The sequence below is a fragment of the Falco cherrug genome, chromosome 4 (assembly GCF_023634085.1).
Source record: "Falco cherrug isolate bFalChe1 chromosome 4, bFalChe1.pri, whole genome shotgun sequence".
In the NCBI taxonomy this organism is placed as follows: Eukaryota; Metazoa; Chordata; class Aves; order Falconiformes; family Falconidae; genus Falco; species Falco cherrug.
Window position 1 is genome coordinate 62377272 of NC_073700.1, and position 112693 is coordinate 62489964.

Consider the following 112693-nt stretch of genomic DNA (forward strand, 5'->3'; position numbering starts at 1 on the left):
CGAGCCACTGCAGCGCACAGAGCCGCTGCGCTGCACGAGCTGCACGCTGGCAGCCTCAGCCCAAGCTACGTAAGTTGAAGTCAGAGACAAAAAGTAAAGAGTGACGAAAGTTTCTCATGTGTGCTACAGCCTCTGAACTGTAGTTCCTGGGAAACACTCCCAGCCTTGGCGTAAGAGCTGGATAGGCTAGACCTGCTGTCTGGGCTCACATCAAGCTGCACAGAGAGCACACATATGACTTTGGCTCCAGTTTTGGAAGGTATTAGACACATTTCATTAGGTATCAATTCCATCCATGTAGATTTCATAGATCTGTCCAGCTTCAGTATGTTTTACAACTCTTAAATTCATCCCTTTATCCCTCCTGCCTCAGAGCATCCTTAGCCACGGTAGATTTGCTACTCTGCAAACACTGCCTACAGTAAATGGGATGTAAAGCCATCAGACTGCAGGATGGTTTCCATACCGTACGTGCGTAACAAGCACACAAAGCAATTTGCCTTTCAAACTGATGAGAATTTAAGAGAGATTAGGGGGCAATTTTATCTTAAGGCTCCCTTCCCCCAGTACATACAGTGAACTGCTCCCAAACCAGTTGTGACAAGATGATGCATAAAGTCTTCTAATAGCCTGCCAATGCGAGACAGATTTAAGATTTAGCACATTTACAGCTCGTACATAAGAATAACCAAAAAGGCTAGAGCAAATCTGCGACCTTTTCTCCTCCCCGTTGTGAAAATAAGGCTCAAAACCGGCCACGCTTGATGAGCTGAGCCATGCTCACCGAGCAAGCAAAGCTACGTTTAAGCCAGGACCTTTTATTTTCCATTCACCTTAAGTTAATCATACAAACACCCCGTTTAATTCAGCTGATATAAGGCACTGTCCCTGCCAGGACCGTTACCACATCAGTCTCCTCTGGGCACCGACTGCGTAGTCCTGACTCGTCCTACGTTCTGCTTATGGTGCAACAACAGCTTCTGACCTGTTTAAAAAAAAACAAAAAACAAACCAAAACACAACACACAAAACCCAAACTTGTTTCTTGGTTGCTTTTCAGACAGGCCAGCGTGCTGCTGTGGGGGAGCCGACAGGAGGGACATAGCACAGCCCAGGCAGGGCAGCCTCTTCACAGCGTTTTCGTGCTTATTTGGCACACGAGTTCAGAACAGTATTCCACACACCACTTCAAAAGGAGCAAACTACTTGGTCAGCTTAGGTTGAACATTGAATTACGAGGTGTATACCCATTCTGAGAGTCGATGCTGCAGTAACTGAGCTACTGTAACCAGATGGCACCAAGGCTCTATACTGCTACGCAGTTTATTCTCCCAGAAGCAGAGATGAAGTGGGTAACGTTACATCCATCTATAAACCAGCAAAATCTGAAATTCAGTCGCTCCCCTGCCTTAAGTGGTTGCACTCATAAAAGCCCAGACGTGATAATCAACAGAAAAGGAGCTTTTAACTTCCAGAGGTTTCTGAAGTAAAAACCTATTAACAGACTTAATATTTCATGAACTTTTTTCTAAAGAAGCCTTAGGATCCAAATTCAATGAGTCACAGTTTCTGCGACAGTAAGTAATCTCTGGATACTCAATTGCATGTGATCTTCCATATTCACTTTTTCTCCTCATGCCCAAGAGGAAACAAAATTTTTTTCAACATGAACATTGGTGCAGCCGTCACTGAACATCTCTTTGTACTAGGGAAAACTAGCACAAGGGGACAGTGCCCTATCTGGTTGTGTGAACAAACAGCTACCCGACTGCTGCCACAGCTGGGCTGGTCCTGAAAAGCCACACTGGGACTACAGCAACACTGCCGACCAATTCCATGTTTTCACACGTTAAGTAATAGAAAACTGATTTCCAAGGGCAAAACAGGATATTCCACGCTGAAGTGAAAACTGGTTGTCTGCAACTACTTGTAGTCCATGACACCACCAAAGCCTAATGTTTAACTGACTATTGTAACATGCAGTGCCCGGTGTACATGGGTATTTCTGCATTGCCCTAATTCTGTTGAGCACACGCTAGTGAGGAAATAAAGCAGCAAGCAGCCTAACCTGTCCAGAAGCTTACAGAGTATCCAGCCTGAAGAATAATACTGCAATACTTCCCAAGATACTTATAGAACACAGTAATTGTTAATACTTCCATGCTCATGTCCTCTGTTAAACTTGTCATATACAGCTAAGAAACCTAAAAAAAAAAATAATTTAAAAGGGTTTCAAGTATTTCCAATATAGAACTTTTACTTACAGGGAGGATATCCCAGCAGCAGTTCTTTCCTAGCAGCATGACCAGGATAAGCAGCGAAACCAGCCAAAGCCAAAAGTAATCCCAGGACTTCTCTGGATTCAAGAGCCAAACAAGCAAAGCACTAACCTAAATGTTAAAATCCATGTTTAAGACCAAGCCAACACCTTATCTAATAATTTGTGGAAAGCACTAATGAAGATTATATCCCCTAGTAAACAAAACATCACATCAGCTTTTTTTTTTTTGTTTTAAGAAGTTAACCACAGTTACCTAGAGATAGATAGGGCTGCCTTCAGAGGTACATTATAGGTAGTCCTGCTGCTGCTACATAGCCTTAGGTGATGGTTGCAACAGCTGCGTTGAAGAAGTAAAGCAAGCAAAGATTTTTTCCCAAAATTAGAAATATACAATTTCCAAAAATGGGAGCAAAAGACAAAAGGTAATAAAAAATACTGCTGAAGAAAGGTTTAATTAAAAAAATCAGGAATTCAACAGTGCCTAAATCTTTATTTTTCATAACCTACATATTTTTTTCAAATTAGACAGTTTTACATTTTTATGACACAAAAGGAAACTTAAATTACTGATAGTTTACATGTAAGCTTGATTCCAGTCTTAATGGAAGAAGAACAAAAACAAAAACCCTCAAGAAGGCTCCCATATTACACTTCTATTTCGTGAATTGGCAGCTGTTAGGTCTCCTTAGAAATCTTCGATTGTCTGCTGCTATTAGTGTAATAGGTTACAAAGCACATAAAAATCCCTAACTGTAGCTAGCTGAAGGAGATACAGAGGAAGGTATGCACCATTACAGTCAGCTGTTGCTCCTGATACACTGCACCACACTCAAACAAGGGCCTTTCTGCCAGCTGCTGAAGTCTTTGAAGGATAATGCAGCAACATAAAAAAATTGCCACTGTTCGTAAGATTTCTAACTGGCAAACGACAGCGTCACAGTGGGGGACTGATCTGAAACAACAGTAAGTTTTAAAAGCAACCTATTTTTTTTTTAACTGAAAGTCTCAGATCCCATTTTGACTTGTTTTCACAATTAAAAGCATGGCCAGAGTCCTACAAGGTAAAATGCCAATTTCAATTACTGTATCCCTGCACCTTTAACTCAGCTACTGCTTTTCGGAGATTTTGAATTTTAAAAGCCACAGTTTAATCCTTCTATGTATCGTAGCAACAGCCTGCATGCAACTTCACAACTCTACTCTGAAAACTCCATTTTGTCACTGAGTGGAAAAAAAAAGAAAAATCTCAAAGTAAAATGCAGTAAGGATAAGTTGTATATTACACAGCTATTTGGCGTGTCACTTTTTTTCTTTTTAAGAAAAAAGCTATAAAAACCACATCAGAGGAAGGTTTAAACTTTCAATGCAACAGACTGTTGCTGGGTAAGCAGTAATTACAGTGTATTGACCTAGCACAAATGGCAGCAGAATACATTAGAACGGCACAACACACCCCGCTGGTGTCAACATATCACCTTAGGTACCAGTTGAGCATTATGACTAGCTGTACACAGTCGCTGTAAGGAACCACTTGTGATTGTTTGCAGCTGGTAAGCCTTTCACTTGCAGCAGACAAACAAAATGAATCATACAGCTGGCCTAAACCATACACAAACCTAGCTGCCATTTTCACTGCCGCTGGGGAAAGGAGAAGCGTATTCAAAATCCAATGACAGAACTAGTTGAGTGGTTTCGGTGACGTTGTCTCAAGAGTCCTATCTCCTCTCACAGCAGTCACAAAGTGCGCTTTTTAAACAAGAAAAATCAGATCCCAGCATGCCCTACTTTGACCAGTTCTGCAGCATACAACAGGCTGGATTTAAACGGTCAACTAGTCACCAATTGATGCTCATAATAGGAAATTTATCAGGAGTCAACTTCTATAGTTACTTTACAGTTCTATGATTCATACGCTAAGGAAAGCACTGATATTCTTGAAAGCAGACAAGTAAGCTTCAGTGTGTATTTTTGTAGCAGTCTAAAATTCTTTCCAATTGAATTTGATTTTATGACAAAATTACAGTTTGACTGCTGAAATTCACTATTTACACTTTTGAATTGGTTACATCACTTGTTTTCAGAAGGACACAGGAAAGTATTTGAGGGCTTTCAAATAAGACTTCTATTCCATTTCCCTTTTGCAGTGAAGAGGCAGAGTCAGTTCAGCACACCAGAATAAAATAAGAAAAAGAAAAAACAACAAATTAAAGTAATATTCAAACCACAACATTTAGTTTATCTACATCCAGCTCAACAGCAACATTTATAATATCAATAATTTTTATCAGATTTTTTCTTTAGGGTACCTTTTTATATGTTCTGATTATTTACAACTGTACAAGCAAAGCACACACTTCCAAGTGCACATATTTAATACAGTATTGACTATTTGCATTTACAGGTTTTTCAACAATCTGAAAAAGATCAACTGTGTAAGATCTTTAAGGTATATTACAAAAACTGCTGCTAGTTCCTGTACTACAGTATGTTTACCCAGTAAGACCAGTGACAATAGATACATACTGTAACTGAGTAATTCTGTATTCCACTCATGCTAACCCTCCACGGGGTCAGACCTCATTAACTCTAAGCTGTCTTGTACAAAAGTTAAGGCAAAGTCATTTTCAAGTTTAAATAAAATTCAAGTCTTTAAATATTGGATGGAAATAATTCTTTAAAAAAATCAGTTGTTTAAATAAACATTTTTGTGGAATAAACTGTACTGTCATAATCAGCAGGAATGATTTTTGTCTGAACTTCCTGCAGTTTAAACACTTAAAGAAAAACTTTAGGCATTTTAAAACAAAAATAATTTATATTCAACTTTATTAGAAACTCGCTAATTTAGTGCATCCTTGTCCTTCAGAAAGCGCATCACTTCTAAAGTAAATAAGTGTGAGAAACCTCATCCCAGAGGTAAATATCAGGGATCTCTTCCTCTACCACACAAAACAAACACCATTATCTCACGTCTTGAAAAATTCAAATCCATATGCCAATGCTCGTAGTTACAGGAAGACGTCAACACAAAGCTGACTAAGATATGGACTCTTTCAAAGAGCACTTGGGGCAGAGTTTAAAAAAAAAGTCTACACAGAGCACAGGGGTAACCAGAACATACAGCGCTGACTCAGTTAACTCCCTTACAAGCACAGGGAAGCTAAGGTTATCACAAGAAGGCTACAGTGCTTTCTCCTGATAACACCCACTAACAGGCTTCACCACCATAGAAGCTCACAGACTTAATTCTTTCTATTCACAATGTGCTTTGTATTTGCAAATTATAACATCAGTTTTATTCTGGAGTGAGAAGATGGTTACTTGCTTGCAGTAAGTCGAAAAAGGAAGTATTTTAGAAAGACTGCTATGGTGCTCCGTAGGATTCATTTTGTGTGTGCAAAACATCAATAGAAGATTAAATTTTTAAAAATGCTAGAAACAACTACTCATTTAACCTAAAAGTGCAAGTTTGTTTGCTGACACTTAGTACAGCAGCCCAATAAAAAAAAAATCTTCAAGGTCACATACTAATTAATAAAATATGTCTACTTCCTTGCACTCTACACACTAGCTGCCGTTACCAGTCTTTTGGACACTTTAGATATGTACTTGCAGACCAGTTTATTAAAAATATTGCAGCAGCACGTTTCTGCTTAACAGTTTAGAAAAAACTCACTATACAGAGCTTGCACTCACACAGCCACAGAGAGGCTTAATAAAAAGTTGATTTTTTTTTAAAGACGAATATTTTACATCTTGAAAAAAAATAATCACACTAAGCTTCACCTCCAATTAAGCACCAACCTAAATGTAAGGTTTAGAACAACTATCCAGAAATATCCAGAAAAATAGAATGTTTGTTCAAGAGGGGAAAAAGTATTTCACAGAAAAATAACTTGCAGGCATTGTTATATGCCTAGTATCACTGCAAGCTCCTAACCAGCAACTCATTCTCAGGTATCTTAGTGGGAACATGGGTTTAATTTGTGGGAAGCAGACCTCTTTTCAACTCCCTCCCAGGTGTTAGTTTCACTGAGGAGATTTTGGAGGGGTACTCTGTTCTTTGTTTAAGCGTTTGCCAACGGCTGGAGGTGATGATCTGCGTCCTGACTGTCTCCTCTGGTCTTTGGGTTGTCCAGGATGTGACTTTGCAGGAGGAGGTTCTCTGTTTTTCTCTATTGTTTCTGTGGGCTTTCTTTCATCTTTTCCACATGCTACAGTGTTTGGCTTCTGCTCCTTCTGGGGTTGCAACGTAGGAGGATCTTTAGTTGTTCTCTGGCAAATTTCTGCATAACTAGGTTTTCGCAGTTCCTGTGAAATCAAAAGCAAACAGGACAGTGAAGTTAAGGCATCCTGAGGAAAAATAAAAATCATTTACTTTTATGAACAAAAAAGGTAAAAATCTTTGCCCCAAAAGACCGCTGCAGTAAAATATGCAGATGAGGGCATGAGCACGAATTTTACAGAAGTTGTACAGACAATAAGGTTCAAGACAAGGTAAAATGCAAAACAGTATGCCAGAAAAATTGGGTACTGTGACATGGCAAAATATTTCTGATTCAAGCAAACTAAGACAGCTGAAAGACAATGAATACTCTTGTTTAAATACCAAGTTATGTATTAACGCTTCTACCTCAAGGATACTACCAAGAAGAGAATTCAGACAGAGCTATCATTCACCAAGTTATTTTAAACATTTTTGCAGTGTTAACTGCATAATTGTATCGTGCAAGTAATCACGAGGCCACCAACACAAGTTTAAGGATACTAGGCTCACATGATTAAGCAACACTGGGTAGCAATGAAAGCAATATTCTGTTAAAAGCATCAAACTGGATCATTAAGAGAAAGTGAAGTAATAAGGTCACTTACTATGGCAGCCCCATTGACTTGTACCGATTTACATGCAGTGCTGAGTGTGGAAGAAGAAAGCCTTTCTGTACTCTGTGTCTCTCTCTGCTGTTTATCCACAACCTTGGAGTCCCTGTAAGCATCCAGCAAGAAGCAAGGCTCATGAAAAGCAAAACTTCAGGATAGATGAATAATCTAATAATGGGTGTAAAGCTGTTGAGTATGATTATAAGAAGTTACAGCTATAGTTTGCCTAGCACATAATGACTAGCATTGCATTTAAAAATGCTATCAAATATTAAAGAAAAGATATTCCTGTGGAATTTGACACTATTTGTAATTTGCGACATTGATAGCATTTGATTGTTATCTTAACACCTCTATTTGATTTGCAGGTTCTAAATAAGGTCTTACTGAAAGCTTTATTTATTGTATGGGCAATGATACTGCCCACAGGACCATAGGTTTACCCTCTATGCTTCAAAGACAGTAAGGTATTCATTAAACTTCTAAATACTTGCAGAGACTGAAACAGCACAAAATTTGTCTGCTGAATGACTGACTGAATCTCTATTATGATACTGTTCAGAAATTAAGCTTTATTGTCTTTATTACAAGTATAATATGCAACAAAATATTATTCTTTTCACTGATCAAGATTTGAATAGCCATTTACAGTGTTCCACTGATCCTTCTGATGAGAGAAAATGGAAATGTGATTCTGAGCAGAATAATTACAGCTATGTAATTAAGTGCTTACTCAGAAGACGGGGATGGCGAAGGAGACCTTTCAAACGTCCTGGGCAATGTAGAAGAAACTGGCAACAACGGCTCTCGAGGAATTCCCGATGAAATAGTGTTTGTACTTGCATCCACATTAATGTTCTAAAGGAGGGGAAAAAAAAGAAGGGCAATCTTAATATCTGATATATGGTTTACCTGAAGATTAACACAATCAGTAAACAGTTTACAAGTTGATTTATAAAGGTGAATTGACCGTAGGAAGACACAGAAGGATCCAATGTATCTATTGTAACAAAAGAGATTTTTCCTTTATAATTATTTGGAAACACAGACAAACAAAATCGCACACTGTGGCTCCTCCCCCCAAAATTGGGGGAGGAGCCACAAAAATTAATTCCCTTTGGGACATATCTGGATGACAAAAGTCACTTCATTCAACCTGGCAAATTCGGACCTGCTGGTGACAAAGCAGGCTTTGTTCCTCTTCACATGACCATAGGTAGCCTATTAAGGTGTAAGTCTCCTGGAGTTACGCACCAAGAATCATCATCTTCAAAGCTCTAGCTCTGCATCATCCCAAATAGCTGGTGCTAAAACATACTAACCTTTTTTAAAAAAAAAAAATGAAGCTTTTGCAAACTAGGATACGACCATAATTTGAAAGTCCTTTTCTTATGCTGTAAGGGTGATCTGCTACGAAGCAGAAGAGGGTTTTTTTTCATAGCCCTTAAAAGATTCTGGTAGGGCCAAGTGATACCGTGCTTCCAGGTAAAAGCCAAATAGGTTCAAGATACATACATAAATATATATTGTCACAAAATAAGAAAAGAGAAAGACTTTATCTTGAAAAATGGATTTCTGACATTTATAACCATTTTGGTGGTGGTGGTGGGTTGGGTGTTTTTTGTTTTGTTTTTTAATGAAGTGCTGTGTCCTTTGTATTGCTTCTGACCTGTCTGACTCTAGAACCAGAACAGATTCTGGTAGCAGATGAGAGTGTAGAAAACATGAGACTCCTGTGGTCACTGTTACAAAGGAAAATGGTATTTGACGACACTGTTTCAAACCAGGCAGCATAGATTACTGCAGTAGATCTAAGCCTAGTTTTACTCAAAGTAAAACCATAAAAGGTAGGATGTTCAGAAATAAAAGAATAGCTTCTAAAGTTTTAGTTTTACTCATTATAGTAGTGTGTGCAAAGCCTTGAGACTGCAAGTTGCTGAGCATTCCAGCCAAGTTCAAAACTGTAGGTGCCTGGTCAAGCGTGAATAGCTTCAAGTCAAGCAGACATGCAAGTGCTGTTCCTAGGCCAAAACACTCAGCCCCTGGTCTGTCAGCACTGCAGTTTCCTAGTTAGAAAATGTGGGATCATTAACACCTGCCATTCCCCAGACCTACATCTAGAAGAGCACCATAAAGCAAAGCGCATGAAGATGATGATGCATGGATAACAACCGTTGGAAACACGCAACTTAAGTTCACTCAGCTTTTGTACGTTGGACTTGCCCATCTATAAAGAGTAGCACTGTGTAACCCTACATCAGGTGACATGAAAAAATTCTGAGATCAAAGTGAAAAACAGCCGGTATACATTGGCAAGATTCTAATGTAAACTCAAACACCTTTGTAGTAGAACTCAATCAGTCTTTGGTATCAGTTGCTATTACCTCATTCCTTATTAACACCAACAAGGAAAGACAGCACAACGCGTTTCTTCCATACAATGGTATAGACTAACTCATGCAAGCTGGAGAAAAAAATTAGGACATCAAAGGAAACTTTTTAATGTAACAGTGCATCGCATATCGTAAAACCTTGGTGCCTGACCTCTACAGAGGTCTACAGAGGTATAGACTGCCTCTACAGAGAAGAAGTGTAAGTTCTTTACATTAAGTGCAAAGCAAGTGCTAGATTTTTAATGGGAGAAGCAATGGGTTTTCAGCCGTGGCATCAACAGCAAGTGCTGGAATTATATTTAAAACCTGAAATAAGGTAATAAAAAACACTTCAGAAATAGAGGTAAAATACTTTAAAAATAGGTCTTGGCCAGGAACAGACTACAGTCTGGAGTACTCACTGACACTAAGTTAAACTCTGCTCTTATCATGGCACTGTCCTGCATATTCCCCCTAAATGCAACCCTGGAACAGTTGTCCCTGTTACCAACTGCAGGAGACAACAGATGGCTTGTCTGCGCAATCGCTGCGCCTGGTGCAGGCTGCCCTGCCGCTTCCTTTCTTTACCAACACACACCCTCCCTACCCACCCTTGATATGTGGGCACCAAAGAAAACACTTCTGCAATAAACTGGTTTTAGAGACCAGGCAGGAGAGATACTGGTGTTTCACCATGTTGCTTTACATTGCTGTATCCAGGGGTTAATTTCTTCAGTTGTGGTACAGCTAGAAAAACACAAATTAAATTAGAGCTACCAAAAAAAGCCAATATAGACTTCCATAGCCTAGACTGTTCCATAGTACACAGGGTTATTAGATGAGTCTTGAGAGAGGAGAACTGTCACTCACAAGTGGCATGGTAGAGAGAGTTCTAAACCAAATCTTTGAACAGCTACTGAACATTAATTTTCAACTGCATCTCTACTACATCTAGAAAGCAGTGGTTGCCAAGTCATTCTGGTATATTTTTATCTTTCCAAGTAATATGACAAGACAATGCTGGGATCCAGCTGGTTTTGGTAACAGTTCTTGTTCCAGCTATGCTGCTTAGTGTACTGAGATTATGTAGGCAGCTTCTTTATATTTCAGTGCTTAAAAGTTTGTCTCTGTCACTTTAAAGTGTTTTATATAAATCTCAGAAGTCTAACTTTCGAACATGAGGAAAACTTTTATCACATATTTTTCACCTGAGTCTATCAAAAAGCCTGAGGCAATTACGAACAGCAAAGAGCATATTTTCTAATCTCTGCTATTAACATCTACTTATACTGGTGCTCATACTCCCAAACTATTTCAAAAGGAATACTCAACAAATTTTAAGATATAAGTGAAGAAGGCAGCAGCACATCATTTGACCGCTATCTTTTAAAAGCATTTCTTAGGACCCATGCAAATCCACAAGTCTTTTCCATGTACAAGCCACCAAATCTGAAAACAAGAGATATGCAATGCTTTGTTTTCCCAACAAAAATGAACACTGGTTACTCACTCTTTCTTTTGACGTTCCTATTACCACGCTGGATAGCCTGTTTTCAAAAAGGTCTTCAGTCTTTAAATTGCCAGCAGCCCCAGGTAATGGAGGAAAGCTAGATAAACCCAATTCAAAGCTAGGAGACGGAGGTTTTGGGGGTGGTGGAGACTGTGTTTGGCCTCTCTGGAACAGAAACAACATGTTGAGGTTACTGCACTGGATGACAAAGAGACAGACGTGGAACTTCACAGGTATAAATCAAATGCAAAATACAGTTTGAAGCCCTAGAGAGGCCTCCCCCATCCCACCTCCCAAGAAAACGATACAGCACTCAGGAATAGATACTTTCATTTTTCACTGCTGCCCTTAAAATATTTAACTGTTATTTAAATGTGATGGCATAAGCATCCTTAGATATTTCATATGCGTAAGTTTTAGTGATACTGGTAGAATAAGAGAAGTCTTCTTGCCAACCCTTCCTTCAGGATGGACACTTACACTGACAGATAGCAAAACAGAATGGTTTAGATATCATGATATAGTGAAAATATAAAGCACATTTATGTGGTTGGTAACATTCTAAATGAAAGGCAGGAGTCAACAAGAATCTTTTATCATGTTCAGATAAATTAAGAAGTGGCAAGAGAGCATGCCTTGCATGTAGTGTAGACAACATGCAATTAATATGAATTTACATGGTCACTTCACAAAAATGCAAAGATAAATGTCAAAACTATTGCTGAAACAATGTGAATTTTTTTAACTAAATCTAAGAAAAACAATATCCCAGCAAAAAAAAAGTCTGCTAAACACAACTATTTTGCAATACAGACAGCAGGCAGTTCAGGAGTTGAGTACCACAATTAAAGACTACTTGCAAGGACCACTTGTAAGGATTTATAAAGCTAAATGCTCTTTACACTGAAAAAATAAAATCCCTTCTGTAATATGCTGTAACTGAAGTTAATTGTTAACTTCTTCTACATCATGTAAACAAAGTAGTAACTGTTTCATGACTGCTCAGGCCTGTGTTAAGGTCATCTCATCTGCAGAATACCAAATGCAAAGCATTTTGAGACCATTCCTATTTTGAAAAGGAAAATATAAGTATATAGTCAAAATGGTCTGAATGCAAGAACAATGCTTCTGGACAGAAATGTGCTGCACCACTTACTGTTCCCCCACACACCTTCCTCCTCGTGAAGAGCAACAGATACAAAACTACCCTCAAGGTCTTTTCAGAAACTACAGTTCATGTCAAAAGAAGCATGTGTCAAGAGGGAAGCAGGGAAAGAACAGAGGCAAGAACAACTGCAGCTCCTAGGACTGCTACTGACCCAGCATTACCTGCCAGAACACAGTTTAAGAGCACTACAGGAATGGAGGCTGCAAACCTCCAAAAATATAAGTCAGATGACCTGTCAAAGGGTCACAGTGGGAGACTACACTTAATCCAGCTCAAACTGCAAGAGGAACAACCTTTTTTTTTTTTTTTTTTTTTGCTTTTTTAAGGAACTATTCTTCAAATCACAGCACTTAGTTTTCTTAAAAGGGGACTGAAGTCCTCAATAGATAATGCTTCTGTATTTTCTACAAACATTTTAAGTTATAAAGAATGGTCCTAAAAAGCCCAACATATTAAGAGACAAGTAGTATGAACATATTAAATTAGGGGAATTACATGGATTTTAAGCTGCATACTGCATAACATTTCTCAAATCAACTTATGACAAGTTGAGAAACCTGCTTATGTCTTTATGTCTACAGTCAATTATAATCCAATAAAAAGGTTCATGCTTTCTCATGCAAGTACGCATACTCTAATTTTTCCTTGAAAAAATAAAAATCAAAAGTTGCCACTATTCAAGCACAACTGGTTGCAGTTGTGTCCTGTGTACACTATATCTAGTCACTACAGCATCATACAAGAAACAGGACCCTGGATTCAATTACTTCTATAGTCTAAAGGGGTCAAGTGTTAATCCTTCACTTCAGAGTATGCTCCTGCCCAGTGTACACAGTTGTGGGTGTGCAGCAGGTCTCATCTCTGTTCAAGTCACATTACTGGGCAGTACAGACGAAAGATTCATGGGTCTGAAGAGACTAGAAGGAACCTGGCTGCAATTAAATCCTGGGGCTGAGAGAAAGGAACTGTGGATCTCCAAAGAAGTTATGTCTACCAGTTTTACATTCAAAGTTAACATAGCTTTTACCGTCAGCTAAGTCAGAAGAACATCTCTGCTCAGTAAGAGCGTCCAAGGTAACCCTTTCACTCCAGCCACTCACTTATATGCCTAACCTGTACCACTTTCTTGTTCTTCCAAAGACAGAAAATAATGTTTATAGGAAAACACCAAACTAAAAATTCAAGCAGCTTTGAATGGGCAAGAGAAAGCAGTATTGAGAGTCCTACATGCAATCTGATCTCACTGAGCTTTGACAAGTTTGACAAGAACTAAAAGCAACCAAAGGGAAGGAACCACTTGCCACTTCATGCTTTCCAAACCTTGATGCTCCTGCATCCAAGTCCCCCAAGGCTACTCAAGTGCAGGAGCCACAAATCCACAAATGCAATGATTCCAGATCTTTGAGAAAGTGTTATGGCTCATGCCGTGGGGTTACTTTGCAACTGTAACATGAGTAAGGGAATACTCCGGTTCAAACTCAGGAACACGCTGTGTGTGGCAAAAAAACCCAGACACTTCCTGCAATTCATCAAATCAAACCTTAAGTCTTACCAAAAAATTACAATTTTTTTCTTCTACACAGTATCTAGTCAAGCCTTTTTAAGTATCAAGGTTATTTAGGTATTCACCTTGGATTTCAGTTTACCAAAACTAGTATTTCAGTAGCGTTAGTACACCCCTACCAAGTGGTACTTGGAAAGGATTTAAGAAACAGAACTGACCATTTAGTAACTATCATTCTTGCTATACATTATGTCACATGAATCTATAAGATGTTCTTCAACATCTACACAAATGATAATCAAGTATTAGTGGTTTGAACTTAGTTATTTAGCTCTCCCTAAATATGTCAGCTGGTATGCTGACAAAGTAACACTAAGATGGAAATTTTTTGCTAGTATAGAGCAAAAGGTAATTTTAACTTTTTCCTGACTTCTGCATTAACAATCTTCTCTGACACCCAAATGCAATAAGCTCACATGACTGCTGTCTTCAGTCAACTGTGACATACAATTGCTTGCGCAAAAACTCATCTCACCTGCTACTCCACATAATATCCATACTATTGCCTTGTTACCCTACTTTTATTATAGATTAATACAATCATGAACACTCACTGTAAACTTGTCCTCCCTTTTCTTTCGGTAGCCATATGAGTTTTTCCTAAGGGAAAGAAAGCAGTTATTAGAACCTTGCCTATAGATAAATGGAAGGCAGTTGGCAAAACCAGGAGAAATTAATTCAAAAATTTATTTCATCTATCTTCATTCTAGACAGGTTATTAAAAAAGTGTTTTAGGGAAAAATTAAAGGTAAGGATCTTATACAAGTCAGCATAAGAATACAGTGGTCACAAATAATTCCGGCATTTAAAGCATCTCTGTGCCGATTACATATAAGGCTTAGACAAAACCTTTCAATACCCAAAGTAAAGGGTTTGTCTTTTTGATGGCTGTGCACCTTTGAAATACAGCTATTTTCAAGTCCTGTAAAGCCCCTCCAAAGCATTTTCAGCACTTCTCCCCCAGCCCTGCTTCAGCTAAAGCCCCTCCACACAGCAGTTTGAAATCTGCAGTGCGTTCTAATGTTTCAATCTATTTTGTTTTCTACTTGACTTAAGTACTGACAATTCCTGTACATTTTCATACTCCACTTAAGCAATCTTGTTTTCTATATCCTTAATCATACTCTCACATCCACTAGTTACAACACAATTTGGCAAAACAGATTTAGACAAGTATTACAATCCTTGCACAAAATCCCCACTTAATTTTGCAGTGATACAACACAAGTCTAATATAGAATCATCTGCAAAAGACTTAAGATATTTTCCAATTCAGTAAGTCACTCGATGTGATTTACTTGGAGACAAAAACACAGCCATTATTAAACAAAGCTGCACAGTACTTTTATAAAGCACTTAGAACTGTACAGTACTGAATAAATTCCAGGATAAGCCTGCTAAATTCTCAAATTAATATTGGTGCCACCAATTTTCAGCTCCCCAGGTGAGGTTTTTTTGGGGTTTTGTTTGGTTGTTTTTAACCTGCATAACAATAGTTTTCTTTGAATGTAATCTTTTTTCCTTCATCCATACCAATCCATCACCTTTGTTGTTGTAAATTTCTAATTTGGGCAAAATTCTGACCTTTCAACTGAAAAAATTAACAATGAGCACTGCTAGTACAGGTTCAGGTGCACAGCCTACACTGCTTAACAACGGAATGGGCAGACCTGCTTCATTAAATTCAAACAATCTGTAAAAACTTTTTTACAACAGATGAAGAAAGGACAGAGGATTAGATGTTATCTTACAGCTGTAAATTGTTCGTCAGTTGCCATTGACGATTTTCATTTGGTAGGAAAGCATGCAAGTCCACTTTGCTTATGTTCTATCTTCAGCACTTTAGAAGCAGCAATACCAGGTTCAGAGGACAACCATCGAGGACACTCACCTTCCTCTACCTAATCCAGGAGACGAGTCAACACTGGTCTGTTCCATCCGTCCAGTTCCCACTTCCCTCTTGGTGTAACTCGTAGTAGCATTCTGCATCCGTGTCCTGTTTTGTCCCGGCTGCCGCGTCTGTGGACTCCTGACGCCATTGATTAAACGATCAGCAGAAAAGTTGAATATTGTAGGACTGTCTAGAAGCCCAGGTCCCCTTTCTGCACTGGGTATTGTATGTCGTATATGAGACTTGCTAGGATTCCTACAAATTCAAAAGTCATTTCAACATACGTACTATGAGAGATCTTCTGAGGCCTAAGGCTATACACAGAATTGAGAAGAAGCAAGGTCTTTAGTCCTTTATTGCAAATTTATAAGAATGAAAAATATCCAATTTAATAGGTCATGTGAATTCCCAAAATTAACCTTTTCGCTGTCTTTTTTCAACTATGGCTTTACTAAAAACTACTTGAAATTGAAAATACTATACAAATAATCCTTCCTGCTGATCACATGCCATCATTCAGTGTATTTCATCTGAATGCCCTAGATCACGGAACAGACAAGTTCTCAGTTTTCAGACAGTCCATTTACATTTAGAAACAGTACATCCACTAACAGCAGCACCATCTGCCCTTTGGCCTCACTTAACCTTGCACCACGGTCAATTTCACAAGTATTTTCAAGTTAGCTGGTGTCACAAAAATAAGCAGATTAAAAGCCCACGAGCCAAATACTAGAATAGTACGTATATTGTTAAAAGATTTTTGAACTTGCCTGTTCCTGGGAGGATATTGTCTGAGCGTAGTCAATGGAGAAGCAGCAGGCTTAAAGGTTGGAGATGTGAACCCATTGATAAAACCAGTATTTGGAAACGGCGTTACCTGAAGAATACATTGCATGCTCATAATTACAAACTGAGTACTATTTTTTCTTAACCCCATACTTCACATCATTCTATACAGGGCAGTACTTAAAACGTTGGCTCAAACAGCAATACAGCATTTGTCCAGTGCCTTGTAACCAGCTTAGAAAATGCTGGGTTTTGAGAAGACATATTCAAGCTCTGATGATTGGAAAACGTTGAGCCAAAATTCTTGGCTGTAAGCAACACTCCTATATCACACCATACTATGCACGACTTCAGACTACAGAGATCCTTCATCAAAGAGTAACCTACACAGCCTGTAAGTTTTTCTTCTAATTTATGTGTGAATCCCTCCCAAAAAAGAACAAAAATTGGTTTTTAGTCCCTCATTCTACGTATCTTCCATGTGACACCTAAATAAAGTCTAGAGAGTAAGTGGATGTTGAATAGGCCTCTGATTCTTTTCACATCTTACCACATTATTCTACATGTGAATTACTGTCTTGTTGCCTGAAGAAGCAACATTAGCAAAAGATTTTTTGGGGTGGGTGCATATCCATGTCTTGTATTAACAAGATACCTACAAACTTGAAACATGTTCATAGTAATTTCTGCAACCTCAACTAGCACACTTTCTTTTTTTCAAAATGAATGAATGAGTTTCGTTTAGGAAGTGTTATCATTAGCAACAGCAAATGCTTGTCTTTGTGCCCTGAAAACAGGCAAAATGCAGAACAGTAAGACTTGTACGTAGCATTCCTTCTACAGTTAATTAAATGATGAGAAACAGCTGGGATTAAGACCATTTTCTATAAAGGTATCTTTAAGCTTGTCTAACCTTTCTTGCAAAAGTTAAAGCAAATCGCTAATCAATGAAAAAAGTTTAACACCAAAGCTGTCATGTTGAACTACTGTTAGTCTAACCTAGCATTTGCTGTCATGTGTGCTATCTCAGACTCCAAAAATAGGCCATTAGAAGTTTAATAAAGCTATTTTAGGAACAAAGTTTCATCAAAATACTGCTTTGAAGTGCTTTCTGCTTTAATAGTTACAACTTGAGCACTGTAAAATTCAATCAAAACTAGTAACTAGTGAACCTGTATGAGAAGACATTAAGCATACTAAAGGAAAACAAATTCAACTCATTGCTTAAAGGGACTCTAACAATATTCACCCCTTTTCTTTAAGAAAGGGTGACTTTTTTTTGAGACAAAAATGTCATTTTCATTTTCCAGTAACAGCAAAAGTATAAATTTGCTTTCTCCACAGAATTCATCTGGCTCATATAAAGTACACTTTTTTAATACAAGCAGGAGAAACCAGATCTTCTTAGTACTATTAAGTACTTGAAGAAGTAGGTAGGTTTAGAATTTTGAGGACAAGTGTTACCATATTCTAGTTTCAGAACTAAAACTGGATGTCCATGCAAATGGGTGTATTAAATCTCTAATAAATCAGACAAAGCATTGTTAGTGTTTATGCTAAGGCACAAAAGAAATTTCTGCTATATTTGCACACAAGTCTACACACAAACTGCAACCCTGTCTCATGGAAATTATTCCTGTGTGATAGTCTCTCATGGTCTCTGTTCTCAAGCAATTTCTATTCAAATATAGCTCTTCCTATAAAAGGTTCAAGAAACATATTAATGTACACAAAATGCAGCTAACCAATGACAATATGCTGCAGAACAGCAGGAGGTAGAGCTCTGCTAGCTGGTTTCTTAAGAAAGGTATGAGATCTTTAATGCTGGCAAACTTGAATCGTCTTCCCCCAAAGGCCAAGACTAGTAAGCTTTCTGGAACACAAAAAGTTCCAGGATGACATAAGGCAGATACACACTGTGCTGTGCTTGAACCTGTGGCCAATTAATCTATGTCTTCTACACCAATGCCATCCAACTACTTCACTATCCCACAGCAAGTCTGTGCAGTGGTCAATCTTAGTTATCTAGAGGTAGAACAGTTTTCACTGCTGCTTAATAAGGTGGCTTTTCTCCTGAAACAGCATCATTCACTGTGCTACCCTGTCTCCTCCGCATTCTTCATCTCCCTGAAAAAGCCTCCCCCTGCAAGGGTTCTGGCTACCTTCCCTGCGCGTAAAGTATTTAGCACACCAACTTTTTAATTAGCTTGCTGTTTGTTACACGAGAAGTTTGCTCAAGTTTGTTCAAGGACACTTTAATCCTCTGCCAAAAAAGCTCCAACAAAGCTTCTAGTTTTGAGCATTGCTACCCTAGTTTTTTAGCTGCAAGTCAAGAGGCATTTACAGAGGGGAGAAAGAGGTTCCACATAGAGCAAACAGTCTCCCAGTCATTACAGAAAGCTATATTCACATTAGCTTCTGTAGGGTAACAGCGACAGCAGACTACAAAGGCCAAGGTAATTCTGATGGGACTGTCACAGTGGAGGAAAAGATGAAAGCAGCATTCCAGCATGTATTGGACATCTCATTAGCATATATATGGTCTTATTGCTATCACTCTAGCTCTAAGACTTACCGATAGCCCCTTTAAGAAAGTTGTTTTTTTTTTTAATTAAGCAATTGAAAAGTGAGTTATTTTTTAAAGTAATTTTATTTTTTATTGCCAAACAAGATGTTACTTTTGCACAGAAAATATTTTGCTTTTAAGAACATGCTGAATAAGGTAATTCAGCATGTTAACCTGGAACTTCATTTTCTTGCTGAAAGATCAATATACTAAGGTATCCTTATTTATCTGATTCCATTAAGTTTATTCAGTACATATCAGAATTGTTTTTTCTCCTAGTCACATACATTTTCTGAAGATCTAATTTCTAAGGAGGCTTTTAACCATTACTAAAAGAAGTCTTTAGGAAAGATACGTTTTGGTAATGGCTAGTTAATAATCTTTACTAAAGAACTGCCTCAAAAAGTTCAAGAGAATCACACTGCAGCCTGAGACCAGATACAATCTTCAAATAATTCATCTTGAACACCATGGGAAGAATTTTAAAGAACTTTTTCAAGAATCAGTATCTTAAACTCCCCCTTTCGGGATACATATGCTTCCTATACCCCAAGACTTAAAAAGAATGCACCCGTTTGATAACCAAGAGACTTACCAATGAAGGGTCAAGGTAGCTGTGTGTGGCTGACCAGGTCTGTGGGCCAATTAAGCTGTACAATGGAAACTGCTGATGGGGGCTGTATACCGGAGGTAAGTAAAAGGATGTTGTGTAACGCTGCTGTGTGTAGAGGTTCATATCCAGAGGTCTATATCCATTCTTTGGCAAAAATGTGTTTATAGCTATTGCCTTTGCTTTTATCCTTGCCTGCAAAGGAGATTAGATTATTTATTACAGCAGCCTTTCAAATTAAATCAAAATGGTTCAAACTAGCAGCTCTCAAACTTCTACTGGACACTTGTCAAGTCACTGCATTCTCCTTCAAGGAAGGCAGAAACAACTGAATGCTTCCCTGTTGGCCTGATGGTGGGATGCATGTACCACCGCCAGAAGGGAAGAAAAGGAGAAGTAAATGGCATGTGCTACATTTCAAAGCCCATCTCCAGCTCAAATGACTACTCAGATTGGACCACTTAAATTTGTATTAGAAAACAGCATGAGCCCCAGAATATATACACAACATGCCCATAAGACACCCCTCCCATAAAGCTCTATTTACCTTAATTGGTTTTCCTTGGAAAGTTTTCACTTCTTCTCTAAGGTATCTGTAAGCCTTTAAAAAAGTAATTATAAAATTTGTCAAATAATTTCAACAAAGGAAACTTAAGTCTTGAGTCTAAGCCTAACCTAAGGCTAATTCTTGAAGCATCTGCTAGTTAGACTATAGAAAACCCTCATATGTAATCTGCATTTGGCAAGATTTAAGTTATTGTTGAAGTGCTTCAGTAGCATTAAAACAAGATTAATTTTTACGATCAAAGCATTTCAATGTGTCATACAATATATCAATATTCTTACTACAAAAAAAAATAAAATACAACTGTTTGTATACAGCCAGGATAGGTGAACAAGATAACACTCTTACAGGGTTATGTTTAATAGTACTGATAACTGGATATTAGCTAAGGAGAAGCACTACTGGTTTTAGAAGTTTCAGTATTTTTCTTTTAAAATTTTTACATATTTGTAATATACTTTAAAACCCATCAATCCACTCTCATCCCACCCTTGTTTACTGTTATATTCTAAAATGATTCAAAATAGTCTTACCTGCTGTGCATCAGCTTCCGATTCAAACGTGATGAACCAATTGTCATTATAGGCAAACTCACAGTTGATAAACTTAGGCAAATTATCTCCTTTGAAAAGTGCTTCAACCTCCTAAGGAAAGTGGTTTTGATAGGAAGGGAGAGAAAAGAGTGGGGGAAAAAGAAAATGGATGGACAGAAGAAAACATCAATTTGAAGTGCAGAAATCTGGAACTCCAGGTAAGAAAGACAAAAATCCCTTTTGGCCTTACAAAACAGAACTTAGAACTTCAGACACCTGCAGTAGTGTTAGCTGTCTCCAGTCTCCCCACTAACCAGAAATAATTCAAATAAGCATTGTCTAAAGGCCATGTGGCAAGTAGTAGTTGCTTGTTCCTTCATATCCAGGAAGATAAGCTATTTAGGCCATAGAGACACACTTAAATTTGGTGTCAAGTACAGAAAAATGTCTATTTCTCCCCAGTCCCCAAAACTACAGAGCCACGTGAAAACCTGTGCATACCGCATGGGGTAGAAACCTGCCCTTCCAGCAGAAACCTAAAGATACACTAACTCAAGGGACTACTGATTAACATATTTGAAACAGGGTTTGTTGTCTTGAAAACAATTGCCTAGTTAGTACAGAAGACTTGGACTTTATATTCATTTTAATCCATTTGCATATTATTTGTCACAGAGCTGAGGCATGCATCATCAAAAAGCAATACAACTTGGGAGGCCTTACAAGCACTTTGAAATTCTGCTGCTTAAATAAAGCCTGATCATGCTATGGCAGAAAACTTATCCTATTAGATCTGGCTTGTTAAGTCTAGATTTTCCAGACTGGCAAATTTAAACACAATGTATAAAACACTTCAGATCACCTCTTTTGAGAATAAAGACACCTCAGAACTTTGCTGTCATTAAGCATTTAAGAGCAATCCCCCAGTACTAATATATCCAACCTGACAAACTAATGACAGCAGAGGAAAAAAAAGTATCTGTAGTATTAAAAGCTAGGCAGTCTTTGAAATGTTACATTTACAAAGCTAAAACCAGCTGATATTTTGAAGCTACATGTTATGGCATATCTAATTTCTTCCCTCCAATTCCTTTTAGCATTTTGTTTCATGCTCCTGTTTATTAATTAAGGCCACTTTTTGTAGTTAAACCGCAGGACTTTTTATTTTCGTATGAAGACTATCAAAAGCAACTCTTTCAGAATCTTTATTCTTCCTCGTAAAATTAAAGGGGGAAATAAAATACCTATTCATCATCAAGAACCTTTTTTTAAAATTCCAGTTGGTTTAATCCATGGCCCAGTCATTTTTTTTCTAGTCTTTCTGTTAGTCATAGTCCCAGATACAGAGTTGCATTGAATATCTTTCCAAGAATCAAGTTCTCCACTCTTGCTCTCATTCCACAAGCCAGCAGAGATCCTTAGCAACCTGTTGTCACCTCCACCCTCAGCATTATGGAAATATTTGCAAAGTTACATACTTTATCCTAACAAGCTTCAAGGCACAGCAGTGGCATTTTCCATTCTAAGACTTATCTTACCTCATTTTTGTTTGCTATTTATCCAAGGAGCTGAGCGCTAAGTGCATATGGATAAGCCAGAGTCCAAGAATATTATGGTATCTCTACCAAACACAGCATTCCCAGTTTTTCAGCCCTCTGCACAGCTACAGGTTTTACCCACAGTCTTATTGAAGGTAACATGCTTCTAACAAATATATTTATTATCCAAACACATTCAATAGATGAGGGTTTAGACACATTGCTAGAAACTAACAATGTAGTAAGAAATGTGATAGGCTTATTCAAATCTGGAATAAATCTAACTTCCAAATCCTAAGGAAAAAGCATTCTTTACTGAACAATTAAACACTTACTTCAATGGGGGTAGATTCAGGTACTTCACGTAAAATAACAATACAACGATTCTGATTTGGCCTAACTTTTTCTCCCTTCTCATCCACTTGGACTAAAGGCAACGCTAAGAGAGAAAAAAAATATGATTTTTAGCTGTCAGCAATCATTAGTTTTTAATTCTGAAGGCACACAGAGTCATGTTCTTTTTTCACTCTTACTTTAGTGGTAACATGCAATAGCCTTTTCTGAGAATTTAATCATAGAATCCCTGATTGGAAGGGACCTAGAAGATCATCTGGTACAACTTTTCCTGGCAAAAGCACAGTCTAGACAAGATGGCCCAGCACCCTGTCCAGCTGAACCTTAAGTGTCTAATGTTGGGGAATCCACCACTTCCCTGGGGAGATTATTGATTATTTCAGTGGCTGATTGTTCTCACTGTTAAAAGTTTTCCTCGTGTCCCATCAGGATGTCCCCAGGAGTAACTTGCACCTATTACCCCTCATCGTAAGGTGCTAGACCTTACACTGTGTTAGTTCATTTTTCCAGCCTATCCAGATCTTCCTGCAGGGTTGCTCTCCCTTCCAAAATATCCACTTCCTCACTCTGTTTGGTATCATCAGCAAACTTTATCAGGGTATCCTTGATCTCATCATTCAGATCACTTATGAAGAAATTAAACAGAGTTTGCCCAATATCGATCCCTGAGGGACCCCACTCATTATAGGCTGCCAGCTTAAAAAGCAGCTATTTACCACCATCCTCCAGGTACAGCCTGCCAGCCACCTTCCCACCCACTGCACAGACCACAACACATCCATTTCTCTAGGAGGATGATGTGGGAAACCATGTCAAAAGCCTTGAAGAAATCCAGATAGACAATGTCCACTGCTCACCCCAAATCAACCAAGCAGCTAGCTTAGTCATAGAAGGCCATCAGGTTTGTCAAGCACGATTTGTCCTTGGTGACTCCTTGCTGGCTTTTCCCAGTAATGTGCTTCATTTAACTTGTGATAGCCCCCAGGAGAATTTGTTCCATAACTTTCCCAGGGACCGAAGTAAGACTGATGGGCCTATAATTTCCTGGATACTCCTTTAAGCCCTCCTTGTGGAGGAGTAACATTAGTCTTCTTCCAGTCTTCTGGGACATCCCCAGTCTCCACAACTTCTCAAAGATTATGGAGAGCAGCCTCACAATGACATCAGCCAGCCCTCATCACCCTCAGGTGATACTGTCACAGCCCACTGATTTGTAGGGGTCAAGCTCCCGTAAAGTTCACATATCAACTCTTCCTTCACTGACTGTCTGGGTCTGTTTTTGCATCAACTTGGATTTTTGTTCCTAAGGCTTGAGGCTCAACAGTACTGGTAAAGACAGAGGTCTCTGCCTTTTCAGCATTGTTGGTGACTAATTCACCTCTTCTGTTTAATGGCAGGCCAGGATTTTCCTTCTGTTTCTGCTTCTTGTTGACTGACCTGAAGAAGCTTTTCTTGTAGTTTTTGTCATCTCTGGCCAATTTCAATTCAAGCTGAGCTTTTGCTTTTCTAACTGCATAACTGCATCACTGCACACACCCTGGCAATGCCCTCATAGTTCTCAACTGTCATTCATCTGCTTTTCCATCTCTGGTACGTTTCTCTTTTGGTTTTGAGCAGACTCAGAAGCAAACAGTTAAGCCAAGGGGATCTTTTGCTCTGCCCACTTCCCTTACCGTTAAAGGGGATGAACTCTTTTTGTGCTTCCAGAAGAGCATTTCTGAAAAAACTCCCAGCACCTGCTAGCTCCTTTATCCCCCCCATGGAAGCTTCCCACAGAATCCCTCCCAGCTGAGCTTTGAGCAAGCTGAAGCTGCACTTCTAAAGTCTAAAACCTCTCTTAGTACTAGCCTTCAGTGTGCTCAGCAGGATCCCAAACTCCACAACATTGTGATCACTGCTGCCAGGGCTGTCATTAGCTGAGATATTACAAAGCAGGTTTTCTTGGTTTGTGAGCAGCGAGTCCAGCAGTGCCTCATTCCTGGTCGGCACATCTAACACTTGTATGAGGAAGCAGGCCTCTACGCGTTCCAGGAACTTGATGATTATGTGAGCTGCTGTATCTTCTTCCACTGAATGTCTGGGCAGTTGGAGTCACCCATAAGAACCAGGCTCTGTTGACCTGAAGCCTGCTTAAGTGACCCAAACATTTTGTTGGCTTTATAGTCCTGGTTTGGAGGTCAGTAGCAGGTGCCTACTGTAAGATTCCCCCTTGGAGATGACCCCTCTGATCTTGACCCAAAAGCATTTAATGGGGCTTCTACAATCTCCATAGTGATTTCCATACATTCAAGGTTCTCCTTAACGTAAAGCATGACTTCTCCTTTTCTTTGCCTGTCTTTACAAAACAGCCTAGTGTCCCACCACATCACACAATTTAAGCTCACATTCTCATTTACAGAGATCACTACTCAGTACCTCAAATGTGAAGTAGCTTTGACAAAACCGCAGTCCTATAATCGTGATGGTCTACACTGTGAGCTGCTTGCTTAGTGCTTACAGAAAAAGGATAGCATTTTATTGTGATACAGAACAAAAAAAAAAGGAAGAGATTGAAACCCCAGATTAGCAGTAACCCAGATACAGCAATAACCAAAACACTTTCTAGCACTGAGGGATTTTTACTTACATCTCAGCACTTCAACAATCAGATCCATATCAGTACTGAGTTTCTTGACATGATCAAGGTTTGCTACTGTCATTATTGGCACATACTGATCACTGTCCATCTGTGATATAAGGTACATGTCACTGGCAAGATTTTCTCTGTTGGGAGAGAAAAAAATAAGAACAAGGAAATGTCACAGATGTAACTTTTGCCAACAAATCTGAGGCAAACAACTCATCACATAGAACGCAGATTGCTACACTAAATTTTGTATTCAGCATGTTTACAAACTCCCTAGTCCGTTCACTTACTGAAATTTCACTTCCTAGGAAACATGAACATTTTTCTTTTCATTCATGCAACATCTTTCTGGTTCAGGCAGCACATTACCCCCACAAACACATAATACTGTTGGGAGTTTATTACTTCAAATGACCACTGGTTGTAACTGGTTATGCAACAGTATACAAATTAAGAATTGTTCTAGGTTATTAAGACATGTGTTTAAGCTGTTTTTACCCAGACAAGCACTGAGAATAATTAACTAAACTGCTTTGATGCTCTTGCATCAGTCTATACTGCAACATGTGTGATTCAGAGCCCTTTTTTTTTTAAATTGATCATTTATATTGTAAAGTGATCTACAGATGCACAAAAATCCTACTTTATCAATGCAAATTTTTAAATTATTAGCTTAAAGCTTTACAAAATGGCTTAAGTTACTCAGTTTTAATTTGCAGAAAAACATCAGTAACTCATTAAAATTCACCTGATCCATAACTGCTTGTAACTACTCTCACTAGAAAACAATGTATTTGCTAGTTTATGTTTTAGGCCCAGAAGTTTCACACAAGCTTTAACAGTTACATCAATACAATACTCAAATTTGTGTGTTGCTTTCCCCAATTACTCATCCTTCCCACTCAGTTTTAAGTGACAGCTGAGAAGTATATTGATATACATTCCAAGTTAGGTACTGGATTTTGTTAGTTATCCTCCAGTTTGCTACATTTTGGTATATACATACCTAGATAAACAGAATTCCAGTGTTTTTTTCAGTAATTCTCGTAAGTCTTCCTGACCTTCGGGCTGCAACTGTTCATTTCCACCTAATAATTAAAATACTTAAGTTTAAATTTTGTTATGCTATATTACACAATATTTTAATCAAGCTATCGTGTCTACTGCTGTCTATATAACTAGTAACAATTTTTCCAATTCATTAAATGTTCATTAGTTCAGCACCCACCAAAATGGCAGAGGGACACTTTTTTTTTAAAACAGAAAAAAGACCCATATCTCACTTTACTTGTTAATCTCTGTTCTCCAACTACATATAAATTTGAAGCAGTTTTATAAGAGCAGCTACAAACACATCTGAAAGTAAACACTGAGACAATTTAGCTCCCATATGTGTCTTCCAGTCTTAGGAAACCAATTTTCAGCTGACTAAACCCTGACTAATGCAACCAATACAGCAAGCGACCAGCATAATGGAGGCACTTCATACTTCTGGCCTTGCTCTAAATCCCCACCACATTAATCCAGAAAAGTGTTTACAAACCATAGTTATGAAATATCAGCAGATATCCAATCAATTAACAACAGATGTGTGATCACTTAATATCTTGACTAAGAAGGAGACAATGGTTTAAGACGTTAAACTGTTAAAGATCGGAAGTTCACTGTGGCTTTTAGAGATTTGTAAAACACATGACATGTTTCATAAATTAGGGTTTTTTACAGGGTATTTCACACCAACAACTCCATTCCCTTCAGTAATTTCATCCTTTTCTTCAGCTCTCCTTAACCCTTCTTCCTAAAGCAACTCTTAAGTCCTCCCACTGTTTTGTCCTTCACATGTTCTATTCTGATGTAGATAATGCCAACACCTGAGAAATACACCTAGCCGGTACCACTATTTCTCTTCCCCATCTCCTCTTTCTTCCTTGCCCAAAACCTAGCAAAGACCAAATTTACATGCATTTTTAAAAAATAATAAAATAAAAATAGTCAGATTTCAGAGTTCGGACCACCTATGTCACTATTCATTTAGTGGCATAGATCTGACCTGCTATCCAGCTGCTTTACAATACTATTTGACTCATTGAAAGTTAACTGTTTCAGGCACGTAAAGGACACACTGACAAGTTCTAACACTAAACTGTGGAACACTGTTCCCTTCTAGAGAGCTAGGCACCATAAATATAATTTTCTGTTTGCCAGTTAGTAATTTTTTAATATTCCCCAATAGTACCGTTGAATAGCAAAGTCAAAGAGAACTTTCGGTTTTCAACACAAGCAAGGATGATGCCACAGTTGTGTCTGGTTTCAGTCATCTTGATTACCAACTATTATGGATGCTATACTGGTCATTTCAAATACACGTTATAAAATCAGCTAAGCACAATGCACATGGAACAGATGTCTCAAATCTCAAACAGCCAGTACATTTTCCTCTTTCCCATTCCTCATCTCCGTTCAAGTAGTAATCCTACATGCATCTTGCAGGCCTTCTGTCCCCTTCAGTGAAATATAAGCATGGCTGAACCTCTATGCTAGTTTCCAGAAGTTTCTTAAAACATGCCATCTGGTATAGGCTACAGCTACTAACAGTTGCACTGAAAAAAGTTCATGGAAGTTCATTAAAAAAGAATGCAAAGAAATCAAGACTAAACTGTTGCTTATTTTAGCATTTTAAAAAAGTACAAGACTAATCTTCCAACACATTAACATTACTACTTGAGACACAAATGGTATGTGAATTTCACCTCAGTACCTGACCCCGCTAGGAACATGCGGCTTAGGTAGATATCTAAATGTAAATGTCTACACTGGGGACTTGCATTCACAATAACATTTCAGAAAACAATACTCTGCTATATCCAGAACTTATGATCAATTCTGTGGAGTATCGCATAAGGCCTACACAAAACAGGAGGAGACTGATTTCTAAATATGTCTAAACCTGAGGGCAAAAAAGACAGGATTTTCCAGGGTCTGTTTACAGAACACATACATTGAACAACAGAAGTGGTGGGTTTTTTGGTTGGGTTTTTTAATGGATGCTCACTTTTCAACTCAAAGTATGTTTTCTTTTTTTTTTTTTAATCCAAGTCCAATCAAATATTAGCTTTCCCTTACCTGTCTGGGTAGTTTCATGCATAGACTCATACTCAGAATGATCAAGAGCCAAAGGGTTCATATCTGCCTGGTCTGACACAGAAACAGCTGGTAACGGCTCCTGCAGCTCTGTCAGCACCGCATTCTGATGCTTTTTGTCGCCATCACCATTGGCATCCAGTCCTGCAGCAGAGATGACACACTCAAATAAGCATTCCTTCTAATCACAGCAACATTGCAGATAAAACTAAAAACTGCATGCATTTTTTAAATAGGAAATTAAAATCAAGAAAGTTCTGCACTCAGCTTTACCTTTTGCATGAGCAACAGCTAGAAACTTATTCCTACCTTCTTTACAAGAATCTGGAGGTTGGTCAGGTATTTCTTCCCACGTTTTGCTCACGCTACCATCAGTGGCACCGCTTGCTTCCAAATGTAACATATGATTTCCCCAAACCTTTGCATTAGGGTTTAACTCAGAAACCTTGGTTGACTCCTACAAAGAGAAGGATTTTTGATTATGCACTTGGCGGATGCACAGCACATCTGTGCACATATATGTACATTCTCAAATAACAGTATCAGAGGCGAAACTCAAGACTGTATTGTCAAGTTTTTTCACATCCGAATATATTAACTGACTTGCCATCCCATAATTGTTTTAGGTACAGACATGACCGAAATGTGCAGCACAAGATTCATTTCCCTGATTAAGAATCACTAGAAAAGGATGGCCAAGCAAACTACAACAAACTTTCATTCTTTGCCTCTGACAAACTAACTCAACCTGTACTTGGCCCTAGATTTCAGGCAGTTCTCTAACATAACATGTTAACTTGATGTGGAATGTTACTGCATATGTTTCTGAAAAATAACAAAAAATTTAAGAAAATAAAAACGCACAGGGTTTTTCTCTGGATTTATATAAACATTCAACAGTTTTAAGGAAGCATTACAGAAAAATGAAAGCAATGAGATGTGAATGACAACTTCCATCATTACTTCAAGAAAAGAAAAATAGAACACTAATGAAAATGTAGATCCATTTTCCCCTAGGTAGAACAAAAAGAATGAATTACCAGATGCAGTTAAATCATATCTTAGGCCAACCTCCTTTAACCTGGATTAGAAATGGGCACATTTAACAGTCATATACTGTTATACATAACCATTATATACATGGTTATATTTGTACTTCAGAGATTGCTCTCTGCAGTGCCAGCACCTACAATACTTTCTTGATAGCAGCATGAGACTGTTTTCTCTTGTTTTGCTAATGTTTGAGCAAAATGCATTAAGATATTCCATACCCAGAGTATCTTTGGTAAATTTTATTATGAAGATTATAATGGGAAAGAGTATTGCTCAAAATAACACATACTAAAAAAGTTCATTAAAGTTTGTTTTATGAATTTAAGGAACATTATAGAGCTTAAGACATGCACTTCAAAACTCCATGAAGCTTTAATTATTCTGAAACACATGCACTCAAATAGTCATTATCATAGTGTATAGAAAACACTATGTTTTCTATATGTCTATATCCAGAAGGTAAAAAGATCTAAAGAATCTCAACTTAAGCACATCTACAGAATGACTGAGAAAAGACATGAAAAGTAGTAGTGTTCAACTGCTTGAATAGTAAGGATTCAAAGATTACAAGTTTGATCAGTTTCCATTTTTAATACAAAAGTTCCCCCCCCAGGAGATAAACTTAAGACTCTAGTATGATCCACTGCCAGGACTGCAACTGCTGGGCAAGGTAAGAGCAGCTGTGTAACAGAGTACTGTGGAGAGCAATGGTTCTGCTCAGCAGGGAAGAGTAGCAGCAGCTACCATGGGTCACCTTTTGTTTCTTTCTTACCCCAGCCAGCCAAGATCCAGTCTAACTCAATTCCTCATGCTCCTCCTGCAGCCACTGCTTTCTACAGCACTTCAGAAGATCACCTCCTGAAGCAAGCAAAAGGTTTCCTAATTGCTACAAAACAAGAACTTTAAGCTTTCAGGAAATGCACAGACATTTCTTCCTATTTGAAGGTAAAGAGTACTACTACCAGTCTGTAGAAAGTTTCCCTTCCACATACTTAAGCGTTCATCTCAAGCTCATCCAGAATTGAGAACGTGCAATCAAGATACTTTGCCCAAAATTTGAACATGCACACAAGGTAAATAGAACAAAAAAAAAAAAGAAAAAATAATAATCAATATCCAGCAACATCCTGAACCACTACATGTTGTATAGCATTCAGTTTTGCAAAGGAAAGAGTGGTCAGCTTCAAGACAAGTTAACACATTAAATATAGCTACCTAATAAAACCAGTTTGACTTGCCTTAATTCCTAGCTTCAGCTTTAAGCTTTAACATCAAATCACTTTTGCAGAATACTTACAAGTTTGTCTTTATCTCGCCATCCCGAAGTACCAATATTTTCTGGTGTTAGCAGCTGATATGGGTATCTTCTCACTGAGTACGAAGTACCTGTCAAGTCTTCAGGTCCATTCTGGAAGTTTTCACTAACTATACACAGCCTGTCATTCTTTACAGTATCGTTAGAAATCGCATTATTCCATAGAAAGCCCATCAGATATTCACCATTGCCAGCAGTAACGGTGCCAGAAAACAGCTGTTTTGTCCAATCAGTATTGTCAGTATGAAGACTGATAAAATGTGACCACATTTCAACTTGGGGATTTTGTCTGTCCAGTTCATAGGAGTGCTCTTGGTCACTCAACGCATCTTCCATCAGGTCTAATATACACTGCTCACTGCCTTGCTGAAATCCTGCGGCACCAGGAGAGGCACTGTGTATTTCATAGGAAGGAGTAGCAGCATATTTGTCTACCTGCTTTGGGTCAACAAAGACTCCAAGCTCTTTGTTTGAGAAAGTCTTGTGATCTGACTGCATCTGTTCCCAACTTGTGGTCAAGTCATTCATTTCAGTATTTAATAAGTAACTGGTGTTTTTCAGTTCAGCAGTCTTGGTCTCTAACTGCTTTAAATCCCCTGTAGTAAAAGCTTCTAGCTTCCCAGTTGACATATCAAAACCAGTAAGGTTCTCCTCCTCTGAGTGGATGCTGACACACTCTTTTACTTCATCATCCTGCAGATTACGCTCATTAACACCACACACTCTTTCTTCACAAATTCCTGATCCTACTTCAGTAAAAGGCCCAACAGAAACTTGGATGTTCCCGACCTCTGGCTCTGGACTGGCACAGTGACATAACTCAGGCTCTTCTACTGGTTTATCATGCACATGAGAATATAGATTTTGACACAATGAAGGTAAACAATTGTGGGCTTTATGTAAGAGATTACTGGCGTCTTCCAGATTTTTAGTGTCATCTACCAATTTTACACAGTTGTCCAAAGCTGCAGGTACAGCGGAGTTAGAGTAAGCATTCTGATCATGAGTCAAGACTTCACTGCAATTTAAGAGGCTTTTACCATGATCAACAATGTTAGCATCCAAATTCTGGTTTACATTTTCTGCCTTGTTATCAATTGTCTCATTTAGGTGAACTTCAAATTTTGTCTGTTTTACAGATTCTATTACATCCCCAGCTGTTTTGGCTGGGTCAGTTCCTGCATTCCACTGATGTGCCACTGTGTGGAGGGAACATGCACCCTGCTGCTCATCCTGTCTACAGTTCATGTCCACTTTACTCATATCCTCATGTTCCACAGACACAGAAGAGATGCTGGATTTGTTATCTGAATTTGAATAACTGCATATTTTTTCTTTATTCCCTGGTGACTCTTGTGAAATCCCAGATTCTAGGCTGTTTTTCTTTAAGAACATTTCATCTGCACTTGTGTGATGTAATTCATGAGATGTCAAAGTGTCATCGCTTACCCATGATCGAGTTCTGCTCAAGCTACCAGCTTCTTCAAGCATGTTTTTTAGCTCAACAATACTCACACAGACATCTTCCTCCATGCCACGGTGGTTTGCACCTTCAGTTGATGTCTTGTTTTCAGAGCAACTCTTAATTTGAGTTTGAAAATCAGAAGCTTCTCCCAAGGTTTTGTGCATTTCAGTCCTACTCAAAGCTTCACAGCTACCCAAAACTGTACCTGTGCATTTCTCTTTATCTTTCAAGATTTCTTCCAAAACCCTGTGGTGTTCACTACAGTCAGGTACAAACATTTGGCTATTGCCGTATGTTCTTTGAAATGTTCTCTTTTCCACATTTGAGTTTACTTCACTTTCTGGCTTTAGGAAGTCACTGCCTTCAGCAAGATTTTCTGCATGTTGACTCACCAAAAAAGAATCATTGTCCATTTCTCGTAACTCTAACAATAACTTAAAGTTACCCCTTGTGTTCTCTGCCACCTGTTTGGTATTTATTTCCCTTACAACACTCAATGGATGCCTACTTAAATCGAATGGTACAGTCTCAGAATCATGACTTCCCTCATTTTTTTCTGAATTACATTCTCCAGTGTTTATCAAGACACTGAAAATACAATCAGTGTGTTTCATGTTTTCTGAATCGGGGCTGTATCTGTTCTCTTCAGCAGCATCTGCAGATTTTAAAGTATCACTAGCTGTATGGGGCGATTCATTCCAACTGACAGCATCATCTACAGCACATACCACCTCTTGTTGATTCTCAGGGACAACTTCATCATATACTTTCGCCCTTAAGCCATCTGTTACTGTATTGTCAGTACTTAACCTATGCACCTGACATCTGTTAGCCAGTAAGTTATCGTAAGAAGACTGGGTATCTATGCTACAATATTCCTTTGTTTCCTTTTTCTGCATGTTTGACCTATCCTTTTTTTTAAACTCAAACAGTTCTTTCTGCAAATTAAGCTTAGCTTCCACTTGTGCCGACTGCTGCATTGGAAATTCCTCCCCAGTGTCTAGAGGTCGTGCCATGCTGCACATTCCTTCATCAGTAACAGCTGAGTTATCTATGTCTGCTGCAGCCTCTCCATGCACAGTAGCTGGCACCTCTTCATCCCCTTTCAGATCTTCAGCATCTACAACACAAATACTGTAAAACTCCCTATCTTTTCTATTCTGTCTGTTGTCTACATCAAGATAGGAAAATGTTGGAGACCTCTCTCCGTATGAATTTGAACCTTTTTGCAGGCTGTCACTCGTGCTATCTTCAGCATTTGCTGTTACTTCATTCTGCCTTGAATGGTCACATGTAACTGCATGACCCTCCAGAAAATTTCTATTTAAGGAAATTTCACTCTGTAAGCCTTTGTCTAGGATATCTGGTACATGTGAAGTAGAAATATGATCAAACAAGCAATGCTCTTCTGCAGCTACATTTTCATTAATATTACTGTTAATATTTTCTATATTGTTCATGTACTGACCATTATTACTAGATTTTTTAGGTGCTCTTTTTTTAAAAAACTTGTCTTTATTTTCTTCACTTTTCTGCAGATTTCTGTATGTACCAGAGACCTTCAGGAGGCGACTAAAGGAATTAAAGAAGCTAAAAGGTCTGTCATACGTTCTCCTAGAGCTCTCACGAGGAGTATTCTCCATGGTTTTGTATGACTGATATTTTGCTTTTCTATCCCAGAACCCAGATTTAGAATTTGATGCTGCGCAATCATCACTACGAACGCACCGAATGCTGACCATCGCAGCTGCCCCATTAACTGTCCTTCCCACTGTACGCAGATCCTGGCTTTCCACAGTTCCTAAAATTGAAGATAAAGTTTTACTTATCCTTGACTCTGGCGCTTCCTCTTCCACAGATTTTTGCAACAAGCTGGTTTTCTCCTCATTCGTGCTGTTACTCAATTCTTTACTGAAGCAGCAGCCCATGGTTAATAAGTAGCGTCAGAGGAGTCTTCTCATTGCAAATCACCTTCCTCTGTACACTAAACTAACTTTCTACTGCTACTGAGGAAACAAGCCAACACCCAGCTGCCAAAAATAGCACACTTTAAAACCATACAGGGGTTCATATGTCATTGCCACTCAAAGTCCAAATCCCAGTTGCTGAGCCATGTTTTAGTATTTCATCATATGCACTGTAATATTCAAGCCAAATAATTCTCCTAATGAGATTACAGTCTGTTTACAAGTATTACCAAGTCTTATGAACTTCCACTGTTTCATTTCCTGAAGAGTTTCCTTCATCCAAATCATTAAAATGCTTAAATGACATCTTTCACAATGTCTGTATCTGCCAAAAACCTGCTTGCCTTCATGTTTAATACAACGCCTCCTTTCTGTACAAGGATAAATGCATTCTGGCTTCACACGTTTAAATCTGATTTTAAGACTGAACCAGTGGAAGCTATTAGATCAAAGACATTTTGGACAATTTTCTCCTTTTCCTCCCTTCCCCCAGAGCTGAACCTCTAGCAAGATTACTTCTTTAGGAAAAGCAGGCTAAAGATAGATAAGACCTCATGTATTCCATTGAGGAGACATTGTACGTTATCAGTAGCTAATTCTGTTCCAAGCCCTTTTTTTTTGTTTGTTATCTGCACACAAGAAAATACATAATCCTTCATTGATTACAGCACTGGAAGGGGCCTGAAGATCATCTAGCCATCTTATGGTACTGTGGCAGGATTAATTATACTTAAGCACCAAAAAAGTATGTATTCTTTTATAAAAAAACTTAAGACAAATTTAAAAGGTGATTTGACTAAACGCTACTTCTTCCAAAAGTCTGTCTCCAGTGTAAGTCTTCTTTGTTGTACATAGGCAGACTTCTTTCTGACCTTAGGACAGCTAGAACATCTTTATACACATGTATTTACATACTGAAAGACTTCTACTACTAAGTCCCTTTACTTGCTAAAAAAGTGTTTGTTTTTTCAAAAATGAAAACCCAATAAAAGAAGCTGAAAACACCTAGCAATCTTTTCTGCTCTAAACAGATGTTCTTCTTTGCCTTTACATAACCTTACATCACTCAGACCTCCTCAAATCCATTCCTCTCATTTCAAATTTGGACCCCATCCTTCAGAGAGCTTGCAGACTGTACCACTACAGCACCACTCTACTCTGTTACTTAAAAGGTATTGAAAACACAGAAGAAAGTAAAACAAGACAGACCCTTAAACTCTATTTCAAATGTTCTTTCAGCTATACATTGAACTCAAGTATTATTTTTCAATTGGTTGTGCACTTTACGGCTAGTTTAATAAAGATGTACTTGAACTACAGCTTTAAGTTAACTAGTAAGAAATCTATTTTATTTTCTACTGTACCCACTTGCAGGGTAAAGGCTGCTTAATACACAGAGATCCATGCTCTAATACTCTGCTACCCTTACTTTTTTTTGGCATGATTGTCATTATGACTTATTTTACAGCTGCTTTCATGGCAAGTCACAAAGCCTATATAAGGCTTGAGAAATGACTCAGTCTCATTTATGTTGTCTATATGGTCTCAGTCACCACCACACTGCAAGATTTCTGCTTTGTTTCCAAAATTCCAAGACAAAAAATTTCCATCTTTACCAGAGAAGCCCACAGTCACTTTCTCATTTCCATCTCCTTCTCTTCCTTTAATTCTGACCGAAAATACAGAAAATTTACTACTATAAACATAGAAATAAATCAAGCATCAGTTCCTCTTTTACTCATTCTATCTTGTTAGTAAACTAAGTTGACATCTGTTTAGAGTAACAAAAGAGAAGCAAGCATTTTGTTTCCTGTTGTCATCTGAAGACTGAGAAAAAAAACAAATGCTGCTGCACTGAACCACAGTAAGCAGAATCAAGCTGCATTAAAATCAGGTAGAAAATAAAAAAAACTCTTGCTATCCCTAACTGTTTGCAATCTTATAATAGCTTGCAACTACAAGGTAGTACTGAGCAAGTGCAGAATCACTCTAGAAATTCAAATGTTTCACTTTAGTCTGCACTGCAGCCACTATGAACTGCTCCTGCAGTAACAGTGGAGTTCCCATGTAACAGCAGAGACTGGCAGTGAATCTCTTCCATATACAGCATGAAATGCTTCTGTTCTCTTCTCTGAAGCTTTTACAATGGATTAGAATATTTGAGTCATTCCTTACCCTACTTCTCTTTATAAACACTTGTAACACACAAAAGAGCAAAGCTCTAATGTAGTTGCCAATGCAGCTTTTTCTCCCCAGACAAGTATTCTGCTCATAGGACAAATGAAACAAAAAAATAACGTGCTTTAGATTCTTAAACACAGGTTGCCATATATTTAAATGCCATAGGCAGACTCAGATTTCTATATGTGAAAAAAACATATTGGCTAACTTTCAGGGGAAACCTATTCACTGCTAATCCTCTGACCATAAAGAAAGGTTGCTGAATTAGCTAGGGACACATCCCCTCCACAGCAAATCTGCTTTGAAACTGCATAGTATAAGAGGAAGACTACCCTGCCCCCCCCCCCCCCCTCATCTTATCCAATAAGTGAAGCCTCAAAGCACCTCCAGATACATTGCTCTTAAGAATCGGAAGTCTGATGCATCATTGCTGCCATCTGCTGCATTTTTTTTTTAATTCTCCAGGGGGACAAAGTTACTCAACATGCTTAGATCCAGACTTAAAGCTATGCCAAATCACTCCTCTCTTCAGCATTCCCTGGAACCAAGATCAGGGAATGGGGAGGGAGTTACTTATAATAGTTTTTTTTAAACAAATGCCATGAGCAAACAATTCAACTGTTTTTAATGTCAGCATAAAGTCACAGTAATACTTGCAAAGTTTACAACTATTCAGAAAACTCCATCATTGGATAAACAAATAGCATGATTTTTTCCCCTCTGTTATTTAACCATTACTAACTATGTGCTTTCTAGAGGGGAACAAAGTGCTTTTAAGAGACAGACCAGGGCAAAGTCCACTTTTTCAGTGCTTTAACAAGCACTTTGCTATCAACTAATAGGGAGAAAAATGGGTGAAGTGGTTCAGGCAAGCAGACTTCCAGTTTTCCCATAACCTTATGTGCAAAGGCACATTTTGTACTTGCTCCCCTGGTTTTATCTAAGAGTTCCAGGGATAACTTCTATTTTTAAGCACCTATAGTGCACATTCACAAAGTTACATTTCTCAATACTGGTTATTGTGGGATCACCATTAAAAACAGCAACATAAATTTATGCTACATTACCCAAGGCTGGCTGGTTAACTTGCAAGGTTCAGTAAGACTTAAAAGCCTTCTGGCTAAGCTAAACACCACCACCGGAATTGAAAAGCACTTTACCAGAATTTCTGCTTTGCCACTTCAGTGCCCAGCTCAGCTGGGGGCGAGTTTGTTTATTTTGTTAGTTTTTTTCCTTTATAGGTATATTTCTCATCTACTCGAAGCCTAAATAGGTTTTCCCTCTCCATGAAAAAGAACTGCTCTGAAGCAGAAGCTGCACTTTCGTAATGTGAACAATTTTAATAAGCGTTTTAGTCCTATGTTCTGCACACACCTACACAGAAGGCAAGAAGTCAACAAGCTTATTAATAGGAATATACCTACCTAGCTACTTTCATTTCTACACGTCCCTAATTCTTGTCAAGGAATATGGGTTTATCCCATATACAGTCTTACATACTTAAGTTTTAAAATACAGTCTAGCTTTAAAGTCCTTACAACCTTCAGACATCTAACTTCATCTATACTTTTTCTATGATGATGCAACTGTAACCAGTTCTGAGGAAAGCAATTATCCTGTATTCCTAGGCCATACTTGATGTCATGCCCACCTCCAGCTGAGGGAGAAGAGCAGCATCACAACAGACATCACAGCTTCATTACTGCAAGGTTTTTGGAAACTAATCAGATTGCTTAACTTTCCCTCCAAAACATCAAGGTTAAATTGACTGTTAAAGAGTTTAAATAGACATTTGACACATTAAACCAATTAAACATTAGCATTACAAGCCACCAGGTGCAGAACTATTCAGCACTTATGGTCTAAATCTATGATAATGTGACAGAAAGAGCAAACACTGACAAGTATCGATCCTTTACATGATGCTGACACCATAGATGTTCAATTTAAGATCTAATCCTCCCATCTCTTCTTTAAAGCTGTTCATGATCTCAGAATTATTAAATATCACCTACTTGTTATACAAACTGCTACTTAGCTCTTAATTGGCACATACTGTGTATTGTCAAATGATCTGAGGATTATATGCTATACCAGACTTTCACTGAACTGTTACATAGGGTCCTATATTAAACTAGTAAATGTAACTTCCTCAGTCCCTTTTTATTCTGAAGCTTATTCTTGAATGGGTTATAAAAGGGTTTTTGAACAACACAACCCAGAAGCTCTAAGCCCTAGCCATCCTTCCATATTACCTCCTATGAAAAACATTTTAGGAAGTACAATTAAGTCCCATCTTAAGTTTTCTGACTTGCTAGCTATTTTTCTTGCGCTTAGAATCAACAATATGATTGAATGTATATTACAGCACCCATAAGCATTGACAAAAGCCAGCACATGACATCAGTTTGAATTCCCATTAACAGAAGCCCATGGCAGCACCCAATAATTATTCAACTAGGAAGAGATTTAACTAGGGCAATGCTTATATTGCAATCAGACAGCAAGTTCAAATGACACCACAGCAATATCTTCCACTAGAACAAACCAACGTTTGCAGAACCTGTTGCCACTTGATGACAAGACTCCCTTCTAAAGTTCACCTCAAATTTCCAGATCAGGTCTTCGATTCAGCTAATCAAGGAAAGAAAATTCTTTTGCCCTTGGAAAGTGCTCCAAGACACCAAACGTGGGCAGGGCAGGAGAAGAGTTTAGGATCAATAAGTAAGGAAAAAGATCATGCCTTTAGCACTAAAGGTTAGTTAAGTCCTGTCTGGCAGAGACAGGTCATATAAACTACCTCCACCATGGCATTTGGGTCTTGCCCTCTTCCCTCCAACAATAACCTCAAGTTTCTAGCAGCACAGCATTACTTATAGAAAAGGAAAGAGTGTCAAAAGGGAGTGACACATTTCTTTAATACTGACTTTCCTGGGTCCAGTCTGAAAAGGGCTTTCTTGGAAAGAACAGCTGTCATCAGGATACAAAAAAAAAAAAAAGGTAAATATCCAATTACAGACAATACCTGAAGTGACAAAGCCCACCCCTCTAGGTTAAAAAGAAAGCCAGAAAACCCAACAAATATTTAACTCCCAAATTTATCAAAGCTAAGAATTTCCTTATATACTCTAAATCATATACTTCCAATTTGCATGTGTAAGCACTTTATGAGGATCCTCAAGTTGACAATTTCCCTCAATGGACTTGCATACTAAACTACTAACATTCTGCTGTTAAGTACTACTAATATCAGCCATTCAAGAGGAACTGTTGTTGAAAGTGAACCATACTAAGCTTGCAATCAATCTACATTAGGCATTAAACAGCATATAGTTCCATAGCTACTTCAAAGCAGAAGAAATTGCTTTGCCTCCTTCACCACAAGGTTAAGCCTTTTAAACTATTAGTAAATAAATTACCTCTATATCATTAACATAAGCAGTCCTGGAAAGTGATTTCTGAAGGGTTCCACCACAACATCAAAACTTTCATTTTAATTCAGTGACTACTGACTATCTGTTCAACATTACTGACAGGAGAACATGTGTTAAGTTTTATTTCTGCCACAGAAAATAGACTATTTGCATGATTTATTTATTGTTAGTATTAAAAAAAAGATGTAACAAAAATAATTCTGTAGCTATTACATGTGGTAAGACTAGCATACAGGGAGTTATTTTTCCAGGGTCTATAGAGGTGTATCAAAATTTCCAGCAGACATTCTACAACCTTCCTCTTGAACTGCCACAACAGCAATCAGACTAGGTATCACCAGATTCTAGAACAGCACAGCCAAAATAGCTAGGGAATGTAATTCAGCAAATTTCTTTTACGTTCACAAGATGACATCCCTATAAATCGCACTAGATACCATGGTAGTATGGCCCCATACCAAATATACATAAAACCAGGGATTACCACAGACATGAATCTATACCTTTATGCAGTCTAGCCCTCTGCTCTCAAAGTAATTAAGACACAGAAGGAACAGCAGGTGATTTTCAGATAACCTGAAGCACGTACTTGCTAAATGCAATTGAGTCAGGACTTCAGAAGTTTTTCTTATGCCTATCACATTTTTGCAAAGATGAAATTGTCTCAGTGATTTTAGTTTTCTAACTTCTTCCTGTACTTTGTGAAGCTTTTCCTCAAACTATAGCCTTGTCCCCAAAATTTGCAAGTGAAGTCCTGAAGCACTGGCAAAATATACTCATGTAAGCGTGTAATTATGGAAGAGACCATCTTGAAAACACCACTTTTAACAGCATGTATTGCTGATGATTCTTATACAAGAAAATTACCTTCTGGTGCTGTGAATACAAGACTATGTTACTGGTATAACTTTAAAAAGCTTAATAAACTACAGGTCTCATCTTTCTGGAATATTTAGCAAAAGAAAAGTTTTAGTCTCAAAAGAATTAGTTATTTTAAATGTGCCACTATAGCACTATGGACACATTCCAAGATATCTAAATTGACGTTAAGTCTCCTCTACTGAGGAAAAGAGCAGGCAGGTTTTCTGAAATAGAATGAAATGGTTACTCCCTTTCTCCAAATAAGTATTAAAGAACAGAAACTAAGATTTAGATCTAACTTTATATGTAGTTTCATAAAAATTCTAGTATGCCAGATTAAAAGAACTAGCCACGTGAAGACTAATCAAACCACCTTTAATACTAATGCACCTATTGAAAGTACACTGACAGTTCAAAGATTTTGAAGCAAATCTACAAAAGCCTCTCACTCAGGCTTACATGCTGGTTTCTTGGCATTACTGCTCTGAGTACAGTAAAAAAACAAGAGTCACAAAAGCTCAACTTCCAAAAGCATGGCCCAATAGTGGGTTCAACTTTCTCCTCTACTGATAAACAGACAAAATTCACACCTGAAAGGTGAAACAGAGCAGAAAAGAAGACAGGATTTAAAAAAACAGGGTGGGGGGTGGGGGTGGGGGGACGGGACAACAAAGAAACCCCACTAGCTTGTTTAACAGAAAAACACATGTCTAGAGTGTTTTCCAAAATGCTCCTTCGCGCTTGCTCTGAGGTAAGTTGAAGCAGCAAGCATCTGCTGCTTAGTATAGCACAGGCTAAATGCCTAGCAGAACATACACTAAAACCAAACCCTTCAAGATGTCCCAAGAGGCAATATTCCTCCCAATAAACAGTTTCAAAGATGAAAATATGATGTTACAGCTTACACACAAAGTATTCAGTCTTCTTGAAGACTTATGTAACATCTACTGCAACACAGATACATATACACACAGTAACAGCTATTGTATGATCTGCCAAAAGCATCCCATAAAGCAACTTACTGGATCCTGCACAGGAGCACAAAAGCAGCAGCACGTGTGCCATTTGGCAGAACTGACTGAGCAAAACTCCTGCTACAGAATCCAATTTCCTATTTGTATGGGTTTGTACTTTTTTCAGTTGTAGATACATGCCAAGTGCACTTCCTGCATTTTCCTCACATGTGAATCTGGGAGCTAGAACGTAATGCAAGATTGGTAGTACAATTTCTGCAGTCTAAAAAGCCCTTTACCTTAAATGAGTGCAAACTCTTGTAACTTGCTTTTTGTTTAAATCTCCTGTAGGGCTGAAGAAATGTTAAGTCGAGGCTTCTACTCGGTATGGAGAATTGGCCACCTTCAACTGCTCTGGCTCTAGCATTTAAGTTGCAATGCTATCAGCCAACTTCTAAAACGTTCTGAGATAAAATTTTGATTAAGACATAGTAAATAAGCTGTTTCATGCAACACTTACACCAGGGGAATATGTAATACTCACCAGATGAGAACCGTCTTTAACTTCTTGTACTTGCTGCACCTGCGGTTCAGCCACAACTTTAGTGTCCTGATCAGAAGTCATGAGCTGTCTGCTTTTTGGCTGCTCAGAGAGAACTTTACCAGTCACCTTTGTAAGCTGTGGAAATAGGAAGAGAAAAGATTCTGTAAGTGGTTGTTGAAATTCCTGAGAACTCACAGCCATTCCAGATGTGCCATGTGATTCAGACCAATGGTCCAAAGAGCTACCACACAACATGGTCAAGATCACACATTCAGAGAAAACGTTATGGTGGAAGGCAAGGATAAAGCGATCTTGCAGATACACTCAGTTCCTAGTCACTGTCTGCCTTCGTGCAGAAGAACACTTGCCACAGCACTGGGCAGGGAAATTCCACTGGGAATGTTTCACTTTATTCTCATCTTAATTATTCAGATTGGTTTTCAAACCATGACTTCTTCATACCACCTGATGGACTTGCTTAACTTACTAAAAAGCATTTAGGCACAAACCAACATTTGTCTTCTACTCTGACAGTCACTGAATCTTTGCAAGTTTTAAGAAGCATGTTACAACAGTTCTGCTAGATTAGTAACACTGAAGTAGTCGTACCGCTCCATCATCCTAAAGTGTTGCCTTATTTGATTAGACAAGTAGAAAACTAAGTAGAGTTGAAAAACTGACAGCAGCTTCACTTTGAAATTTGATGCTATTATTTAATATTCTTATTTAAAAAAAACCAAAACTACTGGTCTTTTAGAAGATAGAAAGTCATTTGAAGCATGAAGATTCAGAAAGTAAATACTAGGGTGTAACATCAGAGTAATTTATTTTATCTTTTCCAAAAGGACTATGAGAAAGTTGTAATATGCTTTGAGTTACTTATTCACGCAGAAATTCCAGTACTGCATCTGTAAGAACATGACAGAAATGTATTGCTTCCAAATTGGTGACACCAAACTTCAGGGTAAGATCCTCTATGGTCTCATTTAAAAAAAACAATCAAGATTTGCAGTACACAGAAGGCGACTGCACAATTCTATTCTTTAGCAGCATAAGCACCTTTCAGGGTATCTTGATCAGAAAAGACTGGAGTTGGAAAGTATTTCTTTCAGTCTATGGTGTTATGGTCTTCCATGGAATCTCTTCTATACTATTTTTTGAAATGGACAAAAGCAAAAGCCTTTTATACAATTGCTTGAATACAGTCCAAAAATTTTAAATAAAATTATGACATTCACCTTTGAACTGATTCAAGCATTCTATTACAGGGTTACGCAGAAGATAAGATATTCTGCGTGCACCATTGAAGAAACAAATATACTGACATTCCGACAGGATGAAATAGTCAGCTTAGATGAACAGTTGCTTATCACTTCACTATTGATGCAAAGTCAGCATGAAAAACATGTTTTTTGAAACAAACACACGCACTGTGTCACTATTACATTCCCAGAAATTTCTTTCCTAACGTCTTGCCTCTCATCTTGGAATAGAAACTACTTAAAGAAAGGAGAAGTGATACAGACAAAAACCCACCAGAACAAAATTATACTGCCCCTCGCAGTGTTACACACACACGAACATACACAGACTCTACCTGGCAGGAAGTCTGGAATTCATTCCAGATGTCTGTATTTTATAAAATAACCAACAACCATTCACAGGATTAAGGCAATTTTTCAAAAGCAAGTATTAAATAGCTAGACTCTGTTACTTAAACCCACACATTAGAAGCTGTATGCACATTAACACTGTGGAAGGTGTCTCAAGCTTCTTTGAGAATGCTTCTGCTAATATTCTTTAAAGAAACTGGTTTTAGCCTTCTAAAATTTTAGGTTAATATTTTTCTAAAAAACCACAAGGCTTCTTACACATTTTGTGCTGACTGTATATGATCTCCACTGCTGTTCATACTATACCCTGAACACGTACATTAGTCCAGATTCACCAGCTAAAGTCTCCTTTACAGAAAGACAAATGTGTTCCAGTCAGCAATGATGTTATCTACTCAGTATTTTGACCCCCAAATCAATGACAAGGTACTTCTTTGCACCCCTCTATGTCACCTGCTTATCTCACACATCCCCATTCCCTTGTAGGATCAACTTGTCCCCAGTCATGCTGCAATATCTTCCATCCTCCGGTATGTAGTTTTAGCACCAGTACTTCATAAACCTATGGATTATGGAAGGAAAACAGCTAAGATCATGTGAGTCAAACAAGAGTAAAGTTCTATTACACCTATATCCTTTAAAGCATTTGCTGACTGGCCATCAAGCACAAAATACTCAGCTAAATCATTAATTTCAGCTGAGTGTAGACAAGTTGTTAGCCAACTTGATAGATGATGCATGACTGCAATGTGCACATTGCAACTTCAATTTCTTAGGCAAGCCACAATCAGAGCACCACATCATTCTACTGCTTTTCAGGAGTCCTTTAGATGAGATTACACAAGACACCACAAGCTAGGTCTAGATTGAAGCTCTACCTAACTTTGTTTGGATTAGTCAAACTAATAATCATATTCTCTTTAGTTACACAGATTTCTTATGATACACAACACACCAAACCCACTCACCTTGTGAACAAATAATTTTTAATAGCTTCAATGCCAAACCCATATATTTAAGTTGCATTTTGATCCTTAATGATCAAGATTACTTCCAAAACAAGTGAGATACTATCATAATCTGTTTAAACAGAAAATTCGATCTGCCTTCTAAGTCCCATGTTTTTAAACATCAGCCAGCTATTGCCTTTCAGCAAATTGATAAGCCATACAGAAAGACCCCAAATGCTTAAGTTTCCTTTGCAATTTTCTTCACTTAGTATGTCACACTACTACAAGTCCTCAGGATGTCAAGTGCTCTGCTGCAAAATCCCATCTGTTGTGATATACTTCACAACTTAATGTGCAGGGCTGTTCTGGAAAGTTAGCGACATCAACTTTTCCACCACAGAGTTGTCACTTACCAGTCTCTTAAGGCATAAAACTTATGTGACTGCAGGCTTCCATGACTACCATGTCAGAGAATACAGTGAGTGTGGAAAGGGCAGTGTTACTTTAGGTAGAGAAACACTGAAAGTCACAAAATGTTAAAGGCTCTTCACAGGATGTGTTTTATCATGTTTCTCCTTAGTATTGATACATACCTTCATTCACAAGCTTATTTAGAGGTACAATAATCACTATATGGTAGTACTAGAAACTGCAGGTCAGGATGGATCATTTGGAAGAGAGTTTATCCTCTTTTAATGCTAGTTTAATAGTCAAATTCGCAAGCCAGTTAAATGTGGCATCTTAATGCACCAATAAAATTCATTATCTCACTGAACAGTGAACTTGCCCACCACTTCAAAAGATGCACTGAACTGCTGATTGGTAAACCATATCTTTGCATACATACACGCTGCTGCAATATGTAGGAGGCATTCAAGAGGAAAATACAAGTCAGCAGACCCATTTGGGATAGAGATAGCAATACCTATGGCAGAACACTAAGCTGTCAGAAGTAGACTGCAATTTTTTTCATTCAAGTTATTAAAAAAAAACAAACCCACAAGAAAAACCTTCAGAGGCACACAAACTCTTAAGTAAGCTTTTAAATAATATCTGTAGTCTATAGCAAGCAGATTCACAAAAAAAATATTCATTTCTCCACAAATTATGTCTAGTCACATACTCTACAGAATAGCTGCCATTTATGAATTGATTTAGAAGTACACAATTTTAACATTGTAATATTATATATAATTTCAGTTCTGTATGTATAGTAAATCTTTATTTTTCCTTCTGGCTTGCCATTTGGTCATCACAGAGTAATTAGTCAAGTTCAACAACTTCAGATATATTATGTCAAGAGCAAAGTTACTCTCGAGACATGCAAATACTTGTTTGAAGAACTACCTAATTGAAGAGAAACTGCATGGATTATTCTGAAGCTTATCAAAAGCAGTCTGCACTTGGTTTGTAAGCAGTCAAGACGCTTACCCCCAGATGTTTAAAGTATAGGTAAAACTACATTTCTTTAGAAACCGCACAACACTCAAGCATGAAGTCCTTACTGTTCCCGAAACTGTAATACACTGCTCAGTCTCCTAAATTAGCAATTGCAACAGGAAAGAGAAGGGCACCTTAATACAGTTGTTTTCTCAGTAGAAAGAAGACAATGGGGGCAGGGCAGTAACTCTTCACTCCTACTTGTACAGATCTTGTCTCTGTGGGCACCTGGTCAGCAGCGGTTAATCTGAGGAGTTAGAAGAACATTCTCAGGAGGGACTGAGACCTGGCAAAGTGACACAGATGCACATATTTCAGCCTACTGGTTTCCCTCTGCAACATCCACAACCATCTTCACAAATAAAGAGTTGGGGGTTGTTAGTGTGTGGTTTTTGTTTGGTTTGGTTTAGTTTTTAAGTTGACAACGTGGTTCTTTATTGGGAAATACTGTCAAATGCATCTTGTTATAATTCCATCACTTCAGAACATACCAGATATAAAGGATAACTATACAGGTAAGTGCACACAACCATATGATCACTCTTGTCTGGCTGCCAAGCTAAACAGAGCTGGGACTGCTCTCATCTAAAAAGCCACCTGTGTGTTATTATGGTGCCAACATCAGGCCAACCTTTACACCGCATTTTAGTTGAGGTTTAGGTATCTTATAGTACTGGCAGAATTAATGTTCAACTGTCTGAAGATACTTAAACACACACTGCATCCACATACACTACAACCTTGCGAACAGCTCAGAAGAGACATCTACACAATTGTTACACAGCCAACAAAACCACTACTGCCCCCCCCCAAACCTCCCCCCCCCCCCCCCCGTGTATCCCCCAGTTCTCCTGCTTTCATTAGTACTCCTCTCTAATTTCTCTAATTCATATTCAAAGCGTGCTTTGATACAGTCTGTTTTGCTGTCTAGAGTTGTAAGAGTATGAGTAGCAGCATGCGTTCTCTCAATCAAACCTGTCAGATAGATCTGTTATTTAAAAACATGCAAAACCCCAAACAATGCTCTAGGGCTGAGATCTTGCCTGCCAACTTTCAGCCCAGAGTAATCAGCCCTTAAAAAGAGATTTACAAATGCAAGTGCTGACAACTAACTTTCACACTGCAAACAGCAACACCATAAAACAAAAAAGCTCACTAGAATAAAAGACCTTTTCATTGCTCTTCCAGCAAGCACAAACAAAAACAGATTTGAGCTTGGCTTTGTGCAGAACTCTTCCCAGCAAACATTTTAGAAACTTTAAACACAGATTAAGATAAACTTCTCACAAGGCTAATACAGAAATACCCTTCGAGTAACATGAGAAAGCCTAAAGTGTTTTCTAACAGGTGCATCGTTTAACTTAAGTCTCACAACAAACTTCCAGTTACAGGACAGAAATCCTCTTTCTAGGGTCAGAGATAACATACTTTCTCACCGTGTTTCACACTCTTACACATTCACAGGGATCACAACCCCACAGCAGAAGTTAACAGAGCTACCACTGACCTCTGCTTTGAAAAGAGTTTTAGCACCTGCTGAATACATCACATAGTTGATACAAGAAGCAACAGATGCCTCTTCCAGAAGTACACTATTTAAAAGTTTACCTTTATTAGTTTCACATGTGTTCTGAATTACCAAGGCATATGTAATCTGTCAGAAGTTAATCATGTTGTCAGCCCAGGTAAAGCTGCTAACTCAGACACAGGATAGTGAAGCCCTAGAACATCAACTCTGAAAAGCTGCAAGTTTCCCTCTGTTAGCATTATGAGCAGTGACACAAACTTGAGCTTGCAGTTTTAATCAATGGCTGTTTTAAAAGACTTTCAAAGAAAGATTTAAGCTCTAACGTTAAGAGTTGAACCATCATCCCGCTGCATGGGGCACATCACCATTCTGTAGATGAATAACCATACAAAGCTGTATCATTCTGATACAGAAAGCCTGTGACAGAACTCAGGGGTTTCCATCCTTCCTTTCAAAACAGGAAATCAGCTTATTTACAGAGTAGATGTGACAAGCAACCTATCATTCAAAAGATGGCATTATTCAAAAGAAAACACACTGTGAGGCAGTTACATTACCACACTGGACATAATAGCTGCAAATGAAAAAAATAAATAATCTAACAACCCCAAAAAGCACATCTGTTTTTGGCAATCTCTGCAATCATCATTGTGCCTATGTCAGTTGTAAACTCTGTATTACACAACAGCAATTAAACAGCTGACATGACATAAATATTTAGTCACAGCGTGTCTCTACAGAAGTTAAATATTGAATACACTACTATTAAAAATTACCACAAGGCTCTAAATTTAGCTGCTAATTAGCTAAACAGTTGGGGAAAAAGTTGAACATTTCACCTCTGGAGCTTAGTGTGACCCTGTACTTTCATCAAAGTCTGCCAGATGAAGGTTTCAAAATGTACATGCATCCAGTGTATGTGCCAGTATGGTGACTGGAAAAATAGATTTCAAAAAACCCAAGAAAAGTACCATCTGATTTGTTTCAGTTTTCCTTTCTGCCAAGAACATTACTTATGCCTGGGCACCTCCCAGGCAGCACCCAGAACACCACAGCGTTTTGGTTCTTGAAGAGGGCATGGACACAAGCACCAAGGGCAAACCAGTAACACGGTACCTGGCAGGTGCAAGGCATTTTAAAACCCACATGGGCAGTGAGGTGTCAGCAAGAAGCGCACTGTCTCAGAAAAACCACCTAAACCTTAATGCTGTACGTTTTTAACATTTTGCAATTAAAAATACCAGCTCAAATGGTTTAGAGCTGCTGCTGCATCTACTTCACAAGTTTTTTTTAAAAAAAACCCTTCTGTTCTTTATAAGGTTGATAGCCTTCAAAACTGTTCTGTAATTCTGTTAGTTATCTCTTCAAACCCAGTCTCTCCTCTAAGAATTGCTGAGATCAAGAGAAACAGTAAACCCTGCTATTTAAAGGGAACACTGCATTTCCTTATTTGAAGTTTTACAAAAACATTTCTGCACTAGGCTTCACATGCCATTTGCAACTCCCATCATTTACTGAGGTTTCTAACTCATACAAAATCCCACATGATGGAACTGCACACCAGAACCGATTACTCCACAAGTCTAGAAATTCAGATTGTTATAGTAATTAGTTGTCCAAGCAAGAAGTTATAAGCAAGGTGATAAAATAGTAAAGAGACCTGATAGTGGTAAATGATAAGGACCTTATACAGAGGTATACAAAAAACTTTCAGTCAAGAGCAAGAAAAACATGAAGGGGGTAAAATTACAGTCTTATTTACTCACAAAATCTCAAACAACAGGAAGAAAGATCTTTATAGTACACTGAAGATAACAAGATTACTCCACCACCAAATAATCCTGATTACCTTTTTTATGTCTAGCCTTTTATGCATGGTATTTTAAATATATATGCTTAAAATAAAAGGAATTTTTTTCACTATACTGAAAGGTCTTACAAAGAATTTCCGCAGTCACCCTGCACCCCGAGATGATAGGTATACACAGGTATCATCTGATGTGCACTCAAGAAATGAACTAATAAGTCTGTGGATCATATCCTCCTCAGTAATGCAATGCACCACATGATTGGTAGTACACAATCTAAAAAAAAAAAAAAAAAAATCCATTTAAGAATACTAGGAGTTCTACCAAGACAGGAGTAACCCACTGGGAAGAAATTTTTATGCCCGGGTAAAAGCATTGTGTGCCTTGAAGACAAATGTGATTGTGTCATGAGCAGTTCTCAGTTTTCTTACAGTTTGTTCTTAGCTCTCAAGTTTGAAGCAGCATTCTCCTGACTGCAGGCTGAAGCGTGTAACATTAAGAAACCCAGCTCATTAATTAACAGGGGTTGCTTCATGTAGCACATCCATCACAAAGCCACAAGCTTGTTTTCATCACTGTAAGTGGACTAACAGCACACACCCTGCAGGTTATCCATAAAGATGCATATTTAATTGCTATTATAACTATCATGTCAGATTTTTTTTATCAGATGATGATTTCAAAAAGTACTGAACCGTAAATTAAAATAAATCCTTTACTCTCATTTGTGCATTATCTGCACAACCCCTCAAATGGCAAAGTTAAAGTTGTTAGCAGCTTTGCCAAACCATGGCGATTCTGAAGCAAATGGTGGGATACCACCTTAATATTAAGCATTATGGATTGTAACTCTCCACAACCCCATCTGCTCTTGAAAAGTTGCTTTATCTAGTTGAATATAGAACCACAAGTTCTACATAAATTACCCAACGCCTACAAAAAGCAGAAAACACCTCACACTGGAAAAAAAGGCCTTTTATCTTTCTCCAGAAAGAGATCAAGAATCTGCCCCTCAAGCACATCAGGCTAGCACTTCAAAATTTGATTTTCCAGTAAAATATTCCATCACTTGCCCTCTGTTAGATTCATGAGCATTTGACCTCTCTACTTCCCAGCCCCAGTGGGTTTTTTGCTTTTCCAGGACAGAAGACATCTCTAGCAAGAACAGGATTTTTATAAATTTGAACAAACCATTTTTTCTATGAATAGTTAAACAGATAACTACACAATAGTTGCTCATACACATGCTTTACTTCTGGGACCACTAGAAGAGTAGTAGAGGATGACCCCAGTTGAACAACTCATGCCATTAATCCTCCTTTCCTGTTCTCTAGGAAATCATCAGCAGTAGAGTACTGCAAACCTAGTAATGCAGTTCTGAGTGAAACTTAACAGGTCAAGTCTACATCGCTCTCTGCTGCTGCTATTACTCTTGCCTACAAAGCATCACAGGTAGTTTCTACTGAAAGAGAAAGAAAAAAAGAAACAAAAGACGACAGTAACATGCCTGCAGGACTTTCACGAGAGAAATCCCAGCAGAATGCCTGCACTGAATTAAAGAGTGAAAGAACAGGTCAATGCAAACCACTGCTCTTTTGCATTGAATAAAAAACAAAACAGAAAACCAATTAAGCCTGAACACGGGGCGATGATGATTCAAAGCACCTACAGAAGGACAAGCTTGGGAGTTCCAGACCCCACACTCTGCACAGCAGTTCACATCTGCCTCTGCTTCCAAGCTGTATAATAAAGAATACATATTTTTAAATGAGCCTGACTATAGAGTAACTTTTCATAAAATCTTCTGAAACCAGTCAGACTAAATAACATCCAAATATAATAAAAAACAAGTTTTTGCCTAACAAACTGTGGGACATGACAGAAACTCCCTCCTCCTGCAAGATTTTTTTACAATTAGTATGTTTTAAAAACTGATGAGGTTTTCATCAGAGGACTGGCATCATATATTATACTAATCCACTGCTCAGGTTAATTTCTTGTAACACTCCCATCCCACCTGCATTTACCTGTTACGCTTGACTAAGCTACAAGGCAACAGTCTCTGCTTGCACAGAGTCCAGTGCAATGGGATTCTGATCCGCAACTACAAGCCACCACAGAGGTAATGCAAATAGAATTGTTAGTATTTTTACTAATATACATCATTTTAACCGCTAAAATTGTTTACCTACTACATAAATATTAACTCTAGATGCTTTGGTGTGACCTTTGATAGGCTAATTGCATTTTTCTCTGAAAATAACAGCTTCTCAGTAACTTCACATACCTTTATGCCTACAAATTAGCAGGAAAGCTATTACAGGCTTTTAATGCAATACCAGTATTTAATGTCAAATACTGTTTGCTGACATGGAAACTAAGTTTTTCACTTAATGCAAATATTAGGAAAGCATCACAAAACTACTTCTGAAGTTTAGGACCATCAAATGCAAAACTTCTTCTAATTTATCAACTATCATCATCCATGTTGCTTGTCTGCACTGAGGTCACCTGAGTGTAGCAATTGCACACCACCTCTGTACACACAGAAAACAGAAGACCAAGACAAAATTGACTAGAAGTAGTAAGTCGAATTTGAAAGAAAATTAAAGCTTGCCCTGGAGTAGACAGGGCAGGAGATGATACCTTTTAGTACTAATGACTATGCATTTCACAAAAAATTGTTCATTTTATTGTTAATTTCCTTTTTAAATCTGCATTTTCAGAACACCAGATGGCAACTTAAATGCTTGAACTCTGATTTATTTAAAGGGAAACTTTCCAAAATCCTACACCTATCTTCAGCCTATATTACTTCTTCTTATAGCCAACCAAGCACCACATGAAGAGATTAACATGGCTATCAAAAAGCCACCTGAAAGACTTCAGATATTTTTTCCTATAAAGGTATAGTTCTTCATTTTGACACACATCTTATTTCCAGCAGGTGAGTTTACTCTGGCACACTGGATACCAAGTATGTCTCATTCTATCATATCTTCTCTGAAATCACGCACACACAAGGATTTATCATGCAAGGATAGTATCTTGCATAATATCATTTATTTTTCCTTGTTTCCCTTCCCTCGCCACATAGGTGGCTTGCTCTCACTTAACCAAGCAGGATTTTTTGGTGTTCACTTTTCTTTAAAGTATCTATTGAATGGAAGTCAGACAGATTAATCTTCCCATTCCACTACTGAAGGAAACAACAACAAGGCATGCTAAGAGCTCTACACAGAGCAGTAAAGTTATGGAAACTGTTGCACTTTCATCAGGAAAGGCAGTTTTCATTCTAAGACTGAAAGTAATTCCTGACTTGGGAATGAAAACTAGAAAAGATACTGTACTTTGCTGGCTAACAGACTCACCAGCATCTCAGTGTGATAGTGTCACAGCAAATGGACCTGTCACTTAATAAATTCTGTTTATTTCACAAAACAACAGCAATTTCTACAGTATTTTAACAGCTGCTTCAAATTTTTAAAAGTTAAGATGCAGCAATTGATGGCCTATTTGACCTTTCCAAATTCTTCAAAGAAACACTAACGCTTCAAAAGATACAACACATGACAAAATACCAGAAGCTTTAGCACTTGCTTAGAGGGAACAAGTTAAATGCTGTGCATGAAGAATGTCAGTTTAGCAATGCTGGGAACAACAAACTTCCTTGTTTCAATTACCGAATGTTCCTCCTCCCAATTTACTAATACAATCTAAGTTTTCCACATACTTCACTACACCACTAACCAGAAAGCGGCCAGTGCACACTCATGATGCTGCCTGTGACTCTAGGCAGTACAGTTCATAAAAGTAAAGGAAATAACTAACCCAGCTCTGCTGGGTAGGATTTTATGGACAGCACCTTCAACAGAAAAATTCTGAAGTTGGCAGAACAGGATGAAGTATTTTATAATGAAAGACAAGATTAAAAGCATCACTTGGAGCTATATGGTTAATATTTAAGGTAGCTCCAAGGGTGAGGTTAGAAGTCTGACATTGTTTAAAAGGTCTTAATAGGCTTATCATCTTGGAATATCACTTATTCTTTTGAATTCTACGTTTCAAGTCTGCAATCAGTGCTATGCTTAAGCAAGAGAAGGTCAAAAACTGTATTAGGAACTTCTAGGATGCAATTTTTTTTTTAGTGCTTTGAATTACTCTAAGACACACACATAGCTTCAAAGGAAATTTTTTAAGTTTATCATCACATTCTTGGACCACACAATAAATGTCTTATTCAGGGAAGCCAAAATCTTACTACAAGGATCTCAAACTCAAATGCGTGCAGAACTAGAATACTAGAAAAGATTTGATGCAGACTGATGGGACAGCTGTTACAGTACTCCTAGAATACATCTTTGGTCAGAACAGGTCTGAGAAAGTGAGAAAGAAAACAGTCTACATCTACGTAAAGTCCAGTTGAGAGGCATATACAGAACCAAATAAAATGTTAATAAACTGCAGTGATAAATGAGAAGATACAATTACAAGATTTCTTCCAACACAAATGTATACAGTAATCCTTGACTATGCAAAGACTATTTTAATAAACAGCTGTTCTGCAAAACAAAGAGCCTAGGATGAACTCCCCTTCAGCTCTTGGCTCTGGGTGTTTTTGGATGACTTGAAAGGCATTAATTTACCTAAAATATGTTAGCTTAAGTTTTGAAACATGCTCAGGACCAAATCTGAAGTGAAATTAAACTACTTACAAAAAAGTGTCATGTAACTTTAAGGTTTTGTAATAAGAAAAGGAAGCTAATGTTTTTGCCAATGATTATTTCATTAACCTCTTTGCCAAAAACAGAATTTAACCCAAATAATCCAGTGACTTCAGTATTACTTCCTCTTTCGAAAAAAGCCACCATCCTCCATTACAAGCTTAACTGAAATCAGAAGCAATTCTTGCTTAGTGTTTCATACATTGTTTTAAGAGTATCACCTGCTGGGTGCACATTTGTTCAGTTAGAGAACCCCACCTTTTTAGAGTATCACTGTAATCAAAACTACTGGTAATTCAGGTTTTGACTTGCTGTTAAGTATGGACTGTTCCAATATTTGAGCTTAGATTTAACAACAATAATTCTTCCTTGCAAGTCAAAATAACTGTGTACAGACTCTCCTAAAAGCTCCAGTCTTTGAATCCAGGTGGTTAAAATACACAACATTAATTAAGGAACAGAAAATTATAATCATAACAAAATAATTACAAACTAAGCTGGAAACTATTCATAAAAAAAGATCCCCCTCCCTTCTTTACAATACAAATCTTTTCGACATCTACTACAAAATATTGGACAACAAGATTTAAACAGGAACAGGGACACAAACCTAAGATCCTGGAGACATGCCAACATAGACAATGATATTTTGGCCAAACTGTTTGCCTTGCTGCTTTAAACAGCAACATGTTGACCATTTTCTGCCCCTATCTGTTGGGCAGCAGCAACACTGAATGGGAATGAAACTCTGAGATAAGACTGCAAATCCCACACATATAGGTAGCTCAGCACTTAAAGTAACTGTGCCCCAATGCATTCTTCACTTGTGCTTTATTTTTCTAATTCCTAGAACAAGAAGCAGAAGCCCATAGGATCCATCAAAATGTGTGAGCATAAGCCTTCAGAGCCAGGATATGAAAAAGCAAGTTACTTTGGACATTGGTCTGTTGATTCATCAGTTCCTTGTTTGAACAACAGTCAGTCAGGCTTTGTTGTGAGGCAACCTGTGACAGCACCACAACCTGTGAAAATATGCTTATGGATACCAACACTGACCGAAAACAAAACCATAAAGCTGCCAACATCACTGTAAAGATTCTCAAACATTTCATTAATTTTCTGACACGTGAGATTTATCAAATGGTTAAATATTTTTTCCTCAACATAATTACCATTTAACTAACATTTAATTTGTCAAGATTCCCTGTCAGATCACTGGCATCCTGTGATTATAAAACACTTGAAAATAGAATGCAGAACATTAGGTCTGCTGAGAAATACAGAGAAACACTTTAATAGAATAACAAATCTACAGTTTTTTGAAGTAGGTGTGTAACTCCAATACCAAGACAGATGGAAGTCTGCTTTATGAATACCATCAATAAAGTGTTAATATTCATCATTGTTTATTTCCAGAAGATAGCAGGGAAGGGCCAGTATGAAGCTGAGGGAGAATTAATTTAAGCAAAGGGAAAAATACTGTTGTTTCTTTGCAATTATCAGAAGAAATCTAACAGCAAAATTAAATGATACAGTATTTACACTTGCACACAGCCCAGCACTAGCTTTAGTTAAAATAACTGATCTACAACTACACTCAAGACTCAGTATATTCCTGAACAAGTCCCATGTGAACTACTGATAGCATCTGAAGATGTCATTTCCAGAGTCTGTATTTGCCAGTGTTGGCTATTTTCAATAGTGAAAGTGATGCAGGCATTTTAGGAAGGAGTCTAACAGATGAAGTAATTCTGTGTCTAATTTATCATAAGCTACCACGCTACATAGATTTCTACAGATATCTAGAGGCATTAATTTTCTATTTATCCATCTGCGTAACAGTCCAGAACTAAAAGTCACGTATAGCTACTACTACCTTAAATACACGTACACTGAACCCGAGGTACCTATGAACCCCAGATGGCCACAAACGCTATCCAGAATAAACCTGTACTGTAGGATACACTCTCAGGGATACCAACTCCTTACGTGCCAACAGCCTTATGCTAGTAACAACAGAGCTGCTGGAAGTGCAGAGGTGGCAATCCATTCAGCTTATGAACAACTGATTCCTTTTGTATTACATCATTCAACTACCCATTAAGGAGCTGGACTGACAGGATCCAGAATATGCATAGCCCAGCCCTCCATGGTAAACGAGGGTTAGAAAAGATTAAGGCTCAAAGAAATTGGTGATTCATCAGGGCGTCAAAACAGCATTTCCCCAATTCCCTGCAATGTTCTAGGCCAAGTAGCTAGCCACATATTAGTAACCCCTGTCAGTCTTTCAATTTTGGAGGTAATTGCTGTTCCTGAAACATATACCCAGACACAAAATACCTGCACCAGCACACATCACAGAACGAATACTGTCACGGCTATCCTAATCGCACAATTATGCTGTATTACAGTCACACCTAATTTAAGTACTCCAAAGTACCTCTGTTGTCTGCAGGTATTACTTTGTAGTGCGTGCTTCCTAATACGGGGGGACACCCCCCTTAAAAAGGGTATTTAACAGCAACAAACACAGACAACACAAACAGGAAAGATCAGTGAAAAAGGGATTATAAATCCTTGGCTCCATCACATCACCAAAAATTAAGAACTATCAACTAAGAACAAATTAATAGAACTTGTTTCTCCCACACTACTTTGTAGAACTTTGCTAGATTAATTTAAGCGTATGGGTGGTACAGAAATCAACCTCTAGTTTGTTTCTAACAAGTTCCTCAAACTTACTGGTTTTAGATAATTTTTTATCATGAGCCAGTCAAAGCCAGCATATCCTTAAAGAGAAAGAAACAGATTCTTGGAATAGCAATGGGTCTTCAACTGCTTCGTATTTACAGCACTGAATTATATTTATTGACCAGGTGAAGTATCACCAAGTTTCACATTCAGAGAAAGTGCTTCAGAAGTATTCTGTTTTTGTGTTTGACTTATGACACACTAGCTTGCCTCGAATTCAGCACAGTTAATACATAGGAAAAGAAAACAGATGTTCCCCAAGCATTAGCTTACAGCTGTATTTACAACATTTTCAAACCATACCTTTGGTAAAGCATATAACCAGTTCATGGGGGAAGAGGGTGTGCGTGCACGTTTTCTCTTTTTTGAGGTATCACAATAAAACAGCATTATTTCAAAGTTCATGTTCTACATCACTTTCCCTCCCTAATTTAATGTCTGGCTTACATGGCGAAATCCACCTGTCTCGATCTTGTTTTATATTGACTAAAATAACAGTATTATTTTTCAGCATGTGTATGACTTGCTTTGGAAACAACACTGCTCAAATACCTTTCCAGGGCCTTTACTACAAGAGTAGCTTTTGCTGTCATCTGCTATACAGTTCTCCACACACTATTGCCTCTTTCAAAACTGCATGGGGAGGGTTTTCTTTCTTACAACGTCCTGTTTTGTAACATCCTTCCTTTCCTACTCATACCTGTGTGCCCATTCTGAATGCAAGTACAAGAGACATGCAATACTCACGTTGGTTTAGTATCACTGATTACATACAGGAATAAACACAGCCAGAGTCTTTTCTAGTTATGTCTAAGAGTTACACAAACTTGTATAAAAATGTCATTTTGCTAGTAGATGCTTGAAGGAACAGAACACTATGCAAACTGCATTTTTTACAATGTCTTAAGCCATGTAAGAGTTCCTCACGGTGCATGTACATGCACCCACAAACAAAAAAAATCACACCATCAAAGCTTCATATTCTCTAGACTTGAAACTGTGCTTCTTTGCTTGCTTAATCTGGTCTCTTCTGCCTTTTTCTCTGTGCCGGCAAGTGCCTTCTTGACACTGCATTTGTTAGCTACCTCTCAAGCCACCTTTACACCTTCCTTCACCAAGCATCTCTAAGACAAGAATGCTTTTCAAGATCAATAAGGCCACTGCCCTTAACAAAAACTGCTTCTTCCAACACAGGCACAAGAAAAGATAAGACAATTGCTCTACAGGCTTATTCATGTACTTTACCTGTTAATTTATGAGAATGTGAATGTCTGATGAATATATACAGGCACCACGGAATTAAAGATTAATAGCACTGAAGGGCCCAAAAGCCACCTATTTTAAGAAAATTAAACTGATGAAACACATCTACACCTAATTACTTTGTTCTTTATAAGTCCGTCCTTGTTACCTTTCAGCTGTCACTTTGGATTTGTCACACACTATGGCCAGAAACATGCCTTTTCCGTGTCTAGCATGTGCATTTTGTGAGGTAATGTAATAAATATTTAACAAAGAGTTTATATTACCATGCCAATTAAGCTCACAACTGATTTAAAGCCAAAGCCACTGCCAGATATGAGACCTGAGACACAGCAACAGATCCCCACAGAACATGTGTATTAGACAAACCTGACACTTTATTTTGCATTTCAGTAAAATAAAGCATGCAGTTCATTTCACTCTAAACAAGGAAGAGTCAGAAATTGCCTACATGGTTACCACATGTCTCACAGAAACAAAAAAACCCTAAAGCTCCCACAACTGCCTCCAGTTCTAGATCTTCCATCTTGCTCTGTATTGAAGCAGATTTAAGTCCTAGCCACATATCTAAACAATATATCTATGTACATATCAGTGATCCATACCTTTCTATGTGTATATTTGCATTAGAGCAAGCCATAAAAAGCAACCATGGCAGAACACACTTGCGCCAACACCTTTATTCCCTTAAGGCATTTGTGTGTAAACACTTGAAAAAACATGAATAATTACAAGGGAAACAATTCAATCTAACCCAGAACACCTTGTGCACTTAAGGACCCGATTATATACCATGAAAATATACAATCATTTAGGAACATCCAAGAGGTCAAATGCATCATTTATGCAAATCCTTTATTTCAGTTTCAATAAGCTTTTATTTTTTTTCCCCAAAAAACCCGTAAGACCAATTAAACTTAAGAGTAACTTTGGCTTCCATATAAATAGCATACACATATAAATGACAACACACCTAGAAGAATAAAATTTCCTACAGACATTACATATGTTTTCTGTACATGCTTTATCAGGCTTCATCCTAGTTTTTGCCTTCCTTTCACTTCTTGCAGAATTAATAATAAAAAAGTCAGAAAATATCAATGTTTTTCTAATAGCTAAGGTGATTAAGCTGAATAGCTTCATATCTCAAGAATTAACTTGAAGAAATGCTTACAAGTCAGCAGGAAACAAGTGAAAGTTCAACTGATAAAAAAGTTACCAGATCAGAATCAAAACCCTGGAGTTGTGAAATCTCAGCCAGTTTAAAAAAAAAGAAAACAACCTGCTTTGACCTTTGAAAAATTATCCAATCCATAAAAACCAAGTTCATTTGACACAAAACTTAAACCACATGAAAGGTTAAAGCCTTTCGACAGCCATCCTGAGGCAGTACTTAAGATTTCTACTCCAATTTTACTAAGGATTCAGACGGAGGTTGACAAAACTAGGCCAGAGACAAGACGCAAGATCAGAAGCCAGAATTCCCATGGTTTTACCCCAACTGTGACTCAAGTTTAAACAGTGGTTTTGAAACCAGCTCGCTCTCTGTGGCCACAGGCAAGTCTTAACCACTTTGCCTCAATTCCCTTACCTGCAGAATAAAATAATTATACTTATCTGCCACACAGGAATCTTGTACAACACTGTTTGGCAACTGCACATCTGTTTAAACTGTGGACAAAGCTATGTAGTAATTTTGAGCATCTGCACAGCCTGAAACTGAGAGTGAAAACAACTTGGCTGAGGCAGCTAGTGAAGGCCCGACAACAACAAAATCCTAGGGGCAAAACACTGTTTGTGCGGTAGCTGCTTTTGCAAGTATTGCTTCGTAACCTGCGAGCACAGCTGGCCTGCTGGCTCCTGCACCAGCCACTCACCCGGTCAGGGCACAGCTCTCGGGAAGAGCCAGCGCTGCCCTGCACTGCCCGCAGCAATCGGCGAGGGGCCGGTACCGCCCGCGCCTGCCGCTTCCTCCAGCCGCGCTCATCCGAGAGGGTCACAGCTCCTCACCGCCAAGGGTGCACGGCCCGAAAGCGCCATGAAGCCGGTGCTCCAGGCGTGCCCTCGCACCGCTCGCCCCCTCCCCGCCGTCCCCACCAGCGTTCGCACCCACTGCCCACCGAGATCCTCGGCAACGCCAAACCGGCGCGGGGGGCAAAGCTCACTCGGCCGCTGCCCGGCCACCGTTTGCGACCGGGGCAGCGAGCGCCGCTCGGTGAGACCGCAGTGCGGGAGCGGCCCCGGCAGCCCAGCCCGGCAACTCGCCTTTCCCCCCGCCACCAGCAAGGCCCCGAACCGGGATCCCTCCTCTTCCCTCCTACCTCTCCCCCGGGAACCGCCTCGGGTGGGAAGATGGCGGCTCCGGCCGCCTCCCCGGTGAGAGGGGGGCGGCGGGTGGCGGAACGGGGGGGTGTCTCCCCCCTCCCGCTCTGCCACTCCCCCTCACACCGGGAGATGGCGGGGGGGGGAGGTGGGGGTGGGGGGGGGGTGGGGAGGGCGGCCCAAGCGGGCACCGCCGCCAGGAGGGCGCGAGCCCCGGGAGGCCCCTCGCACTCACCTGTCACCAGCAGCCGCCGCCGCCCTCGGGCTGGGCCTCGAAGGGGAGAAGACAGGCGGGCACGGGGGGGGGGGGGATGCTCTCCGCTAGCGCCGAGGCCTCTCGCTTCTGCCGGGCTTTCCGCTAGCGTCGGGGCCGCTCGCTGCGCCGCCGCCGCCGCCGGGGCCTCGCCGCCGCCGGATGCCAGGAGAGGAAGAGCGGAGAGCGGGGCGGGGGCCGGGAGGAGGAGCAGGCGGCGGCAGCACAGCGGGGAGGGGGGGGCGCGGAGGAGGAGGAGGCGGCGGCGGCGGCTCCGGGGCCCGAAACGTCTCCCAGCCGAGACTCAACCACCCGCTCGCATGAGAGACCCGCTTCCGGCTCCCGGCGGAAGTCCCTCCTCCGCCGGCGGAAGGGATTGGCCAGCGACACTGCGCGGAGCGGCGCGCTCTGCCGGCACCAGTGCCCGCGGATTGGCGGAGTGGGCCCCGCGCGCGGCGTGACGAGTCGAAGCACGTGATGCACCTGACGTCACCCGCTCTGAATGCGCGCGCGGAGGCGGACCGACACCGCCCGCCCACTCCAGGCATTTTATCTCCTCGCACTTGCCGTAGCCCCTCCGCCGGACCCCGCCTCGCCCGCCCCGCCCCTGGCGCTCCAGTCGCGGGGCCTCGCCAGGCCGCCCGGCGCCGCCGCGGGGTCGCATCGGTGCCTTCCCAGGTGACGGGGAAATGGCGTTTGCTTGCGCGCCGAGCACCCTGCGGCAGGGAGCGCCCGGCCGGTGCCCGGAGCCCTGACAGACCTTCGCTGCGGCTCTCAGGGCAGCGCGGGCCGGCCGGTGCGGCGGCCGTGCCCCTTCACGCCGGGAAGGGACGGAGCCGGCCCGAGCAGGCCGGGCAGCGGGGCCGGGCGGGCCTCCCTGCCCCTGCCGGCCCTGGCTCGGGGCCGTGAGGCCGGGCTTTCGGCTCCCTGCGCTGACACGGGGCGTGTTGTTGCTTTCTGAAACGCCGCCACACAGCGATGGGAGCAGGCAGGTGCCTGTCCCGAAATTCCAGACCCTGCCAGCGAAATATGCTAGGTCTTTAAATGGCAGCTTCTACTGGGGTAAGGCTGAGCCGTTGTGGCTTCAAAAGGAAGTGATAAACGTCAGTAGGGTTTAAGGAGAAAATGCCATGAAAGAGCCTTCTGCTTCATGTGGGTTGTGAACGCTACAAGACCCTTGTCTCGGTAGAACTCCTGAATTCCTGGCCTCAGTTTACCAAGTGGGGGAATAGATTATATCTTCAATTAATAAAACTGAAGTGAGATTGAAGAGTTCTTTTGTTTGACCAAAGAACAAACAAGGCTTGTCACACAATTCTGCTTACTCAGTGGAGATCATAATTTGTTCTTAACTATAGTTAATTAGGCAAATGGAAAACATGGTTTCTTCTCAGGACTTAAAAAAACCAACCAAACAAAAAAATCCACTAGAAAGAGTCGTGTTCTAGGACTTCTCCCGGTCCTCAGCTTGCCTTCTACCTCAAACGTGGCAAAGCTACATCACCGTACAACCTGCTGGCAGTAATTATCTGTACCATGCATTGCTGCCTATCATTGCATCTCAGAAATTACTCCAGATAGAGCCTTCTGCATTCTGTTTTTAATCCTTACTGATAAGAGTCATATTCCTGCCTTCAGAGTGTCTGCTAGAAACTCCCATAGAGACAATACTGCAATTAACTGAGAAGACCTATTCTAAGGACACCCAAGTACCCTTTGGAACTGTTTTTGAGGTAGATGTATTGTTCCAAATCCCTCGCTACTAGAGGCAATAAAGCACATCATAGTGCCTGAAATGAGGTCAGGTCTTCCCAGACACGAAGCTTTACTGTTCATCCAAGGGGAGTGTGTCTCAGCATTCATTCTTGGGCAGACAACTGTTTCTGCAAGCAGAGGTGGTGTGTTCCTTAGGAAGTTGTTTCAGTTTCACAGAACTGTTATGAGGAAAAAACACTGAGCAAACCATCGGGCGGAGCCTGATCAGGAAAAGTAATAAAACTTCTCTTTGAGCATAGGTATTTAGAACAGCAGGAAGTGCCTCAAGTAGTGCAAGAAGTATTAGGTGGTCACCATGTAGCTGCTATACAAAAACTGAGTCTCAAACAGTGAAACAATTGTTATTCCTAATACTTATACAAAGGAGCTCAATAAAATTGTTCTTTAATACTTGACTATTTTTCATCAAACAACAGTTCTTGTCAAAAAAAAGGGAAAAAAGAAAGGTCTAATTTTAAGCTCTCTGACATCACGAGCCCCATTATATCCGTGTTCTAGAGGGGCCTCAACATCCCTGATACTTAGCCCTCTGGACATACTGTCTTCATGCCTCCTCCAGGCTGTACCCCCATGCAATACCTGAGCAGAAAACCAAACACATCTGACCAGTAAGACTGCACTGTATCATTCCTTCTGCTAACTCAGCGTTCATGACTGCAGAGCTCATCTTCTCCTTTTCTGTAACTGAAGGAGCGTGTGAGAGAGAAAGAAAACAACCGGTTCTTCTGAAAACCAGCCACATGATAGGTTGGAGTTTTCTTTAATGGACAGAGTTTGTTCTGTTTTGGATTTTTTGCCCAAAGCAGCTTAATTGTGTTATTAAAGGAGAAAAATACCCTTGAGACTAAATTTTTAAAAAGCCCAATGCTATAAAAGTGTTATATATGGATAGATATGTCCTATATATGTATTTGGTTTATGATTTTTTTTTTGTCCTTATTCTTAAATTTTATTGTGGTTGAGTAACAGTCAAACTCTTGCACTTTTTCCATAAAGTAATACAAGTTTTCTACTTGCCTGGGCCACTCCTAATTCTCTTCTCGGTGTGGGGGATGTAGAACTTAATCACTGAATGCTTCCATTTTTTAATGGCACACTGCTGAGATCAAAGGGATTTGACCTTTTCCTTGGTGCACTGGTAACTGAGGAATGTGTGTACAGACATGAGTAAAATACTACAACAAGGGATGCTGTGTGGTAATAGAAACTACTCCTGTTTGTTCTGCAGCTCAAACTCAGCAGTCTGGAGAGAGAATGCATCTCTGAAGGAACAGTGTGCGTGAAAAATAGGATTGTTAGTCCACTAAAGCCAAGATTAGACTAACTGGCTGATTCTTTCTTGGTCTGTGGTCAAACAGATGTAGAAGGAACTATGTAAGTTACTTGTCAATATATTGTTAAAATTCTATTTCATAAGTGTTTTTTTTTTTTAAATCTGGATTCCTAGTTCAGCAAAAAAGAATGAGGTATTTGGTACACTTAAGAAGGTAACTCCTTACAAAGAGGAACTGCAAAAAATACAGTATTCCTGGAAGCTAAACCTAGAATTATCAGTCAGAAACTCAAACCCTTAAAAATGACTAAATGTACTGGAATACTTGGGCTTTACAGTCTTCATGATTTCCTCTAAGTATGATACAAAGGATAATATTTCCTTCCTCCCTCCCAAGAGCATAGAGAATTAATTCATTAAAGTTTGTGAAGCACTCAGGTGACATGATAAAAACTTCCACTGAAACAGGACTAGATTTCTGCTTTGTAAGGAAGTTCCTATTTTGAGCTACCTCCCCCCGCCCCTCCCCCCCTCCCCTTTTCACTCCTTTAAAATACGCTCTAGTAGTTGCATTCTCAAAATATTTTATCCTGCAGATCTATGGGATAAGGCTTCATGGATCACCAGTATTTAAGAATTGCTGACCTGGAACACTTGCCAAAACCCACAAACCGCTCAATTACTTTGCAGTTTGTGAGACCTTATGAGCCAAGTGATATTTTACAACTCCTGATGCTGTTACCCAGCTTTGCAGGAAGAGAGAGATCTTTTCAAACATAAGATGCTAAATGATTGCACACAATGGGTTATTCCTGTCATAAAACTGCGACTTAAATAGAATTCAGTAATAATTCTGCATTGCACTGATTTGATGAGTGGCATTTTAAATATATATTATTTCTATGTCAGTATCTTTCATAGGTCACAAGTAAATAGTTTACTATCTTTTACAAAGACAGTCCCTATTCCAAGTAGACTACCATCTCAACAGTCAAATCAGACAACGATGAAGAGAAGCTAAATACTGATTCCAAAGGGACAGGAAACTAACAGAGATGAAGTGACCTGCCAAAAGATTATACAAGATATCTACATTTGAGTCCCAGCTCTGTGTGGAATGCTATAGTATAGTGAAATGTTCAGGCCTCCTTTGTAGCTAAATGAAAATTCATTATCAAGTGAAATGCCAAAAGTCCATTATTGAGCACATAGAATTATGATCCCTGTTACTCATGCATCTCTGAGGATAGGAATGATTCAGGTTCAGATGAGGTAAGCCAGAGATATGTTCCAATATAACATCTTACTTGATTTTTAATGATGTAACCTTCATTTTCTCCACCAAGCGCAGATGTGTAATAAAGAGTATACAGACCTGATAAAAAACAGGTGTGATAATTTGGATCTGTTTCTTTTCTAGTTGAAGAATCATTTATAGCATAATGGCGAGGCTATCATGAGACACTTTATTAATTATATCCAGTGCCAAAAATCAGTTTTACTGAAATGATATGCACAGATAGCAGCGCTGAGAACCTACACATGTGATTGACAACATGAACATGTGCGTTCTGACTTTCTTGGATCAGCTGCTATGTTTGTTAACAAACGTTGTAAAGTGCTGCTGTAGAACTAGTTCAAACAAAACTATACTTAGCAGATTTTTCCCTGTAGCCTTCTCCCTTTGGCAGGTTAGTCATATTTCTTTGAGACATAAAAGACCATTTTAAAATAAGTGTAGGTGCCAGCCATCGTTAAACTTTGATTTTCATTAACGCAGTGTAAAAAAGTCTAAGCTGTAGATGGTACCATAAATATTACAACCATTGTTAACAACTGCTGATTAAAAACTTTCAGGAGACGGTTTGACAGTAATTACTGTTAATTGGACATAATCACAAGTCTGAAAATTACCATCCTATTTCATGGACTTTACAGTGCTATCAAACTGACTAGTATACAGGCCTTACTCAGTCCATATGTAGCGTCTCTGCCATAGAGCCAGGATTTCAAAGCAGATCTCTCACATTCCAGGTTTGAGCAATACAGTGTCATCAATTTGGTTACTGTTCATCTGTGACAGTATTTGTTTCTTTAGCTTGAACTAATTCTTAACAGCTAATTAAATCATAGCAAGAAATTGTATAAATTATATAAATTTTATGGCTGAGTAAGAATTTTCTGAAGGGATCTGAAATAAACTCAAATTTTCTTAGCAGTAAGCATGTTAGCAGTTTTCTGCCTTTGTACTTATGTTCATTATTCTATCACTATTGTTTCTGAGCATTTCATAACATTCTTTAAATATCATTGTAACCACTGTGTGATGTTTGAGTGTATTTAATCCCAATCAACAGGTGGCAAACTAAGGCGTGAAGATGTCTGAGCTCAGTGTTGTAACTGGTCCTGTAAAAAAGTTGCATCTGCTTTGAAAAATGGTTATAATATATGGACCACATATGCATATATTTTTATTCCCCAAACATCCCATTTCAAACATGAGCATCTTAAATTGTATTTCCTGCTCTTGTTCTCATAGATTATAAAAAGGTTTCTTTTTTTCTTTTTTTTCTTTCTTTTGATTTATTCTCTGTTGGAGCTCTGTGAAGAAAATTGCATGAAAAATTTCAGGCCACTGAATGAATGATTTGCAAAGCTATGGATATCAAATATTTCTAGTTATACAAGGCATATATTGTATAAGGCATAGTAGTGAGGTGGAACAAAAAGTTGGAAGATAATAACTTAAATATTGAAGACTCGAAAAATAAGCAAATACCCTCTTTAGAACCATGTTTGTGGCACTTTTGTTTCCAGTTATTCAGGAATAGATACTCCTTGACTGATATTAACATTTTGTTTGGCCAATAGTCAATTTAGCATCAGATAGACTTTTTAATATGACCCACCCATCATTACAGAGTATTATGTACAAGAAGACAAAACATAGAACTCAGGAGGTGTCTCTTTTTTGAAGTTTGTTCAGGGCAAATGAAATACTAATTACAAAAAATGTAGTTCTAAAGCAACACTTTTCCCTAAATCTAGCATTAGTCAGTTCACTACGTATTATTGTGTGTTATTAATATAGAACACCTTTTAAATCACAGAGCTGTCCTAAATATTCAATTAACCTGGAGAAATGTCGTTTTCTGCTTTAACTGCAGCAAATAATCTCTCTGTGATGCAGAAATGCAGAAGTTTTTAATAGAGAATTCATCAGAAGTGTATCTGTTCAATTATAGCCATAATGAAGATCCTTCTAGATCTTAGTCATGGGCATATATTCCTCAATGGATAAAGAAGCGCATCTGAAGGTGGTAAAACTCAGTAATGAAGAGTTAGCAGATTCTCTGCTCACTCTTCTTGAATGTTCATTTGAACTTGGAAACTATATTGCTAATTGGTTATAGAGATACTCCATTCTCTTTGTGTACATGACATACAGTGTTGAAGGACAGGGAAATTAGAGTCCTCACCTTGTCTTTTCCAGAAATGGATGTTCTCAGATGATATGTGCATCGTCAGATCTGTGCTGAGTGTGTGTCCTACTCGCGCCTGTGTTTACACACAGGTGTCCGAGTTGGTATTGGGGAGAAGAAGGGGTTTTTTTCCCATCAAATTGAGCTATGGATGGATTATGAAGCTGGGATAGTGTGATTTTTGTAATAGAGCTGTAAGGGTTGGACTTTGGTATTTCCAACAGGTCATACTTGCAGCATGGTAACGATGCAGCCTGGTTTATTAGCAGACAAGACTGGACTGTTGTCCTTTGCTTTTCAGAGTCAGGATTTGTTGCATAACCTTCATGGCCCAAGTGATGTTGTAAAACTGGGCATCTCTGATGTTCTTCCTCCTCTCCTTCCCTATCAAACACCTGCAATAGTGGGGTGCCGAGGGTGTAAATTTACCCTAACCCTGCAGAAGACAACTGTTGTGGACTGCTGTTTCTTATGTGTGTTGAATACAAGACAGGTCAAGTATAATGAAGTGGCTGAAAGTTCCAGGTTTATAATAAAGAGTACTTGATGGAGACTGTGGTAAGCATACAAGAAATTCACAGTTTAGTGTTTAAAAAGCCATAAAACAGTGACTATTATTAGTCTAAAAAATACTTTGAAATGCTATGAGATAGTTGTAGGATCTAAGAGATGTTTTAACATCAGCATGCTGAACAGTCAGGAGTTCCTAAGGGCACAGCAGGTTGCAGTAATCACCTTGACACTACTGCTTTTCAGGGCCATTATAACCCAGGATAGAAAGGAGTGTGTCCAAAACACCCCTTCACTGCTAGTGATTCCCAGCTGTTATTATGTAGAAATGAAGGCAGTGGGTTGATCAGCATCGATAACCTGCAGCTGTGGCCTTGCCTCAGAGGCAGTGGATTGATTGACATGGATGATGTGCAGCTGTAGCTCGTTCCTGCTAAGTGATTAAATAGCCCTCAGGAGTGTGGTTTGGTTTCTGGAGGATGGAGAAGCAGCAAGGATAGAATCTTATCAATGGTAAAGCCTTGTTGCGGCCTGTTAGTTTGCTTGTGCCACAACAGTTGGTGCCTCATGTGAGGCTGGCTGAGTTGGACTCTGACTACAACAACTGGTGCTCAATGTAGCTGAGACAAGCAGGAGAACCTGTGGCTCATAACAGACACTGTGAGGGGTGAGCCATTGACAACTAAATGATATGGGTGTTTTGCAGTACTTGTTGCCCATCTTAACTCAAAGGGTGACTTCTGGTGCTCAGCGTAGATGGGGCCTAACTGATATAGGTGCAAAAGAAGAAAATTCTATGTTAGCAATGCTTATAGATATATTTGAAGAGAAGCATAAAGTATAACAAGAAGGCAATAAGAACTTTGCTAGGATGGTGTGAAGTAAATGATGTGCCAGTTATGCTGAAAAAGGTCTCTTGTGTTCAGGCATGGCAAAACACTGGAAAACTAACAACATGGAGATTAGTCTGAGACTTACTAGAACAATTAAAAGTGAACAAGGAGACAAATTCTATATTTGCAATGCTCATGGATATATTTGGAAAAAAGAGGTGTAATGTATGACAAAATGGCAATAAGGATTCTGCTAGTGTGGTGTAAAAAGTATGATTTGCCAGTTATGGTAAAAAAGATTTTCAGCATTCAGACATGACAAAGCGTTGGAAAGATACTTTTTGAGGCTGTCTTGAGGGGAGACAAAATTGCCACAGCCTCGTTAATGTGGAGATGGATCATAGATTTGCTAGAACAATCAGAAGTAGACAGAGAGACAAACCCTATATTGACAAAGCTAATCAACCCACAGCCTTCATTCCTCTACATTATTATTTTCCTTTGAGACCACTGGCAGCTGGTGTAATTGGGAGGGGACTGCCCAGATGATGCCAAGAACAGTGGAATTGTAAAACTGGCTCTGGTCAACTGTGCTACACTCTTCTTCAGATGCATTGAAACTGCTCAGTCTGAACATGAAGACCATGTGTCCTTTTTTCAAAGTACTGGATGTATAGTACCTGACACTTCTTTTCAAGCATCCCCTAAGCTGGTTGCTCCTGGCCTTGGTGTTTTTTTTCATGGCTTCAGGAACTGATCCACCCTACTGCTTATAATTAAATGTAACCCACAAAAGGTATTCTTGTGAGAGTTTTGCACCTTATAGCTGAATTATGAGGTTACATCTTTTAGTGATGCGAAAAGTATTTTTGCTGGAGGAAGTGATTAGGGAGGACAGTAGCAAAGGTGGCAGGAAAACCTCAGCTGTTGTATTCATCAGGAAGGACTGAAGGCCTTTTTAGTTTGTTTCTTTTCACATATCCTTTTGAATTACAGGCTTACTGTTCCTGAAGCTGCAGAGCTCAACTTGATTATTAGATAAGTTAAAAAAAAAAAAAAAAAGTCCTGTCTTCACATGCTGAAGTGTCTAGAAGCTAATTTTGTTGTAGATCACCTGTACTCTGGTATATAAATAGAAGTAGGTAGTGGCAGCTTATGCATCATAAATATGAATCACATGAAATCAGGATCTGTAGTCCATGGGAACCGATAACATCCAGTCCTGAAAATCTAAAGATCATTCTTGAATACTTTTAGTTAATTAAATTCATTTTACTGTTAATTTTACCTGCACTTGCACATAGATTTCAAGATAGATTTTGTTTTGCTCCAGAGGTGCCCACCAGTCTCTGCCTGCTAACCAACTCCAAGTTCTGTATAATTCTAACAAAAGGGAGAAAAAAACGGGACAGAGCAGAGCTGGTTGTCTCTGAGCTCCTTTTTAAGAGGATCCCTACCCTTGTCATCCTTGGCATGGAGGGACAGAGTGGCTTTATGTCTTCACTTGGCTAGCTTTGCTTGTAAATACTTCTAAATTGCCATACATCATAGTTACTTTGGGTTTATCTATGTTAGAGGAGCCTCTGCTGCTTTGTCTTCAGACATTTTATGCCCATAATTTACATATACACACTCTGATCAGGTTCTTTGACGTGTCTCTTGTGCTCTGCAAAAGCAGGCAGAACCTCAGAGAAAGGAACAATGGTTCCACAGGAAAAGACCATTAGATGTTGATATTCTGTAAAGTCATGTCTGATTGGTTTTTTTATACTTCTTCCCCCTCAGTCAGAGAAGTTGATTACTCTCTGGAGGCCTGTAAAAAAATCCCTTCATGGTGCTGAATCCTTGAAATTGTCAAGATGATCTATTCGATACAGCCTTGTGACTCCTTTTCCCTGTTGCAGAGCCCTTTTCTGTGACATGGGGATTGATTTCTGGTTTTCAGCCAGTAAAAAGATTCCAGTAAGAGGGAGGGTTTCCACACCTGTTTTCTAATGCTTAGAAAGATACGGTTAAATCTGGTTTGAGATGTCACAATGCTTTCTTCTCAGTTTAAGCTTCAGGTAGCGGTCTTGGCATCTCACACACATTCATCCCTAATCAGAGGGCCTTGATCTTCAGTGTATTTTTTAGAGGAAGCATTTTCCTATCTAAATTGTGGTGGCCCTCATAAAAATTTTACTGATCTGTTTCCGCATCTACCACAAAGACTTCTGCTCAGGCTGTGGGCTGCTTCAAGACTCTCAAAGGGACCTCTCGCTAAAGCAACTATCTCTAAGGAGGCAGGGGGTTAGAGTTTATTCCAGTCTTCCTAGTGCTTCCTTGACTCAGCTGTGATGCTGACATCAACACAAACTCTCTTCTCTTCTAAATGTTGATGGTAACACTTAATGGCAGCTGATGTACTTGAAAACTTGCTGTCTTTCTTCCAGTATAGAAGTTTCCCCCTTCCTAGGATTGTGTGGGTTTTTTCAATCATATTGATAGGTTCTTTCTTTAACCCATGCCTTTGTCATGCTTTATCAAAGTACATGGCTCCAAGCAGGCAGAAAGGAGTGTTTGCTGTTTGATTAGTATTTGCAACTCCTGCCTGGTTAATGGAATTGCCCAGGCTGAAAAGTGTGGGTTTTTAAATCATCCACCGGCTGATCAGGGCCAAGCACTTGGTGGCAATGGATTAACTCTGGAGCTGAAGATACACTGATGCCCAGACTGCCCTAACAGGTATTGCTGCCCCCATGAAACAAGGTTCTGCTTATCAGAGAATGAGTTTCTGTATCACTACGGTTTTCAGCCCAGTGCATCAAGATAAACCAAAACTGAACTACAATAAATCAGCAAGGATACACTTAATGAAGGTACATCTAGCTGGGTGTACCAGGCTGAGGGCTGTGGCCATCCCCAAGTGGGTCATGTGCGCCAGATGTTGGGAGTAGAATGACCTGTAAAGGGAGTGGAGGAAACTCCCATGAATGGTGATGGCTAGGGACGTCTCTTAACCTACTGGCACGTATTAGACATCTAAACTGAGTATACTTAGGTCAGTGTGGAAATCACTGTGCACCTCAAGGTGCACATAAAGACAGTGTCGTTTGTGGAGAGTTTTGCAATCTCAATTCTAGCTTCCCCTCCAAGAGAGGAAATAGGAATCTGTTTTAAAAGCAAAACCAGTTTATACTATATGAATAACAAGCTACAGCTGGCTCTTGACTATGCTAAATGCAACATGGAAAATTCAGTGTGTCATGGAAATAACATAGCTTTTCTCTCCTGGTTGCAGGCAGCCATGATTGTTGTTACTGGTGTGGTCAGCTAATGGACTTTGGACACAAACTTATTGCTGTTTATCTTTTTGGTATTACTATAGGTGGATAAAATCACCAGGAGAACTACCCAGTATTAAAAAATATATTTTTATACTGGTTTTCTCTCCTCAATATGTCTAGGTCAGTTCTGAGTTAGGTCTGTGGGCTGGGAATGTATCTGGTAGCTTCTGTGAAATGGGCAGGTGGTTCAGTGTGTACTGGACAAATACGTGTCAGGTGAGACAAATGCTATATGACCTATGCATCTAAAAGATGTTTTCTTCGCAACCAGCTTTCTGGCACAGAAACAAAGTGTTTCCCTCCAACCTTCGGTGCCTCTTCTGTGTCTGGAGAGAGAAGAGCTCTGAGAGTACAGCTGTGAAATTTGAATGGGACATGAACTGTGCAAATGCATGTAGTGTACATCTAAACCCTGATTTTCAATACACAGTGACTTAATAAAAAAACCCTTAATGCTGCCTTTAATGCTTTTTGCACTTCTGGCACCTCCTCTCCTGTATATTGCACAGTAGTAGCACATTTTCATGCCTGCTGTAATATGGATAATATTTGTAGTCTGTTTCTGATTTTCATCAAATTGAGTAGTAAGGGCGGGGTATCCTGCAGAGATAATGCAAATTATTTTTTAAATGAGTGGTAAAAGTGATCTTGTGTCTGAGGAAATGCATCCTTGGATCCTGTGAAGTGAGTTGGGTGGCAGATAGAGGCGAGCTGGAACTCCCAGGGCAGGAGCGTGTGGGATAATTGTGGGTGATGTCCCAAGATGGCGCAGCAGGACTGATGGTCCCAGAAAATCCAGAGGAGGCCTTGCTGAGAGGCCAGTAGGAATCCTACATGTTGGTACATGGTCTGGCCTGGAGGCTCGATCACAAGCAGACAAGCAGAGAGGACTGAGGCAAGATGGATGAATGTGACTTGCCTCGGTTCATAGACCACCAGAGAGGGAAAGGCCTCCTATGTCCCTGCTGATGATCCAGCCCCAAGCCTGTGAGAGACAGACCTGAATCAATGCTATGTAAGCAGACGGAAGTTATAAACATGAAAAATCTTAAATTATTTGAAGTGTGCAGTCTTTCTACTGAGAAATATAAATTGCCTTAAGAACCAGAAAGGGGAAAAAGAGAAATGAAGCACTCAGGGTTGTTTTTTTTAATTAAAAGCATATGATTTTTAAGAATAAACAGAGTGGGATAAAAAATACTTTGCTTCTCCTGACTTTGTGACTAGTATTGTCAGCTCTTTTGCTCAACAACTCTCTCTTTCAAACCCCTGACATCTTGTTTTATAATTAAATTGTAAGCTCTTCAGGGCAGAAGCTGTATTCAGATATGGAGCAGTAAACACCCGGCAGCAATAAATACTTACCCTGATTGGCACCACTGAGCAATATAAACACTATGTAAATAATGAGAGAGCCTGAGAGGTGCTCAATCCTGGATAAACACTGTTCTTCTCCAGCAACTTACATTATAGTTAAATTAATTCTAACAGTATACCAAACCATGTCAGTGTGTTGGCTAAAGGCAGGCTGGATACTGCTTGAAAGTATGGGAAGTCATGAAGAGCTGGGTGAGCTCCGTGATACCCTCTGGGAGGGAAGATTCTCTGGGGAGAAGCTGATTTGGAACTTGGAGCCAAACTTCCCACCCTTTGGGAAGGAAAAAGCCTGACAAACAGTCCTCTTCTTACGTGGCATTTATCCCATCAATGAAACATCTATGCATGAGATATATCCAAACTCCCATCAGAGGCCATGAAACCTGGAGATCTATCCAGCTGCCTGCTTCCGTTGCTCACATAAATTTAAGTACCATTTGAGATGCTCTGTAATAGGTCCCAGCTTGCAACTGTTGCTTTGGAAGGAGAAAGGCCATGTTTAATATTTGGCAATTCAGTGTAAATGTGTTGGATACCAGAGGCAAAGCTGGGACTAGACATCGGAGCTTAGCCAGCTGGTTTGTATGCCAAGAGGTCTGCTTTAGGGTGAGGTGGCAGATCTCTGGACTCCACTGACTGAAGCGAAAGTTTGGACATAGAGTTCACATGTGGATACCTACCAGGTTTCTTAATCTGCAAGGGGAATATTAGTGTCCTTTAAGATGCATTCCAAGACAAGACTTATCTTAGCGTCCTTTAAGATAATATATAAAAAATTGATTGATGCTAATAGTGTGAAAGTGCTTTAACCTCCTTTTAAAAATCAGAGGTCTTAAAATGAGCTGAAGTTGCATGTGAGAGTGTAGGCTTCAGACCTGCTCTGAGCAAGTGTGCCCTCTCCGAATAGGTGAATAAAGCCAGCGCACACTGTGTAGACACCTGAGCTGGCTCAGCACCAAGAGCGGTCTGAAGATGCTGGTGTACTAGGCAGGCTAACCGGTCATGCTGAGAGGCAGGGCAGAGTTAGCTCACGTGGAGAACCACTGGCCTTGCACTGTGCACTGACTTGTGCAGAAGGCTGTACAGAGAATAAATCTTCTCAGATGTTAATCAAAATTCATTACACACCTCCATTTTTTTTCCTTTCCTTCGCCTTAATTTTAATTTTTTTTTCTCACAAAGTGTTACCTTCTGAGTATGTGACCTTAGTGCAAAAAGAACAATTTTTTGCTTATATGTTTATAAAACAAAAACAGAAGGAGCACCTAGTCTCTGACAAGGGCACTGTGGCAAAACAAATTGAAATACAGATGGTAAACCGAAGTGCAGACAGGTTATGTGCCAAAGACTACACAGGCCCTCTGAGATGAGGCTGAGGTCTTCTGAGGTTTGATTCAATACCTTAGCTGAAAAAACTTGAAAAAAATTTTGTTTCCGTGGCTGATATTATATATCAAAAATTGGTATTTGGGTAGTGCCTGAAAGTTGCTGGTTTTTCTAGATATATATGGAGAAAAGAAACAGTTCTTGACCACAAGGGACTACAGCACGAGGTGTAATCAGACAAAGGCAATGAGAAGAGTATTTAACATCCCAGGTGTGTTGCCAAAGTGTAGGAGCCGGACAGCTGGACTGACTGTCTCTGTATTCCCAGATGTTCTCAAAGTGAGCAGGAACTGACTACCACTGAGAGGTTTTATCTGAAAGTCAGTACCAGTATGTTTTTTCACCTCATATAAACAAAGAAAAAGAAGGGTTTGTTCTGCTTCACTGGAGCAAAAAAAATAGCACAATAGACTTCCATTCAGGCACACAAATAATAACTGTCCTGTGACTTCTCTATTTAAATGGGTATCCATGGTGAGATCTGCATAGCTTTCGTTAGATGGCTGCGGAACGGTGCCGTGGTTCACACTGCAGACAGGAAGGAAAAGACGGCTGAAAAATTCCCCTTACAATGAATGAATGAATGAATGCAGTGAGATATCAAGTTGATGGGGCATCACGCTGCAAAAATGATGCCTGTGTTCTCCACGCTGCTTTACTACCCCTCTGCTCTCCTTTTCCAGGCCCATTCAAGTTAAATGCTAGTCTGTACTTGTAGGCACAATGCTGACCAACAGATGGTACGTAAATAGGTGCAAACCCTGCAGCATTACAAGGGGCTCCCTTCCTAGGGTGCATTTCTTGTTTGCTTTCTTCTTTCTTTTTTGGTAGTTGGGATTAGGCATCTGCTGTATGATATACAAGCCTGGGTCAGACCACTCCAGGGCCTTGCCTGGCTCAGAGCACACAAGGATGACCTGGCACTGTAGGTACCATGCAGATGTCTGCTGTGGAAGTGGCCTTTAGCAGCAAAAGGAAGAGAAGCTGTGGGCAAGGCTGTTGGACTTCTTGAACCGCCTGTTTTCTGGGGCGAATGACAGACCTGTCTAAAATTTAGGATGCTACTGGTATGTCATCAAGGCTGCTTGTATCAGGGAACTGTGAAATAAAAATGAAAATCAACTACAGTAGTTTGAGCTAATGAACAACAACATCCTGATGTTGGAATAATTATTACAACTGTTCACAACAAAGATCAGCTGCTCCTGCCAAATACGGGCTTTAAAAAATCATGCATGTACCCCAAAACAAGTCAAAACTGAGTTAAGGACTGAAATACGAAAATACTACCTTTGGGTTATTATTTATATTCTGCATTAAAATACTGACGGTTCACACTTTTGAGATCTTATCCACACATGTATCAGCTAGAAACATTTTAAAGTGCCATATTCTGGTAGTAAGTTGAATGTAAAAAATTATTTTATAGATCGTAACATTCACCATAAAATTATTAGCAATGCTGATGCTGGATACAAATTGGAAGATACTGATACACCAGTGATAATGCATTAAACTTTAACTTCAACAAAACTAGTAGTAAAGCTGTTCCTGACTTTAAGTAAGACCTAGATCTGACCTACATATTTTTTTAAATATTCTGGCTACGTGCTAAGAATTAAAAATATTAATAAAAATGGATTGTCATTGCTGTCATCAAGGAAAAGCCCCAAAAGCTTTTGTACATACCTTTTACCATTCATTATTGTATTTTGCTTCTATGTGAAGACTGGAAGTGGACCAATCAGTAAGTGTTCGGTTTATTCAAACCAAGTCTGGAGTTAGGTGCTAAGCCCAGCTGCTACCAATACAGCAGCTGTTGAAATGTGAAAGTGTGGTTAAAAAGAGCTAAATTTAAAAGTGTTTTCCTGTGGAATCCAGCCAGCTTTTGAAATCAGACTTTCACTGTCTTCCCTAAGCCATCCAAATGTTAGAAAATCTGGAAGTACGGCTAAGGAATCCTGCCAGCCCCCCAGTGCAGAATGATCATCTCGCATCATTTCTCCGCTTGGCTGTCGGGACACGCCAGGCAGATGCTTGTGGTGTGTTGTGGTCCTCACTTTCCTTAGGGAGTAGCAGAAGAGATGACCCTGCTTTGCCTTTAGGCCTGTGACCTGGAGGTGTGCTCAGTGCAGTCTCCGTGGTCAGGCTGCCCCTTCGGTTGTGGAGCGAGTATGGGAAAAGGCAGAACTTGGTGGTGCTGGCAACAGGGACCAGACGGGAGCAACGGAATCAGATGTCTGGGATTCTGTGAGGAGAGGGAGACAGGCATGCTTTATCAGGAGGTGGAGGCCAAACAAACCAGGGAGAGTTAGATGTTTGTGCAGTCCTGAGGGAGGGTGCGGGTGTCCGCATGCATGAAGGCACAGCCAAGCGTGAAGAAAGTGCGGAATAGGTTTGCACCGGGGAGGCACAGTCGATCGCCTGGGTGGTTTTGATCTGTGCTTGGGAAGCAGATGCCTGGAGAGTTAGAAGCAAACTGTTGTGGTTTCCAAATGCTCATATTTAGCATTCTAGCAAGCTGGAGCAGATGGCAGGTCTGACTACCCTGGGCCCCATTTCTGGGCAGCGGCTGGAAACCCTTCAGGCCTCTTTGAAGAGTGGTGTGGATATGCCTGCTTAAGGAATGGCATCCCGGGCTTTCCTGCTCCCTTCCACTGTCTCCATCTAGGTTTTACACCACACTCAACCCTCTGGAACGCATGCTCAATGCTGGTGCCACAGGCTGGGGACACCCTGCTGGGTCACAGTGGGTGAGCTCACATGCCCCAAGTTGTTCAATGGGGGTAGTATGGGTCTGGCCCCGTGCCAGCAGAGTTTCTCTGCTTCTCAGGTGGAGACATGCAAGAACAGACATCTGGACTGTTTGAATGCCTTCCAGAAGCTAAATCGTCTGTAAGCACTGCTGAAGTGAGTTCAGCATGCTCAAAAAGTAGGGCACAACTAACTTCCCATCACCATTCACCCCTAGAGCAGAAGTCTCAGAACAGCCTTGGTCACTGGCTGGGGAGAACTCCCAGCCAAGAACTCCCACCAAATGCATCCACCTTCTCAGCGTGGCTGAGAGGCTGAGGCAAGCAACACCATATTTATGCTACATGACTCTTCCCCTGGAGAAGCCAAAATAAGTGCTCTCTTCCCATTGCAGTTTGAAAGGACCTGCACAAAGGAGGTGGAACTGGAGGCAGGCTTTGACCTTATGCATGTAGCTTACAAGAAACCTACAGCCTTTTAAAGGAATTTCTCAACTTTGCTCATTAGCTAGTAGCAAATCTTGTGCAACAAAGCAGCTGTCCTTACACAAGGATTGTCTCCCCAAACTAGGCTTCTAAGGTTCTCCAGCTATTTCTAGAGCATACATATGCTAGACTTAGCATTTACGTCTTTCACAGTACGTTTTTATATACATACATATATATATATATATATATATATATATGCCTTTGGAGACAACTGAAGCAGAAGTTGTTCATGATACCAGCCATGTGGCAAGTAAGCCGTGCACTTGGCTTTTGTACAGGTGTTCATCACAGACAAAGAGGGAAAGGAGGAAAAAGTCAAGAAGAACATGTCAGAAGAACTGAAGGAGAGGCTGCAACCAGCCCTGGTCAATACCCCTCTTTACCAAGTTCTGCATTGGGTAACCTGAACTGGTAAGTGAGGGCACTCAGTCGCTGGGAGGCTTGCACGCATTATGGGGCTTTGGCGGTTTTCTGGATGTTCACCAGTAAAACCGATTCTGGAACAAGAAGGAGATGAAAAGCAACTCAGAAGCAGAAGGCTCTCATCAGTAGTAGACAAGACACTGCAAATGAAGTAACAGGAAAATAAAATTACGAGAAGTGGAAAGAACCTATTGGAACCTGATAAGTAGAAAATTAATTTCAGTCTGAAACTACCACTTTACCAGGATGAAATCAGAGAAGTTCTCTCAGGAAAGAAACAAAATGCTCAGAAATCCAGTTTTCAACAGTGAAGTTCAATGTGAGCTGCAAATGCCTCAGGGAACAGCAAGCAGATCAGCAAATAACGAATTACAGAAGTGAAGTCAGGATGTAATAAAAGCCTCAGTACCCCTTTGAGATGACATTTGCTTTTACCTGGAGAGGTTCCTGAGAGGGTTGTGGGAGCTTGAAAGAAAGCACTAGCTCCAAAATTGCAAACCTCAGAAGCAGGAAGAAAATAATTGCCTCCCAAAGAAACACGTAGGTAAGAAGATGCCTCCACTGGGAGAGGTCAAGTCAGTAACAACCATGTCTTTAGTCATCACTGAAGTCCTGAAATCAGAAAGGCAGTCAAGCAAGACAAAAAAGAATTGCTTTAAGCCTCACATATCTTTTTCTCTGTGTATTAAAGATGGGACTGAGCCATGAAGTACAGCTCTGACTTGATCTCCAGATCCAAAATTCACAAAAGATTGGATAAGGATTTCTGGGCTGGGAAAATTAATCTGGACCTCTCAGAGTTTCAGAATGTTCAGTTCAGTGGGGGGTTTTTTGGCTCAGGTTTTGCTCCACTTCACCTAGACAGATGTGTAAAATCCTCTGCAGAGCTGAACCAGAGGCAAACCTGGGGCACGTGTTTTGTGCAGTCATGCACTAGCTTTGTTCGTGCGCTGAAGAGCTGGGACATTGTTGAGTTGTGACTGTGCTTATGCTCATCCTGCTTTTCGGTTGAGCTCAGTAGCACCGCAGGGTTGCTGTTGCTGTTGCAGCTGTGTGTTCTCCATCTTTAATTATAGGGATACTAATAGTGGTAAATGCTAGTAAGCCTTTGGGGCTCGGGGCATAAATGGAAAGCTCCCTTTCCTCACCAAACTCTCAGTTCATCAGCTAATCTCATCTTGCTGGAACACACAGTCCATTCCTTGGAGACTTCATCATGGGAAGCCATAGTACAGGATGTCATGGGGGACAGGAGGAACCACTTGCCTTCCAGCCCTCTCCACTTGCTTGCATGAGGACTCGAATCCATCAGTCATCCTGACCCAGGACCATTTTGGGCTCCTCTGATTCCTCCTGTGTATTAAAGAAAGATACTTTGCTGATAAGGAAGCAAGCGGGGTTGGAGGGAAAGACAGTTTGCATGCTCCCACAGAGGAGCACAAGAGGGAGGAACCATGCCATCAGGGTGGCTCTGAGCAGGGCCACACGTAGGACATACGACTGGTATTACAGGTAGTACTACTAGCACTACAGGTAGTATTGGTGCCTCATAACTGCGGTGTTGTTTGGTACTGTGTCCTTTCAGAGTCCTGACACGACCCTGCAGGATGTCACCTGTCACTTGTGCAAAGCTTCTGACGTGCAGCCAGGTTGTGCTCCTGCCGCACAGCCACCCACTGCAAGCATAGGGGCAGCTCCATTGCTCGTGGCTCGCTGGCATTATGGCAGCACACCACAGCATCCTTTTAGGAATCATACTGGGATATGACTCTTCTGAAGAGCTGTGGCCCAGGCCTACCACAGGGGATGGAATGCTGGAAGCCTTTGAGTTGTGTTGGTTGCGAGAGGAGGCTGCGAGTCCTCATGGAGGTTCCAGCAAGGGGATGGGCAAAAGCTTCCATGGCCAATATACACCAATACAACTGGTGCCGGAGGAGGGAAGGAGGGAGCTGGGGGGAAAGCGGGAAAGGTGGTTGCTAGAAAGGTCAAGATGTGTGGGTAGGAAACACCCAAATTGAGGATTTGTCTGGAATATCCTCTTCATCAATTTCTTCATTTTGGAGAAGGGCAATGAGCCTCTCTTCTAGGTGAATTTTAACTTTATTGCATAAAGATTTCCTGTCTTTTTGATAATTTCAGCCAAAAATATCAATGAACACCAGCAGTGCAAGTCCTGCGTGTTCATATATCCTTTATGGTCTGTTCTTACCGTGGGTGGTTTCAGACACATAGGAAGGAGCTCTCTGCTATGTTCTTTCTTGCCGGGTTTGTCCCTTGCCTGCTTTGCCCGGGTGTATGCAGGCTGTGTGTATCCTTAGACAATAAGCCACAGTGTCCAGAGATTCCAGTCAAAGGTGAAGGTCCTGTTGTGCAAGACGGGATATTTTTCCCAGAAGTTAGTTCCTGCCCCAAAGAAGTTCCAGAGACAAGACCGTGGCCCAGCTGATGGCAGGGAAGTAGAAGACACTGGTGAGACACTTATAATTAGTGTAATGAAGATCAATCAGATGACACCAGCTGCCTAAACATTGTCATGTAGTTTTATGGGCATGACAGCAACAGCATGATTGTAAAGAGAGATGATAGAGGTATTAGGTAGTGACTGCTTTCAGGACAAGCTTTTTCCACTCATGAATGCAGGTTTATAGGAGATGGTTTTAAATTAAATTTAGAGTAACAACAATTATTTGGGATATACCCAAACTGAGCGCTGCCTGTTTAGTGAGTGCTGTGAGCTCCCATCTAATGCCCATCTAATGCTTTAGTAAGGCCCTGATTCCTGTGCACAGATTCAGTATATCCCCATTTATAGCTTCCTACATGCAATACCAGACTGAACCAAAATTACACCTGGTCTTTCTAAGTCTAGAAAATACAGGCAGTGGATGATTATATTACGAGAGGAGCCTTTTAGCCAATGGAAACATCTGCTGTTCACAAACAAACTTTTTTTTTTTTTTTTAATTCAAATACTCATTAACATGTTATGGCAAGGTCCATCCAAATTTCTCACGATGGTTTCTAGCACATCTCAGCTACCCACCTCTGCTTTACATTCACTGCCACTAAGTAGTAAGCTAGATTTTGGGAGTAGTTTTTCACCTTGCAGTTTCTGCATGTTCATTCATAAATTTTCATGGGTGAATTTCTTTTCCAACAAGGAATGAACATTCCTGCACAAATTCAGTGGGTTGAAATGCCCATTGAGCCAACTTAGAACTTGTGGTTGAACAATTCCCTATGACATTGACCTGGAAGGGACATTTGCCTCTTGTATGTTGTAAAAACCTAAAAGAGACCAGGGGAGGGATATGAATTCATTATTCATGCATGATTCAGCATTCATTATTCTTTCATCTTTGCTAAAGACTGCGCAGATGTCTTAACTCACTCCAGTCAATGGAAGTTTAATCAATACAGGCAGCAGACCACAAAGCACAAGTTGGCTGACCAGCCTCTGTGTCTAGTTTGGGGAGATCTAAATCCCACCATAGCTAGTAAGCTGGTGGACATATGTATTCAGTGATACAGCTGCATATGAGTTGAACTGAAACTGTGCATTAGACATTGTGTATTGTCAGCAGGTCAGAGAAACAATGTGCTTGTGGAAGTTTTATCTCGGCTGCTGCTGAGCGCACTGTAACAAGGCTATGAAGAGGCAAACTCACAGGCCATAAAAAGCTGAAAATCATGTTTTATGTAACTGAAAGGTCATTTCCCTGTGTTTAGGATGAAAGGCACAGATTTGCTATAGCTAAGCCTCGGAAGGTACAGTGACTCATGAATTTTTCATATGACTGTTTCCAGGATTAGTGCATCATTTACCTTATTGTATAAGTAATAGGAAGGGGTTGAAGTGATGCAGCATAAAGGCATGCAAAAAGAGCCACACACTATATCCCTATATATTAATAGTTATCTATAAATAGATCATGTTTATGTGTTAATTTGCTTTATGTTAATACCATTCAGCTGAAATACAAGCAATAAATACTGCTCTCTTAAGGCACAGAAAATGCATTCAAAACTGAAGTCTGTGTTTTAATAAATTTATTGCATCCTTAATAGAATGAAAGTCAGATAATCAACACACCTGATGTGTAGGCAAATGAAAGCTGTTTGGTGGTGAGGTGATTGCAGATCCATGGCCTTAATAATTTTTGTCTGTGAATGAGAAAAAAGGAAGATGGGAAAAACTTCTCAGCATTACTTCCTTGGAATCACAGGAATACTTTTCTGAAATCACAATACCTTTTCTAATACTATAGTATTTGCTCTCAGTGCATTTATATGACTAATTCCTTTTTTCCCCATACATGCAATCTAATACCAGATCTGACTGAAATGAGAAAAACTTATTCAGCCCTGTGGCTAAACAGTTAAAAATGTCATTCAACAATTTACCAGGTCACTGTCACAAATATGTTGCTAGGTGACTGCAGATGTTATCAGCCACTAAAATACATGCATTTTCCAGATGTAGTCATCAAATAATATTCAGTTGAGTGATGCTGTGTTACAGAAAAGTTGAATGCCTATTTGAGTGTCTAAATACTTTAAAATACATAAGCTAATTCGAATTATATTGGAAACTGTTATCTATTGTGAAAGTAGAGGAAAGGGATCCAAATTTGGGGTAATTTGACTGAGGGTTTCTAGCTATTCAGCTCCCTAGGAACTGCAGTTTTACACTATCCTCTTGGGTTTTGTAACTTCTGTGCATACCTAATGCTCACATTCTGCATCTAATTATTCTACAGCTGATCCCTGATGATTGGCATTTCTATCAGCTAGTGATATGACTCATTAACCCTTTTGGAAAGCAGTCTTTCAAAAATTAATAACTGTAGAGTTTGAAACTTCAGGCTGACGTGATACCCAGTCATAAAAACATGTGAACTTCCAGGCAGTTTCAGATGTTGTTCTGGGAGCCGATTTTATCAGTCATAAGGAGTCTGGTTCACCTTGCAGGTCAAGACTCCCAAAGGTGGGCTAGTTTCCCAGGCTCCCATTCCTGGCAGTGGCAATGTCATCTGTGTCACCGTGGGGCCGGGAGAGCTGCTCAGGTCAGCAAATGTAGGTCTGTACATCAGGGTGAGCTGAAGAGCTCCCAGACTCCTGGAGTGTACTAGCTGCATTGGCAACGACTATTGCATGAATTTAGACGCTCAGCTTGGGTGTAAAAACCTGTGTTAAAGTTTTTTAATCTGCAAGCTGATCCACATGCCAAATAATGGGCACGATAATTGAATACAGTTATTTATTAGAGTGGAAATCAGATTAGATGATCTATGGATTCATTCTGGCCTCAATATCTGCGAATGCACGTTGAGTAGATATGAGGTAAGTTCACAGAACGTGCCACTGCGTGCATTTTTCCTAGAGCTTTGAAGCATAACATCTGTGTATGCTCCCTAGTTCAATTTTCGTCTAGAACGATGAAGAGATTACTTGGAGTACTTTGGCAGGGACTTGCAAGATCACGCTTTCCAGCTCTGACCAACCTAAGTCAGAGGTATCTAGATGTGTGTGGATTTAAGTGTGAACTGTCCATAAAGAGTAATGTGCTAGTATTAAATCCAAAAGTATCTCCTCTGGTTCAGGAAGTTCCTGAGCCACCAGTGATGGCAGACTGAGTGTTTGTTCTGAGAAAATACCATTATTTTTCTGTATTCTGCAAATTTTTCCCTAGGCATCCACTTTTGGCCACATATCAGAGATGAAATACTTACTGCACTAGATGGATCTTGGCCTGGTCTGTGTGGCTGGTTTTATGTTCTTAGGCCTCTGCAGCACCAACTGTTATCCTTCATGATAGTACAGGTGACATGGGGCTTTCCAGCAGTGTATGGGGTTCATGTCATTGGTCTCCAGGGGGTAGTAATAGGTGTGGGAAGAAAATATCACGGAATAAATGTTTAATCCTTCTGGCAAAGCTGCAGGGAGGACAGCAGTTTGTAAGGTTTATGGTTGCTGTCGGTGCAGTGTTTAAACATAGCTTAGATAGCTATATTTGCAATGCCTAAGCTAAATCTGTTTTTACCACATAAAAAAAACCCTTTAGACAGCATTTAATGCCCATGTTCTAAAGAAGTTATGTAGCATTTCATAGTCTGTCTGGTAGAGGCTGTGCTGTTCTGCTGTTGCTCCAGGGAGTAGTGCTGTAGGAGAATCATTGTTCTTCTCCTGGCTTCACTGGCACCAGGTAATATAACGAGAGACAGTGGTCATGAATTTTGGCTTGGGATGTTCAGGCTGGACCAGATGACCTCTTGGGGTCCCTTCCAATCAACATTTTTAGAGTTCATAGAAGACCTGCACTTGTCTGAATCAGTAACTCAAGGCAGCTATTCCAGAGCATCTCGAATGTCTCCACATATTTATGTGATGGCAACTGAATCACAGCCCCTAGTCAGCACGGTTAATGGAGAGTGGTGCAGCTGACCAGCTGCTAGATGAACCAGCTGTTTGACTATTCACCAACCAAGCAGGAAGATATAATCAGTGCCTTTGGGGATACCATAGTTTATCTGACCTGTCATTTCAGAAGGATGTGTATCTGTCATAGGTTCTGTGTCACATCTACATGAATATCTCATCATCAGGTGTCCGGTGGTGCCTCCAAGGGCACAACATGCTTGCGTTTAGTCGACTGAATCAAGCCCCAGGTGTCTCCTGGGGTGAGCAGAAGGGGTTTTGCTTTTTCATCTGCAGCAGAGGAGGTTTCAGGATATCCTCAGTGCCTTGTTCACCTTAAATAATTATTCTCTGCGAGGCTGTGGTCGGTACTTTTAGCTTGCAGAATCCCAGCACCATGTCAAAAAAATACACAAGCGCTCCGCTACACAAATGCTGATCTGGGATAAAGCCCTTCTGTCAGATTACATTTGTTCAAAAAGTGCAGTTGCCTAACCAGGGCCACAGGTCAGAATCGTGTTCACGGTAGCTCATTTGTGCATTGTTTGGGTTTGCCTTGTTCTTTTTACTGTCATCCAAACAGGATCTGGGTGGAGGTACTGGGACTGCTGGTTTTGTGGGGGAAAGCCATTCTGCAGCAGTTGCCATGGTGGCAGTACATGTAGTGGCACAGCTTGCATCCCATTTCCATACTGATGTTTTAACACAGACACCGAAGGGACCTGAAATGCTGAAAAGTATCTGTAAGAAGGCCAAGCACAGCAGTATGTGCTGCAGGGACGGTAAGGTGGTCTGTCTGTCCTGGAATGGGTTGGTGGCATCATGAACTGGGATGTCTGCCTTGTTCCAGAGTGTAGCAGATACTCCATGGTTGGACATTTGGATCCTTGGAGGCTATCACTGCTAGTGAGAAAGACGGAATACCCAGTGCCGGTGACTGAACCACTGTCCCAGATAAAGCCACTGTGGAGAAAGAGGGGTTTCCCACCAGCCAGCACCTCTTCCAGTAGCTGGCATCTGAAGGGTTCAGACCACCACTAGGCCATGTGAGGAATACAAAAATAATTTCTGACCTTTTCCTGATTTCATTTTTGTATTTATTTGCTTCTCCTCTGCAATCCTAAGCTTTTGTCAAGCATGTGGCCAGGTCTTAGGCACTTTGCTACCAGGTTTATCAGTATGGCCCCTCATATGATCTGCAGCCCCAGGTAAGGAACCTGCTTCCAGGCCTGCTCTGTCTTGCTGGCTTTGTTGGATGTAACACCCCATGAAATCCCATCCTTTAAAAAATGGAAGTGGTTTACAAAAAAGTGGTATTTGGAAATGGAGCCATGTCAGTTGAATTGGCATACTTAAGAGGAGCATGAGGTGGGGACAGGACTGAGTGGAAAACAGGAGTGGGGAGGTGGTGTCAAGCTGGCAGTGAGGAAGCTCTACCATGAGCCTGCTGTGAGCCTCATTGCCCCGTGTGATGCTCCTTCCCTTTGCCCACCTGCAGCACCATCGTTCACAGGGTGGATGAAGACCATGGGTCATACATGGGGTATGCTACCATGCAAGGCAGATACTTTTGCCTTAGCTCTGCCTAATTACCTCCAGGTAAAAGCGTGGCCCACCTGTAGATATAAGTTAAAATTAGTTAAATCAGTTGTTACTCAAGTGCAATTGCACAATTGCTGTAGCTTCCTTGTGTGTAGTTCATGGTGCTTCCCAGAAGCCTGAGTACCATTGCTTTTCTCAGTACAGATGTTGGGATATCTTTAATAAAATATATTCTTACTAAGATTTCTTTTAGTGTATTGTCAGAAGTTTCCAGAAAGGTGTTGAAACTGTGGAAGTTTAAGTCAAAATTACTTAAATTGAAAATGAATTCTTTCTCTTGAATCTGAACAATGGATTGCCCAGAACTTGGAATAAAACTTCCAAAAGGAGCCTCCCACAATGTGGAATGTAAGGATAGAGATGTGCACCACACACTCTGGGAATGGAGGGAGGACCGTAGGCACAGCAGCCAGCTCCACAGGCCAGCCAGTTTTCCCTGATAATGAATTACCTGAAACTGGGCTGCCGTTAGCAGAACCCAGTGGCCACTGCACAGGTCCCTGCTGCTCATTTTGTGGCACCTCAGTGGATGAGGAGATATTACCTGTCTGGTGGGGACAACGGTAACCCTGGTAGGAATGTTCTCCTCTCATTTTCTGGTTTTTGGAATTTAAGTTTACACCAACTCTCTATTGTGACCAAGTGCCAGGAGCTGATAGGAATCTTCATGTCTATTAAGAATTTTGGACACATAACAACAACAAAGCATTAATATAGCTTTGCTTGAAAGCAGAAGTTAAATGAGTTTCTTTAGGAAAAAACAATCTTACTTCTTTAAAGTATAACCTCATTACAAGAAAACATCATGAACCAGACTGAATAATATTTTCTAGAATATGTTAATTATGGAATGAGCTATTGCAGTTCTAGGTGATAGGATCAATCAAGAAACGAAGTCTATATGCTTAATAACAATAAGAACAATAATAGTAGTAGTAAAATAACAATAACAGCAGCAACAACAATAACAATAGGAATAATAATACTTAATTCTGAATAAACCTGAAAATGTGGGAAAAGCTCAGTGTTACATTTTTTCTTTTTTCTTTGTGACACAAATGTAAGTCTCTGGTGCATCATTTGTCCTGCCTTACAAGCTGTTTCAGTATACTGAGATTACAGGGGTCTGTTTAGTTTGTCCCTACTTTAGGAGATGACTTGATTATGTACATAAGCATTATCAGAGGAACAAAACACTGGAAACTAGGAGCTGTTTAATCTAGCAGAGACAAGAATAACATGGAAGAAAAGCTAAGACTTGATTAGTAATAGATACTATTTTAACAACACATGCAAATAAGATTTGAACAGATCACCCAGTGAAAATGGTGGCTTCTCCATTACTTTTTGTCTTCAAATCAGGCCTTTGAATGTCAAAGTGATAGTGACCTTTTCTGTAACAGTCTTGTGCCTGGACCACTCTGTAAGGCTGAGGGAGACATGTGGTGACCTGCCCTGGGGGCAAAGACCAGAACACCAAAGTTTCCTTTTCTCCTAACAGTTCCCTAATCACCGTTGCGTAATTATCTCTCTTTGTTGGCTCTAAAAGGAAAACAAGTGATAATTCAGATTAATTTAGATGGCTAATGATTTTTCAGAGATGTTGTATCTGCAAGAACTTCCCTAAATTAAGCAGACTGGATCCCACTGTAATATAAACATGTTTTTTGTGACTGAGACTTTAGTATTTCTCCACTCAATTCAATGGACAAGGGTGCAGCTCCCATCTCTTGGCTCAGTCTTCTAAAGGGGCTGCACACAACAGCACTGCTGTACTAACAGCCTGATAGATTTAAAATAAACTTCATTATTGATGGGTTGTAGTAACTGTCACAAAATTTTCCAAAGTGAAATTTCTCTACAGCCCACTAGAGAGGTGTTAAATAATTAAAATAATGTGTGTGTGTGTGTGTGTTTATTTATTTAAAGGACATACTAACTGTAGTTAATGGGCCAGGAAACTTTGTTGAATGAAAATGTCGAATATGCTTTCTAAAGCTGTTACATTGGCATCCACTGGACAGACTGTTGATGCTCTAGTATTTTGTAAAGCAAATTAACTCTCCAGTGTTAAGATACATTGCACATATACACAGGCATCCAGATTCTCTCATTTTGGATGAGACTATGGCTGTATTAACAGAAACATTTCAGAGAAATCTATTTACTGTTTTATCTTCAGCACAAAGCACCAAATAATATGGATCAAATATTTTGTTTTTTCATGTGAAGCACTGCAATATGGTTCCACACATCCCAAGACTGGTGTTGAGAGGAGTAAATCAGCTCTTTCAGGGTGCAGTTGTAGCTCCCTTGTTGTGTGTAGTTCATGGTACTTCCCAGAAGCCTGCACACTCTTGCTGTCTTGGTATGGATGTTGAGTTACCTTCAATAAAGTATATTCCTGCTGAGATCCCTTTTAGTGCAATGGCAGAAGTTTCCAAAAAGACATTTTTTGGACCAAGCCTTTCTACTGTACCACTGACAAAGTCTGCTTCACTTTCTGTATAGATTGTGCTGTTACCAAGGGCCATTTTGTACAACAGGACTCTTTAAAAATAAACAGAGTAATTCTTATTCCTAAAGCTTGTGTTATTTGCCTCATTCCTAATGGCTTTTGACATAACTCAGTAAAATTTTGACACTTCCACTGGGCTGGAAGCATGCTCTCCAGTGCTCATCTGTACATCAGGTGACTTTAACTTTCCTGTAGGCTTTACTTATCAGTGTTTTGTTGCCTCTGAGCCTGATTCAGCCCGAGTGGCACAGGGCTGGTTTTGAGAGCATGCACAGTCCATGTGAAATGCTGAAAGCAGAACTAAACCAGCTGTGGTTTAAAGTTTGAGGCATGCCAATAAGTTGATATGAAGTAAGGATCAGTGGTGAGGAGCAGGCCAAGTTAATGGGAAGGCTACATCTTGGCTCTGAGGTGCGTAGGAGCCTAGAAAGTGTGTGACTGGAGGCTTTTTACTGGAATACTGATATTCTGCTAGACAGAACATAGCCTTTGCAAATGTGATGAAATAACTGGGATTTGTTTTGCTTTTTTTCTTTCTTTCTTTCTTTTTTTTCCTCTTTTTTAATTCATCTGACCTGTCTACACATGTCTAAGCCTCAAATTCCAAACCAAGATTTAATCCCTTCTCCTCTGGAGCCCTTGGAGTTGGAAAACAAAGTTGTGGTAAATCATATCATTAGACTTTAATAGCCAATGCACAGTAAGTAACATTTTTTCCTCCCAAGGGAGTTATTTAATGTTTAATGAAAATACCTATTTGCATAATTCAATTGCAGTATAAAGGTCACCATCAGTCTGTCACTAGGATAACAGGGTAATTACTTAAGATAACTACCTTCCATCCATAAAAGAATGTTAATTGGTTGAAAAGGACAATTTAAAAATATTGTATTTTAATTATTATATCATCTTTATTCTATTTTAAAGAATGTTAGAACTTCTGTAGCACAGCTTTCAAAGCTGTTTATCACTTTCTCAAAGGCAGTGGATATTGAGACCAGGCAAACCAAGCTTCTGTACCAACTTCTAAAAACCTTTGATGTGCCTCACTTTTTTCCATCTGTCTTGGTTCACCTGCAGTGTTTGACGGTAAACATCTGCAAACCTAGATAAATGGCAACAATATCTGTAAATACGAGAAGTCCAAGGGAATCAGAGCAACAGACCTGTGTACGATGTCTTGGACAAAGATGCAGCGGTCCCACAACATGTCCCCTCTGAAGGTGGGGAACATTCTGACTCTGCCAGGGTCAGGAAGACCCTGCTCCAGGCAGACCACTCTGTCATAATCCATCACCAAAACCTCTGGGGTCACAAATAAAATATTACCCAAATAAGGGCCCATTTCTTTTTAGGTTGTGATGTAAGAGGAAATAGTGATTCTTTGTAAAGTGTAACTAGGCCAGTAGCTGGAAACCTGTTGAACCTTCGTGCAGCCAAGCCCAGCCAAGGATTTCCACATCAATACCTTCACACAGGAGGAAGGAGCTTATGGAAACATCTCCTGCAATGGTGTGTGAAGCCCAGCTACTGACTGACTGTCTTACAGCTGCACACAACAGTCTGCTTATGGCCAAGGGCCACCACCACACCCAGATGGTTTGCAAGGAAGATCCAAAACTGGCATGCAGCTGCCAGCTGCGCCAAAGCACTCTGCATTCCCAAAGGAGTATGTGTCGGAACTGGCCTGCAACAGGGACTTCCTAAATTGTGAGTACGTGCAATGCAGCCACACTCATACAGGAGTATTTGTGGCACTGGAGCAAATGGCATCACTTTATACGTCAGAGTATGTCCTCCTGCTCCTCTGGGAAGACTCCTACCAGGGCCATCAGCAGTGCTTGTAAGGATGATGCAATCTAGCAAACTCCTTTTTCCCTTCACTGTAAAGCCAGGATGATTTCTCTTTACACTGTTTGGAAGCACCGTAAAAGTAATACTGGGAAGTGATCCCGTGAGTTAGTTATGTACTGTTTGCAGAAGGACAAACTAATTTTTCAACTCAACACACTATGTTTCATTTAATGATTACTCCTGCACAAAGCTTTCAAATAATAAGCACTAACCTATTTTAAACCTGAGCAAGCTAAACATTTCATTTAGTATTCACTTGACTCTACTTTATAACCTTATTAAAACCTCAGCTGCATTGGAGAAGGCGAAGAGGGCAATATGATTAAGACAACATGATTAGGTCAGGGCAGATGGGGGTTTTCTCAGCTGAGAGCTAAGGCAATCTTCTTCTTTCCTTCAAAGAGAGCAGCACTGGTCCCCCTCGGCCAGGCCAGGATGGAAGTGAGCTCCAGGCACCAGGTTTCTTTGCCTCTCAGGTGCTTTGCAAGGTCATGCTTCAGGGTTAAGACTTGCACTGTGCAGGATGACCCCAGCTGTTTACCTGCATATCCCCAGAGCAGTACTTCTTAGGGATGGGATATTGATAACTCCTCAGCTCTAATTCAGAAGGCATCTTATTGCATTTATACAATAATCATATGTGTTAGTTGCCACTGTGAAATGCAAGAGATGCAGCAACTATACTAATAAAATCCTGGCAGCTTTGAAAAGATGGGGGATGCCAGCTGAGTCTGTTGTGGTGTCCCTGCCACAGCAACAAGTCCTGCAGGTGTTAGGCCTGGTGGCCCCATCTCCAGGGAGGTGCCTGATGCCCAGGTCTGGGGCTGCCCCTGCTGTCCCCCGCCTGCCTTGCTCCCTTGCAGGGAGCTGAGGCATCACACTGAGTTTTCATGGCCAAGGATCCAAATATGCAATTTCTGCAAAATCTGTCTTCTCTTTGCATTTAATCACAAAACTTCTTCTTCCATCCCTTCCCAAACTGAGACAGAGACTCCTCTGCTCTGCCCTCCACCATCCATGGTGAGCCAAGGCATGACTACTCTAGGTGTAATTTCCACCTCTTTCCCAGCTACCTTCTCAGGAGCCAGCTCGGCTGGGATCTGTGGCTGGTCACTTCAGCTTTGAATTTAGGTCCTGTGTGATTTCCAAATGCAGAACTCTCATTAAAGAGAACTGGAGCACAATAAAAATAGGCTTTGGAGGACCATCCTGTTTAGTCAGTCAAGAGGGCAGTCCCACAGCACAGGGAAAAGGAAGGTCCTTATAGGATGGTATTCCTGACACACAAAGGTATATAAATACACACTAGTGCCTTTTTTGGTATCCTTCCTGACAGTGGCCTATAGCAGATGTATGGAAGAACTTCCCAACAACCGCATTCCCATACAATACCCCAGCCTCAAGCTGTCTGAAGTTTAGGTCTCCTTAAACCACAAGTGGCATCTTTGTCTTTAAAACAATTAATGTAACTCAACATCTAAAAATAATCCCATGGAGTCATACATTCTCTTGTTCTTCAGCATTTCAATCATTCCAGCTAATCCACAGCATCATAAAACACATTTTGAGAAAGAAAAATACCCCAAAACTTCCCTAGAGCAAAATATTTAAAAATAAACACAGCCTCTCACTTGGTAAAGCACATACCTAAATCATGTTGTTTCACAACATGCTGAAGGCTCTGGATGAGGATGGGGAAGGCTCCAGGCACTGAGGAGTGGCCAGAGCCATGGGCACCCCACCAGCCTGTGTGCAATTCAGCCTGTGCCAAGCTCTCAGTCGCCGTTGGTTTTGTGCATGAGCTTGAAACCCGAAAACAACTAAAATGGTAAAAATCCGATTCTTCTCCAAAAATGAGATCTTTGGTGGAAGCCCCATGAATACAAACAGAGGAGCTGTGCATCAGCACAGGGCTCAGAGCAAACACCAGCAGCACTGCTGGGGAACTGCAACCATCCCTGCTGTAATGCTGCACCCATAGCTAAGAAAACTGACTCTCTGGCTGGCAACAAGTAACATGAAGTGGGGAAATTGTCTTCATTAGCGTTAAACGTTTTTGTCTCTTCAACCGAAAGTTTAAAGGAGGCGCAGAGGCATGGCTGGATGTCAAATACCGTGTTGGCTGGATGTCAAATACCGTGTTAACTGGCTGCAAACATGTAAAACCTCAATGTTCGTGTTCTGCTACTCAGGTGGTTTCTGGTAGCCCCCACAATGGCATGAATCATCTCTAGAATGCTCAAATTATTTGAAACAACAGTACCCTGTTTTCATACACTATAATTTTATATTCATTTTCTTTGGGAGTCTATGAAGGGAAATGAGGTTAAGCCAAGACCTGGATTTAGGCACACATTCTTTCTTTGAGTACAAAAAGGAAAAGGTTGAGACACCTTCATTTAAGTAAGTGGCCTCGATTCCTCATCCAGCACTAGCTACTGACCTTGCTGTGCATCATCACCCACCGCGTGTGATGACTGCTTCTGAGCACCCAGACCACAGTCGGTACCCGAGAACTGATGCACTCTTCTTTAGGAAGCCGGGAAGCGTTGTGCTCAGGGGATGGCAGGTCTCTGCCATGAAACCCTCGGTGAGTGCTTAGAACAAAACCAGTCTGCGAGGTGCTCCTAGGGAAAAGGAGGCAGGAAGGCAGCAGCTCCCCTTGCTCCACCCTCGTCAAACTAATTATGTGACCTGAATTACGCTGGCTCCTCCTGGTGGCTGATCACACCACGCTCAACACACACACAGGGATGCGGTTATCAGCGATTAGTGCTCAACCTTCATTTCCACCGGTAGCCATGAGTTTGTATACTGCAATGGAGCCTGGAATCTTCCACCAAAACCACCCAGCCTCCTGTTGTCTCTGTCACAAATACTAATGGCCACCAAATCTGACCGTTGTGTCATTAACGTTTTGCTGATTGTTGGCTGTTAATAACAGCAGCCTTCAGCATCGCAGGAGGTTGGCGGGGTATGGCTTGCTAAGGGGCTATACCTGGTGCGTGCTGCTGGGATCCAGCTGTGCACATTCAGCTCCAGAAGGAAAACTGGAATAACACAGCTGAACAGCTTACTAATGGGGGGGGGGGGGGGGGGGGGGGTAAAACATACAGTCAAATAATAAAGGAAAGCAGCTGGAGCATGATTTGAGCCAGTCTACGCCCCCTAAGCAAGCCCACCTAGGATTCATTTTTTAATGGCACAACTCCCTCTGCAGTGTGGAGGTGTCACCATCCCCCCATCTGGGGAGGCTCACCTCCCGAGGGGGAGCGTGGGCATGTCAGAGGACACTGAATTTTTTCATGGTGAAATCTGAATAAACATTCTGCATGAAAGCAGGCCCGGTGACTGAGCGCGCTGGCAGGCTAGCCCGGAGACCTGGCTGTGTTTGAAGGACTGTGGTTGTAATTACTGTCACCATTACTTGCATCAAGAATTACAACTACATTATATTTGGAGCCTCATCTCTTTTAGGCAGTGCTTTAAAGCTGCCTCCCTCTTATGCACACTTAAGTGGGTTTCTTGACCTATTTTGGGGCAGTGAGAAGTTATTTATTTTTATATGTAGACTTCCCAATTAACCATGATAATACAATAAGCAGGGGACTGGGAGGAACAGGAGAGACATACCTGGCTCTGCACTCCTGCCCAGACTACGTAACGCGACAGGGAGCAGCCTCGGGTGTAGTGCTGGCTGGTGTTAGGGAAAGCCATCTTATCAAAAATGCCGGCTGGTGCAACAAAATATAGAAGGGGGGTGAGGATTACCTCGGGCTGTGTTTTGTCAGATGTTCTGTGAAAAAGAAATTCACACAAGCCAGAACCTGTTACAGGTGCGAGATACGAGACCCCTACCAGTTCCCTCTCCATCCCTCTCCTTCCTGACAGGTGAAGTGTTTAGTCATTGAACTGTATCACAGGTGTATCTGGTTGTTATAGTGAAATCAGATAACGGCTCAGGGGAGCATTTGTATTTGTTCTGGGAGTAGGATAAGTTATTGGTTTTATGGTTGAACAAATGGATCTGTGTGTCCCATTACATCTGCACGTTCTCTTGTAGCTTCAACATAGATGCTGTGGAAGCAGACCTTGTATACAGCTCACATATAACATTTGTTATATATTATATGGCAGGAAGCCAGAGGACACCAGAGTTCCCAACAATCAAAAAAAAGAAAGACAAGACCTTCCCCTCATCAAGCATGAGAAAAAGGGCCAGGAAAAGCAGAGAAAAGATCGAAAAATGTATAGATTATCACAGATCTGGGCCAGGGACACCTGAGAATGCATTTGCTAATTTTCTTCTGAGGAACAGCGCATCTTTCTCAGTTTGGAGATCAGACTAGTGAGGAAACATATACCCCAACATGCATAAAAAGGAAGAAGGTCTGAAATAATTTAAGTATATATTTTAATGAGGCAAGTGTAATTTAAACATGCAAATATGAACAGTAGTAGAGGTAATATGCATACAGCCAGTGGGAAGCCCTCAGAAGTTGGGTGCATCTGTAAAACAGCTTCCCCCCAGGCTGGTACAGCAGTGAACAGCTCTTCAAGTGCAGTAGCTCTATGAGGAACGTGAGTGTGGGCAGCCTGGGCTGGGCTAAGGCTCTGCCCAGCCTTGTACTCTGCCTCTTCTGCTACCTCAGAGCAGATCTCCGGAAAGGCCTGTGAGAACAAGACAGTTTATAGTTTTACCTCCCTGAACTGAATACAGTCCGGCCCTGCCTCCAGCAATCTGCGGCTCAGGGACTTCCTGAGCCAGAGGTAGTATCTGTGCATGTAGCGGTTGCTCATGGGCACCTGGCTGAGTCTGTTCTCACGGAGCATGAATCTACACTATTCACTAGTGTGCAGCTGCGCCAGCTGACTAGGAGATGCCCCACTGGCTTTCTTGTCCTAGTTAAGTGGCATGTGCTGTATTTTCTCTTTATCTAGACTATAAGTCAATATGAATTTTTTATCAAATGCACCACTGAAAAATTGAAAGGATTATTTCTATAGGTGTGAAGAATTTTGAAGGTGACAGTACTATGTTTCTTTAGGACTGACTTTGTGTTTGTTCCTGCAGTGCCCATTACGAGGAGATCATATGGTGTGTTGGGAATAGCTCTGTGCTGCAAAAAATCTCTTTTTTTCCAAAACACATCGGTGTGTAGTTCCCTTCTCCACATTTAAAGCAAATGGTCCAGTTTCATATAATTGTTATGTGGAGTCAGAGGCAAATATTGATAGATAGTAACAGAATTTAATTTATTTCTTTGTTGAAGATTGATTTTTCTTGGGCTTTGACAGCACTGGCTGCCTTCCCAGAAACACCTCTGAATTTATCATCACGGGGTGCCAAACTGAGACAGAAGGAATAAGTTTTAAATATAAAATTCCTCAAACTGTGGGGACATTTCAGCATGATGAAGTTCCAGCCATAACCCTGGCTGAACATAACATAACAGAGTAAGGACAACTGAGAGAAATTGCAGCAGCAAATTAACAGTGTCAAAGGAGGGAGATCAGTTTTAGAGAGGGGTGTCCCTGTCTGCCAAGGGGTAATTACTTCTCACTCCTAAATTCTGGTTCATGCTGAAGATCATTTCCTTCTCTGTCACAGTTGTGTCTAGGTAATGAACGAAAGAAATGAGGGTGTAAACTAAGACAGACTTGCCCATCTGCAATATTTTTCAGGCTCCAACACTCAGAGCCACCGTGGGAATCCAGCTGCTCAAATCATTGATGGGCAGAAGTCTCACTTCGTATTGCCTGGCAGAGGAAAGCTCACGGCCTCGCTTTCTCAGTCATCTCTGTTGACCCACCTCGTGAGCTTTAATAGCTCCCTCCTGATCATCTTTTCCACAGAGCAGCAGGGTGAAGCCTACTACTGAGGCATATGGAAGGTGACGTTCCTTGGAGGCACACAGAGATGCAGTTGCTGATGGGAGGTGCACAGTAATTATCAACATGAGTCACTGGAGATGTACACGCTTGTACCACAAGCCATGGTGCTCATCTAGTAAAGTATAGCTTCGGTATCTACTCTTAGTATCATCCCACAAGACAAATTAGGAGGCAAAGCGAAGTAAGTTGAATTTCATACTTAACTGGAAACATTAAATACTCCATTGGCTTCATTAGACTGGACTTAGAGTGAAGATATTTAGGCACAGTGCCAGGATCCATGGTGTGTAACTCAGGTTGCCCACAGTGGGTGAGGAACAGGCTGCTGACAGGGATACTCGTAAGCACACATCGCGCCATTTAGCCTGTGAAGTTAGCAGGGCATCTTCCTGAGCAAAACAGCAACAGCTGCTCCTTGTTAGCTTGATCTGGCTGCGCAAGTTCTCAGCTCATCCTTCACGCAGGAGTCACAGTGGGAGGACACAGAGCAAACAGGAGGAGGGGGAAGAGGTTGTAGAGCAGTATCAGGGAAAATGCCCTTTTTTCATCCAAAAAAGATCAACAAGGCAATTAAAAAAAACTTCTGGGTACCCTGCAAGATCAAACCAACCTCCACTACTCAGTCTGTGCAGAGATCTTACCCTCCTTGCAACAGTGCCAGCCAAACCTCTCTCTCTCTCTAACGTTAAGAGTCTTTAATTTAAAAGAAAAAGACCTTCAAATGTGCTGATCTCTCGTTTCCACCACCTCAGGAAAACAAGGAGTATGCCCTTCTCACTTCCCAGGTGGAAAAGTGAAAGCCCACAGCCCAAGCTCTCCCCTAGGGGGTCCTTTCCCCTCATGGTGAGCTCTGGTCCTGGTGAACCCAGTGTCCTCCACAAGACAGGACAGGTGGCAGTGCTGGCAGGAGAACATAGCTGTCTCTCAGTGAGAAGCAACTCCCAGCTGATTCATTCTGGGTCGAAGAGAAGGAACTCTTTTTACCAAGGATCTCACCCCTCTGAAGACTGTTCTTTATATTCTGCTGCCCTCTGAGCTCGGCAGTAGTGGCTGGTGCTGTGAAGCACAGCAGCCTTTGCTGATAAGCCCTGCACCCTCTATATCTTCCTTTCTTTGAGTGTTTTCCATCAGGAGAGCAACCGATCTGTATTTCCTACAAAAAATTGCTTCTGGCTGCCAGGCTGGGCAGGCTTTTCACTGGTAGAAGTGACACTGTAGTGTAGGGCAGTATTTCTACTAACTGCAGCATCAAATGAAGCAGCATGTAACACAGAAAAAGGACAAAGTGGTACGTGGAGGCAGTTTGCTAGCAGTGCCATGTTAAGGCACAGACCATCCTGCCTAGCCCTGGGATCTGGGGGGGGAGCGGAGCTGGGGTGCAGTGCCCCCCTCCCGCCGAGCTAGCTGCAGCCCAGCACAGCAGAGCAGCTCCATGTGCGCCCACCCGGCTCCCACCGCCTCTGGCTCCTGCCCTCCTTCTGAGCAAAAATGCAATGAAAGGTAATAATTTCTTGCTGAGCAAATTATTGTCAGTTAATTTGCACCCTTCTGGTTTCATGCACAGCTCAGGTCTGGGATGTCGGGGCACTGCAGAGATTTGCTTTTACACTGATTGACAGGCCAGCAGCACAGTTGTGTTGGGACACTGGTCGGTGCAAAAGCTGGCCCCTTTGCAACCCTACCCGAGCAACCCACTCCGGGTAGGTTTAGCATCACAGATTGTACCTTTCCTTGGCACTACCAGCTTTTCTGGACCAGAAGAAGCTGGATCCTCCATATTCCAGCCCTTCAGTTGCACTTCCAGACAAGCCTGCAAGCCCTGAAATTCCCAAGTGAATGCTGTCCCTTGCCACGCTGCATCTGAATATCAGCTGCTCTCATCCTTTAAAGGAGCAAGACTCAGGGCTTCTTGGCTTCAGAAAATGCAAAAGGAACAAAAATGAATTAATAATTTCTGCTCATCTTGGGCTAGTGTGTCTGGTCTATTCCTGGCACTCCAGATTATTCTTGCAGAATCAGACCTGGGGGACTATCCCTCCAGCCTTGCCTCCCTTGCCCTTCCTGGCAGATGGTTCTTCTGAGTGAGCACTGGAGTGGCAGAACTACACTTTTCCTCTCCTCCTACATTAGGCTCTTCCATTAAATTTTGAATTTTGACAGCACTGTATTTTAAAGGAAGCAAATTCCTCCGTTAACTTCTGCCCTGCCAATGGGAGCTGCAGACCACACCAGTCCCTCTGGGGGGGGGCGACTGGATGAAGCAGGGGAGCACTGGTACCTTCCTACCCTGGAGAGATGAATTCCAGCAAGCCCATCATTCTGCCAGCTGAACATCAGCACTGCTGAGCCACTGCCGTAACATGAAGTTGTAAAAGACAGGAAATGTTCTTTATTGCTTTGCCTGGCAGTTTTCCTTATTAAAAAAAAAAAAAAAAAAAGGAACTATAAGGAGCCACTCTGGACGTGCTGCTTTTACTAAGTTTAACTCTGTGCCTGGAGGCTCTGTATGCATTGTGGCCCAATCCTGCCTTTTGTTCTCTGAGTCCTTTGTACCTGGCCATATCGGTTTCTGCACTTGGTCTATCTGATAATGCGAGGAAGTGCAGTCAGGGGATACAAAAGACATTTCTCATACTGAAAGGAATAGCACATGTTTCTGCTTTGAACTAACGATGTGCTGAGTGCATTTTGGCACACACGGGTGGGAGAGAAGTCCATACCCCCACGGTCTTAGATCATACATGCGGTGCTTAGGTTCTACTATGATGCTCTTTGTAGTATGCTAATACCATATTGAAGAAGGTCTTCTGAGGAGCTCAGTCTGAGTATAGGGGGGGGTTCTCTTTCCCATCTAGCTAACTTCTAAAGCACGGGGTAAGATTTCAGCTGTTTAGGTAACAAATACATTTCCTGTATAAAAAAAAAATCAATGGCTTGTCTATGTGCTAGAATGCATCTTCAGGCAGGTTTAAAACTATACAACACATATTAATGCTTCAGAAATCATATAAAATACAGAGTGTGTAAGAAAATTGGAGTAAAGAAATGGTAGTACGCTGTAATACCATAGCACCTTTTAGAAAATTGATCCTGGGCATAATCTCTAATACCTCAAAACTTAGCCCTCAAGAATTACCATTAAGAGGGATAATTCACTAACTATATCAGAGCGTAACAAGTTCACAAGCAAAAATTCATTAAGGAAAACTCTTTCTTGGTAAACTACAGTGAAAATGACTGCAGGGATTCACACTTGTGCCCTTGAGATGTGTCAGTTCTCTGAAAATTTAATACAGAATTCAGTGTTGTCAGACACCTTCCTCAGAAATAGCAGAGATAAATCACAAACTCCATTTCTTTCCTCAATCAAGTCCTATTCTCCAGAAAATGAAAAAAAGGGGGAAACCTGGAGATAGTTGGGCAGCTGTTTGCTATAGATACAGACCCATGGCCAGAGAAACCCCTGTGAGCTGTCTGTTAGCCCCTTGGCTGGTGCAGTACTCATAGGAGTATATTGGCAAAAATGACCGGCAAAGTTTCCACTTTAAGGTATGCAGGAGGTAAGACAAAGCAGAGGAAAGTAACAGGGGGATGTCCAGGAAGGTTTTCTTACAGTGAGATCATTCGGACTGTGGAGGAACATTGGGCATGCATGGGAGACCTTTTCTATGCACTATTTATAGCTGCACCCGACCAAGCTCTAATACACGTGCAATGAGAATTCCCCCTGTGTGCCCAAGGATGACAGAGTAGCTGTTCCATATATCTCTTCCATCTCTAACGTCAGACTTTAAAATAGTTCTTTAATTCCCTTTTGCCACACAAGTGGGGTCTACAGGTAGGGAGTAGTTCAGTTGCTGAAAATACATGTCAATATATTTCTGAATGTATGAATGTATATAGAAGGTGAGGTAAAATTCTTCCTTTGCTGAAATCAGCTGAAAACAGCTGAAATCAGTAAATATGTTTATTTGGCATCACCAGAGCACTCACTCAGGAGTCCCTAATCACATATGTGGATATAGAGTTCCTTCAAGAAAGGGACTTAGCCCTTGAATTCAGTAGAACCACGCTTTCATGTTAACTTGTAGTGCTCTGCAAGTTTCTCTTGATTTATGTTTTGCCTAAATCATGAGATAGCTTTCAACCATGCTGTTTTGTCAGGGCCAAGGGGTAGGGCAGGTCAAGGCAATGCCCTCCTAAAATCTACTTCCTGGCACGCAAAAGGCAAAGTGAATGGTGGTGGTTAACCTCTAGGATTTGTGAGATTGCTGTGGGGACACTAGATAATATTTCTGAAGATTCATCTAGTTATCAGCATAGGTTGTTTTGTCCCAATTTTGTTTCTGTGGAAGATAATCTTCTGGCACAGGCTGTATATTCACAGAGAACTCCACTCAAGTTGTCATGGTCCATCCCCTCCAGATGGTAGATCCTGGCGGCTGAAGGTGCGGGGTGAGGGCAGGCTGGGTTACTATTGCTCCATTTTCTGCTTTTCAGTAGAGACAGAGTCAATCTCTACTTTTCCGCTGTTGTAAAATGTCAAGACACCAAGCACCATTAATCTTAAACACTCAAACTGGATTTTACCTTGAAACAAATAGTAGCAAAACAGTAGGAAATTTCTTTCTTTTCCTATGTAGAAGTTACCAGATATAGTGCTGTCATCTGATGCACGGTTGACCCAGCCTTCCACTGCCCGGAGCCAGGGACTAGCTTCAGGGGATGGAGGACTGTGCCTCACTCGTGGTGTGCGCACAGGCAGTGGCACCACACTCCTGAACAGCACCCAAGACCTGCGTGACAAGGTGGCAGCAAAGATGGTGTGAGTCCTCCCTGCACTGAAGAAGGTCCTCAGAGCAGAGAGCATCACGGGAGCATCATTTCCATTCACTCCCAGATTCCCTTAGACTAATCAAGTGTCATAAAAAAGCACCTTAGCTTAACTGATAGTCATCTGCATCCAATGTCCATCATGTTTAGAGGTAATTGAGCAGGAAATGTGTTCAACCTATATAGAATTTAAAATAAAATGCCACTAGACTCCAATTTTGTTGACTGGAAAATACTGTACTCATCACGCTGGTTGCTAGTTACAAATATGTATTATGAAATATCCATTTATTTAGGCATTGTGGGTCACTTGAAAGGGAAGATGAATGATGTAATCAGATTTCTTTTTATTTTTTCTGGATGAGCTACGTGGTGTTGCTGACATTAATATGCAAGCATTGTGCAAGATCCCTTCACATGGATCTGTTGATCTGCACTTGAAAACGGATAGCATTGGCACTGCTGTAATCATTCCTGGATGAATTCCTTTTAATTGGGCTTTTGTCATGTGGATAGTGAAATGTGAGACTGAAATTTGACAATGGGCTTTAACTTGTAGCCATATTCAGAATTTAAATTCAGAACTCCCATAAGGAAAAACTCTAATATCTATATCGATGTGTCTGTATATAGAAATATTTATATATATATGGAAAGCTCTAGTATATTGCATTGCCTGCTCCATTATGCGGTAGTTAATAATTAAAAACATACTGCAATTGCTTTTATGAATCCATAATGTGGAGATGAAGGATTACTGCAAATTGTAATTTGATATATAATAATCTTTGCTGTATTTCAGTTATTTGTTAGTGAAGCTTAATTTCTTTTTTCAACTTTGGTGTTACAAAGAAAGAATTAACATCAGATGTTTCCTCTGCACTTGCGCAATTCTGAAGTGCCTTTATTTAAAAGAAAACTGAATTGCATACAGTTTGGTAGAGCACCTCTTGAAAACCCATCTTATGTGGTATTGTTATACAACATACTCCATCATCTCTCCTAGACAGGATTGTGCGACTGGCTGCCTTGGGGACTGATGATGATGATGTGACATATCAGATCCCTTCAGACCTTGGGAATGCAGTCTGATCCATCACAAACTCAAGGGGGTTTTATGCCCTGCAATTTCATCCTTAGGTAGCTTTATTGTATTTATGCGTCCAGATGTACAAAGACCACCAGCAGGCATCCAGCCTTTGGTAAGCCACCAGCTGCACGGGGTAGCTCATTTCTGAGCTATGATTTACTTGCACTGTGTAGCACCTGAGGGCCTAACCAAGCTGAGCTCGGTACCAGCAGACACGGAAACACCTCCCGCCCAGCAGCTTTGCTGCAGGGTAGGGAAGAGTGCAGACACATAAATGGACTTGTCTGGGGTTAATGAGAGAGCCTGATCTTCCCAAGTGCATTTTCTATGCTGGGGACCCACAAAGAGGAGCCCCCGTCCTGCCTGCCCGCCTCCTGGCTTGGGTGGGAGAAGGAAGAAACACTGAAGCAGAGAGAATTAATGTCTGGGCTGTGGCAGCTCTCAGGAGGTGGCTAAAGGACAGTGAACCCTCGTGTCCAAGCCCCTTGGAAACCACAGCCCACCGGCAGTGCCCTCCTTGCACAGCACCCCTGCTCATACGCCGAAGGACATTTCCCAGGTAACCGAATCCAGAGCCATTAGGGTTCTGGGGGTTAAAACCAGTGTCTGGTTTACACCTGTGCGGTTACACAGAGTCTGGGCAAACAGGAGGAATCCCTTGGCTGTGCCCATATTGTTAGAGGGCCCATGACATGCATTGTGCAGTGCCAAGGCCGTGTGCTGGACCATATGTGGACCTGGCTGTGGTTGTAGCATTGAGCTCTGGAGACCTGCTGGTGAAACGTGTTGGGTATGTCTGTACTAGCACACTGAACAGTGCCAGGGAACGTACCCAGGGACTGCACCTACATTGCTTATGACGGATGGCCCAAGGTATGGTTGTAGACATGCAAAGCAGTCCTCTCCCAACCAGTTTCCAAGTGTAGTTCAGAAGCAGGTAAGGCACAAGACACTTTCCAAAGAGGTGACCTGCATGTGATTGACCACATGTAACTGTTCTGGAAATTAAGGAGCTTTTAATCACAAGGAGATGGGAGTCCATGCCTGAGGGGGGTGCTGGCCATGTTCAGTTTAACAGTACAGCTATAGTCTCTGTGGCAGTAGTGCTCTGTGGTGAAAAACCTGTCTACGCACATTGCACTTTGAAAACTCAAGCATGTTTGCCCTGTGCCCTTGATGTCTGCCTTGTCATGGTCGTGATCATGGCCAACACGATCAACATAAAAATCAAAACTTGAGGGAACTTCTCGGCCTCTCCTCTGCACCTGCCACATGCCGTACCAGCTGTTACTGCTGCTGATGGCTGCGGTGAAGACTGGCTTAGTTAGCATGTTCCCTATCATACAGGATGGCACACAACAGTCCATGGAGGGTGAGGAGATGCTTTGAATAACAGACCTCTCCCTCATCCTGAACATTAAGGAAAGCCAGATATACCCCTTCCAGGATGCTGCCAAATATCTGCCAAGTCTGTGGCTGGAGCGAGAAGTACCACCTTCCAGCAACCGTTTTCCTGGAAGGTTAACACTTCCCATGCAGAACCTCATGCCCTATACCCCAGAGGGTAGAACTCATCCTATGGATTATGGCAAGTCTATCCTCATATGGTGGTAGCTGTGAGATGCAAGACTGGCGTGGAGGATACAACCATTCAATTCAGTTTAGTACAAAGAAAAGGTTTTAAACATGAGCAAGACCAACAACAGCAGACCATTAAACCATTACCCCTGCTTTGCAAGCAAACAAGGCAGGAGACCACCCCTGTGAACAGACCGCAGCCCCCTTCTGTGTGTGATGGCAAGTTCAGGGCAAGGTGAAGTACTTTTGGAAGCTACCCTCATGGCACCAGATGCAGCCCATCCTCGCTGGCTGGCTGCCAGGAGTGCAGACCACATGTCAGGATGCTCTCATTAAGCACAGCTCACTCCCTCTTTATCATACAGTAACGTGGATAACCTTACCAAAAGTGTGCTGAAGCTAGGTTTCTGCCCCATGAACTGGGTGTGTGCTCTTTGCTGATGTCTCCAAGTCTGCTTCCAAGGATGGTGGGGAGGAGGGAGATGTGGCTGCCTGGTCCTCTCTCTTGCTCTCCCTCTCTCCCTCGCTCTCTCTTCAGCTGCTATAGTGACTGAAGAGTCTGAAATGGAAGATGTCTGTCATTTGTCAAGCTCTGGCATGCAGCCCTAACTGCAGAAGCTTGCTGATCACATGGGGTACCAACACAGTTTTGCAAATACCACATGTAGTGTGGCACAAAAGCTGGCCACTCCTGGCTGCAGCCAAGGACTGGTTTCTGACATTTCCCTGTCTGTATACAGCTTCCAACATCTTTAGTGCAAACCAGCTCAGTTGCAAAAAGTTTTCTGTACTTCGTATGTCTGCTATTTCTTCATATTGCCACTAGCAAATCTTCTTGCCAAAGAAGCTGTGTGTGCAAGCATGGTCCTTGCAGATGTTGGCCACAGGCACAGCTGCTTCCCAGCCAGCTAGATGGGGCTTTTCACAGAGTAACTCTGAGTGTGAAGCATGTAGATAATGGCATAGTGTATATGAGATTAGGGAGAGGCATGGGACACTATGAGGCTTGCTAAATAGGAAAGGTCAATGGGAGATACTTTGAGCTGGAAATAGACTCCAAGGATGGGATTTTTGTGCTCTTTGGTCTGTGTCTGAGTTTCCCTGGCTAGGAGACAACTTACTTCTCTGCAGAATAAGACAGGATGCGAACTGGTGTAGGTGCAGTTTAGACAACCCGGCAAGCTGACACTCTGCATGAGATGGAAATGCCTCAGCAAGACATTGCAATGATCTGCTCTGATGTCCTGCAGAGCATGGACCATACAGTCTCATCAAGTATGCACTTCCTCAGGCTTGCAGCTTCTTCCAGAGATAAACGACATCTCATGAAAAGTTACTCATTACATTTGGAGAGAATTCCCCAACTAGAAATCTCTAATTACATATCCTCAATTAGCTCGACTTTTAGTCTGAATTCGACACTTTCAGCTTCTAGCTTTTTCCTTATTAGCTTAGAGTTTTCTACTGCCAGGTGTTTCTTTGAACAAGTATTTATAAGATCTTCTCTTTGTTGAGATCGGGTTCCTTTGATTTCTCGTTGGAAGGAATTATCCAGATCTCAAATAATTATTACAGACTTTTTCTGAACCCTTTTACACTTGCCAGCATTCTTTTAAGAAAAGGAAATAGGAAGTGAGGAGCCAATACTCCAATCAGTACTGTTGCTTTCAGTGGAAATAACATTGTTTATAGTTCACATTTTACGTTTGGGCTGCTGCAACACACTGGGAGCTCATGTGCTCTTAGTGACTCATCAGGCCTTCACAATTATTTATTAAATCTCTTTTTCAAGTGCCGATTTGTAAATATGACCTACATTTTTGTTTCATACATCCATGACCTTGCCTTTGACTTCCTTACAGCGCCTGCTGTTTAGGTGAGTCTTAGTTTCCATGATCACAACATCACTCATGGGAACTGACCTTATTAATTATAATCACACTAGCTTTTGTGTTGCCTGCAAATTGTTACGGTTAATGGAGATGTCAACTGACTTTTAGTTGTCTGGCATACTTTGTTGTTCACACTAGAGGTCAACTTCCATCATTACAGCCTGGCTGACTCTGGGAGCTCTGAAAAAGTACTGTCCTTCAGAGGAGCATCCCATAACTGGGCTTGCAGGGAGGAAGCTGCTGAACCCTGCTCCGTGTGCTCCCCTCTGAGGTTATGCCTTTCTGTTTGCGGTACCAGAAGCCATGTCTTTGAGGTACCAGAGCTCACCCTGAGACTGACAGAAGGACTCTGTTGTACACCAACATATGCAGTATGGGAAATAAGCAGGAACAATGAGAGATCTGTGTGCAGTCGCAGGGCCATGATCTCATTGCAATCACAGAGAGATGGTGGGACAGCTCGCATGGCTGGAACACTGTCAGGGATGAGATGGACTGTTCAGGAAAGACAGGCCAGCAAGGCGAGGTGCTGCAGTTGCTCTTTATGTGAGGGAGCAACTGGAATGTATTGAGCTCTCCCTTGGGGTGGATGTAGAATGAGTCGAGAGCTTCTGGGTGAAGATTAAGGGGCCAGTCAACATGGAGGACACTGTTGTGGGTGTTTGCTACAGGCCACCTGATCAGGCAGAGGCAGTCGGTGAGCCCTTCTACAGACAGCTGGAGGGAGCCTCATGATCACGGGCCTTGGTTCTCATGGGGGATGTCCACCTCCCTGATACCTGCTGGAGAAACAACCCAGCCAGGCTCACACAGTCCAGGGGGTTCCTGCAGAGCATCGATGATAACTTTTTGATGCAGGTGGTGGAGGAGCCAACAAGGCGAGGTGTACTCATAGACTTTGTATTCACACACAAAGGACTGGTTGGGGATGTGAAGGTTGGGAGCAGCCTTGGCTACAGTGACCATGAGATGGTGGAGTTCAGGATCCTGCATGGAGGAAGCAGGGCAACAAGTAGGATTGCAATCCTGGCCTTCAGGAGAGCGAACTTTGGCCTCTTTCAAGGACCTGCTTGGAAGGATCCCATGGATTAGGGCTCTGGAAGTAGGGGGGGTCCAAGAGATCTGGCTAATATTCAAGCATCACTTCTTCCAAGCTCAAGATCACTGCATCCCTATGAGTAAGAAATCAAGCAAAGGGGGCAGGAGGCCTGCATGGATGAGCGAGGAGCTTCTGGCAAACCTCAAAAAGAAGGAGTTTACAGGATGTGGAAAAGGGGGCAGAAAACAGCTGGACCTGACACAGTGCTCCAAAGCCTGAACATATGCAGTTGATGTGGCTATATGCACACCCTAAAGCACACCATTTACCTTTTGTGTATCCTGCCTGGTTTTGCCCTAATCATAGTCCCAGTTCCTAAGGGTACATGAAGTGGGCCAGAGAACAAGGGCTTCACATGAGGGCTTGAGACTGCTCTCAAAGTACAGTGCAGATGAGGCCCCAAGTTCTTTCTTGTCACCTTGAGTGTTTCAAGATGCTGTTACTCTGACTGCAATAGTACCCACATACTGCATATTCCCTGGTGTGCTATGTGATATCTGGCTTGAGCGTGCAATGTTAGCAGCTGGTAGGATTGTGCTTTTATTGCTGAGAACAGAGTGGATGCTGAGGCAGAGAGAGGCAGTGATGCTGAATCCCTACAAAGTACTTTTTAGCCTCGTTTCATACAGATAGTAGGTCTTTTTACAACCACACTGCTTCTTGTCTGTCTCTTCCAGACCCTCCAATGATTGAGGTCTGTTGGTGAGCTCAAAGTGAATTTGCCAGCAGGCTCTGCTCCTACAGAAACTAATTTCCTACAAGCAACAAAAAGCAGTGGGTGAAAGGAGGGGGGAGGCTCTGCTAACGGAGCAGGAGCTCAGCACCTACCTGTTGAGCTTGGCCTGCCAGCTGGCTGCACAGCACCAGCATCCCATGGAACTCAGAAGGAAACACAGCACCTTCTGCCTCTCACACAGCTGATGCTGCAGGGTGAGAGGGAGAGGACCCCGTGCCTAGACTGTGGAGGACAAGGCATGTGGAAAACCACTGGAAATGGCAGGGAGAGTGAGAGCTTGCAGGAAATTAACTGGGAGCAGATGGCAACCCAGGCTTTGTAACCTTGCTCGCAGAGCAGCAGGGCTGGGATCAGTGGCACCGCACTCACCTACAAAGAGAAAAGTTCCTCTCTATCAGTAACTTGCACATCAGTTGTCACATTTCTAAAAAAATGCCGGTGACTGAATGTTTCAGGATCATTTCTCTGCATCACATGCACAGGATCATTCCCAATCATTACCGTTACTATGTTGAAAATAGGAGTAACTGCCCTTCTGTTTGCACTGTGTAGTCTAGGGGAGCACACGCTCTGGGTCTGGTCATGGACAAACAGCAGCCCTGCTGCGCAACTTTACAGCTCCATCCAAAACGACCTTGTCTCTGGAGCCCTCTGGAGCCCTGTCTCCTTTTGGGCTGTTTGGATATGTGCTGTTATTTGAGAATACCGCTTCGTATGCAGGAATGTTGCAAAGATTAATTAATTAGGTGGGGTTTTTCCATTGGAAAAATGAAAAGTGCTATATAAGTGTTCCTAAGCATTATCAAGTATTACAGAGCAATGGCTCACAACCTTGGTTTTTTTCTGACATTTCTTTGCAACTTCAGCTTCCTATCTTGTACCACACAAATTTCAATTATCAGTAATAGTCCAGTATGCCATGTGCCAAATGATAATTCCCCCAAAAATATGTGAAGTAAATTCTAAAGACAAGGACTGTTTTGTCATTATATAAGCAGATATATAACATAGTCTGTATCTTATGTATTAGGTAACATAAAATATATATTTATGAAGGAGTGTGTATACATATATATACACCTACATATGTATGTATTACAGACAGCTATCCACATATGATGTATAGGAACAATGGGGAATTTGATAAAGGGAAGCTTCAGTAATTTTTCACAGATGAAGCTGTGGTAATACATTCCCTCAGGAATAATATGCAGGTCCCTTTAGGTCCACAGCTCCTGTGTTTCTGACACTTCCTTAGTAGCAATGATTCATAGCAAATATAATATTTTATTATATTTGTGTGTGTTTTTATATTTTGTAAAATCTGTGTGTATTTGTATATTTTACACACAATTATATATATTGTGTGTAACTTAACACACATTGAGTCAGTCACCATCATAGTTTGCCACCACAGTCCCTCCCGGATTTAGCCCACTATTATTTAAAGAAACTGTTAAGACATTCAGGTACTTCTGGAAGGCTCTCTAACAGCACGATGACAAGATGACCTTATAAAAACCAGACAGAAACTGGTGAGGAAGGTTTTTTTCTTTCCTTCATCCCATTGTGATACAAATGCCATCTCTTCAGAGCACAGTGTGTTTGTGTGCCATATGGAAATACAGGAAAAGCAACAGCAAAGGAAAGCCTGAAATGCTCAGTACCAATTCACTTTTATGTCGCAGGGAGTTTTTTAAAAAACACTTGAATAAATAAATTCATAAAAGATTGAAGGATTCTACAGCCATGTAATTAGCAGGTATTTTTAGTTTTTCTTCAGAAAGAATGCCAGTCAGCATTCACGTGATTGACAAGGACAATGCTGGTGTGAATGATACATGGATGAATCTGTATAGGCCAGAGTGAAAGATGTGGAAAGAAAGGCTTTGTCATGGGTGGAGAGACTGGCAGCTGAAGGGCTGTGGTAGAGGGAGGTCAGTGAGCAGAAAGTAAAGAAAATACAAATTAAAATTGTGGAACGTAGACTCCTTTGGTGGCTTTGAGCTCAGAGGAGGGGAAGCTCCCGTCATCTGAGGAAGTCTCAGTTTCATCTCAAGAGAAATGTTCTGTCTTTTCTCTCACCTCTGTGGCTGCAAGAATAGGGAATTGCAGAAATATTGCTGGCTAGCTAAAAAACAGGCTGCAACTAATTTTTTCATTTCTTTGCTACGGCAGCTAAGCTTGGTTTGCAGACTGCTGACAGCCCGACATGGTAGAGTGCCTTGTGGGCCAAAAAAACAGTGGTGCTGGCAGATGCTCTGATGATCCTTTGGAGGGATCTGCACCAGGGAACACAACTGACTGTTCCAGCACTTGCCTAACCAGCAATTGCTACCTGGACACACAGAGGTTACAAACACGAGATTTTGGGGCCACCTACAGAAGTTAGGTCCATGCAGAGTGAGTGGTTAGGGTAAATTGTAACGATACCAATAGCTCAAATAGAATAGATGGCAAAAATATTACTACCGTGCTATATGCTACAACCAAAAGTTCCTGCAGAATGCCATAAATCTTTGAAACTAGCAGGAGAAGTGCACGGTGTTGCTTTTGGCAGTGTGACCATGCTGTGACTCAAAAGCACCACCTGCTGACTCCACACAGCAGCTGAGCTTTCCCAAGTGCCATCTTCATCAAGTACTGCTTTATCTACTTGCGGCTACTCGGCTATTTCAAAGGGTTTAGCAATATCAGGGCGATATTTTTAAAATGTCATTGCTAATACCTTTTAACTACATGCTGACAAAGATTTAGTATTATTATAAAACCTGAAACCTACTATCTTCAGTCTAGCAATGTGAGGATGAAGGCATTGCTTTTGGAAGGGACGTCAACTTCATTTCCATTTTTATGTCAAAAACACATCTGTAGATAGAGTTTATGTGATAGCTGATTGCAGGAGTATTTAGATGTCAAACGGCTCACTTTTCAAGACAAAACAAAATAGACAGCTAAGTACAATAAAATGTGCCTGCAATTATATGTGCCAGCAAAAATTACACCTGCAGATGTTGTCAAGTGCAAAAATCTAAGAACACTTTCTAGTGTTTGGGAAACACATTCCCATAGAAAGTTTGAAAAAAGTAGAACATGAGTATCTATTGCAAATACAAAGCACATCCCACTTTTGCACTTTAAGGGCTATCCACTCAGTAATCCTCAACCCTTCTGATATTTACACTTCCGGATCTTAAAGGCTTTTAAGTCTTAAATAAGGAGAAATAAAACAATAATTAAATAAAATATTAATATAGCCTTCCTCTGTGCTACCTCCCATCACTGCCACTACTGTTCTTTCTTATTTTCTTTCCTTTTCTCTCCTTTTCCTCTCTCTCTCACATGGAAAATTTTCCTAGGCTGATTCCTCCCATCGCTATTCAGGGAAGGCTTGCAGAAATGATGAGCGTTTTGTGAGTGCAGTTTAATCATTAGTGCCAATGGATTCCACACCTTGGGCCCTTCTGTCAAGAGCCTCTGATCACAAGCAGTTTCAGCGTGGTCTCTGCCAACACTCAATTTCCATGGAGCTATGGTGAGTCACGGATGGGTCAGCAACCTAGGATGTAAAGTAATTTAAAATCAGGGTGATAATTCAATACTAGAAGGTGAGTTAGTGGAGTGTAAAAACCCCTCTTTTGGACCTAGGAAATAGGCAATAACCTACTGTGCCCTTCAGGGGTCTTGGAGAGCTGCCCAGGGCACACTGCATTGTGCTATGCATGATGAGAATCTTCCAGTAAAGGAAGGCTGGGTGCAGCTTCTTTTGAAAATGTAACCCACCGATACCATTCCGTTGGGATCAGAGGGTTGGCAGGGCTGACAGGAGGCACTATTTTTGCAGAGAAATTACCTGTTCCTTAAAGCATGACAAATCTCTGCCAGCCCTAAGATTGAGAGCATCCATATTCAGAGGGATTAGCAAAGCAACTCCTTCCTGATCATAACAATCACCAGACTTCAGATGGTTCCTGAGGATTTCATTTTAATTTCAGGAAAGTATGGTGTAGTAAGTGTCAGTAAGTGATCTACTGAGGGTCTCTGCTCTTCCAGTTTGGCTGTTGGATCCTCAGGGAAGATGTGTGAGACAAGATGTTTCAGAAGCTCCATCTGGGGCTCTTTAAGGCTTTTGGAGGACTCTCCCAGCCTGTATTCATGGTTGAATGCCTGCAGAGGACAGGACACAGAAGGGCAGCTCTTCATGAGCCCTTCCCTGCCTGTGTGACTCTGACCTGACCCTAGCAGCACAGATGTGCCCCTGCTTATCCTGATGCTGAGGGTGAGGGGCTCCTTCCACAAGCCCCTCTGCCAGGCTCCAGCAGGGGCTGCTGCCAGACACGGAGTGAATCCTCCACCTGCCATAGCTGTTCGCTGTAATGCTACAATGGCAAATCACCTACCAAAAGGACACTTCCCCCTTCTCCATTTTGGTAAAGCTGTCTCCCTCCTCAACAAACCATAAAGAGGAGCAGCTGGGAAAGACTATCACAGTATGTCTTTATTGTACCTTCTTTAACAACTTGAAAGTTTTCCCAGGATTACACGGTAACTACAACTATGAACATGCATATATTGCATTCCTGAGAGCGTTCCTAAGCGTGTCTCAGCCATGTTACCAAGGCAGATTAGAAGACATTACTCATCTGCAGCAGTTATTGTTGCTCTCCAAAGCTCTTTGATCCATCACCATGCGTGCCCTTTGTAATGTTAATTTAGTAAGAGTCTGATACTTAATAATTCCAT

The 112693-nt window shown here is 40.9% G+C and overlaps 1 protein-coding gene across 6 annotated transcripts; it reads right to left on the reverse strand.

The window, feature by feature from the left end:
* Nucleotides 1-2751: 2751 nt before the first annotated feature.
* LARP4B (La ribonucleoprotein 4B) lies at nucleotides 2752-61153 on the reverse strand. Of its 6 annotated transcripts, XM_055708278.1 has the most exons (18): nucleotides 60791-61153; nucleotides 46294-46406; nucleotides 42157-42291; nucleotides 28693-28840; nucleotides 28366-28527; nucleotides 26249-26330; nucleotides 25243-25379; nucleotides 22598-22701; nucleotides 20725-20835; nucleotides 20174-20227; nucleotides 19612-19821; nucleotides 16435-16541; nucleotides 15665-15919; nucleotides 14328-14373; nucleotides 11042-11206; nucleotides 7893-8017; nucleotides 7154-7265; nucleotides 2752-6592 (listed from the first exon to the last, which is right to left on the reverse strand). In XM_055708278.1, exons 3-18 carry the CDS (start codon nucleotides 42235-42237, stop codon nucleotides 6311-6313), a joined length of 2181 nt encoding a protein of 726 aa, XP_055564253.1. In that variant the 5' UTR covers nucleotides 42238-42291; nucleotides 46294-46406; nucleotides 60791-61153; the 3' UTR covers nucleotides 2752-6310. The 6 variants fall into 6 exon arrangements, with proteins under 6 accessions (XP_055564253.1, XP_055564252.1, XP_005442334.2 ...); XM_055708277.1 differs by lacking the exon at nucleotides 46294-46406; XM_005442277.4 differs by lacking the exons at nucleotides 46294-46406; nucleotides 60791-61153 and adding an exon at nucleotides 44223-44323.
* Between the last annotated feature and the right edge of the window lie 51540 nt (nucleotides 61154-112693).

What these genes read in the sequence shown, in the direction of transcription:
- LARP4B (XM_014282557.3), bottom strand. Translation starts at nt 34,144, where the DNA reads ATGGGCTGCTGCTTCAGTAAAGAATTGAGTAACAGCACGAATGAGGAG. An exon ending in CTGAATCTACCCCCATTGAA is followed by an intron (nt 20,836 to 22,597) that starts GTAAGTGTTTAA and finishes CACTTTCCTTAG; the next exon opens with GAGGTTGAAGCACTTTTCAA. An exon ending in CGGAAGCTGATGCACAGCAG is followed by an intron (nt 20,228 to 20,724) that starts GTAAGACTATTT and finishes ACTTTTTTAAAG; the next exon opens with GCTTACAGATACCTTAGAGA.